General features: G+C 34.3%; 5 protein-coding genes across 6 annotated transcripts; 2 read left to right on the top strand and 3 right to left on the bottom strand.

Moving 5' to 3' along the window:
* Positions 1-6533: 6533 nt before the first annotated feature.
* Positions 6534-16195, bottom strand: LOC126669094 (uncharacterized). Its single transcript, XM_050362422.2, has 7 exons — positions 15370-16195; positions 13234-13479; positions 12758-12847; positions 11980-12129; positions 11717-11841; positions 10501-10630; positions 6534-6891 (listed from the first exon to the last, which is right to left on the bottom strand). Exons 1-7 carry the CDS (start codon positions 15919-15921, stop codon positions 6766-6768), a joined length of 1419 nt encoding a protein of 472 aa, XP_050218379.1. The 5' UTR covers positions 15922-16195; the 3' UTR covers positions 6534-6765.
* Positions 16196-60214: 44019 nt separating this feature from the next.
* LOC126669366 (protein trichome birefringence-like 41) lies at positions 60215-93703 on the bottom strand. Of its 2 annotated transcripts, XM_050362818.1 has the most exons (5): positions 93251-93697; positions 85560-85731; positions 65647-65822; positions 61321-61479; positions 60215-60594 (listed from the first exon to the last, which is right to left on the bottom strand). In XM_050362818.1, exons 1-5 carry the CDS (start codon positions 93487-93489, stop codon positions 60297-60299), a joined length of 1044 nt encoding a protein of 347 aa, XP_050218775.1. In that variant the 5' UTR covers positions 93490-93697; the 3' UTR covers positions 60215-60296. The 2 variants fall into 2 exon arrangements, with proteins under 2 accessions (XP_050218775.1, XP_055960729.1); XM_056104754.1 differs by lacking the exon at positions 61321-61479 and having other exon boundaries at positions 93251-93703.
* Positions 93704-96937: 3234 nt separating this feature from the next.
* On the top strand, positions 96938-97723 carry LOC126668306 (uncharacterized). The gene has a single exon (XM_050361511.1). It carries the CDS (start codon positions 96938-96940, stop codon positions 97721-97723), a length of 786 nt encoding a protein of 261 aa, XP_050217468.1.
* A 4854-nt stretch (positions 97724-102577) lies between these two features.
* On the bottom strand, positions 102578-103581 carry LOC126668305 (glutathione S-transferase T3-like). Its single transcript, XM_050361510.1, has 3 exons — positions 103189-103581; positions 102826-103122; positions 102578-102754 (listed from the first exon to the last, which is right to left on the bottom strand). Exons 1-3 carry the CDS (start codon positions 103579-103581, stop codon positions 102578-102580), a joined length of 867 nt encoding a protein of 288 aa, XP_050217467.1.
* A 17368-nt stretch (positions 103582-120949) lies between these two features.
* Positions 120950-121309, top strand: LOC126668304 (uncharacterized). The gene has a single exon (XM_050361509.1). It carries the CDS (start codon positions 120950-120952, stop codon positions 121307-121309), a length of 360 nt encoding a protein of 119 aa, XP_050217466.1.
* The last annotated feature ends 22870 nt before the right edge of the window (positions 121310-144179 follow it).

The following is a 144179-nucleotide window of genomic DNA, read 5'->3' as shown; positions in this document are numbered from 1 at the left end:
TTGTTTTCTTAGTGCTTTATGTTATTGACATGCTACTCATTGGAAACGATAGTCCCATACTGCAAAATGTTAAATCATGGTTAGGGAAGTGTTTTTCAATGAAAGACTTGGGCGATGCTGCTTATATATTAGGCATCAAGATCTATAGAGATAGATCTAGAAGACTCATTGGCCTAAGTCAAAGCACTTATGTGGATAAGGTATTAAACATGTTTAGTATGCAAGACTCCAAGAGAGGATTCTTGCCAATGTCACATGGCATCAGTCTTAACAAGACTCAGTGTCCTAAGACACAGGATGAGCGAGACCGCATGAGTAAGATTCCATATGCTTCTCCTATTGGATCTATCATGTATGCAATGTTGTGCACTCGACCTGATGTCTCGTATGCTTTGAGTACAACGAGCAGATACCAGTCAAATCCAGGTGAAAGTCACTGGGCAGCAGTTAAAAACATCTTTATGTACTTGAGAAGAACCAAGGATGCATTCTTGCTATATGGTGGTCAGGAAGATGAGCTAATTGTAAAGGGTTACACAGACACTAGCTTCCAAACTGACATTGATGATTATAAATCACAGTCAGGATATGTGTTTTATTTGAATGGAGGTGCTTTTAGCTGGAAGAGCTCGAAGCAGGACACCGTTGTTGATTCTACAACAGAAGCTGAGTATATAGCTACTTCAAACGCATCTAAGGAGGTTTTGGATCAAGAAATTCATAACTGGATTAGGAGTTGTTCCTAGTATATCTGATCCAGTGAACTTGTTATGTGATAACAATGGGGCTATAGCACAAGCAAAGGAGCCCAGATTACATCAGCGATCCAAACACATACTTAGACGTTATCATCTCATTCGAGAAATCATTGAGAGAGGAGACATGAAGATATGCAGAGTTTTGACAAATGATAATGTTGTTGATCCGCTAACTAAGGCTCTTCCACAGCCTAAGCATGAGAGTCATACTAGGTCATGGATATTATATTTAATGTAGATTGGGCCTGGTGCAAGTGGGAGATTGTTAGTGATATGCACTAGGTCAATCATATTTGACCATGTATTGACTTTATCATTTTGTTATTTATTAATTGGCAGTTTTAATCATTTTATATTATGATTAAAATGCTTGAATGGTTAATTCTTTCTAAGGTCATCAAGTATGTGACTTTATAGTAGAACCTTTAGGTTTTATAATATTCCATCTATCCCTAGTCTTAATAGTACATTGAGACTAGTATGATGTTGACTGATGATTATGTTTTACTAATCATGTACATGTGATATAAAGTCAAATCATAGGTGCTATTTGAGAAATAAGGCACTGGATGACCCACCTTGAGAATACTACATTGATAACCGTCATAAGTAATTCTAATTACAGTTCTATTAGTATAATCCTTTGACCTTGAAATCATCATGAATTTCTACATAGCTATTTTATGTTTTGATACAGTCTTATATTATCTTTAACATGATAGTGGAATAGATTGTCATTGGATATGAAAGTAACTATGTGAGAAATGTGAGTGATTGAAAAGGAATTTGTCCCTCATATAATTCTATTTATTCGAATTACATGGATCTTGGTTGGGTTTTTGATAAAAAATTGAAATTCCGCTGCGTTATGAACCTAGAAAACCCAACAATATCTTGAACCATTAGATCAAATTTGAGAAGCTATTTGAATCGTTCATTATCTTTCTTATATACCAAACAAATCATAAATTATATTTCCTCTCAATTATTTTCAACAGCCCCCTTCTTTTTTGAAATTTTCATTTCCGCCAATTTTTTTGGAAGTTATACACCGAATCACACCCTAATTGCTTCCTTTTTAAAATTTTGGGTTGATGTTATAAAAATTCATCAATTTTATATTTTTTTTCATTTTAATCACGCAGTTTAAATTTTCTCATTTTCATGCACGAACTACCACTTTTTCTCAAATTAATGCACAGTGCTAAGGTGTCACGACTCTATTGTTGGCGCAGCGGGAGGCGCGGGTCCGGATCGTATATTTCAATTCAAAATCGAAATTCCAACAATCCGGATCCTAAAGTTGATCATATCAACAACAAATGGATCGTCGTATCATTTAGTAATTAAAGCACGCATCTAGGAATCATAAGAAGAATACCTATGTCGATTCTCCAACGATTCTTGTAGTCCTGAAAGTACGGCGACCTCAAGCTCGTCCACACGAGTATGCGTCCGATTGAATCCTTGCCTTGAAGTAATCTGCAAGAGTTCCTCTTGCCGAGTATCCCTAAGCTCAAACTCTCGCCGCGATTACGTCCTTGCTCGAATGTATGAAAAACGTCGCCAAGTTTTTCCCGTGATTGATGACTACTTGAAATCTTTGTTGGAAAAGATTTTAAGCGGGTGATTGAATTCTTATGTTCATTTATCTTTCCCTCAAGTACTTAATGCTATTCTTGGGATCAAAATGATATATAAGTGAACAACTACTTGATCATCATATCTCATATGAGGTTCAATCATTTCCGGCTCCTAATCCTTTCACCCTCAGATACCCATTTTCGTTATTGGGTTTATGCATTAGTTAAGTTTAACCCATTGAACCAACTAGGATGTATCAATTTGAATAATACACGACTCAGGTACGCCTAACTGTCGTTATTGTCGTGTACTATATCGATACACCTGTAACATCTCATGCTTAACAATAAACTCAACAACAGCCTCTTGACGATATCATCTCACGCCTATGTATCCATAGCCGACAAGATGATAACTCAAAGTGTGTTAGTTTATTACTCCAATGGAGAGCCATTGATAAATCAATTTAATTATTAATCAATATAAACTTAATCTTTCAACTTTTAGGAAGATTTCTTAGGGTTTTAAATTATTTCGTTCTCACTAAACACACAACACATTTTAGCATGCATCCCATACAAATTAAAGCTAAAATAAATCATGCAATCACACATGTATGATCATGGACTTCCTAGGTCTTAGTCTTTAGCCATAAAAGAATGAGCAAACTATTACATATCTTGTAAATGATTCTCTAATCATTCACTATGTAATATCTACTTTCTTTAGGTATCGAGGATTCATCCTATAACCTCCGAAAGCCTTAACCGATTGCTGATCTTCGGAAAAAAAATGTTTTTTTACGTTTTTTTTTCGAGTCGAAAACTTTTTCCCGGGTGTAAAACCCCTTTTCAGCATTTCAGTTTTTTACGAAAAAAAATTAATTTTTTTTCGAGCTGAAAACTTTTTCCCGGGTTTAAAACCCGTTTTCAGCATTTTTGATTTTTATGAAAAAAAATATTTTTTTTTCGGGTTTCGCTTTTTCCGCATATTCTGTTGATGACAACATTATGCACAAGCGAATCACGTATTATGTTAAATGATCACATTAGAAAAATTTCCAGGATAGATTGGAGGGTCACAAGCGGACCACTTAAATACCAATCTCCTAGACAAAATTTAATCAAATTTAATTAATATCACAATAGCGTTTGTTCGTTTTGAAAAAAAAATTAAGCCCTCAGAATTATAATACATGCCCAATAATAATTCCTAAGTCCATAATTATTTATACATGTATTCAATCGTAAAGCGTTAATACTCGATGATACGGTGGCTCTGATACCACTGTTGGCGCAGCGGGAGGCGCGGGACCGGATCGTATATTTCAATTCAAAATTGAAATTCTAACAATCCGGATCCTAAAGTTGATCATATCAACAACAATTGGATCGTCGTATCATTTAGTAATTAAAGCACGCATCTAGGAATCATAAGAAGAATACCTATGTCGATTCTCCAACGATTCTTGTAGTCCCGAAAGTACGGCGACCTCAAACTCGTCTACACGAGTATGCGTCCGATTGAATCCTCGCCTTGAAGTATTCTGCAAGAGTTCCTCTTGCCGAGTAGCCCTAAGCTCAAACTCTCGCCGCGATTACGTCCTTGCTCGGATGTATGAAAAACGTCGCCAAGTTTTTCCCGTGATTGATGACTACTTGAACTCCTTCAAGTGCTTTCTCTCTCTACAACTTTGTAGTGAGATGTGTGTTGTGTGGTGTGTTCAAATGAGCAAAGTCAAGCTCTATTTATAAAGTAGATCTTTCCTTAAGAATGCAACACCTTGCATGCTAGGTGTCACACACCAAGTAAAGGTGTTGCCACCACATGACACCTTTCATGTGGTGACATCACATAGGTGACATCATATAGGTGATGTCATCATATGACATCACATATAAGCTTATTTCCTTATCTCATTACATCACCATGATATCATCATTCCATTAACTTATGATTAGTACTTTAAGTATCATTAATTACACTAATTAATTACTTAAACCTTCTAATCATAAAACTTGGTTAAAATATAATTAGGTTCTTACTAATTTATAACTCTTACAAATTAGTCGCTAATTAGCTTGGACATAGTACAATTAGGTTCCTACTAATTTATAACTCTTACAAATTAGTCCCTAATTTGTACTTGTTTTTCATCTTAGATTAATTTCCAAGATATGCTAGTATTTATATGAAATCGATTTTTCGTAAACTCAATCGATTGCACACTCTATTGTGTGTGACTAACTAGGTTCACATCTATATGGCAACGAGAGACATAAGAAACGCCTTTCTTATATTAAATAATTAAATCCCATTTAATTATTAATTCTCGTAGATCGAGAGTGACGTCTAGCAACATATCACGACCCCAAATAGATATGAATTTTTCGATGCATTCTTTATGAACCAATGTTCATAATTACTGTACACTCAAAATTCCCTTCATCTAAGATTCCAATATCGACTAGTGTCACGGTTAAGTCAAACATTGTTTGTCTTGATTATATGACCTCATCTCTCAGTTCTAATTCTTGATAAATATAACTTCCACTATAAACAACTTTCTATGTAAGTCATATACACCTGTGCAGGTTTATCATCCATCAATAACAATTTGAGATAGCATAGAATCTTGTCTCCGTTCATCCAGAGTGATGAATCCTTTCTAGGTTAAACCCCTATCTCCATATACAACTAACTAGAGCCAACACATCCCACAGCCCTAGCTCATGAAAGATCTAGGATTAAGGAGTATCAAACTCTAATCACCTATATACGAGATAGTGTCACCGCAAGTCAAAGGACATATGTACAATTATGAACTAGATGACATTAAATTGACTTTAATGAATTACCATGTATAAGTCATCTAGCGTCACTTGTTCGACTCACCCAACACCTTGAGTGTCCACATGTTTATTCTAATCCCTATCAAGTAGTATGAGACTCACTACTTCCTATAATTTAGTTAACTCTTTACTAATCAGGAGAATAAACAGAGGTGACGATCTTTTCGGGAAAATGCGATTCCCTTATTCGTAGGATCCCATCCATCGTGAACGGTTATTTAGATCACTTGTATAATAGAATCTGTCACTCATATTCTTAACACCTTGAAAATAAATTCTATCACAATGTGATAAGGACAATACGTAATAAATGAACACTTAGTTGATGAGACACTTAGTTCAAATAAAACATATATATCTTTGCCATTGGGATTAATTCTATAAATATACACGATTAAATGGCCCTAGGGCACATACTACTAACATCTATTAGTGTAATTCGCTGAGGTGAAAGTCATTTTACACCAATGAATAAATGTCACCTTGAGATTAGAATAAAAAAGGCCTAATTACTTAAAAACCACCCAGCTTATAACTTTTTTTCATTTATACCATGATCTAGGAAAATTTTCAATTGTACCCTATTTTCGATTTTTATGTTTCAGCTCTACCCTAATGAGTTGAATTGACCTATTTTCTTTTTAAAAAAAAAGTTTAAATTAGTCCTTCATTTTTAACCTATATTCTGATAAAACGTTAATATTAATCATTTATGTATCTTGTTTTTAATATTTTCATCCTTAAATTAATTAAATTATCAAAAATTTTAATTTTGGGGTACAATGAAACATAAAAATTAAAAATAGGGTACAATTAAAAATTTTCCTAAGTCATAGTATAAATGAAAAAAAGTTATAAGGTGAGTGGTTTTTAAGTAATTAGGCCGAATAAAAAAATATGTAAAATTCGTGAATTTTTTTTTGACATTAGTTCAAAAAATTTCTATCTATAACAAATTGTTTCTTTGTATCCTTCATTTTTTTCAGACTTTTCAGCATCAGGCCTGTTTGTCATCTCCCAAAAAAAATAGAACCTGCTGCTGAAAAGGTAATATACTCAGCATAAAAGCATATTTTTAGCACTTCCGGATTCGCCCTCTTTCCGCTTCTGCTTTTCTATCAATTTTGTTATCCTCTGATTTCTGTGTCTAAGTGCTAGCTTGTACTGGTACACTTGTTTTTGAAGGCTAGTTAATTAAAAACTGATTTTGACATTAGTAAAATTTAGATATTTGAGTCCATAAACTCAGCTTCTGGCCAAAGATAACAAGCAGTGAATAGAAATTTGGAACACTCAACTAACCCTGCATGCATCGAAGTCAAATGAAACCCACCAGTCATATCACAGAAAATTCAGTTACTTGTTTAAGTCATAACAATTCACGATCAATTCAAAATTTACAACCCCAGCCTACTATGGCTTCTTGATGACAAAAACATTAAAAGGGTATAAACAAAAGCCTAGTACAGGAGTCTATAATGTAATAAGATTGGTCAGAATATTCACATGTGGTGTTTTCATGGTCAGAAGACTATATACACTTGTGTTGCAACATTTCTACTACCAGAAATTCAAAACTCAATACCACTATTTATTTGAACAGAAAATGATGGTTGCCCGACATTGGAGAGAGGGGTATCAAGTCGAAGAACTACTCCAGATTTCCCGACATTACCATTCCACTTGGACCGTCCAATCTGCAACAACCATATATACAGGAAATAGATTAACCGAGCAGTTAACAGAAATAAGTAATAATCAGAGATGTTATAACCTGTAATTTAAAATGCCGGAATCAATAATTTACTAGTAATTTTCACATACACTAAGCTTTCTTAGTATTACACAAGTTCGTCATCCAGCAATTTCATCATTAGCTTTTAACTATAACGTAATATTTTGATCGAAAACCCAAGTAAGCACATACATATACAGTACAAGTACAAAAACCAAAGGAAAGGAGTGCCCAAGTTCACACAAGAATTCCCCATGCAATAAAGTAATTAATTTGTCATTAATCAGCTTTGCCACAATTTTGTTAGTTGCATCACGCCATAGTGCGACACTTTGAAATGAATTATAGTAACAATTCATCTAATTAGGTCCATCTTAATAAATAACTACCAAAGCTACATACATTCAAGATAAGTGCACCTCAAGGCAACATGTCTTTCCATCTACCGGGGAAGAAAATGTGCTAAAGTGCAAAATAAGTGATCTTTTATGGAAGCAAGTCCCAAAAACTTTAACTAATCAATTAAAATGAGTTCCATATTTGTTACAATAGATAAAAATAAGCAGGCTGAGAAGAATTGTTAATAGCACGGAAGATCACAACCTTCTTTAATATTAAGCCAATACGACAAAATGAAAGAAAAAGAACAGTGACATGAGAAGTGAAATGATGAGGAATGTATGATAACAAAAAAATGATGCAGAAATAGTTAGGTGCGAAGATGAAAGAAAAAAAGAAGACTCGGTAAGCATTTACAAGCACTAAACTCAATCTAACTTGGGGAGAGCTGTTCGACCTCATGATATAAAGAAATTGCATGCTTAAACTGACAATGTCTTATTAAAGAGTGTCACTTGGAGAAAGTATAGGTCAGGAGCCTTTCACATTTTGCTTCAGCAGTTAAGCATACATGGCTACATAGAGTTCAACTTGGAGTTCAACACAAGATATGGCTTGCTGCTTTCTTTAAATTGTTTACATAAGAATTAGTAAGATAAAAGATTAGGTTTCAAGTTTCTTCCAGCCTTAACAGCAAGAAGCATAAGCTATCATTGTCGTTTCCTGAACTCTAACCCTGAGAACCAATCTAACTACATTTTGTACCCATCATATATATGGCAATTGGTAAGGAAGCATGCCACATAAAAAAGCAGTTAGTCCAACAAATCACTAGCCAAATTCCCATTGTTAAAGAAGTAATTTTTAATTTAAACAAAACATATTACTCCCTCGGTCCCAAATTGATAGGCGATTTCCATTTTGGGTTGTCTGACTTCCATTTTTAAAAGGTTGATAAATATATAAATATTTAAAATGCCCCAGTAATCGATTAAATTAAATTAATGATGATTTTGATAACAATAACTATGATCTTTGATCACTTCAATATTAAAAGTAATTTTACATGCATCAAGAGTCGTTTTGAATCACCTATTTTAATAGAAATAGATTAGAATGCTGAAGAAGTCACCCATATAATAAGGGCATTATAGGCAGTTAGTATAATTTTTGCTAAAAAAAACTAAATTATATAACTGTGCAAGTTAAATAAGGCTATCAATGTAATTCAATGGCAAGCTTCCTACGGGGGAATCAGTTTTCAGATACCGACATAGAGTATCTCCACCTTAGCTGGTGCCCTTTCATGCATAGAATCAGTTAATAATCACCTATGGACCCGGACTTTAGGGTCCCCTTACATTGAGCCCCCTAACTTTAATAGTGGCGGTCGCTAAACCCCTTATGCCCAAAAAATGCCACTAAATATCTAAAAAAAAATAATAATAATCTAACCTTACCCAACCCAACAAACCAACCCAACTAAACCCAACCAAAAAAATTAACCCGATCATCCACCCACCCTCTACTCGGACCCACCCACTCGCCGACCCGCCGGAAACTGCCGTCACCTCCGGTATGTCCTACCAAGGAGAAGCAGATCTGCTGGAGGAGTTGTTGCTCCTCCTCTGAGGAGAAGATCTACTCCTCGTTCAGGCGAGAAGGATCGGTTCCTTCTCGCCTGAACGAGCACTGCTCCTTCTCAGAGGAGGAGCAGGCTCCTCGTTCAGGCGGGGAGCCTCTCCTCCTTGGTCGTACATACCGACGGCGGTTTCCGACGGGTCGGTGATTGGGTGGGTCCTGATTAGAGGTTGGGATTGGCTTAATTTTTTGGTTGGGTTCGGTATTCGGTTAGATTTGGTTGGATTGGGTTAGGTTAGATTTTTTTTTAAAAACAATAGATTTTTATGTTAGATTCTATCTTAAAACCAATTGGTGTTAAGTGGAGGTGCCCAACCAATATATAAACACATGTCCACTCACACACACAACCAATGTGGGATTTCCCACTTTAACACTCCCCCTCACGCGTAGCGTGTACGGGCCGAGCAACAAAGTCCCCCCTCACGTAAATCTCATGTGGGCCGGGCCAAACTCAAATTGTGTGAATGGACAAGGCTTTGATACCATGTTAGATTCCATCTTAAAACCAATTAGATTCCATCTTAAAACCAATTGGTATTAAGTGGAGGTGCCCCACCAATATATAAACACATGTCCACTCACACACACAACCAATGTGGGATTTCCCACTTTAACACTCCCCCTCACGCGTAGCGTGTACGGGCCGAGCAACAAAGTCCCCCCTCACGTAAATCTCACGTGGGCCAGGCCAAACTTAAATTGTGTGAATGGACCGGCTCCGATACCATGTTAGATTCCATCTTAAAACCAATCGGTATTAAGTGGAGGTGCCCAACCAATATATAAACACATGTCCACTCACACACACAACCAATGTGGGATTTCCCACTTTAACATTTTAGGGGCATTTTATGGATAAGGGGTTTAGCGAGCGCCGACATTAAAATTAGGGGGTTTACTAACTGTGTTAGAAACTTAGGGGTTTACTGTAATAAGGGGACCCTAAAGTCATGGCCATGGATGATTATTAGCCCATAGAATCCAATAACGAAAGATACATGTGTCTCTCAGCTCGTCGAAGAAACTATTCTTCAAAGGCCTTAGTTTGGGTGTGTGCACAGCAAATTACTCAAGAGAGACAAAAATGACTCCATCACAAAAATGAATAAAGTGAAAATGGACAATGGCCGAAGGAAATGTAATTAAAATCATTTTACTCCAGTCACTTGATTCATTTGTCATCTTATTTGGAATGAAGGAAGATTGACAAACAATATGGAAACAGAAAATTCCACATCAGCAAGATGATGTATCCTTTGGATAAGAAAGTTTCAGAACATTTTCCTACAGCATATGGGATGAGAATTCTCGGTGGGCCCAAAAGGTAATGTTCTTTCATTCCTTTCCTACCACATTCAGATGAGGGAACAGCGAGTTATCTCAAAAATTCTCCTCTACTTTCAAGTTCTTAACATTTCCAAATTTGCAGTGGTTTATGTCCTAAAGAAGTTTTTGCACTGTGTAAACCTTCAAATTTTTCATTTAAAAAAGAAAAAAGGAAAAACAGAAAAATATGCGAAACTTGCCAACAAACGAAAAGTTTCAATGGAAAAATCAAGTCAGTAAAATGCTAGAAACATAAACTTACAGATAATGATGCAAAAAGGGAAGGGTGTGCCGTGACTGCACAGCCGCAGATCATGTTCATTTTCTCATTCATTGAATGAATAAGTTCTGCCCGCAACCCAGGATTGCTTCCTCCAAAAGTTGGACACAAACTGAGATCAGGTCCAAACAAAGTTGGTGAGTATTACAAGTCAAATGCAGTGAAAATGGACAAAAGAAGAAAGAAAATAGAGCCAAGAATAGCAGATTATGCAAATGCATCAACGATGACCAATATGGATGGACATAGCTGTTGCTTTTTTACTCTTATTTTTTCCTTATATGCTCATGCCATCCATGTCAAACACCTTTATTTACCAAGTTATCCATCATGCCAAGTAGTTCGACAACAAAAATAAGATCATCCATGCACAGGCCCAAGACAGAATTTGGCTCTCATGAAGTCAATTTAATGTAGAGTAGAACATTATAAGCTCATTGAAGAGCTAAAAAATCACTCCGCGGAATGAAAAGGGAGAGATTAATGGGAATAAGAGAGCAAATATATGTAACAATGCTGAAGCCACCCTGAAAAAGGACCCTCAATGAGGCTGAACTATGTGAATAAGCATCGTTAGGCTTACTTTCAACGGAGAACAGTCGTAAATAATAGATAGAACTAAATATGCACCGCAAGGTGCAATTTTTTCCCACAACATTTTTTTCCCACAATCATATTTTTTTATACCTAAACAAAAGGAAGCAGGACAAGCCTATAATGATGTTAACTGCAACACTGTCGAACTTTGTAAATATTCATTAAAATATTAGATAGCTAGAATTCAGCTGTACAAGCATATCGATGACTCAACACACCAGAAAACAGCCAAGTGACTATTATTATAAGTTTTCTATGACATCTCATTTTTAATTCTTTCATAAATGTTAAGGCATCTAATTCAATAGTTCACTTTTCTTTATTTTTCTTTTATATACAAATTAAAATTATCTTGCGTAATACTAATGAACCATATAAAATTCCTCTCTCCTAATGATACTGATCTACCATTAAACATAAGCAGATGAGCAACAGAGGTGGAACTATTCAAGAAACCTACTTTTATAACCTTCTTTCCTTCAGGACACTAGGGGATTTCAAGGATAGTCGATTCAATCAATCTGCTATTCTCATTCATGCTTGTGGTAAAAATTGAAGATAAATAGTAATGTTTGATTGACAAAACGAACATGAGAATTACCTGAATTGAACTGTTGGCCTCACCATTAAACCTGATCTCTGCCATGCTAATGCTTGTGCCAAACCTAATGTAAATGATTTGTCAGGCCACTGAACCATTGGAGTAATGCGAGTACCCCACTTGTTCTGAAATCAAAAAAATGGTTGAATACATTTTAGAATTGAGAGCTGGTAGTATTGTGAGATTTCTCATTTGTGAGATGGTCCAATAAACAAAGATCATCTTGAAATCCACTAAATGGCATTCATCAATTTACAACTGACCTTATGAGAGAAGCTAAATCTCATTTCCCCTGGACATTGACCCTGAACTTGGAGAAGTCCCCCACAAACTGGTAAAAAAGCACTGGTAGTCAGTCCCTCACCTGACACATAGGTAAACTGACCATTTGGAAATTGCACATCCATGAATGACTGCATGTAGAAAGCAGCAATAGGGGAATGTAATTAGTAAATTCATCTCAAGAATGATACTTGTAAATGCTTTAGAGCATGAGGAAAGTTCTGTGAAACCACTCTTTCCTTGATGCATCCATTATCAACATGCTAGCCATTCATGAAGATAGAAGTGGAAGTGTACAAGATGAAGGAAAAAAATCGCATTTATTCAATTGATATCCTTAGTAGCTTAATAAGAATTTAATGCACTTATTTAGAGTTCCAAAACAAATGACTTGGTTCCGCACCAATCCTGTCCCTTTTCTTATACTTGAAAAATTTATTGAGTGGATAGTGCCTTTAGCTCTCATATCACGTTTGCATGTTCATAATTTTTGCTTCTTGAAAAATGTTTGAAACCTAAAAATCCTCACTTCTTTAATCAATTAACCACGAGAACCTTCTATTCTCTTACAGATATATCCTTTTTAATTTCCTCACCTGCCCTTCTGAAGGTAGTTTACTTTACAGGAAGAAATATTTAAGTTTTCAGAAACAGTTGGTTAATCACATCTTTGACCAGCCTTATAAGCTTAACTTTCCTAATGAATTCAGACTTATGCTAAATTTCACTCTGATATATCATATGAATTTATGCACTTACACAGGCTAATGGATTGAGACAGAACATTGACATAAACAGCCATCTTCTATGCTTTGACCAGACAGCAGGACATAGAGAATGAATTCCATTCTGACAAAAAGAAAAGAAGCAATTAGTATATAAGAACTACTAAAGAGAAAAGCAATAAGCCAGAGGCATTCAGATGCAAATTACATAATAATACATATCAAACATAACATAACAATGTTCACACCATCAAGCAAATTCAAAATAGAATCAGAATAATTTAATTGCATCAAACAAAATCATTTGGCGATAAAATGCCAGCAGATAAGATAAGAGACGTATGAGCAAAATGGGCAATCCATGTCATGTAAGACTTATGCAATTTCTGTTATGCGCATTTGTTTCTGCTTTCTTTCAAAAGGAAATCCAAACATTTCACAGCTTCTGCTATTCCTACCTCCTAATTCATCTAATTACACATGACAACCAGGATGACTTATTGGTCATACCTTCCTATCATAGCCGTACCAAAGCAGGTGTTGTTTTGATAGATGAACAGGTAAAAGAAGTGTTGAATCGCGAACAAAAAGTACTGGTCCAAGCTGAATGAGGAAGAGAGACGAATTGTCATGTCCTGATGTGGAGGTGGAACCGCCTTGTGATGCCTCGACTCTCCATAAATCTCCTCGTGCAACCAAAGAACTCTCAATGTTGTGAGTTCTACTGTCATAAGTTGATGTAATATTCATGACCCCCTGCAGATACAAGAAAATGAACCATCATACAACATAAATTTTTGACTATGTTGAATAAAATAAATAGGCATTGGGTAGCTTTCAATGACTCTACTGACAAAATGAATACAATGTGAACTATAAAGTTATACTGTAGAGATATACTATTTTCATCATGGATGATAACAAAATAGGTGATTTGCTAGTTCATTAGTAACATCTTTTGACTCGCTTATAAATTATATGGGAGACCACTTGCACATGATATACATAAGTGATTCAACAGGAGCGTGAGGGAGAAAAGTTCCGGGAATGGAAAGGAGCAATATGATTCAAAAGTTGCACCCAAATAACCATTAAATGTGACCGTTACTTCCTTTGGAACTCTACCCACCTCATTCACCTTATCAAGCACCACCTACAATTTAAATAAGTCACTATCGTATATAGTTATCAAAGGAAAAAAACAGATCAAGACACTATGGAGTCTTAAGACCTGCAACAAAGCACAGGCACACACCTGACACATCGAGGAGCAAACTAAAAGAAAAAGAGAGACCAAGAGAGAAAAAAATTAAATAAACTGCATAGTATAAGAGATCTAGTATTCCTAGAATAAAATTTTCTTAAACTTAGCACCAACAATATCTGATACACATAACAGATAATCTTTAATCCTACAAAAACCAGTAATCTCTTGAGAAATTAAAAGACAAACTCATCAAATAGAACATATTTATCACATTCAAATTTGTCACTTCCTTCAATTGTTTATTTATTCTACTAGAGCAAAATTGTCTCTTAAATAAAAATATGCCTTTGCAATAGACCTCATTTTTTAAGCCTGGCACACGGATTGTACGGGCATAACATTCTTGCTTTTGAGAGATATTGTATGATAGGAGTCTATATACTAAATCCAGTAGCTCTAGCCAAGCTATCTAATACTCTATTCGTTCTTTTGATTTGATAGTGTAACAAAAGAATGATAAGCTCTTTTTGCTTCTTGAATTAATTTTTATCTCCATAAATACTTGATCTTGTATTGGTTAAATTAGAGAGATTAGGAAATTTAATAAAAGTTAAGCTTTATAGTATTTTGAATTGTGTTGATTCAATTCACAGCCCTAGGTGTGATTGCCTTGGACCATTTTAAGTGTGAATGCCTAAGAGTTATTAGAAAATTTCTGTTTCTTTTCTTTCTTTATGTCCTTAAGGTTTCTTCCACTGTTTTGTAAAGCATATATAGAATATTTTTCTCAAATCTGTCATACATCATTTATATATCCTTTAATTCATACTTAAATCAACCACATAACTTGATCTAAACCTGAGAACATGACATATTTTCTTTTTTATCAAGGACAAAAAGGACAAACTTTTATTCCTTGTTTCCAAAGCTTTGAGAAATAGTGAGAGATTACAAGATATGACTATAAGTGAAAACTTGAAATGAGTTGTTTAACCAGTTTCTCAAACAAGGTCAAGGTCACACGCAGCTACAAATTGATAGCCTGCAATTTCTCACAAAATTAGTTCTCTTTGAAGAACATCTATTTGAAGCATTTCATCAGTTTACTTGTGGTTTGTAAACTTACATACAATATAGCAAACAGATCACTTTTTGTAATTTACATTTGTTTACTTAAACAACTCCTATCATTGGGAAGTCCCTTAAGCTTTCGACTTTTATAGACTAATATAGGAAACCATAAACACATAATAGAAAAAGATCAAGAAACTCTAAGTACTCATGCAAAAATTGCATACAGCAGAATTTATGCTCCGAATTCCAATTAATATAACTTCCAATTCTATGGACTTAATAGAATATAAAAAGCATTGTAGCAAGCAGAAATCAACATAATGATGCTAAAACATAAGAGAATCAGAGCTTAAGGGTTACAATACCTGTGGTTTACCAGGATGCCCAGCAGCAGTCAAATTAAAGCCACCAATTTCATCAGCTGAGGATTCTTGCACCTTACCAATATCATTATCAACAAACCCATAATCCCTCAGCCTCTCACTCACCAAACCCAACTCACCCTCCAAACTCAGACCCGCCGCATCACTCCTTTTACGATCCACCCTCACCACCTCCATACCAGCAGCACCACCACCTTCATGGTGCCCAAAAGGAAAAGGTAACTTCCTAAAAAACTGCTGCACCAACCCATCTACACAAGCCCCCAAATCAGCCCCGGCTTGTCCAATAAACCGATTTCCCATATCAAAAATCCCATTTATTCCATTTAAATTGTCAGCTATTACCCCAAAATTATCTATTTTTCCAACTGGGAACTCTAAATCGAAAATATTGGATTTTTGAGGGTTTGGCCAGGGAAAAACAGGTGGGTGGGATTGTATCAAACCTGAAAATCCTTGCGCCAGCCGGTCCGCTAGGTCCTGCCCTTGCCTCTGCACCTCCTCCCATGCTTCAAATGATTTTTCCACTGACATTTTTAAAATTTTATCAATTCATATGATTTCTAATTCTTTTTAGGGTTTTGAGGGAAATACGTTGATGGGTATTAAGCTAAGAAGATTACTGGGCAGTGACAGTGTCAATCTAGTAAAATTGAGATTGAGATTTGGAAAGTTGGATGATAGATTGGGGAGTGTTTGGCAGATGAGAAAACAAACGCCGAGAAAGTGAAAAGAAAAGAGGTGGCGTGCGTAATGCGCACATATATTGAAGTGCCGCCACGTAGACCAACTTACCTATGGATATATTTTGATATTTTCTTTTCTTTTCTTATTTTCAGGTCTAATAAACGCTTACATAGTGGGGGATGAAGATGTAGAATAATTCGATTATTAAAGGTTAACATTCTTAAAAAAATTCATTTATCAAGTGTTTTGATATTTTTATTTTGTTAACTAATTTTTTACTAATATTTACCTCAGTTATGAAATTAAATTATAATGATACAATTTACTTTTCTAATAAATTTGTTAAAACTGAACAAGAAATTTACAAATATTTCTTCATTTATCAAGTGTTTTGATATTTTTTATTTTGTTAATTGATTTTTGACTAATATTTACCTCACTATGAAATTCAATTATAAATATACAATTTACTTTTCTAATAAATTTGTTTAACACTAAACAAAAAAATTATAAATATTTATTCTAAAATATAAAAATTAATAATTAAAATTTAAAAAATTATTGTAACTATTTATAATAGGGGGTGTTGGCAAAACAAATCCCAACATTTTTTTTTGTTATTTAAGTCTAATGTTTAAAATTTTACGAAACAAATTATAACCTTTCCGATTTTCGCAAATTGTTTTCTGGCTATTTGCTTATGTGGCAGCCATAATATTGGTATATTAAATCACAATGTTTTAAAATTTAGCAAATAAAATACCAACATTCGCATTTTTGCAACTTGTTGCCTAAAAAAAATGACAAAATGGCGGTAATTTGAACTTGGGCTACAACTTGCAAAAATTGGAAAGGTTAGAATTTGTTTCGTAAAGTTTTAAACGTTAGGCTTAAATCACAAAAAAAAAATGAATCTTTGGAATTTGTTTCGCCAATACCCCTTTATTATAGTACTAGTATTAAACTAAATTATTTTGAGAAGAACACAAAATTACCAAAAATTAGCTACAATTACAACAACTGTCATTCAGCTCAACTATTTAACATTACCAGCAAACCACATAAAACAAAAACTTCACATTAATACCATTATAATAGGATGAGGACACGCGCGCATGACATCATCACTAACAAAATATTTATCCCACGGGATCCACGCTAACAGAATCTCAATGTTATAAGGAAAACCAATCACCTTATGACATGTGCATGTCTCCATATTTTATTCTTAATCACGAGATTTTTTTCTTTTTAGTAAAACTCAAATAAAAAAAGATCCCATATACACAAAACATACCAAATCAACGACAGTATCGTCTCCTTCCTCATGATTTATCACTATTGTTAATGAATTAAAAAGTAACATCTACATAATGTTATATTTTTTTCAATAGTCAAAGCATACATCGAGAATGAATTTGAATATCATATGAAAGAGTTAGACAACTTATATGTTCGAATTAGACCATTTCTTTTAAGCATCAAATTTGAAAGATGGTCAAGCGTACATTCTTTCAAAAAAAACAAAGGCACAAAACTATGACATCTAACTTAACTGGGTCATTTCATGTAGTAATAATACATGCAAGATGTAATACCCCGTATTTTTTCATTATGTTTTCAACTTGATCTTGGATTGGTTCAGATTGATTTTTTCATTGTGACACCTTTATTGTCACGACCCATTTTCATGAATCGCGACCGGCGCTAGGGTATGGGTAATGTAGTACCGAAACCCGTAGCTAGCCTTTCATTTAATTCATAAACACATAAACCTGCAGAAAACCAATGCTCGAGGGCAACCGAGACTTCAGCCTAAACTAGCAGTTATAATAATCAACAGTTAATATAACATGCTTATTCAATTTTGGGTCTAAAATAGGCATAACATAAATAATCCGAAATAAATACATAACATGCCAGAGCAATATAACCAGTCAGACCAATCCGACAAACAACTGTAACAATAAAAAAGACGTCTAGTCAACTACTGCGGTCTAAGAATAAAATAGTTTGACAGTTTATCAAAATAAATGGAACCTCCGAGGAAAAGTAAATGCGGAGATCACCAGACTCTCTCAGATCATAACCCTGGGAAAAATTGGGAAAACAACGGGGTCAGATATACTGAGATGAGTTCATACCACTATTTACATTTATTAAGTGGAAAACCTTTGAAACATTTAAAACATTTAATAACGATATTACAGATAATAGTTGGAACCCTAATCCACAATTCTAAATAATAAACATAATCCAATAGGTCTGGTCCCGAGAGCTGAGCTACACCGAGTTACCACCGACCACACTTATACCAGAGTCCCGAGAGCTGAGCTACACCGAGTTACTCTACCTGGTCCCGAGAGCTATGCTCACACCGAGTTACCACATTTCCATATATACCTTACCCAGATCAACACCGGTGCGCACGCAGTCCTAATGATGCCCATTAGGTAGCATGTTCCAACTAAGAGCCATAATATAAAAACAGTTCGAAATATACGTACAGTATATATTTAATATTAAAATAACAATTTACTTAATAAAGCGGTAAATAGTAAATATAAACTCACTGCTTGCTAATCCGCGTGAAATACCGGCAAGCAACTAACTCTGGTTCGCCTCTGAAGCACGAACAGTAGACGAGTCTAGACAAATAAAATAATTATTAAAATCAGGCACTAACTCTAAAGAGTACTAGACACCACATAGGACTAGCACAATAACACGTCGGAATAAATAGTCCAAAGCACACACCAATAATACCCATTAGGTAATAAAACCCAATTAATATAAGTCTATTGAGTTCTCGCTATAATTCAATTTATAAATATTATTTAATAATTTTAAATAATAAATAATTTCCAAATAGTGGGTTAGCCGAGTTACCAATAACTACCAAGCTAACCTCACTTGTCGGGTGACCCAAGTCTAACCCGATTCAAAACGTTTATCAAATATAAACCCGAGTTTATATTTATAAAATAATTCCATAAAATAATAAACCATTTTAAAAGCGGAACTCAATAACTTCAATTCAAAGTAACCCAAGTTACAAATCAAAACTTAATTAAATAAGTCAAATAAGTTTAGGGACTAAATTGCACTTTAGCAAATTAGGGACTAAAGTGTACTTTAGCCAATTTGATATTTGAAATCAAATTAATTGCTTTTATTTATAATTAAAACACAACATAAAGTTACCAACCAAAAACCCACTTAATTAAGTTATAAAAATATTCAAGGGCTAAATTGTAATTTAGCCAATTTGATATACGAAATCAAACTAATTAATTTTGTTTATAATTAAAAACAAGATATAAGTTATTAATCAAAAACTTACTTAAATAAGTTATAAAAACGTTCAGAGACTAAATTGTAATTTAGCCACTTTGATATTCGAAAGCCAATATAATTACCCAATCTCAATTTTCTAAATTATATATCAAACAAAATCAAAAAGTTATCCTCGAAATAAAACCGATAGATAAAACTTAACTTGAATAAACTTTTAGAAACATACAAAGGCAAATTTGTAATTTTGCCAATTTGGCACATTAAGCCAAAATCTTAAAACAAAATAAAATAATATTAATAACAATTATTAATTTAAATAACACAAATATTATTTTTATATTTTAAAAATAATATTACCAAATTGACGAACTTTCAATATAGAAGAAATCTCCAAAAACGGAATCAAACAATTAAAAGATAATCTTTAACTTAAGGAATTAAATGGTTTAAGATAAAACAACTCAGGGACCAAACATGCACATTCGCTGTCTCTAACAAACAATTGAATCAGTAGCCATTTATGCAAGAATTTCATTGATTCAAACCTATCAAACATCACACTGCCAATCACATAAGGGCCATAACAATACGAAGCATTTGAATTCAAGTGATTGTACATAAACAATCAACAAACTACCAAAATCCAAGACTCAAATAATTAGCAGCAAATCATAAACCAACGGCAGCAACAACAGAGAAAAAGGGTAGCCAACCATCTAAAGCGAATTGAAGAATCAACGTACCGTTCGAAGCAACAAAGCTTGATGATTCAGCGGCCAAATAATTCTGATAAAACGTGGGAGGAACGGCCGTACATTCACAAGATCCATGCCCATTAGAATCAATACAAACAGCAATAGTTAATAAGAAGAATTAGCAGCAAAGAACAATCAATGCGGTGAGCCCTAACGGCGATAAGACTGATAGATTTCACGTACCAAATTCGGACTTTATGTTCAAGGATTGAAGAGGACGATTAGTACTGATGAAATGAAGAATTCCATCTCAGGTTTATGCTAGAATCATGAAGATAATGAGTTAAGAAACGGCAAGACGATACCGAAAAGAACGAATGAACACAATGTAGAGGGACGTGAAAATTTACCGGATTCGTGAAGCAATAGTAAAGGATTTGGATGAGTAGTTTCAGAGAGTTTTAAGGTGATGAGACGGCTAGGGTTTGAGGGAAAATTAGGTTTAGAAAAAGAGCAAAACGTGTAGCAGAATTATATATATAGAGTTGAAAAGAAAAAAAAACGCATAAGGATAGTGTGCGTTCGTGCACACTGTGTGTGCGTTCGCACACAACTCCGATGCCTCTCAAATTTTGATCCAACGGTCAACTTTTTGTCCTTCACATCATATCCAAAAATGAGCTCGATCCAACGGTGAAATTGGGAGATATGAATGATTTGTCAAAACATGTCAGATTTAGAAGGCACACGAACACAACCTCGATTATAATCCGGATACAAATCAAATCGCTATCGAAAACTTACACGACACATGCGACACATAAAAGATACAACTCCAACCCCAATTAAAGTTTCACACTTGCTAAGTACACCATTAATAATCCGAAACTAATTCGGAAACACAACAAAACCATGACGGAAAAACACGGGATATTACAATCTCCCCAACTTATATGAAATTCGTCCTCGAATTAAAAACTAAAACAATCGTCGTATAACATATCACAAAACTACACGCCAATCTGAACAGAACGCCCATAACAAATGTAGAAACACATCCACAAGATACCGAAGGTAAACAAGGACAACAATGATAACAACTCGGCATAACGAACTCTGTCTCTCAAGAATATTCCTTAACCAAGTAACCAACCCAAACTGTAATTGTAGGAATTTCGTGCTTAGCGACCAAAGCACTTGCGTAAGCAAAACTCAACAGGTTCAATACAACCACTTGCAAGCCAAACAATCTACAATTGTTACAAAACGTATCAATACTAACTTTCATTTAACATAAAACGATAACGCCAGATCTAGGTGAAATCAACGAGGAAATACAAACTCTCCCACATAAAGCTCTAATGGAATACTTTAGGATAAACAAGAACCAACCTCGAATCTCTATCAATGATGACTCTAATCAAAACTTCCACCCATAGAAGGTCAACACAAGACGAAACACGCCATAAACATATTGGGTATTACATTCTTCCCAACCTATGAAAAATTCAACCTCGAATTTTTAATCTGAAACTGATTTGCACTATAACCGTCACAACACACATATGCGCAAAATTTCGATTCTAACAACTTGGTGCTCTAACGCTTACTCGATCAACCCAATGTGAATAATCAACAATTATCCAATTGAGAGTCACAATTACTCTATACCGAAGTGGCTTCCAAAACCAGCTCAAATCTTAACAACTATAAAACCTCAATATCAAAATACAACACTATTAGGATCATTCAGTCAAATGACTAACATCAAATTCGATAATACAATCAACTTCGTAAATTATGAAACACAAAAACGCATACCGTTATTTCCAAGAAATATGAACTCATAATAATAAAACCTCTAGATGAGTAATAAATAATCTCAAACACAATGACTCCTTCAATCATTCAGAAACATAACGACGCAACTAAACTGAGCATCGAATGCATCTCACTTAAATTGCATAACTTAACAAAAATTTTGTCGCCCACACTAAGGGTTCAAGTACTGACCCGAACAATATCCAAACATTACTATACTACCATCAATCAACAAAATCGATCAACCAATATTGGTTGTCGAAACCTATATACTACGATCCTCGAATCTCGAATTAGCTAACTCATATATTCAAATAAAACTCAAATTCACAAAATTATTCAATCAATTGATTATAACCTTATATACAACGAGAGATCATAAGGACCAGTTTACTACGACCGGATAGTTAGTTATGCTCGAAACCAACTCCTGTGGGTATAAAATCTTTTAATACCAAATATTTTATATACAAAAAAAAAATTTCTACTTTGTTTAAAAGACTATACGTCTTACACCTCGTTTTCCATTTCGAAATTGAAATACTTTTACCCTTGAAAAACCACCGGTTCTGCAAACACTTAAAAAAAATTTCAAAACCTCCACGTTTAAAATCTGAAATTTTTTTTTCTTACTTCTAATATATTTGCAAATTTATAAACAGTTCAACTGTCAAAAATTTATGTTCTCTTAAATCAAACTCGTTAAAACACTTTTTAAATAATTTATACTTTAAAAGCCAACTGTGGCAGAATTTTCCGTATTCAAAATACATATTGATGTTTCAAACATACCAAAATTTTAAATCGCTTCTAAATTTTCTCAAACAAAACACTATTTGAAGACATCGCTTAAGCGGAAAATTTATTATCCCTTCTTGAATCAACTTTGACAAATTTCTCCCTTTCCTCAGAAAGTAAAATCAGCAATATAACTTTCTTGTTTATAAACATTCCCTATATCAATATATCAAATTTTTGGACAATTTCAAATCTAGAAAGATAAAGTTCCGTTTAAAACAAAAATATAGTGCATATATACACATGGAGCATAACCAACATTCTTAATCCATAAAATCCTTATTTACCATGGAGCTTTCTACTCTAAAATACACTATACCGCACATAGCACAACTATATCTCGAATCTCAAAATCATTCTTACTCATAACCACAAGATTCTAATTCTACAGACCAATATCTCACAACATAATCGTCCAATACCCATCACCATCATCACAGAGTATTTGTCTAGCTACCTTTCGATAACAGTTTAAAATCATTTGAAATCCAACAACTTTATAAATAAATATATCACAATGTGACTCGCGAGTTCGTTTCAAAACATCTTCCTCAAAACAATTTATCGATAAAATTCATCTTACATAATTGTGCGCCCGGGTGATGACATCTCTCATCCCCAAAGAGTTGCATCCAACCCTAATAATTTCTATGCACGTGATGCATGTGCTATTATGCATGTATCAATTATTAATTTATTTATATTTAGTGAACAACTCTGTGTTTAATGCAAACCTATTCGTGACATTCAAAATGCATGTTCATGATATGTCTGGGCACAATTATGTGTTGAAAATATTTCAAATATTTCATCAAATTAATCTTTGAAATCCATTTCTCAATAAAACATTTGCTAGACGTTACACTTGTGAGATGTGCCCTCGATAACCTCAAAATATTTCTCAATATTCCTTACTTGAAATCTAGCAACACTCGATGCTATAAAACAATTTAACCTAAAATTTCGTTACAACTCTTCCGCATAAAAATCAAACTACCCTAAACTCTAATCGAAACTCAATCCCAAAGAAATAACACATCAAAACGTTCCTACCAAATTTACCGCCAGCTCCCGCATCGCATCATCAGACTTGATGGAAACTCCAGTGCATTAATACACCGATTTATCTTCTCGGTTCAGAGTTTTCAATATCCGATCTAGGATAATCAGATATCATAATCCAACCCAAGGGAATATCTCCCTCATCTTCCTCGATATCGAAATCTAAGGATTTCGATTCATAAAACAAAATAGCAAACCCAGCTTATCCCCACTTGATACTATATCAAAACGGGGTCTGAACAAAGTTTGACTCACACTCAAACCAAACATCAGGTATCTATCACAACATATCTTTTCAAAACCTCATTACAAAATCACCATGTAATTATATCATCCTTTAATAGTACGTTTCAAAATTCGTTTTGAAATTAAAATCAAATACGAAAACTTCCAAATTTTGTTGAGCCCCACGGTTAAAACAAAATCACAATTGTAAAAACCTCTTCTTATTAATCAGTTGCTTTAAAACGGATACCCAAGTATCTCAAATCATAAAATCATCGAGCTAGCCGAGTCATTACGACTACCAAGCTCAACTCCTAAATTCGGGTGACCCAAGTCAAACCCCAAACAATCGTTTAATAAACGTGTTCAAAATATATGTAAAACCGGAAAAATATTTTTAATAAAATTTCCATCCTTTCAAAATTGAGAGCTCAACTTAACCCAACCGCTAAACGGTAATTTAAAACTCAAGTGAGAAATCTTTGATTTCAAACATTTATTCCGTAAATCCCAAAAATTTCAAAATGTTGATATACCTCAACATGGTAGAAAAAATTCAACGTTAAAATTCTCAAAACCATGAATTTTCACAGAAGAATATCATTTGGAAATCATCGCTTGTTAACATCAAACCTAGCATAAAATTTAAAAATATCAGAATTTCTTTTTACTGGTAACTTAACCAAAAATCAAACTTTTAAGATTTTTTTTTTTGAACCAAACTTCTCTTATGAATATGTGTCTACACACAAATTAGATAAAACAATTATTCTCAATGAAAATTATATAACGACATTTGATCAAAGTAATGTATGACCACCAAAACACGTTTAAAAAATTTAACCCCAAATTTCTTTAATAGAAAACAAGGCAAACGTCCAACATACGATCACATTTAACATCAACAATTGAGGCCAAAGCCAAGATGTACTTTATTAACAAGGCAAAAGCAGTTCAACGCATCACGTAAAATAATTGTATCACTACCATAAATTTTATCAAACATCATACCCAAGTATGAGTCTTTAGGAAAATTTACCAACCTATGATTTCCCGAGAAATCAAAAGCAATTATAATCACCCAAGTAAAATAATCTCAACATGATAAAACACAACAATTAACATCCAAGCGAAATAAATTGTCAATCAAAGCATCAAGACCAAATAAGGACTGACAGACATCACCTATAGGATGTAGGCTGAAGGTTTGAAAACAAATGATGGCGTTTAAAAGACAAGACACGAATCCTAATTCCGCAGTAGTTCCTAAGACACAACAATACTTAACAGAGTAAACACATAGCAAGCAATGGCCTTGGTTTGAAACCAAAGCTCTGATACCAAGTTTGTCACGACCCATTTTCATGAATCGCGACCGGCGCTAGGGTATGGGTAATGTAGTACCGAAACCCGTAGCTAGCCTTTCATTTAATTCATAAACACATAAACCTGCAGAAAACCAATGCTCGAGGGCAACCGAGACTTCAGCCTAAACTAGCAGTTATAATAATCAACAGTTAATATAACATGCTTATTCAATTTTGGGTCTAAAATAGGCATAACATAAATAATCCGAAATAAATACATAACATGCCAGAGCAATATAACCAGTCAGACCAATCCGACAAACAACTGTAACAATAAAAAAGACGTCTAGTCAACTACTGCGGTCTAAGAATAAAATAGTTTGACAGTTTATCAAAATAAATGGAACCTCCGAGGAAAAGTAAATGCGGAGATCACCAGACTCTCTCAGATCATAACCCTGGGAAAAATTGGGAAAACAACGGGGTCAGATATACTGAGATGAGTTCATACCACTATTTACATTTATTAAGTGGAAAACCTTTGAAACATTTAAAACATTTAATAACGATATTACAGATAATAGTTGGAACCCTAATCCACAATTCTAAATAATAAACATAATCCAATAGGTCTGGTCCCGAGAGCTGAGCTACACCGAGTTACCACCGACCACACTTATACCAGAGTCCCGAGAGCTGAGCTACACCGAGTTACTCTACCTGGTCCCGAGAGCTATGCTCACACCGAGTTACCACATTTCCATATATACCTTACCCAGATCAACACCGGTGCGCACGCAGTCCTAATGATGCCCATTAGGTAGCATGTTCCAACTAAGAGCCATAATATAAAAACAGTTCGAAATATACGTACAGTATATATTTAATATTAAAATAACAATTTACTTAATAAAGCGGTAAATAGTAAATATAAACTCACTGCTTGCTAATCCGCGTGAAATACCGGCAAGCAACTAACTCTGGTTCGCCTCTGAAGCACGAACAGTAGACGAGTCTAGACAAATAAAATAATTATTAAAATCAGGCCCTAACTCTAAAGAGTACTAGACACCACATAGGACTAGCACAATAACACGTCGGAATAAATAGTCCAAAGCACACACCAATAATACCCATTAGGTAATAAAACCCAATTAATATAAGTCTATTGAGTTCTCGCTATAATTCAATTTATAAATATTATTTAATAATTTTAAATAATAAATAATTTCCAAATAGTGGGTTAGCCGAGTTACCAATAACTACCAAGCTAACCTCACTTGTCGGGTGACCCAAGTCTAACCCGATTCAAAACGTTTATCAAATATAAACCCGAGTTTATATTTATAAAATAATTCCATAAAATAATAAACCATTTTAAAAGCGGAACTCAATAACTTCAATTCAAAGTAACCCAAGTTACAAATCAAAACTTAATTAAATAAGTCAAATAAGTTTAGGGACTAAATTGCACTTTAGCAAATTAGGGACTAAAGTGTACTTTAGCCAATTTGATATTTGAAATCAAATTAATTGCTTTTATTTATAATTAAAACACAACATAAAGTTACCAACCAAAAACCCACTTAATTAAGTTATAAAAATATTCAAGGGCTAAATTGTAATTTAGCCAATTTGATATACGAAATCAAACTAATTAATTTTGTTTATAATTAAAAACAAGATATAAGTTATTAATCAAAAACTTACTTAAATAAGTTATAAAAACGTTCAGAGACTAAATTGTAATTTAGCCACTTTGATATTCGAAAGCCAATATAATTACCCAATCTCAATTTTCTAAATTATATATCAAACAAAATCAAAAAGTTATCCTCGAAATAAAACCGATAGATAAAACTTAACTTGAATAAACTTTTAGAAACATACAAAGGCAAATTTGTAATTTTGCCAATTTGGCACATTAAGCCAAAATCTTAAAACAAAATAAAATAATATAATATTAATAACAATTATTAATTTAAATAACACAAATATTATTTTTATATTTTAAAAATAATATTACCAAATTGACGAACTTTCAATATAGAAGAAATCTCCAAAAACGGAATCAAACAATTAAAAGATAATCTTTAACTTAAGGAATTAAATGGTTTAAGATAAAACAACTCAGGGACCAAACATGCACATTCGCTGTCTCTAACAAACAATTGAATCAGTAGCCATTTATGCAAGAATTTCATTGATTCAAACCTATCAAACATCACACTGCCAATCACATAAGGGCCATAACAATACGAAGCATTTGAATTCAAGTGATTGTACATAAACAATCAACAAACTACCAAAATCCAAGACTCAAATAATTAGCAGCAAATCATAAACCAACGGCAGCAACAACAGAGAAAAAGGGTAGCCAACCATCTAAAGCGAATTGAAGAATCAACGTACCGTTCGAAGCAACAAAGCTTGATGATTCAGCGGCCAAATAATTCTGATAAAACGTGGGAGGAACGGCCGTACATTCACAAGATCCATGCCCATTAGAATCAATACAAACAGCAATAGTTAATAAGAAGAATTAGCAGCAAAGAACAATCAATGCGGTGAGCCCTAACGGCGATAAGACTGATAGATTTCACGTACCAAATTCGGACTTTATGTTCAAGGATTGAAGAGGACGATTAGTACTGATGAAATGAAGAATTCCATCTCAGGTTTATGCTAGAATCATGAAGATAATGAGTTAAGAAACGGCAAGACGATACCGAAAAGAACGAATGAACACAATGTAGAGGGACGTGAAAATTTACCGGATTCGTGAAGCAATAGTAAAGGATTTGGATGAGTAGTTTCAGAGAGTTTTAAGGTGATGAGACGGCTAGGGTTTGAGGGAAAATTAGGTTTAGAAAAAGAGCAAAACGTGTAGCAGAATTATATATATAGAGTTGAAAAGAAAAAAAAACGCATAAGGATAGTGTGCGTTCGTGCACACTGTGTGTGCGTTCGCACACAACTCCGATGCCTCTCAAATTTTGATCCAACGGTCAACTTTTTGTCCTTCACATCATATCCAAAAATGAGCTCGATCCAACGGTGAAATTGGGAGATATGAATGATTTGTCAAAACATGTCAGATTTAGAAGGCACACGAACACAACCTCGATTATAATCCGGATACAAATCAAATCGCTATCGAAAACTTACACGACACATGCGACACATAAAAGATACAACTCCAACCCCAATTAAAGTTTCACACTTGCTAAGTACACCATTAATAATCCGAAACTAATTCGGAAACACAACAAAACCATGACGGAAAAACACGGGATATTACATTTATTGAGTCTTATTTTGTATCTTGTATGTGTCACATGTGCCGTGTAGGTATTCAATGTTGATTTGATTCGTTTCCAGGTGATTATGGTAGATGTGTTTGTGCACTTTTCAAATCTGTCATGTTTTAGTAAAACGTCCATATCTCCCACTTTCACCGTCGGAACGGGCCGCCGTTTGTATATGTTGTTCCCGAGAGAATTTACTAACATCTGGTTGGTTGGATCGTTAATTAAAGGTTTCTCACTTTAAAAATACCTATTAAACTGTGCATTTTAATTAAAGCCCAAGTAAAGCCTCCAGACAGTCTCTATTCACTCTCACAAACCCTAAAATGAATAGTTACACAGAAAATACATTATTCCTTCGTTCTAACACACTATTTGGATTTTGAAATGAATTATTATTTATTTAAATAATATTTTTTGAAACAAATTTTAAAGCGGGAACTCAATAGACTTGACTTGTTACGGCTTCATTGTTATTCGGGTATTATGTTTACTCTGACTTGGTTTTACTTTGACTTGTTATTTGTGCTAGTCGTATGTGGTGTCTAGTACTCTATAGAGTTAGGGTCGTTTTAATAATTATTTATTTGTGTTTAGACTCGTCGATTGTTCGTGCTTTTGAGGCGAACAGAGTCTAGGTTGCTTGCCAGAAGTTTTCACGTGGGTTAGCAAGCAGTCAGTTTGTACTTATTATTTACCGCTTTATTAAGTAAATTGTTATTTTAATATCTATATATATTGTATAAGTACAATTGTGAACTGTTTTTCCATTATGGCTCTTAGTTGGAACATGCTACCTAATGGGCATCATTAAGACTGCATGTGCACCGGTATTGATCTAGAAAAGGTATGTGATATGTGGTGGTAATTCGGTGTGAGCATAGCTCTCGGGACCAGTAGAGTAACTCGGTGTAGCTCATCTGGTTATGAATTAAGAGTGGTCGGTGGTAACTCGGTGTATCTCAGCTCTCGGGACCAGGCCTATTGGAATATGGTTATATTTAGTATTGTGGATTAGGGTTCCAACTATTATACGTAATGCTTATATTAAATGTTTTATAGAGTTTTAAAGGTTTTCCACTTAATAAATATAAATAGTGGTATGAACTCATCTCAATATATCTGACCCCGTTGTTTTCCTAATTTTTTCAGGGTTATGATTTGAGCGAGTCAGCTGTTCTCCCATTCTTTATTTCCTCGAAGGTTTTATTTTATATTTTAATAAAGTTAGTAACTGATTTTATTCTTAGACCGCAGTAGTAATTTGAAGTCTTACTTGTCTAACGTTTGTTATCAGATTTAGTCCAATTGATATTTATATTATTTTAGCATTTTTATATTAACTTGGGTTAATATGTATTTATGCCATGTTTAAGACTCGGAGTTGGCGGAGCACTTTTAAGAAATATTGAATATTATAAATTGCTAGAATTAAGCTGAAATCTCGATTGCGCCCGAGCATTGGTTTCTTGCAGGTTTATCTAATTGTTGTTTATCCGCAAGGCTAGCTACGGGTTTTGGTACAACCATACCCATTCCCTAGCGCCGGTCGCGATTTATGAAAATGGATCGTGACAAACTTGGTATCAGAACTTTGATTTCAAACCAAGACCTTATGCATGTTATTTGTTATGTGTTTTTGGCATGATAAGTTGATGTCGTGTCTTAGGAACTTGTCACGACCCATTTTCATGAATCGCGACCGGCGCTAGGGTATGGGTATGGTTGTACCAAAACCCGTAGCTAGCCTTGCGGATAACCAACAAATACATGAACCTGCAAGAAAACCAATGCTCGGGGGCAACCGAGACTTCAGCCTAGTTCTAGCAGTTCATAATACACAACATCTATTAATAAGTGCTCAGCCAACTCTGAATCTTAAACATGGCAAAAGTACATATTAACCCAAGTCAATTAAAGAATGCCAATACATCAATAATCCATTGCATAAGTTTATAACAAGTATTAGACATATAAGACTTCTAATCACTACTGCGGTCTAAGAATAAAATCAGTTTTAATAACTTTATTAAATAAAGTAAAACCTCCGAGGAAATAAAGAATCGGAGAGCAGCTGACTTGCTCAAATCATAACCCTGGAAAAATTGGGAAAACAACGGGGTCAGATATACTGAGATGAGTTCATACCACTATTTACATTTATCAAGTGGAAAACCTTTAAAACCCCTTTTAAAACATTTAATAACGATATTACGAATAATAGTTGGAACCCTAATCCATAATTCTAAATAATAAACATAATCCAACAGGCCTGGTCCCGAGAGCTGAGCTACACCGAGTTACCACTGACCACACTTTTACCATATCCAGAGTCCCGAGAGCTGTGCTACACCGAGTTACTCTATTTGGTCCCGAGAGCTATGCTCACACCGAGTTACCACATTTCCATATATACCTTACCCAGATCATTACCGGTGCGCACGCAGTCCTAATGATGCCCATTAGGTAGCATGTTCCAACTAAGAGTCATAATATAAAAACAGTTCGAAATATACGTACAGTATATATATTTAATATTAAAATAACAATTTACTTAATAAAGCGGTAAATAGTAAGTACAAACTCACTGCTTGCTAATCCACGTGATAACTCCTGGCAAGCAACCTAAACTCGGTTCGCCTCAAAAGCACGAAAGCTCGACAAGTCTAAACAAACATAAATCATTATTAAAACAGACCCTAACTCTAGAGAGTACTAGACACCACATAGGACTAGCACAAACAACACGTCACGGTAATGCCAATTAGAGTAAACACAATACTCAGATAATTAAGTCATAACAAGTCAGGCATATTGAGTTCCCGCTTTAAAATCTAATTCAAAAAATATTACTTAAATAACATTAAATAATAAAGCGATCCAATTTTCAAAATAATGGATTAGCCGAGTCACCGATAACCACCAAACTAACCTCACATGCCGGGCGACCCAAGTCTAACCTGACCCAATTATTTTATCAAATTATAAACCAGAGTTTATAATCCCGAAAATAACTTTGATAAAATAAATATCTTTATATCCAATTATAAACCATAGTTTATAATTATAAAAACAATTTTGATAAAATAGTAATCAAAATTAAAACGGAACTCAATAGCTTAAAGTTCAAGTAACCCAAGTTACAAACCAAAACTTGCTTAAATAAGTTTAGAAAAACCTCAAAGGGCTAAATTGTAATTTAGCCAATTTGATATTCGAAATCAAATTTAATTACTCATTCTAAATTTACTAAATTATAAATCAGACAAAAATCTAAAAGCTATCCTCGAATAAGCTTTTAGAAAGTTTAGGGGCTAAATTATAAATTAGCCAAAATACCATGCCAAATTGATATTAAAATATAATTACCCGAGTAATTATATAAATTTAAGTTATAAAATATATGTCGTTTTCAATTTACCAATTTATAAATCGAAACAAAACCAAAGTTAAATAAAAATCAAATAATAAACAAAGGTTATTAATTAATATTTAACTTAATGGATTAATTATCAAAAAACCAATTTTATGAAAAGCCAAGTTGACCTTTTTTCCCAACTCATCAATTTGAAACAAACAACCCCGCCAACTCATCACCATTGCCAAATCCAATTCTCATAACAAAAGCTTCATTACAGAAACCATGAAATTCAAACTCCCAACCATCAAACTTTCAGTTAACAACCTTCATAATTCTATAACAAACCAATTTAACAAAATCCTAACAAACCCAACAGCATGATAAAGAAAAAACTCAACAATTTAAAAGAACAAATTGTCACCCACTGCCATCGTTATCAATTTGAATTTTGACAAGAAATTCTTTACAGCAACTCCAAAATATATTAACAAGCTTCAATAAATCATTAAAGATCAAAGACAAAAGAGACCAAATCAATACTATAATTAATATAACAACAAGAAGCATATCCCAAAGATTCCAACAATATAAGAACAAAGAATTTGACGTACAGATCATAGATAACAAAGCTGATGATTTCAGGGATGATATGAGTGATTGGGACGATAAACATGGCCTTAGACAATGCTAGAACGAACATAAGACAAGTCACGAACTGAAAACGATAAGTAACGAATATCAAAGGAAAAGACGTTAAACTCTTACCGGAATCGCAAAGCGAAAGGGAAGGATTTGGATGAGAGTTTTCAGAGCGTTTTAAGGTGATGAGACGGCTAGGGTTTAGGGAAAATTAGGTTTATAAGAAGAGCAAAACGTGCAGCAGAATTATATATATAGAGAGAGTTGAAAAAAAAACGCGTAAGGACAGTGCGCGTTCGTGCACTCTGCGTGTGCGTTCGCACACTACTCCGATGCCTCTCAAATTTTGATCTAACGGTCAACTTTTTGTCGTTCACAGCATATCCAAAAATGAGCCCGATCCAACGGTGAAATTGGGAGATATGGATGTTTTGTCAAAACATGTCAGATTCAGAAGGCACACGAACACAACCTCGATTATAATCCGGATACAAATAAAATCGCTAGTGAAAACTCGCACGAAACATGTGACACATACAAGATACAGCTCCAACCCTAATTAAAGTTTCACACTTGCTAAGTACAACATTAATAATACGAAACTAAGTCGGAAACACAACAAAACCATGGCGGAAAAATACAGGATATTACAATCTCCCCAACTTATGTAAAATTCGTCCTCGAATTTAAAACTAAAACAATCGTCGTACAACATAATCCAAAACTACACGCCAATCCAAACAGAACGCCCATAACAAATGTGGAAACGCATCCACAAGATACCGAAGGTAAACAAGGACAACAATGATAACAATTCGGCATAACGAACTCTGTCTCTCAGGAATATTCCTTAACCAAGTAACCAACCTAAACTGTATTTGTAGGAATTCCGTGCTTAACGACCTAAGAACTTGCTTAAGCAAAATTCAACAGGTTCAATTCAACCACTTGCATAAGCCAAACAATCTAAAATTCTAACAAAACGTATCAATACTAACTTCCATTTAACATAAAACAATAACACCAGATCTAGGTGAAATCAACGAGGAAATACAAACTCTCCCACATAAAGCTCTAAAGGAATACTTTAGGATAAACAAGAACGAACCTCGAATCTCTATCAATGATGACTCTAATCAAAACTTCCACCCAGAGAAGTTCAACACAAGACGAAACACGCCATAAACATATTGGGTATTACATTCTCCCCAACCTATGAAAAATTCGACCTCGAATTTTTAATCTGAAACTGATTTTCATTATAACCGTCACAACACACATATGTGCAAAATTCTGATTCTAACAACTCGGTGCTCTAACGATTACTCGATCAACCCAAAGTGAATAATAAACAATTATAACGATTACTTGATCAACCCAATGTGAATAATCAACAATTATCCAACTGAGAGTCACTATAACTCTATATCAGAGTAGCTTTCAAAACCAGCTCGATCTTAACAACTATAAAACCTCAATATAAAATAGGATCATCCAGTCTAATGACTAACATCAAATTTGATAATACAATCAACTTCGTGAATTATGAAACACAAAAATGCATACCGTTATTCCGAAGAAAACATGAACTCATAATAATGAAATCTCTAGATAAGTAATAAATAATCCCAAACACAAAGACTCCTTCAATCATTTAGAAATATAACGCCGCAACTAAACTGAGCATCGACTGCATCTCACTTAAATAGCACAACTTAAAATTTTTTTCACCCACACTAAGGGTTCAACTACTGACCCGAACGATATCCAAACATTACTATAATACCATCAATAAACAAAACCGATCAACCAATACTGGTTGTCGAAACCTATATACTACGATCCTCGATTCTCGAATCAGCTAACTCAAATATTCAAATCAAATTCAAATCCATAAAATTATTCAATCAATTGACTATAACCTTATATACAACGAGAGATTACTACGACCAATTCACCCTGAGCGGATTGTTAGTTATGCTCAAAACCAACCCACTAGGGTATAAAATCTTTCTATACCCAAAACATTTTGTATTCAAAATTTTTCCACTTCTCTTTAAAAGACTTTACGTATTTCACCTCCTTTTGTATTCACAAACGAAATACCTTTATAGTTGAAATACCATCGGTTTTGTAAGCCCTTGAAAATTATCCAAATATACACATTTTGAATTTGAATTTTTTTTTTCTTTACTTTTCAATACGTTAGCAAATTTATAAAACAGTTCAATTGACAAAATTTATGTTCTCTTTAAACCAAACTTGCTAAAATATATTTATCCCGTTTTTTGAAAATACACAAACCGTGGAAACAACCTTCGTATTAAAAATACACATATCTTTTTTAAAAACATTAAAATTTTATTGTCACTCACAAATCTTAATTTGTAAATAAAATCACGATTTGAAGAATTCGTTAAGCCCACAAGATCATTGTTCCTTTTTTTTATCCAATTTGATAAAATTCCTTTCTTTCCTCAAAAGGGTAAAATTTAACAACGCAAATCTCTTTGTTTATAAAAACACTTTTATATCCATATATCCAAAGTACTTGGACAAAATCTAATCTGAAAGATAAAGTCTCGTTAAAAATAAAAATATAGTGTATACACACACATGGAGCATAACCAACATCCTTAATCCACAAATCCCTGAATCACAAATCGGAAATTATCACGAACATTTTCTATTCTAAATTACACTATAACGCACTTAGCACAACTATATTTCGAGCGCAACCTCAAAATCATTCTTATTCATAATCACAAGATTCTGATTCTACAGACCAATTGCTCACAACGTAAACGTCCAATAACCATCACCATCATCACAGAGTATTTGTCTAGCTATCTTTCGGTAACAGTTTCAAAATCATTTGAAATTCCACAACCTTATAAATACATTTACCCCAAAGGGACTCGCAAGTTTTTTTTTTTTTTTTTTTCAAAATACTTTCCTCAAAACACTTTATTGATAAAATCCATTTTACATAATTGTGCGCCAGGGTGATGACATCTCTCATCCCCAAAGAGTTGCATCCAACCCTAATCATTTCTATGCACGTGATGCATGTACTATTATGCATGTATCAATTATTTATTTATCTTTTATTTAGTGAACATACTCGGTGTTCAATGCAATCCTATTCGTGACATTCAACATGCATGTTCATGATATGTCTGGGCACAATTTCGTGTTGAAAATATTTCAAATATTTAACAATTCAACCTTTGAAAACCACTTCTCAATGAAATATTTGCTAGACGTTATAATGAGCTTATTCCCAAAGAGTATAGCACATAAAATACGTTCCTGTAAAATTTACCGCCAGCTCCTGCATCGCATCCTCAGACTTTAATGGAAACACCAGTGTATTAATCACCGGTCTATCTTCTCGGCTCAGAGTTTCCAATATCCATTTTTGCATAGTCAGAAATCATCAGCCAAAATGAGGGAATATTTTCCTCATCTACCTCGATATCAAAATCCAAAGATTTCGATCCATAACAACAAAATAGCAAACCCAGCTTATCCTCAGTTGATACTATATCAAAACGGGGACTGAACAAAGTTCGACTCACACTCAAACCAAACATCAGGTATTTACCAACCGTATGAAATAAATCATCTCACGTGCTTCTTCGCACGAAGAGACGAAACAATACAATCAACTTAGTCTAACAGACAAGCGAGTTATAAAACAAATTTTATTACCAACGGATTACGAGTTATAGAACCACAATTCATCCAAGCATGCCATTAAACACAAGTAACCCAAACATACTTAAAAGACAAATCATGACATACCACAACTGTTTTTTTTCATTACAAAATCACCATGTAATTATATCATCCTTTAATAGTACGCTTCAAAATTCGTTTTGAAATTTAAAGTCAAATACGAAAACTTCCAAATTTTGTTGAGGCCCACGGTTAAAACAAAATCACAATTTGTACGAATCTCTTCTTATTAATCAGTTGCTTTAAAACGGATACCCAAGTATCTCAAATCATAAAATCATCGAGCTAGCCGAGTCATTACAACTACCAAGCTCAACTCCTAAATTTGGGTGACCCAAGTCGAACCCGAAACAATCGTTTATAAACATATTCAAAATATTTGTAAAACCAGAAAAATATTTTTAATAAAATTTTCATCCTTTCAAAATTGAGAGCTCAACTTAACCAATCTGCTAAACGGCAATCTAAAATCTCAAGTGAGAAATCTTTAATCTCTAACATCTATTACGTAAATCCCGAAAATTTAAAATACTAACATACAACAACATGGTCAAATAACTTCAACGTTAAATTCTCAATCAATGACTCATCTCTTAAAATATCTTTTTGAAATCATCGTTTGTTAACATCAAACCAAACATAATATTTAAAATACAAGATTTCTTTTTACTAGTAACTTAATTCAAGAATCAACCTTTTTAAGAATTAAAAATCAAACTTCTCTTATAATTCTGTGTCGAAACACAAATCGGATAGAACAATTTTCTCAATGAAAAATCTTTAAAACAATATGTGGTCAAACAAGGTATGACCACCCAACAATTACGCCCAAATGTATCCTCATAGGTGCCAGTGTATATAGCACCCAACAATTACGGTCAAAACCAACTTGTACACCATATAATCCATCGTTGTTAAATCATTAATGGCATAAAGCCAAAGTTTTTCAAACAACATCATTCCCAAGTATGAATTTAGAAAATATCATCAACAAAAGATTTCCCGAGAAATCAGAAGCAATTAAAATCACCCAAGTGAAATAATTTTAATATGATAAAACACAGCAAGCAACATCCAAGAGAAATTAATTATCAATCATAGCATTAACACCAAATAAAGACTGACAGACATCACCTATAGGATGTAGGCTGAAATTTTTTTAAAAAAAAAGATGACGTTTTAAAACACAAGACACGAATCCTAATTCCGCAGTAGTTCCTATGACACGACATTAACTTAGCATGACAAAACACATAACACATAACATGCATAAGGCCTTGGTTTGAAACCAAAGCTCTGATACCAACTTTGTCACGACCCATTTTCATGAATCGCGACCGGCGCTAGGGTATGGGTATGGTTGTACCAAAACCCGTAGCTAGCCTTGCGGATAACCAACAAATACATGAACCTGCAAGAAAACCAATGCTCGGGGGCAACCGAGACTTCAGCCTAGTTCTAGCAGTTCATAATACACAACATCTATTAATAAGTGCTCAGCCAACTCTGAATCTTAAACATGGAAAAAGTACATATTAACCCAAGTCAATTAAAGAATGCCAATACATCAATAATCCATTGCATAAGTTTATAACAAGTATTAGACATATAAGACTTCTAATCACTACTGCGGTCTAAGAATAAAATCAGTTTTAATAACTTTATTAAATAAAGTAAAACCTCCGAGGAAATAAAGAATCGGAGAGCAGCTGACTTGCTCAAATCATAACCCTGGAAAAATTGGGAAAACAACGGGGTCAGATATACTGAGATGAGTTCATACCACTATTTACATTTATCAAGTGGAAAACCTTTAAAACCCCTTTTAAAACATTTAATAACGATATTACGAATAATAGTTGGAACCCTAATCCATAATTCTAAATAATAAACATAATCCAACAGGCCTGGTCCCGAGAGCTGAGCTACACCGAGTTACCACTGACCACACTTTTACCATATCCAGAGTCCCGAGAGCTGTGCTACACCGAGTTACTCTATTTGGTCCCGAGAGCTATGCTCACACCGAGTTACCACATTTCCATATATACCTTACCCAGATCATTACCGGTGCGCACGCAGTCCTAATGATGCCCATTAGGTAGCATGTTCCAACTAAGAGTCATAACATAAAAACAGTTCGAAATATACGTACAGTATATATATTTAATATTAAAATAACAATTTACTTAATAAAGCGGTAAATAGTAAGTACAAACTCACTGCTTGCTAATCCACGTGATAACTCCTGGCAAGCAACCTAAACTCGGTTCGCCTCAAAAGCACGAAAGCTCGACAAGTCTAAACAAACATAAATCATTATTAAAACAGACCCTAACTCTAGAGAGTACTAGACACCACATAGGACTAGCACAAACAACACGTCACGGTAATGCCAATTAGAGTAAACACAATACTCAGATAATTAAGTCATAACAAGTCAGGCATATTGAGTTCCCGCTTTAAAATCTAATTCAAAAAATATTACTTAAATAACATTAAATAATAAAGCGATCCAATTTTCAAAATAATGGATTAGCCGAGTCACCGATAACCACCAAACTAACCTCACATGCCGGGCGACCCAAGTCTAACCTGACCCAATTATTTTATCAAATTATAAACCAGAGTTTATAATCCCGAAAATAACTTTGATAAAATAAATATCTTTATATCCAATTATAAACCATAGTTTATAATTATAAAAACAATTTTGATAAAATAGTAATCAAAATTAAAACGGAACTCAATAGCTTAAAGTTCAAGTAACCCAAGTTACAAACCAAAACTTGCTTAAATAAGTTTAGAAAAACCTCAAAGGGCTAAATTGTAATTTAGCCAATTTGATATTCGAAATCAAATTTAATTACTCATTCTAAATTTACTAAATTATAAATCAGACAAAAATCTAAAAGCTATCCTCGAATAAGCTTTTAGAAAGTTTAGGGGCTAAATTATAAATTAGCCAAAATACCATGCCAAATTGATATTAAAATATAATTACCCGAGTAATTATATAAATTTAAGTTATAAAATATATGTCGTTTTCAATTTACCAATTTATAAATCGAAACAAAACCAAAGTTAAATAAAAATCAAATAATAAACAAAGGTTATTAATTAATATTTAACTTAATGGATTAATTATCAAAAAACCAATTTTATGAAAAGCCAAGTTGACCTTTTTTCCCAACTCATCAATTTGAAACAAACAACCCCGCCAACTCATCACCATTGCCAAATCCAATTCTCATAACAAAAGCTTCATTACAGAAACCATGAAATTCAAACTCCCAACCATCAAACTTTCAGTTAACAACCTTCATAATTCTATAACAAACCAATTTAACAAAATCCTAACAAACCCAACAGCATGATAAAGAAAAAACTCAACAATTTAAAAGAACAAATTGTCACCCACTGCCATCGTTATCAATTTGAATTTTGACAAGAAATTCTTTACAGCAACTCCAAAATATATTAACAAGCTTCAATAAATCATTAAAGATCAAAGACAAAAGAGACCAAATCAATACTATAATTAATATAACAACAAGAAGCATATCCCAAAGATTCCAACAATATAAGAACAAAGAATTTGACGTACAGATCATAGATAACAAAGCTGATGATTTCAGGGATGATATGAGTGATTGGGACGATAAACATGGCCTTAGACAATGCTAGAACGAACATAAGACAAGTCACGAACTGAAAACGATAAGTAACGAATATCAAAGGAAAAGACGTTAAACTCTTACCGGAATCGCAAAGCGAAAGGGAAGGATTTGGATGAGAGTTTTCAGAGCGTTTTAAGGTGATGAGACGGCTAGGGTTTAGGGAAAATTAGGTTTATAAGAAGAGCAAAACGTGCAGCAGAATTATATATATATAGAGAGTTGAAAAAAAAACGCGTAAGGACAGTGCGCGTTCGTGCACTCTGCGTGTGCGTTCGCACACTACTCCGATGCCTCTCAAATTTTGATCTAACGGTCAACTTTTTGTCGTTCACAGCATATCCAAAAATGAGCCCGATCCAACGGTGAAATTGGGAGATATGGATGTTTTGTCAAAACATGTCAGATTCAGAAGGCACACGAACACAACCTCGATTATAATCCGGATACAAATAAAATCGCTAGTGAAAACTCGCACGAAACATGTGACACATACAAGATACAGCTCCAACCCTAATTAAAGTTTCACACTTGCTAAGTACACCATTAATAATACGAAACTAAGTCGGAAACACAACAAAACCATGGCGGAAAAATACAGGATATTACAGAACTGCTACAGAATTATGATTCGTGTCTTGTCTTTTAAAACGTCATCATTTGTTTTCAAACTCTCAGCCTACATCCTATAGGTGATGCCTGTTAGTCTTTATTTGGTATTGATGTTATGTCTGACAATTAATTTCACTTGGATGTTACCTGCTGTGTTTTATCATGTTGAGGTTATTTCACTTGGGTGATTTTAATTGCTTTTGATTTCTCAGAAAATCTATTGTTGATGATGTTTTCTAAATTCATACTTGGGTATAATGTTGTTTGAATTTTTTTGGCTTTAATGCCATTAACGGTTTTAAATAACGATGGATTATATGGTGGTACACTTTGGCGTTTATGCCTGAAACGATTTAGAATATACGGTAAGGTACAGTTATTTTACATGATGCGTTGAATTGCTTTTGCCTTATTAATAAAGTACATTTTGGTTTTGGCCTCGGTTGTTGATTTTAAATGTGATTTTATGTTGGGCGTTTACCTTATTTTTCTATTAAAGGGATTTGTGTTAAATCTTAAAATGTGTTTTGTGGTCATATATGGTTTGACCACATGTTTTTTAAGAGTTTTCATTAAGAAAAGTGGTTTTGTTTTAATTTGTGTTTTTACATAGAATCAAAAGGGAAGTTTGAGTTTAATTCTTTAATAGTTTGATTTTTGGTTAAGTTGCTAGTAAAGAGGATTTTTATTGTATTTTGAATCTTTAGGATTAGAACGGATGTTTGGGATCAATGATTTCTCACTTAAGATTTTAAAATTTGCCGTTTAGCGGTTGGATTAAGTTGAGCTCCCAAATTTAAAAGGATGAAAATTTTATTAAAATATTTTTCCAGATTTACAAATATTTTGAATACGTTTTATAAATGTTTGTTTTGGGTTCGACTTGGTCACCCAAATTTAGGAGTTGAGCCTGGTAGTTGCAATGACTCGGCTAGCTCGATGATTTTACTGTTTGAGATACTTGGGTATCAGTTTTAAAGCAATTGATTAACAAGAATAGACTTTTACAAATTGTGATTTTATTTTAACCGTGGGGCTCAACAAAAATTTGGAAGTTTTCGTATTTGACTTTACATTTCAAAATGAATTTTGAAGCGTACTATTAAATGATGATATAATTACATGGTGATTTTGTAATGAGATTTCAAAGAAATGTCGTGGCATGTCCCGATTTGTCTTTTAAATATGTTTGGGTTAATTATATTCAATGGCATGCTTGAGTGAATTGTGGTTCATAGAATTCGTAATCTGTTGGTAATAAAATTCGTTGTATAACTCGCTTGTCTAGGTGGACTGAGTTGATTGTATTTGTTGTCTCTTCGTGTGGAGTAGCACGTGAGATGATTTATTCACATGGTCAAGGTTGGCTTACCTTGATATATGATTTGTGGATCGAAATCTTTGGGTTTCGATATTGAGGAAGATGAGGGAAATATTCCCTTACATTGGTTAATGATTTCTGATTATCCTAGAACGGATATTGGAAATTCTGAACCGAGACGATAGGCATGTGTATTTATACACTGGTGTTTTCGTCAAGTATGATGAAGCGATGCAAAGCTGGCTGTAAATTTCATAGGAACGTATGTAATATGTTCGTTGGGTATAAGTTTCAATTAGGGTTGAGGTTAGTTGAATATTTATACGGAAGCGTTTTAGCGGAATTTTAGGTTGAGTTGTTATATAGCATCGATGATGCTTGGTTACAAGGAATTTTGAGGAATATTTTGAGGTTATCGAGTACACATCCCACAGAGTATTACATCTTGTGAAATGAATTTCAAAGGTTGATTTGTTAAAATATTTGAAATATTTTTAACACATAATGGTGTCCAGACACATCATGAACATGCATTTTGAATGTCACGAATAGAATTGCATTGAGCACTAAGTATGTTCACTAAATAAAAGATAAATCAATGATTGATACATGTATAATAGTACATGCATCACATGCATAGAGTGATTAGGGTTGGATGCAACTCTTTGGGGATGAGAGCTGTCATCACCCTGGCGCACAATTATGTAAAATAAATTTTATCGATAAAATGTTTTGAGAAATATGTTTTGAAAAGAGCTCGCGAGTCACATTGTGATATATCTATTATAAATTTGTTGGATTTGAAATGATTTTGAAACTGTTACCGAAAGATAGCTAGACAAATACTCTGTGATTATGAATTTTGGGCGATTACGTTGTAATGGATCACTCTGAATTGTCATAATCATGTGTTTCATAAAAACTAATAATGGCTTCGAGGTTTGCGCTCGAGATTTTAGTTGTGCTAAGTGCGGTATAAAGTAATTTAGAATAGAAAGCTTTCGTAATAATTTCCTATTAGTGATTTAAGGATTTGTGGATTAAAGATATTGGTTATGCTCATGTGTGCCTATACACTACGTTTTAATAAAAAACTTTATCTTTTCAGATTTGAAATTGTCCAAAGTATTTTGGTGTATTGATATAAAGGTATGTTTATAAATAAGAGATTTACATTGCTGATTTTACCTTTCTGAGGAAAGGGATAAATTTTGTCAAAATTGATTCAAAAGGAATAATGTATTTTTCGCTTGAGCAATTTCTTCAATTATGTTTTTGTTTAAGAGCAAAAATTTAGATACGATTTAAATTTTAATGTCTTGGAACATTTATATGTATTTCAAATATGGAGGATTTTGCCACGGTTTAACTTTTACGAGAAAAATATAAATTGATGTTAGCAAGTTTGGTTTAAAGAGAACATAAATTTTGTCAGTTTTACTGTTTCATAAATTTGCAAACGTATTTAAAAGTAGGGAAACTTTCGGATTCAAAATGTGGATATTTTGAAAATTTTCAAGGGTTTACAAAACCAATGGTTTTTTTCAACGGTAAAGGTATTATGATTTTGAATGAAAAAGGAGGTGTAAGACTTAGAATCTTTTAAACAAAGTGGAAAATATTATATATAAAATATTTTATATTAAAAGATTTTATATCCATAGGGGTTGGTTTTGAGCATAACTAACAATCTGGTCGTAGTAAACTGGTCGTATTGATCACTCGTTGTATACGAGGTTATAGTCAATTGATTGAGTAAATTTGAAAATTTGAGTTCGATTTGGTTATATGAGATAGTTGATTTGAGAATCGGGAATCGCGGTTAATAGGTTTCGACAACCATGATTGGTTGATCGATTTTGTTAATTGATGGTATTATTGTAATGTCTATATATCGTTTGATCATGGTTGAACCCTTGTTGTGATAGATAAAATTTTTGAATTGTCAGATGCAGTCAATGTTCAGCTTAGTTTGGGTGTTATGTTTCTAAATGATTGGAGGAATCATTGTAATTGAGATTGTTCATTACTAATTTTGAGATCCTATTATTATGAGTTAAATTCACGTTTTCTTGGGAAAAGCGGTATGCGTCTTTGTGTTTTATTATTCACAAGTTAATGGTATTATCGAGTTGGTATTAATCATTATGATTGAATGATTATTATAGTGTTTGTTTTGGAACCGAAATACTATCTGAAGTTTATTAAGTTTTGCTATCGATTATTTTGTTATCGAGATATTATAAGTGGAAGTAATTAAGTGTTGTAGAACGCAAAAATTTATCAGCTTGTGATTTTTCAGTATTCCTGTTTGATGATAGGATTTAGAGTTGTAAAAACCGTAGTTGAGCTTGGTGCTTGATCTTGTATCAGATGAGTTTCGAACTGGTTTTGGAAAACCACTCTGGTAAAGAGAAATTGTGACTCTCAGTTGAAAAGGTTATTGTTTTATGTTAAGAGGAAGTTAGCATTAAGGCTTTTGGCGATCTTTGAGATCGATCGTTATATGAAAAATTGTTGACTAGTTTAGCAATGCTAAATTTTGTTGCTTTTCAAACTTTATGTGGTTTTATAAAATGAATTTCTGGATTTTAAACATTGAATTATATTGAGTTTTCTTTGGTTCGGATTTGACTTGGGTCGCCCGACACGTGATTTAAGCTTGGAAGTCTTGGTTGACTCGGCTAAATACTATTTTGTTTTCTTTTAAGTTGTTTTACCAAATGGTTTGAAAAAGTTTCCGGACTATGTTATTAAATGAGACTCAATAGGGATTAACTTACTAGTGATTACTGAGTTGAAGAATGTTTGAGGTTTCACGATGGTTAGGTGCGTTTTGTTCAGTTTGTTACGAAAACTTTTCGTTGAGTTCTACGTTAGTAGTTTTGGCTTAAATTCGAGGACGAATTTTTAATAAGTTGGGGAGAATGTAATACCTCGTAAATATTTCTAAATTTTCCGATGAAATCCCAATACAAATTCGGATTATTTTCAGTTTTGGTGTTTCGATTGTGGTTTGAGTAAGGTTGGGTTGGTTCAAATCTTAATTAGGTTTGATTTAATTTTAAAAAGAAAAATTAAAAAAAATATTATTTTCAGCTTGCCCAGCACAGTTCTCGAACGAGACCTGTGCTGAAACAGGTTGGGTCTCGTTCGAGACAATCAGGGTCTCGAACGAGACCCTGTAAAGATTATTGGTCTCGTTTGAGACCACAAAAGGTCTCGAACGAGACCTTGTTCATATTGGTGGTCTCGTTCGAGATCACAAAGGGTCTCGAATGAGACCCTTCAAATTTTGCTAAGGCATGATCGTGCCTCAGCCTACCAGTCCTTGCGTCCCCATAAAACTATGCTGCTGCACGTTTCTATTCCATTTTCTAAACCTAATATTATCTTCAACTTAAATAAAAAATCTAGCCTCCATCATTCCAACTTTCTGAAATCTTAGAAATCATAACTTTCATAATCTCGGTAAGGATTCATCTCTTTTGCACTGTTTTCATTTAATGTCTAAATCGACTTTAACGTTCCTAAGCTCGTTCTCATTCGTTTTAGCATCGTTTGGAGAACCGTTTTGTCTCAGCCGTAGTAGACTCTGTCCTTTTCATCCTCTAACTTTCGGAATTGGTTTCGGTACGTTATCTTTTTCGTTATGTTCGCCGACGTCTCGTCCTTTCGTTTAATTTTTTGTTTTTAGTTCTAAATCGACGTCTTTGTATACTGATTCGTTCTCATCCGTTTCTAGGCCGAATCACGCCTCTATGATTCCCAACTTTGATTTCGCCAAACGGCAAGTAGATAATCCTGTTTCAATCGCCGCCGTTTTATCGTATTGTTGTGCTATTTTTATTCTGTTTCATAATGATGTTGCTGCCGATCATTCCTTTTCTTTTTTGCCATGATTTTGCTTGTTAATGAGTATGAATCGTTTGGAATGATTAGTCGATAATAGTTTAAGCTCTCGTTTAGAGATTTATCTCATCGTTTCCGGTTCTTAATCGATGTCGATATGTTACATTGTTGCGTTTGAATTGTTGGTTCTATTCTTGAGATGTTGATTATGATTTTGTTAGCTTAAGTTGCTATGAATCAAGAAGCTTGATGTTGGGTTGAATTAAATGCTTTACTTTCACTGTTTTATGAATTTGATTCAGCAACATCATGGTTTAATTCTTGATGATTTTGAATTTGTATATTGGCGGGTGAGGGTTCAATGAAGTGAAGAAGATGGCAAAAAGGTGTAATTAGGTCATGGAGAAATTATACCAATCTATTTGAAATTCTTGGTCTTATTGTGTTGATCAATCGAGCCCTTAAACAAATTGCAAATTTACCAAATCCCCTCTATGTATTGTTTTGATAATAACTTGAACTCGTTTAATTTTAAATAGACAATTTGAATACGTTGAATATTTTATAACTTAAATTAATATAATTACTCGGGTAATTATATCTAATTTTAATTAAAATGTCAATTTGGCTAAATTTCAGTTTAGCCCCTAAAGTTTTTAAAAACTTATTCAAGTTAAGTTTTATCTATAGGATAATTTTTGGACTTTGGTTGAACTATAAATTAATAAATTAAGAACGAGAAATTAATTTGATTTCAAATATCTAATTGGCTAAAGTACAATTTAGCACTTAAGCGTTTTTAAACTTAATTTGGTTAAATTTTAGTTGTAATTTGGGTTACTTGAATTTTAAGATATTGAGTTTCTTTTTAAATATTGTTTATTATTTTATCAAAGTTATATATGTAAGTATAAACTATGGTTTATAATTGGATATTATATTTTAATTGAAGTTATTTTGGGCTTATAAACTCTGGTTTATATTTTGATAAAATGTTTGGGTCGGGTTAGACTTGAGTCGCATGACATGTGAGGTTAGCTTGGTAGTTATCAGTAACTCAGCTAACCCACTATTTGAATTTTGAAACGAATTATTATTTATTTAAATAAAATTTTCTGAAACGAATTTTAAAGCGGGAACTCAATAGACTTGACTTGTTATGACTTCATTGTTATTTAGGTATTATGTTTACTCTGACTTGATTTTACTTTGACTTGTTATTTGTGCTAGTCGCATGTGGTGTCTCTTAATCTGTAGAGTTAGGTTCGTTTTAATAATTATTTATTTGTGTTTATACTCGTCGACTGTTCATGCTTTTGAGGCGAACCGAGTCTAGGTTGCTTGCCAGGAGTTTTCACGTGGATTAGCAAACAGTGAGTTTGTACTTACTATTTACCGCTTTATTAAGTAAATTGTTATTTTAATATCTATATATATTGTATACGTACAATTGCGAACTATTTTTCCATTATGGCTCTTAGTTGGAACATGTAGGGGTGTGCAAAAATCGACCGAAACCGAATTTTTGAACCGAACCGAACCGATTTTTGTATTTTGGTTCGGTTTTTCAGTTTTTTGGTTCGTTTCAATTTTATAAAATAAAATATTCGGATTTTTCGGTTCGGTTCGGTTTCAGAGAAAAACCGACCGAAATAACTGATTTTCCAATTTTTGAAAACCACGTCATTTTTATTTTAGTCTATTTATATAAAACCGTTTATACTATCATTTTACCCTAATTGCACAGCCGCCTTCCGTTTTTAATTTCCTTCTCACTTAAACTTTCAAACCCTAACTAATACATCCACACTCCATTTTCAATTTTCATTATGCTTCTAATTCATACTAATTTGATTTCTAATTAAACCCACCACTAATATTCATCAATTTCTTTTTTTCCTCTCATCCAATCTTTATTTAAATTATAGAAATATAAAGGTAAGATTTCATTTGATTTGTATAAATCTGAGTACTATCATTACTTATTAAGATTTTAATTAGTTAATATCAACTCTTTTATCTCAAATTAAATATTTTTTTATTTTGATTTTTTGATTTGAAATCAGATTGTAATTTTCCTAATCTATTTTACCGATCTGATATATTTTAATTTTAATTTATTCTGCAGGTTCATTTTTCTATTTGGATTTTCTAATTTTTATGAAGACTTGAAGTGATATACAGATGAAGGCGCACTAATTGCCTATTATGAACTTGATATAATGTTAATTTTTGAATTTGTATTTCTACTATGAACTGATATAATGTTAATTTTGAATCTGTAAACAATAACATGTCTTCATAAGTATTTTTAAGATAAGTATGTTCATATAGTTTTGGTATTTAAGGTCTGTAATCATTATGATTTCAAATGAGATTTATTTCAATGATAGATGATATCTGTAGGTTTGAGCCAAATGCAGTTTATTTTTACAATTCTTGTCAAAATTATCTAGACTTTTAAAACGCAAAATTGAATGTTTTTAACTGAACCGAATCGAAATTGTCGGTTCAATTTGTTTATTTACAAAATTCGATTCGGTTCGATTTTGACTGAAAAATTTCGGTTCTGATCGGTTTTAAGGAAATTCAAACCGAACCGACCGATGCACACCCCTAGGAACATGCTATCTAATGGGCATCAACAGGACTGCGTGCGCACCGGTATTGATCTAGAAAAGGTATGTGATATGTGGTGGTAACTCGGTGTGAGCATAGCTCTCGGGACCAGTAGATTAACTCGGTGTAGTTCAGCTCTCGGGACTCTGGTTATGAATTAAGAGTGGTCGGTGGTAACTCGGTGTAGCTCAGCTCTCGGGACGAGATCTATTGGAATATGGTTATATTTAGTATTGTGGATTAGGGTTCCAACTATTATACGCAATGCTTATAATAAATGTTTTAAAGATTTCAAGGTTTTCCACTTAATAAATGTAAATAGTTGTATGAACTCATCTCAGTATATCTGACCCCGTTGTTTTCCCAATTTTTTCAGGGTTATGATTTGAGTGAGTCAGCTGCTCTCCGATTCTTTATTTTCTCGGAGGTTTTAATTTATATTTTAATAAAGTTAATAACTGATTTTATTCTTAGACCACAATAGTAATTTGAAGTCTTACTTGTCTAACGATTGTTTTCAGATTTAGTCCAATTGATATTTATATCGTTTTAACATTTTTGTATTAAGACTCAGAGTTGGCGGAGCACTTTTAAGAAATATTGAATATTATTAACTGTTAGAATTAGGCTGAAGTCTCGGTTGCCCCCGAGCATTGGTTTTCTTGCAGGTTTATCTAATTGTTGTTTATCCGCAAGGCTAGATATGGGTTTTGGTACAACCATACCCATATCCTAGCACCAGTCGCGATTCATGAAAATGGGTCGTGACACAAACCAACTCCCAAAACCAAAACTCGGTATAGAAATCAAGCAATACCCAAGCAACTCTTATCAAAGTTAACTGATATCAACCTCAACAAAAAAGAATCAATTTTCAACAATCTTGAAATAATAATTATATTAATAACTTGCAGAAAGAAATTTAGAATCTAAGAACAACAATGGAAGCAATTTAAATACTAAACCTAGTAGATTCAATTATAGATTACTAAACAAGAGGTAACTGACATCCAAACACGAAATCATACTCCAAAGGGATAATAGCAAAATTGGCAGAAGCTTGATATTAAACAAAGGAACCATAACAGGCAAAAACAAAGAAACGTCGGCGACTATAGCGGAATGATTTACGTACCGTTTGGTAAATTACGAAAAGCAAAGTTGTAGAGGAATGAGTCTACTTCCACGGGGACGAGACATATTTGAATTGGATCTAACAATGGCTACGAACGGATCGAAAGACAAAGGTATCGTTTTAGAAATCAAAACGGCGAATAACTTGAAAACGATAAAACGGCGGCGGCTATAACGGAAAAGATAACGTGCCGTTTTACGAAAATGAAAGTCGGTCTCAAAGATAAATGAGTCTACAATTGCTGGGAAGAATCAAAACCAACTTCGGTTCTAAAACGTGCGGAAAATCGATTAAGAACAGAAGTAGTGCAAAAGAACTAAACTGAGGAAACAATGAACAATTTCTTACCGATGAACACAAGAGTTTGAAGGATGATTAGCTCAGTAGATTTCAGAGATTTTGAGAGATGAGTGACGAATTGGGTTGGATAAATAAGTAGGGAAAGAAATTAGGTTGAAACGTGATATAATATGGGAGTTCGAGACCTTCAGAAATTGCAAGGGTCTCGTTCGAGACCTTCAGGTCTCCAACGAGACAGTTCGAGAATCTCAGGTCTCGCTTGAGACATGAGTCAGCCCAACTTGGTTCAACCATTTAGGTTGAACCTAAAACCCAAATCGACTCAAAGTTAAACTCAAACTCAAACTCAAATCGAACCACGAACCAAACCTTAACGAAAAAAATATTATTCAAACCATTAAATCGTCTCACGAATCCACAAGCGACCCGGATTTAATACTGGAAGCTCGCAAAATAAATTTAAAACTTTTACGGGGTATTTCACTTCAAAAATTGTTTGATTCAGGTACCGCGCAACACATTTCGTATATTAATACCTAAGATCTCGACACAAGCATTCTGAAGATCAGATCTGCTGGGCACATCAAAAACCAGACCCACCTCGACCGGAATACGAAGAATCCCCCACACATCGTGCAAAATGATAGTCATCTCCTCAAAAGGTAAGTGAAAGGTGTTAGTATTTGGCTGCCACCGCTCCACAAAGGCAGAAAGTAGTGGAATATCCAGGTGGACGAACATCGTTTCCCGGAGATGTCCCAAACCAGTCTGGTCAATCAGCCATTTGACCTCCTCAAAGGTACCCGCGTACCACTATCTCAGCTTCCCACAAGTTATGTATCTGTTATAGCACTTCAGTGTGCCTTTGTCATCCCACTCCCAAATCATAGCAGCAACATGCCCGAGAAAACTGGGAATGACACTGTCGTCATGTGGTCCTCCTGGCACTGGCCTACTAACGGTCCATACGTCGACAGGCTCTGCCTCAAGTCGTTTGCTGGAAACTGAAATAAAAATTACAATATTAAAAATTAATCCAGTATTTTAAATAAACAGAATAATTGAGCTTTTTTTTACCTTCAGACGATGTAGGGCAGAGCTTTCCAACTTTCCGCTTCCTCTGGCGAGCATCATCAATTGGTTCAAACTCCTCTGAACTCTCTATAGTTGCCTGAAAAAGCATGGCATTCCACTTTTCATCTGCTACACGAGGTCTCTCAACCGGATCAGTTCAAGTCTGCTGCTTTTGTCGTCGTACTAAAGTGGTTACACCACGAGAATGGTCGTGTCGAGGTCCCGACCCTTCTAGCTCCGGATGCATCTCTAGTTGTCGAGTAGTAGGTAGATTTTTTTCTCTACCAGGTCCTTTACTCTGCAATATTCAGTTTATAATAACATTAATTAAAATACACTATTTATATTAAGGGTTAATTTCATAAAAAAATTACGACCTTTACACGAAATTTCATTTTAATCACAACCTTTAAAAGTTGGCATTTAAAGGCACGACCTTTCATTTTGTTTCAAATCTACCACCAAAGCAAAATTCGGTGTATTTTTTCTAACAAAATTACTAATCCTACATACTCTAGCCGAAAGATAATAATATTAAGTGTCGATTTATAATTTGGGTCTTTAATTAATGGTTTAATGAAGAATTTAGTCAAAAAATACACTAAAATGATGGATTTAAAAAAAATGAAAGGTCATAATTTTATATGGCAAGTTTTAAAAGTCGTGATTAAAATGAAATTTCGTGTAAAGGTCGTGATTTTTTTATGAAATTAACCCTTATATTAATATTAATTTAAAAAATATAATTAACATGAGAAAATTTAAAACTAACCATAAACCTTAAACTCTAAAATTAGACATTAAATTACAAACCCGAAGCCCTAAACCCTAAAATTAGACACTAAATTATAAACCTGAAATTCTAAATTATAAATCATAAATTATAAGTTAAATTCTCTAAAAATTAAACCATAAACTTTTGATTATAATAAAAATTAATTTACTTATATTATACTAAATTAATTTATTAAACAAATTAGTTATATAATTTTAAATAATTTATTATTATTTAAAAAATAAAATTATAGGTGAACCCTAAACTTAGAAACTAAATTATAAACCCTAAACTCTAGGTTATAAACCCTAAATTATAAATTATAAACCTTAAATTCTAAATTACAAACCCTAAATTTTAAATTACAAACCCTAAATTCTAAGTTATAAACCCTAAAGTTTAAGTTAAATTCTCTAAAAGTTAAAATATAAATTCTTAAACAATTCAATGTTTTTTTAAAATAAAATTATAGGATGCGGCGGCGACGTTTCCTGTGGCCGCCGCACCGAGAAAAATCGTCCTGCTAGGGCGTTTTCCAGCAGCTGGAAAACACCACTGCTGGGGCTTTCCAGCAGCTACAAAATTACCTCATAGAACGTTTTCCAGCGCTGGGAAACGCCCCCAGAAGGCGTTCCAGATACCAAGAAATGCCCTTAGAGGGACGGCGAATAGTAACACGCATTGCAAATTTTGCCTAAATGACTAGGCCATTTTTTTTAGTTGATTGTCAAAATTAAATAGAGAGGGTTTTTAGTTGTCTTAAAGTTATTAAAATTATCAAATATTAACACATTCAAATCTCAACTATTTACAAATAAAATTATTTATCGAGCTTTAATTGTGTTGATTGCTTTAGTTTTTGTTAGTGAATTACTTATTGATCATTATTATTGTAGGTTCTTGATGATTAAACTTGAAAAATCATCATTATAAGTTTGAGTTTAGTTTTACAAAAAAAATCATTTGTAAAGTTAGGTGTTAAGCTATAAACACCAAATTGTAACTTATTTAAAATTTAGTGAATTTAAAATTTTAATCTTTTATTGAGTGTTGGATGTAGACTTTGATTTAAACCAAACCACTGTAAAACTATCTCTTGTTAAATTTTTTTAGCGCCTTAACTGTCTAACCCTTTCTTAAAATATTTTAATTTTTTAAAACAACATATTACACACACACACACACCCTCCCTCAAGTTTGCATATGAAATTTCAATGGTAAATAGCCTTAATGCATACATCCAGTAAGTGTAAAAAAAGTTATGAAACTCTATAAAAATTATCAAAAAAATAATTGTGTATTTCATTAAATATATTATGTGCAATGGTTAGAATAATAAAAAAATAAAATCAAAAACTCATGAACAATTTAAATAATCCACAATGTAATACAAAATTATATACCTTAAATAATCATGAAAACTTATGAAATCTTATGAAAATATATGACAACGTGTTGAAATATTTCATTGAACTTATTACGTGCAACTTTAAGAATAATATAAAAATAATATCAAGAACTAATAAACAACCAAAATATATTATAAAGCCATTAATTCATAAAAAAACAATAACAATTCAAAGTTTAACCTTAACAAAACTAAAATCAAATTGCTAAAATAAAAACACTTAAGAAAACATTAATTAATAAAATAAATAATTTAAAGACCTTCAATAATTATAGTAAAAATCATATACAATTATTTAGCTAAATACATATTTATTGAAATAAAAATTGAAATTGCGACATCATCTTTTATTAACCTTTTTGGTGGATTGTTTTCCTAATTAACAAATGAAATAAGAGAGACAAAAAAAAAAATTGAACAAAGGATCAACATATCCTCTGAATTTGTGATATAGAATCATTTAATCCAATTTTTACTTATTTGAGCAATTAATCTCAAAACTCTTCATTTCTGGATCACATAACTCCATAATTTATATTTTATTACAAAAAATAAGTTTAGAATAATTTTATCTAAACAATTAGGGAACTTTTTAATTTCTATTTTGTATCACTCACCTCCAATTTATATTTTACGCGTTTTTAAAATACAATTATGGCATTAATTAATCCAAAAATGAAGAGTTTTGAGGTTAGTTGCTCAAACAAGTAAAAACTAGGTTAAATGATCCCGTGTCACAAGTTCAGGGGGTGCATTAGCCTTTTTGTAATATCCCGGAATTTTTTTAAATTTTTTCTAAATGTGTTTTCGGAAATAATTTGAGTTTTTCGGGTGGCGGTTCAATTCGTAATTTAATTTTTGGTTCGATTCAATTTTCGGGTTCGCGTTTGGTTCCTATCACTTTGTGGTTCAACCAAAAGGTTGAACCACCACCCTTGAATCAGGTCTCGAAAGAGACCTGACCCATATTCATTGAGTCTCGTTTGAGAATTGGAATTCTCGAACGAGACACAAGCTTTTTGAGCTGAGTCTCGTTCGAGAATTCCAGTTCTCGAACGAGAACTCAACAATTTTGCTGGTCTCTTACGTGAAGGGTATTTTGGACCTTCGTATCTACTATTTCCTTCCTATATTTACGTATTCTTTTAACCCTAATCCTTTTCCCACTCTTTAAGCAGTCCATAGCCGTCATTCTCTCCCATTTTCGCTGAGAAATCGTTGATCATAATCGTTCTCAAAGTTTCAGAAAAAGCATCGGTAAGTTTGTTCTAACAATTTCAGTTTTGGCTTAAACGACAATTCTGTATTTTTGATCGTTCTCTTTCGTTTCTAGATCGAAATCAAAACCGTTTGTTTCCAGAGATTCTAGACTCGCGTATCTTCAATTCCCCACCTCGTTTTTGTTGAACGGTACGCTATCGATCTCGTTTCAATCGCCGTACGGTTTGTCGTTTTGAGTTTGTTTTTCACTCTTCTTGGATTGGTTTGTGGCTGCCGATGTTTATTTCTTTTCATTGGTTTTAATTCATTATTCTTCATGATCTTAGACCTCCAAGGATGTTAGAAATCATAAATAAGTTAATTGGCTTGAATGAATTTCCGTTTGATTCCGTCGTCGTTGATATTCTCGGTTTATTTCAATGATAGTTAGTTTCGGTGTTGTTCATACTAGGGTTATATGAATTTGTTTTGGTTTAAAATGGTTTGATAAGGGTTATGAGGATTCAAATTGAAAGATTGGTGTTGCATGCTTCTAAGTGGATTTGAATCCTTGATTTAGTTAGTGTTCTGCAAATTGGTTGATGGGCTTAGGCGGGTGAATTGTTGTTTTGAATTAAGAAGATGGTCAAATGGCCATGTTAATCATGTAATTGTTTTGATTAAATTAAAGAAATCCCTTAAGTTAAACTTTATCAATTATTTGGTAATAGTTAGGATTTTGAGTTAATTTATAATTAACATAAATTAAAAACGATAGATAATTATAAATTAAGCTAATATAATTATTCGAGTAATTATATTTAATTTCGAATATCTAAATGGCGTGAAAATGGTTAAATTATAATTTAGCCCTTGAATATTTTTAAAACTTATTTAAGTAAGTTTTGGTTTGTAACCTTATATTTTGTTTTAATTATAAACAAATGTAAATTATTTGATTTCGGGTATCAAATTGGCTAAAGTACAGTTTAGCCCCTAATTGGCTAAAGTACAGTTTTGCCCCTAATTGGCTAAAGTACAGTTTAGTTCCTAATTGGTTAAAGTACAGTTTAGTCCTTAAACTTTGATAAACCTAAAATGTTGGGATTTTTGGGTAGTAACTTGGGTTACTTGAAATTTAAGTTATTGAGTTCTGCTTTTAAAATGGTTTATTATTTTATGGAATTATTTTATAAATATAAACTCGGGTTTATATTTGATAAACGTTTTGAGTCGGGTTAGACTTGGGTCACCCGACAAGTGAGGTTAGCTTGGTAGTTATTGGTAACTCGGCTAACCCACTATTTGGAAATTAATTATTATTTAAAGATTATTAAATAATATTTGTAAATCGGATTTTAAGCGAGAACTCAATAGACTTGTATTAATTGAACGTTTCTACCTATTGGGTATTTTATGTTGTTCTGGATTGTTTTATTCCAACGTGTTAATTGTGCTAGTCCTATGTGGTGTCTAGTACTCTCTAGAGTTATGGCCTGTTTTTAATAATTATTTTATTTGTCTAGACACGTCTACTGTTCGTGCTTTAGAGGCGAACCAGGATTAGTTGCTTGCCGGTTATCACGTGGATTAGCAAGCAGTGAGTTTGTACTTACTATTTACCGCTTTATTAAGTAAATTGTTATTTTAATATTAAATATATATATATATATATACTGTATGTATATTTCGAACTGTTTTTATATTATGGCTCTTAGTTGGAACATGCTACCTAATGGGCATCGTTAGGACTGCGTGCGCACCGGTAATGATCTGGGTAAGGTATTTATGGAAATGTGGTAACTCGGCGTGAGCGTAGCTCTCGAGACCAAATAGAGTAACTCGGTGTAGCATAGCTCTCGGGACTCTGGATATGGTAAAAGTGTGGTCAGTGGTAACTCGGTGTAGCTCAGCTCTCGGGACCAGGCCTATTGGATTATGTTAATTATTTAGAATTGTGGATTAGGGTTCCAACTATTATTTGTAATACCGTTATTAAATGTTTTAAACGGTTTTAAAGGTTTTCCACTTAACAAATGTAAATAGTGGTATAAACTCATCTCAGTATATCTGACCCCGTTGTTTTCCCAATTTTTCCAGGGTTATGATTTGAGAGAGTCGCTGGTGTCCGTTCTTTGCTTTCTCGGAGGTTTTTATTATTTTGATAAACAATAAAACTGTTTTATTCTTAGACCGCAGTAGTAACTAGACGTCTTTATTTTATTCTAGTTGTTGTCATATTGATCTGACTGATTATTTATTGCTCTGGCATGTTATATAATTATTCCGGATTATTTATGTTAAGCCGATTTAATACCATTATTGGAAAGCATGTTATTTTAAATGCTGAATATTATAACTGCTAGATTTAGGCTGAAGTCTCGATTGCACCCGAGCATTGGTTTCTGCAGGTTTATGTGTTTGTATGTTAAATGAAAGGTTAGCTACGGGTTTTGGTACTACATTACCCATACCCTAGCGCCGGTCGCGATTCATGAAAATAGGTCGTGACACTTTTGTTAAATAAAATTTAGAGAAAATTAGACTAACCACGTGATTACTGAAAATAATTTGAAAATTACGTGGTTAGGTTTTTGTTTTCAACTAAGACTTTGTGTTTGTTTCAGCACGTGTACTACTTCTTATTTCATTATAACACGTGATTTCTACTTTTATTTGCACAAAACTTTTTCATTTATTTTTTCTTTTCTTATTTTTCTTTATCTGTTTTTTATTACCATATTTCCTTTTCATTTATTTCTTTTTTTCTTGTCTTTCTTTATCTGCTTCTTCTTACTATATTTGTAATCTAATCAAAACAGAACCTTTTCTCTTAATTTCCTTTTTGATTTCTTCCCTTTTTCATTGTTTTATGTTTAATTCTACTTTAATTTTAAAAGACCTAGCTCCCTATGTTCATCTATTTTCTATTCCTTCGATATGCCATTGACGCCATTCTTCGTCTGTTATCGACAATATCATCCAAAATGATATCGATGTCATCCGATCTACTTTATAATTTGATGTTGTTAAAAAGAGAAATAAAACAAAATGGATGGAAGATGAAAACAAACAATTGATTATTGTATGCTCTATTTTTATTTATATATTGTTGTATTTCTGTGTTATTTACTGTAGAGACATAAGTTAGAGAGAGAAAGTAAGAGTAATGCGATTTTGATATATGTAAAGTATATTAGAGGTATACAGAAAGTATACCGATATTATATTGTATAAATATAAGATTGAATGCCACACCAATTGTTGGGTTACAACCTTCTAAAATTAATGCAATGGAAAAGAAAATATAGTGGCTCGAAGATTGTCATATTTGCAAATAATTATTATTGGCATAAAAACAATTGGATTGTTGATAGGAAAAGTGTGCCTATGAGATTTATCAATATTTAATTATTCTATATAATAGCTTAATTTGCATATTAATTGCAAGCTATTGGTATAATTTTAGTAGAATATTTTTGTATATGCTTGGTGTAAAATTAATATTCTTTTAATATAATATTCTTATATTTTTTATATATAATAGCTTAATTTTTGTAAACTGTATAATAATTATATATGTAAATTATACATAAGATATACCAAATACTGTAAAAAAAATATATACAAAATGTAATGCCAAAAACTGATAATAACTATTATTGCCATTTATGAAGCATTAAAAAACTACAGTAAGTATACTAATAATATACATAAAATTTACATAATTTGATTAAGATAAACATTATAATTATTTAAAAAAGCTTACATATGGTATACATACAGTGTACATACGGTTTACATAAAATATACAAACACATTGTAAACAGAAAATAGAAAAGTAAAAGGTATAATAAGGATATATATAAAATGTACATAAGATATACCATACACTAAAAAAAATAAAAGATAATGCCAAATACTAATAATAATTGATGTTGATATTTCTGAAGCATTAAAAAAACACATTAAGTGTACTGATAATATATAATTTGAATAGCATAAATATTATAATTATTAAAAAAACGAGTACATATAACAAATTAATACATATAACAAAGGTACCAGTACATATAAAACATTCAAAAGGTGTAATAAACCATTGTGATCATTAAAAATAAAAATAATCAGTACACATAATATCTAAATTGCGTTAACATGTTAAAAGTAATAATATTTTAAAACTATATGCGTGTATACAAAAAGTATACAAAAAATATATTAAGAAAACAACAACAACAATAGTTGCAGAAAACAACATCAACAATAAGGAAAAAAAAATTTCGGCTGTTAATGATTGCTTTTTCTCCAATATGCCTTTTATCTTCCCTTTAGACCTATTTGAAGCATGTTTTCTCGTACCATGGAAGTATAGTTCCTTTATTTGATAATTTGTAAAATTATACTTTTCATCGTTTTTCCTATTATAATGGATGATAATTGGTATTGTTTTCTTTTCTGAATAAAAAAACACAACAAGTATACAAATAATATAGGTAAAGGATACATCATATTGTAAGCATAAACAATTAATCACAAAATTATGCAATTAGAGTTTTGACAAAAAAATACAATTACAATATATAAATACATATAGAAAGTATACAAAAATACTATAATCATTAAAAATAAAAGAATTATTACATATAACTATTAGAATACATAAAACATACTAAACACTATAATCATTATTCTCAAAAAATAAATAAAAAATGAGTATATATAACAAAGCAAAACATATTACGAATATATATAAAATATAAAACATGCAGAATGTATATATCAAAATTCACTGAAAACATAACAAACAAATACAAGATGTTGCAAAATCCAATAGTATATTTTAATATATAGAATATATACACTGAAAATATAGTAAACATATGAAAAAAAATAACAAAAATAACATGAAAATTATTGATGATTTGAAATTTTATTTCACAATGGGTTTGAAATTCTAGCATCTATTTTTATTATATTATAATTTTTCACAATTGAAAATTTGTGAAATCTCACTTATCATTTCATTTTCCATTATAATGTATTTCAACGGTTATTGTTCTCATTTCTGAAGCACAATAGAATACATTAAGTATATTGATAATATACATAAAGTATACTTATTTATCAGCAGTAAAAAAACAGCAACAACAGTAGGAAAAAACTGCAATAAAAGCAGAAATGAGAGCAGCATCAGCAGAAAAGAAAAACAACAACAACATAGCAAAAATCAAAACAAAGGAACCTCATGCATTTAGAATATAAAACGAGATTATAAAAAGAGGCCCAAGCACGCTCACATCCAAAGTTTTGATTTTCACTTTGAATATTAAACAAATGTCTACATAAATTTAGTGAACATATAACAAACACTTGGAGTGCATAATTTTTTGCCGTAATATAATAAATTTTTTGGTTCAATCTGGAATCAGTTTTAATCTTTAATCGGTTTCAAAATGAAAACGGTTTCAATCGATTTCAACATGAAAACGATTTCAATCTGAAATGGATTTCTCGCTTCAATAGATTTGAATCGATTTTCAAGAGTTTTGATTGTAAAATCCAAAAAAAAATCAAAAAGAAGAAGATGAACTAACCGTTCATTTTGAGTTTGGATCTAGATTTTATGATCTCAGATGAAATTGCAGTTGATTTCTTTTTGCAAAAACTGTGATTTGTAAGAATACGTGTTGGATGCAAAGATTTTCAAGAATCAAGTAATTTTAGAAGTTTTAAAAGTGTTGACACCAAAATAAAAATAAAATCCGTATTGTTGGGATTATTATGCCCAATTTGGATAATTTTCAATTTTTCCCTAAAATTTAGACGAAAGAGAATAAAAGAAATGGAGAAAAATGATACATGGTCAGGTTTCCTTATAATGAAATGGAATTAAAAAAAATTTGATAAAAATGAAATAGAAATTATTGGTTCTAAATTATATTATTAAGTGGTACTTTTACATAATTAATTATAATTATGATCATTGTTGTTGCTAAAAAGGAATGAGATTGTAGAGAATTTCATTCCAAATATCGGGAACACCAGCAAGACACCAATGGCTACAGTCCATAGCAGAGGGGCCACCTAGGCCATAAATTGACGGATGTCCATCTTTACGAAGTAGAGACATAAGTGTTATATCAAGCAACTTGACTGGTTTTTTAGTCTTTTGCAGTACGCTCTTAAGCACATCTACCGCTAGTGGCAATCCACCTGGATATGTCGACCCAGATACCGGCTCTTCTTCCCTCACGCAGCTTTTTGCTCTCGGTTCATCCCATTGCGTTCCACTGATACATTAAATTATAATTATAATTAATTTTATATAATTTATAAATCAATAAATTATTTTAAATCATTTCAATTAAATGCATATTACAAAAAATAACCTATTTTATTGTATATAATTTTATCTGAATATTTAATAGATTAAATATGTTATCAGCTTCTTAAAAATTAAACTAAGCATTTTTTTCCGTATACTAGCATTTTATTTGATGAGAAATTCTTAAATAGACTCAGTCCACCACGTCATCCATATACTAACCTATCACATTATGACACGTTATTAAAATAGTGGCACTATCATAATTTTGTTTATTATTTATTTACACTTTTAAATAGTAATATTACGATAGTGCCATTATTTTAATGACGTGTTATAATATGATAGGTTTAGTTCATGAATAACGTGCTGAATTGAGTCTACCTAAGAATTTCTCCTTATTTGATATAAAAAGTTAAAATCTATTGATTATGTTTATTTACTGAATATGTAAATTAGCTAATAATTTTTACTTGACCTCGAAACAATTGAACCAAATATTCCTAATAAAGATTTTAAATTAAAACTTAGTTTACGTAAATTACATAATTGATATTAATAAGGTTTAATATAAATTAGTAATAGTTATAAAAAATAATTTATGAGGATTCGAAATAACTTGTAAATATGTTAAATTCAAGTTTATAAAACACAAAAATAAAATTGTTGGATGTGTGAAGATGTAGCTTACTTGTAATGAGAAGGAGAAATTCCTTGAAAGAAAAGGAGTGTTTTGGTAGGATCAATATTAGAATCCACCCAAGTAGTCCATGTTGTTAGTGCTTCTTTAAAAGCAAGCATGCGATCCATGTCCTTTCTTATCTCATTTCCTATTTTAATGTAGTCCCATCTGCAAACAATATCATCATCCACTTACTAGAAGAATAAAATTATATTTATAGCTATTGAAAATTTATTTAAATTTATAACTAATACTTCTATATACTCATTTTGTTCCAATAAAATTGTTCACTTTATCATTATCAGCAGTTAAAAAAATACAATATTATAGATTTTTATAATTTTTTCTCCACTTCTCTTACTACTCTTATTTAAACCACCATTCTTATTTACTTATAGATTCAACAAATATTATTTTATTACTGGATTTTAAATAGAGATAGTATAGAAATATTAAGTTTAATAATTGTTACTTTTTAGAAATAGACAAGAGTTTTATAAAAAAAATTAAAAGTAGACAACTCTATTGGAACGGAGAGAATACAATGTATTTTTTCTATTTTTAAAATAAATAGTTTTTTAAATTATAATTTAAGAAATGACTAATTCAATATCAATGTAACCAACTCCAGTAAAACACCAAACTCAGCCCACCAGCTCAAGTAAACATCAAGGCCCGCTAGGTGAAAATGTCAGCTATGAAGAACAATAAACAACCGAGATTCAAATAAGCAGTATTTCGACTCCAAGACTAACAACACAATAGATTACAAAGATAAGTCCCCCGTGATAGAAAAACACATAAAATGCACCTTGCTTTAAGAAGAAGTCATACAAGGCCCATTAGTAACAGAAATGTCAGCTCAGTCTACATCCTATAAGGGACACGTCATTCTAGGGGTGTCAAAATGGGTTATGACACGATAACACGATTCACCTAACACGTAAATTTGGAAAATCCGGGTTGAGATTTAGCGGGTTCGTGTAAAAAAACGTGTCAATCCATTTATGAGAAGAAAAAATGGGTCGTGTTACGGGTGGACTCGCGAACCCATCTAACATTCCAAAACCTGTATACAAATTATATTATTTATAACAATATAGAAATAAATAGTTAATAAATTCATAAAACAAAAATTTAAATTATTAAATTAATTAAATATAATTAAATTAAGTTATAAATAAAATTAATTATATTAAAATATATATAATTATGATATTAATTGATAAATTTGAGGCTAAAATTATATTTATATGGTTTAAATATTAAGTGGACCATGTTAGTCGTGTCGTGCCACTCGTAGAATTATGTTAAGCGTGTTACCCGTTTATCTTAACGTGTTAATCGTGTCCTGTCGTGTCATTCATTTAAATTATATGTCGTGTTAGAGTTGAAGATTTTGACACAATTAGTTAAACGAGTCATGTTCATGTTGACCATAATTGTGTCAACAGAGAGGGTCAACACGACACGTTTACAATCGGTCAATCCATTTTAACACACTTACCTCTTCCGTATGGGAGCATAAAAAGAGAGAAAGATTTGAGGGCACGTGAAATGCCTATAAACCACCTTATATTAAAACTTTAAGATAACTCATTTTCGTCTCATTTTTGACTTGTCTTTTTTCTTCTATCTTCTTCCTTCTCTCCTAGTACTTACTTGATCATCAAAGTGAATGACAGAAACCCTTTTCTAGTGTTCTTTCTTTTGTTCTCAAGTTATAAGGTTGGACAAGATCAATCTTGCAACTTGGTGATTTATCACATGTCTTCGTCTATGAGAATATCGTTTTCCCCCTGTTTGTTTTCTTTCACAAAAACGATAAAAAACCAAAAATGAAAGATTTGAAACCAATTACAATATAAGTCACCCTACTGAGCTAGGGAATTAGGGTATCCCTTGCTGGATCTGTCAAAATAGATGAGAGGCTCATCAATGTCACACTCTTGAATGAAAAATACTTTCGTATCCCCACTTACTATACGAGTAGGTAGCACTCTGGCTACAGGAAGTAGATTAACTAGAATTCACTCTTATGGGTTACTGATTACGTTACGGGTCAGCCCCTCTTCAGGCCACCACAACACTTTATCGGATCGTTATTTGGAAACAATTAATCTCCATTCTTAACACCTACGTCTCAAGTGCAACAAAATTTCCTATGCAACACCATGATTGCTCCCATAAACCTCAATTATCTGATCATGGCTACCGTCACCACCCTTACAGCCGGAGCAAGTGGTTCTACCGTAGTGCACCCTTCTCTTGTGCAAATTTAGGAATACATGAAGTATTTGAACTGATAGATGGATTCCCTCCAACATATACATCAATATGCACTATTTCAAACGCCACCAATAGCACAAGTCGTACCCCCGTAACTAAATCACATCACCAACCTGAGAACACCCGGTTTTACCCACTAGACGTAAGAGATGGAAATAGAACCATACCTAGCACTCACACCACTTTTCCACCATGAATAGAGGAGGTAGACCCAGTAGCTAATCCATAAAGAAATTAATGCCCAAAAGTCGTTGTACCCAGACCACCGAGAAGGGAGTTGGCCGAGAGTGTCCATAGTTCAAATGCTAACTCAGCCTGGAAGAAAACCTTAATGAGGATATTTCAAAGCAGGTCAGGACAGAGTTGGAGAACTAGAAAAGGAAAAAACCTGGAGCCAATCCATCAAGTTATAGTCAAATTGGTGCTCTGTTATTAAAGGCCACCAGAGACAAGTCTTTTCCAACTTTGTATAAAATGCCTCTTCTTGATAATTATGATGGCAAATCTTATTCTCATGTCTATTTGTTTTTTTAGGTGACCATGGGCGTGAAAAACGTATATGAGTCCTCAGCTAGCAAATCTTTCCCCAGCACGCTGAAGGGACCCATAAATGGTATCAAAGCTAAAAAGAAGGGTCGATAAACAATTTCGATGAGTTAAAAACAACTTCCTAGACACATTATGCCCCAAACCTTCAGAAGAAGAAAAAGCCGAGTGATCTGAAAAAGTGTTTCCTGAAGCCGAGGGCAAGCTTGAAAATTTAACTATCCGCTTTAATGAAGAGACTATCACGGTGGAAGATGTGAATGATGACACAGCCATATACGCAGTGAATGATATGACAACACTGCAGGCGTTTTGAGATAACATGATCACAGACCCGGTTGAGAGCTATACAGAGCTAATAACCAAAGCATGGAACTACATCAACTTAGACAAAGAGAGACAAAAAAAAGGTCAGCCTCGACAGAAGCGAACTCAAGTTCGGTAAAACTACCATCAAATCAAGGAGGAAACAAAGACAATGATCATTATTTCCAGATGAATGAGCAAAATAGAAGAGATTAACCTGGATACATAGGGGATCACACCGATTACAGAACCGACAGGACGCAAGATGATTGACCGTTATGCCACTCAATACCTCAAAAACCGAGATGTTGATGTGAATAAAGGAGAATAATAATTTGACACTCGCCGCTAGTTCTCATAGAGCGCATTAAAGGTAAATTCTGCAACTTCCATGGGCAACACGGTCATAATATGGAAGACTATGACAACTTTAAAAGAGAGATTGATCAGATGGTTCACTCAGAAAAATTGAAAGAATCTATAGCATTACCTCAAAATATGGAGGACAAAATTCAAGGAATAACAAAATGAAAACTAGTGGAAGCCGTGAAGATCAGCCACCACCAATGAAGCAGTATATGGAATGGGTAATAAACACAATAGTAGGAGGCAATAGCCGATACATATTACAAACGCATTTGGTAAAGGAAGCAAAAAATGGTGATGGCAATCTTGAAGGGAAAGCAGCTGTCGGAGGTAATATTTGGATTGGAAAATCGGAAGGGAATAGAATCTCCACACCAAAATTTCTTGGTCGTTTCAGGAAAGGTAGAAGCATTTTAGCTCAAGAGGATGTTTGTTGAAGAAGGAAGTTCGGTAAATTTGTTACGTATGACAGCATAACTCGGATTGGAGGAAATAGAGCGAGCCTTAAGATAGTTAGTATACCACTAGGAGGTCTACCGTTAATACCAGAGTGCCAGCAGGTTTTTATATACTCAGTCGTAATAAATCTAAATTTTTTGAAAAATAAAAATTTAATTTTCTTTTTGATAATTATAAAGAGGAAAGCGCTTGTGAAATGACTTAAATTTACGGTCTAATAATTTGCTACTTATCACTAATACCATTTGAGTTATAATTTATTGGTTTAATAAATTCAATTCAATTCCATATAAAGTTAATAAATTTATTTATTTATTTGATTTGAGTAGCAGAATTGGATTGGAATGAAATAAGAGATTTTGGACTTACGGTTGAGTAGGTCCTCTACGGTTCCACCAGTGCCACGTATTAAAGATGAGCATGTCGATGCCTTTCCATAGCTTGCTACCTTGAATAGAATCAAGCTTGAGAACCCTCCCAATATTTTCACGTACTACGTCTACTAGGTATACATTTCTACACAACATCACTCTAACTCCATAATCCTGCAACTCCAAGTTCATAAAACAATATAATTACCAAAACTCTCATCACATAAGATCCATATTTATTAATGCATGATATAAATGTGTGTGTACTGCATGAAAATCTTTTGAAAATGCAACTCTAATCCTCTCTGTTCATTTTAAAAAGGTTATTTACATAATAAATTTTGAACTTTTTATAATACCGATTTAATAACATTATTTAAAACAGTGCGTCACACGTTTTATATTTTTTAAATTAGTTAATGATATCAAAACGTTAAATCTTTTCGAAATTTTTATAAACTAATCTAAAGTTTTTCAAATTCTGCAAATATATCTCAATTTGATAATTTTTGTTGCATTTCTATCTAATTTGTTTAATCCGTTTAATTGTGTCAATATTTTATCTTAATACTATTTTTTTTTCTGTTCATTTATAATTTTAAATTTGTTTCATTTTTGCTTCAACCAGGAAAATTAGAGAATTTAGAATAAAATTTTAATATTGTTTCTAATTTTGTTTTGGAGCATGAGTTAAATTTTATAATTTTGAGAAATGAATTTCGCTAACTAAGGAGCTAGTATAAAAATTCAATTAAAAATTATGAAAATAAATTGATTAGAAACAGCTTAAATAGAATTGCAATAAAATCATCAAATTGGGATAGATTAGTAAATTTTGAAAATTTTAATAAATCTGCAAAAAGGACAAAATTGCTTGGCTTTTTGATACCAATAATCCTTTTCACGAATTATAAAACTATAAAATGTATGCAAAACGGTGATTATTTACTACAAATAAAAATGTGCTATAGAATGTTAAATTTAAAAAATAGAATCAGTGATACGATGTTTTAAATGATATATTTAAACAACTATAATAAAGAAAAATCATTATTTAGTATGCAAATAATTCTTTTGAAAATGGCTAAATATTTTTTTATTTTTTTTTTGTAAATCTAAGACTAACCGCATTCTAAAATCTATGTACTATTATATTTTATCGCTTAATCGTAATAAATATTTATTATTAAATAAAGTGGATACTACTATTTTATAAATTAAATATTTCACTTAGTTTTTACTATTAATTTATATTTTTCTCTGTTCTTAATATTAAATTATTATTAAAATTAAGTAAAGATAAATGTAGTATTTTTATAAATTAATTTATTTATTTTAAATAAACTAATTGGTTTTTATTATCATTATTACAATCGGGAGGAAAAAAACCAAAAATTCTCAGGTTGAATTACATTAGTGTTTGCTATAAATTTTTTGTCAATTTTAAATGAAGGAGTAATTTTTTAATTATAATTAGTGATGGAGTCTGCCTTTTGATCCGGTGAATAAACCCGCAAAACAGGATTGAAGCTAAACGGTCGGTGGTTGTCCGATTATCTTTACGATGCTAAAATTTGTTTGGGCTTTAAACAGTTTTTTTCAGTATATGAATGTTATTGTGTTCTTAGACAACCTCAAACTTTTTATATATTAGTTGAGAGAATACCTAGTAATTTACAAATAGAAAATTGATTTCTATTTAGTAGGGATTGAGCATGAATAGAAAAGGTATTTCTTATTCAAGAGGAAGTCTTATTCAAGTATATCTTTCTGAATAAGCTTATCTTCCTAAATTGTAGTTCGTATCAGAATAGGAAAGATAATCCATGTATTTGGTCTTCAATGATAAGATTCCTCGTATATTTGGTCTTTTCGGCGAATTCCTTTGGCGATGTGTTTTCTCCAAATCCTCAGTTAATATCGGTTATCCTGGAGATTCAGCTGATTCTTCTCTTTATCTTCAGACTCGGCAAATCTTATGGATTCGAGCACTGATATTGTCGGGTTCGCGTACTTTGGGCGATAATTGATATTTTCCCAATTGGTATATCCTTTACGACTCGGTTCCACTATAGTTATGATGGGATTCAGTTTCCATCATTAGTCTCTCCGCAAGTGAGCTAAAGTCTTGATATTTATGTTTTGGTACATTTTAGCTTTACTTGATGTGAGTCGTTTCAACTTCTGGCGAGTCGTTTCGCTTGCTTGTTTGGATTTCTATATCTCCTTTTTTGACTTGTGTCAGTCATCCCTCGTTTTCCTTTTCAGATTTGGGACAAGTGTCTTTATTTGCATGGTTTTTTTCATGTTACCAAGTTCTATAAATAGACTTTTCTTCTTTCTTTTTCAATTTTTCATTTCCTCTAACCGTTTTCTTTAATCTTTTATTCGATATTATCCCAATTTATACTTTCTTTTATTCTTACTTGATTTTCAGGTATATTTGCAATCTTGTTTATGTTTCTTGTTGCATTTTTTTTTGTGATTCCTGTTTTTTTTCCTTTTTCTAGGTAGTGTTCTTCGTTTTTCTTCGTTTTGATCTTCTCTGTCTCTTGAAATTCCTTTAGTATTTGTTTGTATTCCCCCCCCTAAGATGGCACCTAGTAGGGAAAAAATCGAGTTTGCATCTATGGCCCTTAGTGAGTTGTGTCCCGATCAGGAAGAGATTTTGGATCTCTCTTATAGATATAATTTTCCATCAGAGAATAGAGTTAGATTGCCTAATTACCGAATGTGGGGTTTTGGATATCCTGGTTTGCCTCGGGAGGCAGTTATATTCGAAGGGCAGCTCGCCGCTGGTCTTCGGTTTCCTTTAGATCCTTTCCTAGTTGAGTTTTGTAGGAGTATGGATGTTGCTGTAGGGGAGCTTCATCCTGGGACTATACATGTCATTTTTGCCTTCGTAGAGGTGTGTAGGCTTCGGAAAGAATCCCCTTCTTTAAATGTTTTCCATCACTTTGTTTCTTTATAAGAGTGTGATGGTTATTTCGTTTTTGTTCTTGGTAGGAAAGGTCGTTCCACCATTTACCTACCTTGCCCGGATAATGGCTGGAGGAAACAATTTTTTATGGTTATTCATGATTTCGCTTTTTCCCATTTCTCGAAAGGTTTTTTCGGTTCATTTGATTAATAATTATCCATCTCCTTTGAACTTATATTCTTGCTTTCGACTTGTCTTTTCATAGTATTTTTCAGTTTCCTCTATTGCCAATTTTAGTGAACAGTCTTGTTCGGTGTCTGTGGTTTTCTTTGGAGGATCCTTCAAGGGGTTTGGCAGATCTGTCATAGGAATTCATTGGAGGTATTTATCCTTAATTTTTTTCTTTTGCTTTGTCTTTTGTAGGATATCTTCTTCTTTTAATGATGATCTACTTTCCAGCTTTGAAGTAGATATGAGTGTTCCAATGGGCGAAGTTGCTCTAGTTCCTATTGGGGCGATTCGGCCCGTGGAAAATGTTGACGTCGAGGTAGTAGATGATGATGTTGATGCCGAAGTTACAGAGGTGTTTGCCCCTCTAGCACTGATGGCTCCTTTGGGTGCGGCTGAGGTTGTTGATGTTGAAGTGGCCATGGACGATATGCCAGATTCAATAGAGGATGCTCCTCCTCTTGTCAAGTCGGTTGAAGTTCCTACCATTGGTGTGTCTGAATCTCGGAAGAGACGTCGACTTGATGTGGAATCCTCCTCCAGGCGGCTCTTGCTGAAGGCTCCGATCCTGTTCCTAAGTTAGCTGAGTGGGCCGAAAGCCACGAGTTTCCTAGTCTGCTGAACCCGCCTATTTTGCCAGAGGATATCAAGAGTTTGGCGATTACGCATGATATCGACTGGTTTGATTCGAAAGTCGGGAGTGATTTGTCCCACCTGGCTTGCTTTTATGGTTTCTCGGTAATTTTTCCTGTGTTTTATCTTTTTCATTCGCTGGCCTGTTTTTTCTTTTTTGGGAAATCAATTAATCTTCTCTTTTTGCTTGGTTTTCATATGCTCTTCGGGCCGCTTTAGTTTTCAATGATCGCCGCAAGTGCGCCGAGGATGAGGTTCAGCGGTTAACTACTTTGTTAGCTAACTCCGAGTCTGATAGGGTGAGATTGAAGGCTTCTTTGGAGGGAGCATGATTCACTTCTTTGGAAGTTGAAAGCTCAGAACGCTATTAACGATCGTCAGGTGGGGGTTATTGATAAGAGAACAACGAATCTGACTCGAGAAATTGAGGATCTTATTGCTACCAAATCTTATGTCGGTGATGAGAGAGACAAGTCGAGGGCCGAAGTTGAAAAACTCCATATTTGTCTACTTGACACAAAGTCTTTCTACTCGTCATTGATGAGCGAATATCGCGTTGCTATAGGGAACAAGGTTCGTGAGAAGAACCTTGATATTGATCTTTCAGGAGTGAATGAGTTGGATCCTTGAGACTTACCTAAGACTTTGATGGAGAAGATGGTAAAGGATCGAGCTGTTGTAAAGCTGCCGTGAAAGTATTTTTGTTTTTTTTATCATTTCGCTTTTATGCGCGTTCCTTTTGTACTTTGTTTCTTTTAATGAAGAGTTTATTTTCCATTTGTGCGCGATTTATTTCCTGTGTTTTGAAGAGTTGATCTAAACTCTTTTTATTTTTGCCTTTTGTGAGCTAATCTAAACTCTTTTTATTCGCCTTTTGAGAGTTAATCTAAACTCTATTTGTTTTTGGGTGTTTCGCCTTTGAGAGTTAATCTAAACTCTATTTATTTTTGGGTGTTTCACCTTTTGAGAGTTAATCTAAACTCTTTTTGTTTTTGGGCGTTTCGCCTTTGAGAGTAAATCTAAAGTCTTTTATTAGTTTTTGGACATTTCGCCTTTGAGAGTTAATCTAAACTCTTTTATTTGTTTTGGGGCGTTTCGCCTTTAAGAGTTAATCTAAACTCCTTTTTTTTGTTTTTGGGCGTCTAGCTTCCGATTCCTTTTTTGTGCCATAAATTGCATGATTTTTGGGTGAAACTGGAATTTTGTTTATTGATATAAATAGATTGCTTACAAAAAAAAGATAGTTATAAATCTCATCGGGTAGAACGTAAAGTTCCTACTGGCAATGGGTTGTATGTTTTTATTCTTCCTCTTTATCTTTCTTGTTTCCTTTGAGGTCAATGATTGATTCGTCGTAGCATTTTTTTGCAATGTTCTGGTCCCCTCTTAGTGTTACTACTCCTTTTTCGGTTGGTATTTTCATAGCTAGTGCTCTGATACTTATAACTGCGGGCGAGTCATGGAGGAACGGTCTTCCTATGATTGCATTGTATGTCAGTTCCATGTCCACTATGTTAAACGGTGACATAATATTCTTGTTAATTACTCTTTCTGGGCCGATTACGACTTCCGGTGTTACAGCGCCGAGTGGGTTGATGGAAGGTCCTCCGAGGCCGGATAATGGGATCGGGACTCGACGAAGTTTTGCGGGTGTTCCGCCAAGGCTTTTGTAAGCAGTATTTGCCATGAGATTTATTGCGCTTCCTTCATCTATGAGAATTTGCTCCATGTTCCAGTTTTTGATGATAATTTTTACCACTAGAGCGTAATTGTGTGGAGCTTTCACGTGTTTGTAGTCCTCCATGTCGAAGATAACCGGGGGCATGAGGGTTTCTTTGATGTCCATTGTTTTTTCCCTCTGCTTCTTTTTGATGGTCGAGCTGTTATGGCCCCTTCCGTTGATCATGTGTATGGTTCCTAGGATTTTGGATGGTCTTTCTTCTTATATTTCCTTGCCTTTATCGTCTCGGTGTCATTATTCCCCTTGGTTGCTGTTTTTTGGCTTTTTGGTAATAAACTTTCTAAGTTCGTCCGAGTCTATCATTCTCTCTATTTCTACCTTGAGATCTCTGCACTCGTCAATTTCGCGTCCGTGTTCATCATGGAATTTGCAGAATTTCCTCGTGTCTCTGATTACGAGACCCTTAACTTATTTGCTTATTAATGATTCACTATTTGAGTTTACTAATGATTGCTTGCTTGCTTTTGATAGGTTGAAGAACCCTTGTCATCTCTTCTCTGGATTGGGATTTTCCGTTTAAGATAATATGTGATGCAAGTGATCAATCCTTGGGGGGTGTCTTGGGACAAAGGAAAGATAAGCGGGTTCAGGTTATATACTACGCTAGTCGGACAATGGTGGAGACATAAAACCCTAAAAAGATACTAACTACTAAAATAGATGACTAAAATGTGCAGAGAATAAGTGTTGTCAAAAGGTATATCCCTTAAAATGAGATAAGGTGCCTTATATAGGCCATACAAAAGAGGAATATAAAATACCCTAGTAAAAGTTATGTCTATCTAATTAAGGAAGTAGGCCTCAAGCCTTGTCTCTTGTGTTTGAAGTCTGAAATCCATCTTTCTGCCTGTCTCAATACGAGACATTCAATTAGAGGGAGAGTCTCGATTCGAGACCCTTATGCCCATAATATTCTTCCTGTCTTGGATGATGGTCACAGATGGAGACCTGTTTCATAAGTAAGGGTCTCGATCGAAATCCTCTATCTTGAGCTCCTATTACTTCATTCTTTTGCTCAAAGACTTTGCTCCTTTTTGATTTGTCAATTCTTCCCTTCTTTTACGCCAAAATACTCCGCAATGCTCCAATATCCCTGAAACACTCACACATGCAATAAGGTATACAAAACACTAGAAAAGCATGGTGAAATATAACAAAAGCATGTGGAAAACAACACAATACATAAGAGTATTTTACTCCTATCAAACCTTCTCACACTAAACCCTTGCTTGTCCTCAAGCAAGAAATGAACCTTGCTCGAGGACGCAAGCTAACTAATGAACTCATACTCGCATACATATCAACCAAAATGTTCCAACCAATGAATGCCCGAATGCACGCTTCATGGACCAACATAAATCGATAACATTAAGACTACAATCACGAAAGCATGCTTATTGACAAAATTCACATTACCAATTTTCTATCATACGCGGAACGTGTACACAAATTGGATGCAAGCTACGTTGGCAAAGACATGGCACAGTTGTTCTAGTTCAAGAACGGTGTATACCTCTCTAGATTTCACTCACTCAAATGGTCAAAGTGTATACACCAAGATAATGCAAAGTCAACATAGGCTTGCTCAAAATCCGAACTCCACTACTTAGTTCGGTTTCCGATAATTATCAAATGGACTTGATTGGGTTGTAACGGGGCTAAGGGTTAAAGGTAAGTAAAAAGGTATTTTTGGCTAAAATTTGATTTGAAAACACTTTACAATTCACAATTTGATCTAGCTTCAAATTTTTTACACACAATGAACTTTCTTAAATATTTTTCTATGCCTTTATTCGCTCTATTTTTTTTTCTCCACTTTCTTTCTTCTTTCTTTCTTTTGTTTTCTTTTTCTTGTTTTTTCAAGACATTTCTTCTTAATAAGAACTAGTTCACAATTCTAATTAATCATCAAGTTAGAATTTTCTTCTTCTTTTATGAGTTAATCAAGTCAAATTTTTAGATGTTTAAGGGGTAAAATTTTGAAAAAGTGACATTGTGTCAAATTTTGGTTTAAAACAAGAAAATAGATTAAGACTCAAAATTGTATTATCTAGTGGTTAGGGGTAGGATTTTTGAGTGGTTTTAGAGAAGTGTGTAATCCTAATTGCCATTATCACTTCATTGTCAAAAACTCAACGATGTAATCTTGTTCAGACATAGAAGCAAGCTCGAGGACTTGACACCTAAAACACAAATAAAAATTTCCTCAAAAACAATCAAACAATAAGGGTGTGTTTTTACCATTTGCTAAACTATCAAAATTATGCTAATTAAACCCAATTCCCATAGAATTCAACAATTCTATTACATACACATCATGCTTCCACATCAAGCTAGGTTGAAATTTCCTAACAAGTGACTTCACCCTAATCCTATCAAGTCATGTCATATAATTGGCGTTTTGCTAAGCAAACATCAACAAAAATTGTCAAAACAAGAAACGTCATTCGATTCTTTCATTAAAAGAAACATAACATTTGATATGAGTACAAGCATTTGATAAACTTAGCTAACATGCTTACAAAATAAAGCAAAGGCTTCAAGCACTAAAGGCACCACATTTAAAAAAAACATTTTAACTAAACAAACTCCTAAAAACAAACGAACAAAAACACAACCTAAAACAATCTAAACACAAACGAGATTCAATTTTCCAACCCTCCTCACACTATTTCTAAGCAATGCCCTCAATGATATGAAATACAAAAAATATGAAAATTAAATTGAGTTTGGGTTAGAGAATCAAATCTTCGTGTTCAATCAAACACCAGTGGCTCGGGAGATGGAGTGGGGGATGGGTAGTGCGCGCAACCTTGGGCGTTGAAATAATCTCGCAATTTCTCCTCTTGGCTCCTTTGCCTTGCTCGGAGCCTTTGTTGCTCATAACGCATCATTTTCTACACCTTCCTTTGCTTCTCCTTAAATTGGCGTTGCTCCGCCTTAGAGTCTCTCGGAGCCGGTTGCTCGCATTAAACCCCTTCCGGAAATCCCTCGCCTTGGGCACAAGTTTTGGCCGGTTCTTTCCCATTTCTCCTCACACATTCTTTTTGCCTTCTCGGAGCGGGTTCCTCTCTTGGCTCATCACTTCCCTATCTAAGGAAAGATTCCCCGGGGTGCATGTCCTCCTAATTTTATCGCACATATTTTATGGCAATTTTTTCCTCCGTGCACATCTGTGGCGTTGAACAAGTGATCCATATTAATCATTCTCGGAGGTAGAAGCTTTTATTTGCCAACCTTAAATCGTCGGTCCCTTTTTGCCAATGCCATGAAAAACCATCCATAGAAAATCTTCTTCTTTTGCTCGGGCATATCTTGCAACATTCGAATGAAATGGTATGCCACATTGACCTAAATTGCTTGGTTTTATGGGTGCATGAGAGCATTGACCATGAGCAAGTCCGCTCTTGCAACCTTGGTGTATTCGTGACGCCCGAAAAATGTTTGTCCAAACCATTTTAGCACTTCCACCGTAGTTATGTCCTTGACCTCGTTGACTTTTGAAATCTTGGTAACAAGATTTACCGAAAAGCTCATTCCATACTCCATTATCATCAAAGTCTCCGAGTGCCGGCATGAATTTCTTGCTCGCATTCTCCATTCCATAATCGACACACAAATACTTTATAGAGTAAAACCCTTCCTTGCCTCCCAAACGATGCTCAATGGTAGTGTTGTTTTCAGGTGAAGTCTTGAGCGTTGTGAAAAACTCGTAGGTGAGTGCCTCACAATACTCATGTGGTATTTCCGTCATTTTTGTCAACTCCAAGTTGTTGAGGAGTCTCTTCAATTCGTCAATGATACCCAAAGCTTCCATAGATTTCCAACAAACTTGAAATATAACGGCATTACCTATAGACGCGACCTTCCTATACGGCTCCCCTTCTGCTACCGAACGGATTTCAAACAAGGCGTCATAAAACCACCACCAAATTCAAACACCCTTTTGCAATATGACGCCCCGTTAAAAATTCGTTCAATAGCGGAAGGGGAGCGGTATGAGAAGCTCGCGGCTAGAGGTATTGTCGTACCATTTCAAATTTATTGGAGATCAATGGAAGCATTGGGTATCATTGACGAATTGAAGAGGCTCCTCAACAACTTGGAGTTGACAAAAATGACGGAAATACCACATGAGTATTGTGAGGCACTCACCTACGAGTTTCTCACAACACTCAAGACTTCACCCGACAACAACACTAACATTGAGTACCGTTTGGGAGCCAAGGAATGGTTTTACTCTATAAAGTATTTGTGTGCCGATTATGGAATGGAGAATGCGAGCAAGGAATTCATGCCAGCACACGAGACTTTGATTATAACGGAGTATGGAATGAGCTTTCCGGCAAATCTCGTTTTGGTGCCAAGATTTTGAAAGTCAGGGAGGTCAAGGACATATCCATGGTGGTAGTGCTAAAATGGTAAGGGCAAACATTTTGCGAGCGCCACGAATAAAACAAGGTGGAAAGAGCGGACTTTCTCATGGTCAATGCTCTCATGCACCCAAAAAACCAAGCAATTCAAGCTAATGTGGCGTACCATTTCATTCGAATGTTGCAAGATATGCCCAACCAAAAGAAAAATATTGGCCATGGATGGTTTTTCATGGCATTGGCAAAAAGGGACCACCGATTTGAGGTTGGCAAATACAAGCTTCTACTTTCGTGAATGATTAATATGGATCACTTGTCCAACGCCGAATATGTGCACTAAGGAAAAATCGGCGGAAAATATGTGCGATCAAATTGGAAAGACACGCACCCCGGGGAAGCTTTCCTAGAGAGTTGATGGGCCAAGAGAGGATCCGGCTCCGAGAAGGCAAAAAGAGAGTGTGAGGAGAAATAGGAAAGAACCGACCAAAACCAGAGCCCAAGGCGAGGGGGTTCTGGAAGGGGTTCAATGGGAGCAACCGGCTCCGAGCGACTTTGAGACGGAGCAACGCCAATTTATGGAGGAGCAAAGGAAGGTGTGGAAAATAATGCGTTATGAGCAAAAAAGGCTTCGAGCAAGGCAAAGGCGCCAAGAGGAGAAATTGCGAGATTATTTCAACGCCCAAGGTGGTGCACACTACCCATCCCCCATTCCATCTCCCGAGCCATCGGTGTTCGATTGAACACGAAGATTTGATTTTCTAACCCAAACTCAATTTAATTTTCAGATTTGTTGTATTTCATAGCATTGAGGGCATTGCTTAGAAATAGTGTGAGGAGGGTTGGAAAATTGAATCTCGTTTGTGTTTCGATTCTTTTAGATTGTTTTTATGTGTTTACGTTTGTTTATTTTTAGGAGTTTGTTTAGTTGAAACATTTTAGGATGTTTTGTTTTAGAAATATGATGCCTTTAGTGCTTGAAGCCCTTGTTAAATTCTGTAAGCATGTTAGCTAAGTTGAACAAATGCTTGTACACGCATCGAATGTTATGTTTCTTTTAATGAATGAATTGAAATGCGTTTCTTGTTTTAACAATTTTTGTTGATGCTTGCTTAGCGAAATGTCAATTATATGACATGACTTGATAAGATTAGGGTGAAGTCACTTGTTAGCAAATTTAGACCTAGCTTGATGCGGAAGCATGATGTGTATGTAATAGAATTTTTGAATTCTAGGGAAATTAGGCATACTTGGCACAATTGTGATTGTTTAGCAAATGGTAAAAACATACTCTTAATGTTTGATTGTTTTTGAGCCAGTTTTTGATTGTGTTTTTAGTGTCAAGTCCTATAACTTACTTCTATGTTCGGGAAAGATTACATCGTTAAGTTTTTGAAAATTAAGTGATAATGGAAATTAGAATTACACACTTCTCTAAAACCACTTAAAAAACCTACCCCTTATCCCAAGATAACACAATTTTGAGCCTTAATCCATTTTCTTTTTTTTTTCAAACAAAATTTCACACAATGTCTCCTTTTCAAAATTTTACCCCTTAAATCCAAAAATTTGACTTGATTAACTCATAAAACAAGAAGACAATTCTAACTTGATGATTGATTAGAATTGTGAACTAGTGCTTATTAAGAAGAAATGCCTTGAAAAACAAGAAAAAAAAAACAAAAGAAAGAAAGAAAGAATAAAGAAAGTGGAGAAAAAGAAAAAAAATAGAGTGAATAAAGGCATTGAAAAATATTTAAGAAAGTTCATTTGTGTGTAAAAATTTCCAAGCTAGATCAAATTGTGAATTGTAAAGTGTTTTCAAGTCAACTTTTAGCCAAAAATACATTTTTACGTACCTTTAACCCTAAGCCCCATTATAACCCAATCAAGTCCATTTGATAATTGTCGGAAACCGAACTAAGTAGTGGAGTCTGGACTTTGAGCAAGCCTATGGTGACTTTGCATTATCTTGTTGTATACACTTTGACCACATGAGTGAGTTAAATCTAGAGAGGTATACACCTTTGCTTGAACTAGAACAATTATGCCATATCTTTCGCAACGTAGCTTGCATCCAATTTGTGTACGCGTCCTGCGTATGATTGCAAATTAGTAATGTGAATTGTGTCAATAAGCATGCTTCCGTGATTGTAGTATTAATGTTATCGATTTATGTCATTGACATTGCATTGATCGCTTGGTTGCATCATCATAAGTTGTTGGTCCATGAAGCATTCATTCAGGCATTCATTGGTTGGAACATTTTGGTTGATATGTATGCGAGTATGAGTTCATTAGTTATCTTGCGTCCTCGAGTAAGTTTCATTTCTTGCTTGAGGACAAACAAGGGCTTAGTGTGAGGAGGTTTAATAAGAGTAAAATACTCTTATGTATTGAGTTGTTTTCCACATGCTTTTACTATGTTTCATCATGCTTTTTTAGTATTTTGTATACATTATTGCATGTGCGAGTGTTTCAGTGATATTGGAGCATTGTGGAGTGTTTTGGCGTAAAATAAGGGAAGAATTGACAAATCAAAAAAGGAGCGAAGTCTTTGAGCGAAAGAATGAAGTAATAGGAGCTGAAGACAAAGGGTCTTGATTGAGACCCTCACTTATGATGTAGGTCTCGATCCGAGACTATTATCCAAGACAGGCGGAATGTTCTGGGCATAAGGGTCTCAAATCAAGACTCTCCCTCTAATTGGATGTCTCAGATTGAAACAGGCAGAAAGATGGCTTTTCAGACTTCAAACAGAAGAGACAAGGCTTGAGGCACACTTCCTTATATAGCTAGACACAACTTGTACTAGGGTGTTTTATTTTCCTCTTTTGTATGGCCTATATAAGGCACCTTATCTCATTTTAAGGGATATACCTTTCGACAACAATTATTTTCTACACATTTTAGTCATCTCTTTTAGTAGTTAGTATCTTTTTAAGGTTTTGTGTCTCCATCATTGTTGTGGCTTGGAGCTTTTTACTAGTTATATTAAACAAGTTTTATCTATTTATTGAAAGCTCTATTGTGAATTGAAATCTTCTAAGTAAGATTTCTTAAGCCATGTTTAATTATTATTTGTTGCTTATACCTTTTCTAGTTGTTATGAGTAGCTAAACCCAAGTTTAGGGGTTGATATGAAAATCTTGTGTTGTGTTGATTTATATGGAAAGATTGTTTTTCATTTTATTCTAGCCCTTATTTTTAATGCTTGCTTAGGTTTAGCTAGCCCTTGCATGATTATGTTTTAATTAATACATTAAAAAATGGTTAGTTAGAAGGACTAGCTGGACTAGAAAATTAGATTAGAATACCGGGAGAGCAGGTTTGAAACTAGGTGTGAGTTGGATTCATTAATTTCCATTTTATTAATTGATTAGGTTTAATGCCACGAGAGTGAGTTAGAGTTAAGTGATTAGTTATTTAGTGGTTTTATTATTCTTTGAGACTTGAGAGAGCAAGAACAGTGCATTAGACTCGACTCGGCCCTTGATCTATTTCAATTCGCCCATATAAAAAATGCATGACCTAGAAAGTAGTATCAACCCCTAGACGCTTTACTTTTTTGATTTCATCCCGTGTTTAATTATTGTCGTGCTTAATTACAATTGCTTTTAATTAGATAACTTTCTCGTGTTACTTTAATTTATGCCTAGTTGTTTAATGTTCTGAATCGATTACCGTTTCCTTTGCTAAACAAATTTAGATTTCAAAGAAAATCGTTCTTATTTGATCCATTATCCCCGTGGGTTCGATTTCCGGACTTTTAGTCCAATATTATTACAAGTTGCGATACCGTACTCTTGCGGTAAATGACCAACATTGGGTTTTCTCCGAATCCTCGGGAATATCGATTAACCTGGGGATTCGGCTTATTCTTCCCTTGATCTTCAGGTTCATCGAATCTCATGTATTCGGGCACTGATATTATCAGGTTGTCATACTTTGGGCGAGAACTGGTATTCTCCCAGTGGTGATATCTTATGTGACTCGGTTCCACTATCGTTAGGATGTGATTCGGTTTCCATCAATTAGATTATTCACAAAGCCATGCATCAAATTAGTTCTAATATTTTTCACATTTTAGTTATAGATCTAATGATTTCAAAATGTCAAATCTTTTAACTTTTAGAAATCTATCCAAACATCTAAAAAATGTAAATCTATTTTCATTTAAAAAATTCGTTGAAAAGCTATCATTTTTGATTTAGGCCTCGTTTTGTTCATTTAAAAGTATTTTCTGCAAAGTTAATTTCTCATGAAATAAATTTTTTGAAAAGTTAAGTTTTAAAAATATTTTAAAATTAAAAGACACAAATATTTACACGTGTTAATATCAACAATTAATATATTTATTATAACTAACTATTTAAAATTGAAACATGTAACATAATTGCAGTTCATACATTTGATAAATTATTACATAAAAAAATAACAAGACTTGTATGTATAATAATAAAAATATTAATTTTTTTTATTAGAGGTAGATTTATTCTATGTTAATTGTTAGCGGGAATTAGTAGGAATTATTTAATGTTATTCTCCATTCTTTTAAATAAGTAAACAACTGTCTGGGAGAGTTGGGGTTCGAACTCCGACCACATACAACTACGAAGAACTTGACTACTAGGCCAAGCCTTCATGTGCATATCTATATTATTTGAATCATATGATCTAAATATTTTTACTATATGCCTCAGATTGTATTATTTTCATTGATTTCTTTTAGAAATATCATAAAAAAATAGTATACACATAATTAGGAAAGCACTATAACAAGATCAGTATGTAGCACTGACCTTATAACAAAAATCATTACTCATCAAGTTAAATAAACTCAATTCCTCAATCATAGGTGATTTGATTATATCGAATTTTTTCTAAAATAATTTTGATTACATTGTAAATATTTAGTCAAACAATTAATGTTCTAATTGTTGGAACTTACCACGAGTAAAATAAGAAAAAATCTTAGTTTTTTTGTATAAATACTCCTTCAACAAACTAGAAAAATAAATCAAGAATTTGGTATAATTCTTTTATGGTATAAGGGCTTTGCTGTGTTTAAAAACTTTTATGCATCCAATGTAATAAGCAACTACCACTACCAAGACCACCACCTCCTTATACACAAAATCTAATGACACTCTTATCACCATAAATTTTCATCAACATATCCATCTTTCTCTCACGACCTCAAATTTTCCATCATGGCGTAATCTTATTGTCTCCCTCTGCAATGGTTATGACCTTCTTGGATTTCTGAATGGATTAATCATTTGCCCACCAAAAGGCAACGATGACGACCCAACTGATGCATATGTTCATTGGTTTCGTCAAGACCAGCTAATACTTTCGGCACTTCTTGGTTCACTGTCTACCGAAGTAATGCCCGTGGTGGCTTTGGCCCATACTTCTCACACGATATAGTCGATTTTGTCGCGTTTGTTTGCTAATATATCTCGTACGCGTGTTATGCAGTTAAAGGAGGTCTTGCACTTGCAATCCTTAACACCAAATCTGTTGGTGCTTTCTTGCAACTCATAAAGGACAAGATAAATGAGGTAGCTGTTATCGATAAACTTTTATAATTGGATGACGACATCATTTGTATGTCTTGACGGGGCTTAGTTCAGTGTATAGGAATATTGTTGCGCCTATCTGCGCCTGCGATAATCCTCTCTCCTTTGAAGAACTTCATGATATACTCGTGTCTCATGAGGCCTAGCTTAAATATGTGGAGGCACTAGTTGCCAATCTTATTTCCACAGCTAACTATGCTCAAGAGACAGCCAACTCCCAAGATTCATCCTATTCTCGAAACAATTAGCCCAACTATTGCAACAACATGCCTCAATATAATATATTAGGGAGAGGAAATGGAAGATATCATATAAAAACTACTAACATCACAACAATCATCTTCAAGTTATGTGTCAATTTTATGGTTTGTCCGGACATGTTGCTCTTCAATGCAATCGTGTTCAATTTACTAATGTAGTTGTTACTCCGTGTTAATCTACAAGCAACCAATGGCTTGTTGATTCAAGAGCTCTTATAGTCTAACCTCAAATCTCAACAACTTTTCATTGTATTCTAACTATGATGGTGCTGATGAGATTTAAATTGTCAATGGTTCAGGTTTGCAAATTTCTCATATTAAGGGTACAACTATTACACATCCCTCTCGTCCTCTTATATTATCTAACGTATTATGTGTTCCTTCGGATAATAAAAATTTACTATTTGTTCACGAGTTTACTAAACGGAACAATATTTTTATTGAGTTTCATCTTATGCATTCTATTCTAAGGGACAAGGAAACAAGGACAAAATTCTACAGGGAAAATGTGATCTAGGGATTTATCATCTAAATATACCATCCCCTATCCATTATCAACTGCATGCATTCATAGCGGAAAGGGTTACGTCAAACTGTTGGCATCATCGTTTGAGACATCCAAATTTTTCATTATGTTCTCGTATTATTAATCAATTTCACCTGCCAACTTTATTAAAAAAATTAGAAATGTTTTACTTTGTATTTCAGGTGATATTAATATAAGTCAGCAACTTTCTTTTAAAGACACATCTCTTTTTAATAAAACATGTTTGGAGTTTATTTATGCAGATGTGTGGGGACTTACGCATGTACCTTCCACGGATGGGTATCGGTATTATCTCATAGTAATCGATCATTTCTCAAAGTATGTTTGGTTGTATTCTCTATATGAAAAAATTATAGGTGGCATAAATCTTTCCAATATTTCATGCATTGGTTGAGAAGAAATTTGGCAAAAGAACATCAAAAATTTCTATTCTACAATGGTGGAGAATTTTTAGCCTTACAAAAATATTTATTTCCGCATAGTATTAGTTGGTATACATCAGCTTCTCATACTCCGCAATTAAATGGCACAACCGAGTGTTTTCATTTCCAACTTGTTGCCATCTGTCAAACTCTGCTTCATCATGCCTCACTTCTTTTAGAATTTTGGTTTTTTTTCCGTGGAAGTTGATGCATATCTATATAACAGACTGCCCACTCCAACTCTGAATGGTTGTTGTCCCTATAAAATCCTACTTAACAAGGTTTATAATTATTAAAAGTTTCGGGTGTCCGGATGTCTTTGCTTTCCGTGGTTAAAGCCATATTCAGAATACAAACTTAATCTGCAATAGAGGTCTTGTATCTTTCTTGGTTATTCATTTAGTCAAAGTGCGCACCATAGCTATGATTTCTCAAATAACGAATGTTTATCTCTCAGCATGGAAACTTATTTTTAGACACTTCTCTTGGTGATGGTTCCCTTGCAACTCATAAATCTACATCATGTTGTTGCTCTAACGATCAATTTACATCATTGCAGGTACCTATTCTCACTCAAAGAAAATCCCAGTCTTCCACTGTTATTACTCCCCTCACATCATGAGTCTACTGCCGTGCGCATGTCCCAACCGCTAATGTCTTTTGCCCAATTGATTTATCTATACCACATTAATGAACATCGGATGGTCACTCGAGCAAAGAATAACAATTACAAGCTGAAGCGACTCTACGCGATCACAAAACATCCTTTGTTATCCTCAATCGAGCCAACTTGTGTGTCCTCCGCTATAAAGAACCCACATTGGAGATCAACCATGTCAAAAGAATTCAATGCTTTACTTCGTCATGAAACGTATGACTTAGTTCCGACTCATATGTGTACAAATATAATTGGTTGCAAATGGGTGTTTCGACTTGAGCGCAAACCCAATGGAGAAATTGGGAGGTACAAAGCTTGCTTAGTTGCAAAAGGATTCCACCAACTTCTGATTTTGGATTATACGTAGACATTTAGTCCAGTGGTCAAACTTGTTATCGTCAATTCAGTTTTACTATCATGCACAATTGGTCGATTAGATAATTCGGTATAAGTAATGCTTTTCTTCATGGCTTAATCTCTAACTTGTATTAATGCAATAGCCTTTTGGTTTTATTGATATGGCGCAACTATCTCATGTTTGCTAACTATAAAAATCGCTTTATGGCCTTAAGCAAGCCCTACAAGCATGGTACGATGAACTAAGTCGTGCACTAATTGATCTTGAATTTATAAAATCAAAATCTGACAACTACCTGTTTATCTATCATCAAGGTAATACTCATATATACATTATAGTTTACATTGATGATATTGTGCTCACAGACAATGATACTACATAGATCTCCACTATCATTAAGAGACTCAATGCAATATTTGTCTTAAAAGATCTTGGTAATATTTCCTACTTTATCGGTATTGAGGTAGTCCCTTGCAAGAAGGACTTTTGTTATTCCAACACAAGTATATCTCTGACATCCTTCGTCGTCGTAAAATGGATGGGGCTAAGGCCCTTGTTACACTTATATTAGTAACAGACTTGACATACCTTCCTGGTACCTCATGCACAAATATTTGCCATTGACAAGGCCTGAGGAATAAGTGTAATACAAGTGCATCACAAGGCACTGACAAGACTTGACAAGGCCTGATGCACAAATATTTGGCATTGACAAGGCCTGATATTGCATTTTCAGTAAATCGCCTTGCCCAATCCGTATCTGCTCCAACCGAAGCAAATTGGGGTGCAGTCAAACATGTTTTTCGATATCTTAAAAGGCACTTTCATGCACGGTATATTGCTTCGACGTTGACCATATATCACTCTTTGAGTTTACTCAAATGCTGACTGGGTAGGGAACCCAAATGACCGCACATTAACTTCAGCCTTTGCCATCTTTTTAAGCAATAGTCTGATTTCGTGGAGCTCATGCAAACAACATGTTGTTGCACGATCATCCACAGAAGCTTAGTACTGTTATCTTGCAGCTGCTATATCAGAAGTTAGATGGATTCAGAACTTGTTTCATGAATTAAAACTACCGCTTTGTTGTTCTCCAACACTTTATTGTGAAAATATTGGTGCTACACACTTATCTTTACATCCTATGATGCATTTTCGCATGAAACACATATCCATTGATATCCACTTTTTTCGAGACATCGTTGCGAAGGGTTTACTCATGGTATCACACATCAGTTCAAAGACTAGTTTGCTGATTTGCTAACAAAAGCGTTACATCGTACACAATTTCAGTTTTTAAGGTTCAAACTGGCTATTGTGGATTCCACTGCAATTTTGTGGGGGCATATAACAAAAACTATTACTCATCAAGCTAAGACAATTCAATTCCTCAATCACAGGTTATTTAATTATATCAAATATTGCCTCGAATAATATTAATTACATTGTAATTCTTTAGTCAAAAATTTAATGTTTTAATTGCTGGAACTTACCTAGAATAAGATAAGAAAATATTTTAATTCTCTTGTATAAATACTCCTTGTACAAACAGATAAACTAATCAAAAAGAATTTTGTATATCTATCTTAAGTCTTTCCATATAAATAGTTTTTGTGTATAATAATTTTAACATAATGTATTTTATAAGAATATTAGTGAAGTTTACGAAATTGAATAGGAAAAAATCAGAAAATTAATTTAAAAACATTCAGCAAGGTCTATTTACTTGCGTTTTGCTAGTCAAAGAGAAATTGGACTCTCGAATTTTTGAAAAATAAACTTTAAAAGTTGAACCAAATAAAAACATTTGCTATTTTTCAGAAAGTAAAACTTTTGTATTACCCCAATCAAGCAAGGCTTAATTAAGTTGTAGTAATAACTGAATATGTAAAGTTTTTTAAAAACTGAATAGAAAAGGAGTTGTCAATTGAAATGCCGCATGCATTGGATAACTTAATTAAATACTATTTAATTTTAAAAAATTGGATAGATTTTACAGCGAATTTGTCAAATTAAGATAGACTTGCAATTTTTAAAATATTTAGATAGATTTTGAAAAGGTCAAATAAATTTATCTTTTACCATTAGGGCTTATTGAATAAACTATAATCCTATTTGATTGATTATGTAAATATATTTATGAAAATCCCAATCAAATAAGAAATTGATGAAGATAATAGGCATACCGTGAATGTAAATGTGGATACATCTCCTTCTCTTGCAATACTGTATTTGGCGTTGGGTACTGAAGAGTGAAGCATGCACGTTAATGATTGCCACTGATTCCGACTCAGAGAATCACCAACAAACATTATGCTTTTGTCCTTAAATTTTTCCAAGAACCGCAAACCATTAAATCTACAAAAAGGAAGAAAAACAATATTAGGTGGTGTTTGATAATTTAATTTAGACTTAATTATTTAAAAAAATCTTCACCTTATAATATTTTTTCGTTTATACTCTGATCTAGAAAAAAGTTCATTTATACCTTTTTTTTGATTTTTCATTTTCAACTGTAGACTAAACTATTAAATTGAACCTTTTTCATTTAAAAAAATTAAAATAGTCCTTTATTTTTTAATTTATATTCTAATTAGACTTTAATATTATTAATAGTACAAAAATATTTTTTTTTACAAAATTAAACATATAATAATTATTTAATTTATATTAATTGTCAATATTTTTTAAATATAAAACCGTAAAAATATATAATTTTTAATTAAAAAAAATTTCGACTCTCCGTCGAAGAAGGAGCCCGCTGCTCCTCCTACATGGAGGAGGAGCGCCAGATCTGCTCCTCTTCCAAGAAGGAGGAGCTCCTCCGGAAAAAAATAAAAAAAAATTATTTTTTGTAAAAAAATTATCGGGTTTTGATAAAGAACTCGTAAATCGAAAAAGTACAATGGTGAGTCGGAAGTTTTTTAAATAAAAAAATTTAACATGACTAATTTTTAGAATTTATTTAAATAGTTTTAAAGTTAAAGCATTTATTTATACTTTTATAAATGGAAAAAAAGTATAATATAACCCTTCTATTTTATGGTTTTTAATATTTGCATTTTTAATTAATTAAATCGTCAAAAAATTAAATTTTGGGGTACAATTGAAAAAGAAAAATAAAAAAAAAAGAATACAAACGAATTTTTTTTAGGTCGGAATATAAATTAAAAAATGTTACAAAATGGAAATTTTTTAAGTAATTAGGCCTTCAATTTATCGTTTATATTAATATTTTCAGCACTTATTTTATTTAACTATTTGATAATACATCACATGTGTCCAGCTAAATTTGTTCAATTTAAGTCAAAATTAACTTATAATGTTAAGTCATGATTTTTTTAACTTAAACTTTATATTGAAAATATTAAATTGTTAGTTTATTTTAGCTTTTTATTAAATTAGTTTTATTATCTTTACGTATTAATAAAATATAAATAACAGTTTGTCAACTATATTTTATTTGTATGTTATATCATTCATATAAATTTTTATGATAAATAAAAAAAATTAGCCTAGATCACCTTTATTTTTTCTTTCTTTTCCAATCAAACTTTGAGACTGGCATTATTATCATTTATCCACTACTATTATTACATAATCATTATACTTTCCACCATTTTATACACTTACACCTCGATTTTTTTTTAATTTTCTATTTTTTTTGTGTCTAACATGTTTAGTTGATATTTCTTACTAGCTAATTGTTTGCAAGAAAATAATTTTAAATTCAAATTTTTAAAATTACATCCCGTTTTGATCTCATACTTTAATCAATTTATCTAAATTTAGTTCAAAGATAATGAGGTGTAACTTACGAGTCATGAGATGTACCTCACGAGTTATGTCAAGGTACAAGTCAATCCGGAAAACTAAAATTCAGGTCGGATATTCTCGTAAGTATGCACTAATCCGGAAATTTAAAGGTTCAAAAAGGATCAGTATCAAAACTAAAGTGTTAATTCGGAGGTTAAGTAACTCAAGCAGAACTAATGTTCAATATACTCTTAAGTTAAATTTAATCTGGAGATTAAGATAAAAAAACCTGAATTTGATTTTGGTTTGTTTGAAAATTGATGTATCCTTTATTAAACTAAAATTCAGCTATTTATAAAAATAATCTCCCTAAAATAGAAAATCCTATTGTAAAAAGAATAGAACTTTTAAATAAGAAATAAATATTAATAAAAAATTTAATCTACTTGGCTAATGGGGCACACACCCAAATAAGCCCAACTCAGCTCATAATTATGTCTAATAATATTTTGTATCAGTGTAAACACTAATATTAAAATCACGATAGAAAAATTCAAAAAATACGATAAAAAACAAACATGATACTCCCTCTGCCCCATTTTATTTGTCCAATTTTTATTTTCACACATATTAAAAAAATATTAACATATTAACATATATTTTTTTTATACCCTTCACTATATTTTTTGGTTGTTGGGTTATTATTTAGAATTATATATTAAATAAGACAAATGTAAGTAATGAACTAAAAATAGCATTTAATGCCTTGCAAGATCATTTAATATAATAAAATAATCTAAATTCTTATATTGAAAATACAAATTAGTCTCATACACTTATTTATTATTCACATTAATCAATAAATTCTATCCATTAATATTAAGGATAAAAGAGAAAGGTGCATGTCTATAATCAAATGGTGACAATTAATTTGGGATGTTAAAAATAAAAAATAGGACAAATAAAGTGAAACGGAAATAATATTTTTATTGTTTTTGCTTTTACAACAGTAAAATGTAGTTGGACAAGACTGTGGCTGTTCACTGTTAACGATGTTTCCAATAATGATATGGTAATACCTTTATCATCATTAATGAGAAACAATAATATTGACAAACTAAAATATCAAAACAGTATTAAATACTTCAATTTCATTAAAAAAATTAAAATGAAATATTAAATATTAATACGTATGTGTAATATGAATTTCACTTGGCATATATATATTTTAATAGAAAGTAATAAGTTCAGAAGTAAACCAAACAAAAATAGATTATAAAGGATGCCATCAATTAATATTATAAATCGAATTGGAATTCTCTCATCTTCATTTGAACATGAGGGGTTATGTTTATTGAATTCACATCATTTATTAAAAAATGAATGGTGTACATAAAAAAAGTTCACTTTTTGTCCAATTAATTTATACCATTTATTTTATAATGAACGATATAAATTAATGATAAAATGTGTTTGATGTTAAAGATTTACTTATTGTGATTAGAGAATGTTATGAGTTGTACTTTATTCATTTGCACATCAGTTTTAAATGTTTTCTTCACATGCTCAGTATTAGTTTATAAATAAATATATATTGTATTTTGATAAAAAAAAATTATTGTTTAGAGACTAAATAAATAAATAAAATTGTTCAATAAATAACAAATGATCAATTTATTCCCTTAACTTGTCATAATGTCATTTTCAAATGAATAATATTATTTTTACCCTAAACTTAATAGAATCAGATCAAAAAAGACCATCTATCAATCACACATCCTACGTGAAACACACTTTTCTTTACGAAATGAAAAAAGATTTAAAATGATCTTTATTATTTATTTCATTCCTCAAATTAGTATTTATTAATTTTTAAAAATCAATTATTTTCTTTTAATTTTAATAGTTCAAATATTGTATCAATTTTAAATAAAATTATAAAGACTTTGTTTGCGCTTTTTCACTTTCGTATTTCTTCTTCCTCTTACATCGATACTGCGACAGCCTTTGCCAAACCTCTATTGGCGCCTCGCCGCATTCAATAGGTTTTTCGTGATTCACATGAACAACCATTGCCTATTTCTTCTTCCTCTGTTTTTCTTCACAATGGACTGCAATAGCGGGAATCAACGCCTGCTGCTACTTTTTCACCACTACTATTGCAGTTAAAGACTGGTATGTGTTTATGGTACAAATGGCTTGAGTTGCTACCACCAGAGATATAAACTGGGTGAAGGTGAGTGAGGGTGGCAATTTCTACTAATAGTGGTGGATTGGATTGATAAGGTGTAATTAGGTTAATTATGGTTTGATTTAGGATTTAATTTGTGTTACAATTAGAGTTTTAATTAGAGGTAATTAAAATTAATTAAGAATTATGTTTAAAATCATATTTCACTCTCTTTTTTATAAAGGGGTGAAAATGTTTTGATTTAGTCAAAGATAAAAATAGTTTAATTCCCTTGAAAATAACCTTTCTGATATCCCGTGTCAATTTCATGAAGTGAGTTGATCCTTCGTTTGTTTAATAAATTAAACGAGAAGATGAAAAATAAATTCAAGGCAACACAAAAAACTAAATATTTAGCGAATTTTTTTATCTTGTCAGAACTTGTAAAACATCTCAATAATAGCTCATATCATATTATATCGCTTCAATTGATGCTGATGTGTATTCCCATAAATTTTTACCTATTTACCATGTATGAGAAACATTCAACAAAAGATGTAGATAACGATTTAAAAAGATCAAACTTTTAGTAAAAGCTCTCGTTGTGTCTAAGTTTCAAAAATATTTTTTTTTTATACATGGCAGACATATGGCAGTCTACACCAGCAACACATCAGCACCAACAAATTGTTTATCGGGTTGAGATACTTTTAAATAATGTAAGTATGATTTTGAACATTATCACACAATTTTAAAAGTTAAATAAGATAGAAATTTTAGCAGACATTTGAATATTTAAAGCCATTAGTTCTAAATTAAAGATACAATTGGATTACCATAGAAGTTAAACGATGGATTAAGCATTGGCTTAAATGGTAAAGATTAAGCATTCTCATAACTCGCATGGACAAATGTTTCTATTTGATGAAATAAGACAAACATTATGCCAGTGTTTCATATTCCCACATGTGTTGTAAGAGAATATCTCTGTCCCTACCCCACAGCAAAAGCTCAACTACACTAACTATAGTACAGTACTAAACGCACGATGCAGCGCGTGCGTTCTATTCGTAGCCCGATAAGAAGAAAACGAGTAAACATTCGTCCTCTTCTATTCCTTGATGGCCACGCGCTATGAAACTAATACGAAACTTTATATAACAATTTTCCCATCATTATTGGCTCATGTGGAAGCAAAATAATGATAACGATATTTTTGTTTCTAATTACCTATCAAAACATAGCACCTATCCCGTCCCTTTTCAAAATTAAAAATTTAAATTATATTATTTTCAAAATAAAAATGAAATTTAAAATAAAACATTTTAAACGAAGAGTGAAATTCTTTTATGTTCATAATTAATAAACTAATTTGACTTATTTATATCAAAAAGTTTAATTATATTAATTAAAAATACAAACTAAATATAAACTCCTATTAAATTACTAATCAATATATATTTTTATTAAATAATAATTTAAAATCATAAAATACATATTGAACTACTTTTAATATTAAAATATTAAAAATATTGTTTTTGTGAAATTCATAATCAACTAACTAAAACTATTTTCTAAAAAAAAAACTAAAACTACTTCAAAGAAGAGTATTTTAAATGAATTTTTAAAAATAATAAGATCTATAATTTAAAATACTCTAAATGTAAATCATCCTATCGATTATGAATAAATAAACTAAATTGGTGTAAACATATAGTAAATTACGAGTAGGAAGGTTTCTTTTATGAACATTAGTATAACTCATAAAAACTAAATGTTTAAGATGTACTACTATTTATAAAATATTTTCTGTTATTTATCATATTGCATACCGAATCACTTCAAAATTAATTTTAGAATTTTTATTAAAAAATTTATTTAAAATTAATACTTTTTCAATTCATAATTGATAGATTAATCTTTATTTTGACTACCTCACATTATATTCTTATTTTTTTAATAGGTTAGCTAACTAGATAAATATTTTTAATTGAATTAATTTTTTCAACAAAATTAATTTAATTCTAATATTTTTTTGATAATTTTAATATTAAAAATAATTTAATATGTATTTTATGAGTCATTTTAAATTTTTATTTAATAAAAATGAATTAAAATAGTGAATTAATTAATTGTTTAGTATGTGAAATAACTTAATTGAAACTCTAATTTAGTTCGCATAGTATATTATCTAAATAGAACAGATTAACCGGTCCATAACTTTATTTATAAACAGATTAATAAAATTATAGTTTTTAAAATTAAAAATTTAAAAATAATATCTATAAAAGTTAACCATTTAATTTGATAATCCCTTAAAATCGTTGAATTTTTTTATTTGAAATATTTTAACCATACAAATTTTAAATTTTATAGAATATACTTTCACGTAGTTCAATAAAAATTACAATTTTATTTCATTTAATTTTATTAGCAAATAATAAATATTGTTGTAGAATTTAAAATAATTTATAAAGAAAAAAACATAAATTCAAACTAATTATTTAAGTAGGTACATAATATTTTATACCTATTTATTTTAAGTAAATCTTTTTTCAGAATAAATATTTTTCTATCTAAATAATATCTTTTTGTATATTTTCTTATGAAACAAATATCTTTATAAATAAGAAAATACTGTATATTTATTTAGATTTCTTTACATATATAGAATAGAGATATTAGTTTATTTAATATTTAAAATATTTGCAAATATAAACACTTATAAATCAATTAAACTATTAACTATGGTTTTTAACAACTTTAAACTCTAAACCTAAATAATTAACTATAAAATTTACAATTAAAAATAAAAAAAATTCGTACCATTGAATTATATTTTTCGGTTTGATTTTCTGACTTTGTTTGTTGGTTTGCCCACCTTTATTTAGGGGTCAGCAAAAATCAAACCAAATCGTAGAATTGAACCAAATTAAACCGAAATTGCGATTATAGTTCGGTTATTTGGTGAATACAGTTTGATTCGGTTTGTAATTAGGTAAAAGTTTAGTGTTCAGATTTTGATTTGGTTTGAAAATTTTGAAAACCGAAAAGACCAAAAAACCAAAAATATAACTATCGAAATTAATTATATTTTTTGGTCTATATTTTTTAGTATAGTTGATATATAAATTAATAAATTTCATATAATATGCTAATAAATATATAAAATTATTTATTAGACACTAACTATTTAATTTAATGTTTGAATTAATTTGAAAATATAAAAAATTTGGGTTATAATAGAACCAAACAGCACTTTTCAATTGATTTAGTGGAATTTAAATTTAAAATTAGGCTCAATTCAATTTTATAATTTTACCAAACTTCAATTATCATTTTTTTTTTTAGTTTGATAACCGAGCTGACTGATTGCAAAGACCTACCTTTACATATAGCAATAAAATTTTTATAAAAGTATATCAAAAATTTGAAATAAAGTTGTAAATCCTCCAACAATGATAAAAAAAAAAAATAAGGAGTTATGGTTCTTTCAGACTTTTGCATGAGACCATGTCAGTGCCAGCCTGAGCCTATTCAGAGCCGGAGATAATAGCGGGAAAAGAGATTGTCCAGATCCACTCAAAAATTTAAAAGTTGATTTAAATAGTTTTCTTTTTATAAATGATTTAAATAGTTTATATAAATTAATTAATTGATTTTTTTGGTCAAAGATCGTAATCGACTATTTCGATTCTCAATTGTTAGTTTATTAGTTACGAAAACGTGATTTAAATACGCAATCTCTTAAAACACTTAAAGGTGTCTTAGCCATCCAAACTAGTGTCACGTTATGGAATTACAGAAACGCACATACAAATACAGTTTCTATACGTAATTATTTTTCCAACTTTAAAAGAATAAAGTAATCTAAATTATTTTAAAACCATTACTGGTCTGAGCGTGGGTGAAAAGAGAAGCAGAGTAAAATAAGAGAGAAACGAAGGGTACCTGTGCAAATCACAGCCCAATGGCTTCCATCTGTACTTGGTGTATAGCAAATCGGGACGGCCATTTTTCTGGCAGCTGAATTCTTTCTCAAGAAATGGACAAACAATGGAGGCGTTGTAGAGAGGGTAGGTACGGTCGTCAATGACCCAACTCCCACTAAACAAATCGCACTCTGCTTTAGCTTTGTATGCCATTACCATCACAACTGAACTAATAACTCTAAGGATCAAATAATCCATTGATTTATCAAATTTACTGAGATGAGTGTGGCTATGGAGATATGGAGTAGAAGAAGATTAGATGCTTCTCTCTCTAATATTTATAACTTGACTATGCTTGAGAGAGAGAGAGAGATAAAGAGAAATCATAGTGATAATTATATTGTTTAAAGGGGAAAGAAATATGTGGTTGCTTAATGGTATTTCTATCATTTAAAGGGAAACTAAATTATCTTTCAAATGATATTTTTTTTTTATCTTGTTAAGTATAATTTTAAAGCCATACTAAAAAGCATTAATATATATGTATAAATTATTATTGGCCAAACCCATCTTCAGGTCCCTCTACTCTTCACGTTTTTTTCGATACGTCCTCCTACTTCAATTTGACGCTTACAAGTCCCTTAAACTTCAGTTTCGTTTTTATTATATCCTTTTATGGATGGAATTTGGAGAGTGTGTCACACTCTCTGTTATTGAGAGTGTTGAAAAAAATATATGACATTTTAAATTTAAAATAAAGTAAATAACACATTAAAACTCTTATATTTAGTTTATAATACAATTAAACCCTTTTACTTAATCTACAAACAAAAATCAAACCCAATTTATATTTATAAATAATTTATATTTTTTAATTAAGTAATTATAATTAATTTAACAATTATAATTAATTTCGAGATAGAATTATAATTAATTTATTCGAGAAAAAAATATTATTCCGCCGGTCATTACATAAAATTTTGTTCATTTAATTAAATTTTATTTTATTTCGAGATTTAATTTTTATTTCAAAATAAAATTTAGTTCGTAATTTTAGTCTCGCTGCCGTTTTTATCCTCCCTTACTCCAACCGGCCCCACATAAAAATTAATGTAATTTAATTAAATTTCAATTTAAATCGGAATCTAATTTTAATTTCAAAATAAAAATTAATTCTGAAATTTTAATTTAATCGCCGCCCACCCGCACTCCGACCACCACCGTCCACCATTCCCTAAGACCTTTGGTCTTGATCACTAGTTATCTTCAAAAGACGTTCAGAAGCTCAATTGTGGGAAATATGATATTCTGGTTCTTTTTCTGCATTCTTGGCCAACTTATGTGTTTACTCTTGTATTACCATGACCTGATGAATCACAAAGGGAATACTGAATCAAGATGAAACTAACCCATGGAAACAAAGATCAGTTTACTTATTGATATGCACGGTACCAGTTGCTTCCAATATATTGTGTTCAAGATTCAACTGCTGTTTTCACGAGTCTCTGCACTGCTGATCTTATTACACGACAAGCTTTGTCTCGTCCATTAATGGAGGAGAAACCAGCAGGTCTCTCCTCCATTAATGGAGGAGACCTTCTTCTCGTCTCTTCCATGGAGGAGACGAGCTGTTCTCATTTCCTCCATTAATGGAGGAAACGAACAACTTCGTCTCCTCCATCAATGGAAGAAACAAGATCTCGTTTCCTGCAATAAACAAGATCTCGTTTCCTCCAATAATGGAGAAGACGAACAGCTTCGTTTCCTCCGTTAATGGAGGAGACGAACTCCATATGGAAGAAAAGAAAGCGGTGGCCAGCTGATCCTTTTTTCTTACTCCGGCGATGTGGGCGATGTGTGAGATGTGTGAGGAAGAAGAAGTTAGAAGGAAAAAAGTGCAAATTGATTCTTGAATTTTAGCCACATTACTTTTTTTATTTATTTTTATTTTGACACGTCATTATTTAACGGAAGTTTATCATTTAACGGAGAGTGTGACACACTCTCCACATTCCATCCGTGTAGGGGTACAATAACAACAAAATTGAAGTTTAAGGGACCTGTAAACGTCAAATTGAAGTAGAAGGACCTATTGAAAAAAAAAAGTAAAGAGTAGAAGGACCTCAGAATGGGTTTGGCCATTATTATTTGATCTCCATATTTGTTATAATTCATAGTTTAATCTTTTTTGTTTAAAAATCAAACGATATGATCCCTCACTTTTGTTTCCATCAACGATTTAGTCCTTCTGTCCATTTTTGGTGTTATTCAACTGAGTTAACGAAATTATATATTTTCCAAATTTTGTTTCTCAACAATTTCGTCCCTCATTTTTATTTTTGTCAATGATTTCGTCTCTCGTGTTTGAAAATTAGTTTATCCCTAAATCCTTTATCTCCATTAACTAACACTAAAAATGGACGGATGGACTAAATTGTTGACGAAAATAAAAGTGAAGGACCATATCGTTTGGTTTTCAAATTAGAGGGACTGGAGTGTGAATGATGATAAACGTGCAGAGTCTTATAGTAATAACTTTCTTACGTGTTTAAAGTTTCTGACCTTAATTGTGTAGAAAATCATTTTAGTGAAAGAAATTCATAATAATGATCATTCGAATTTCTAAACGATCTTTTAGCTTGGCTCCAACTTATCAACTCAAGTCGAAGTCAAAGTCAGATCAACAAGGGTCCAAATGAGCTCTTAAGTGACTGTATGTTCCCAAACGATCATGCACCTTTTAAACGATTATTTATCACTAGACGCCGTTTTGATGTAATTCTTTACAACCTGCAAACGAGTCAACAAAAAATTATTAGGAGAGCATCTTTAAAATTGGAAAGCATCTTTACACAGATAGAGAGAATTTTTAATAATAAAGAGTTCAAATTTAAAGTAAATTCAATAGGCTCTTTAAATTCATTTTATTTTTTATTATTTCACTTTCCCTCTATTTTTATCTTTACTATTTTCACTTTCCCTCTCATTTTTACGATGCCTTCACTTCTAGTTTCTTGTTCCATAACTGAACCTGCACAAATATAACAAAAATTAGAATCAAATTAAACATCTTGTGATCAAAAGTAGCAAGAAAGTTTGTGGTGGAGGAAAAACGCATCAGCATCCTTTAGTATCATGCCATAAATCTCTATCTGCAGTTGGTCTTCCGATTTTTTTGTGCTAAGTGAGTTTCACTTTCTTTCTATAACAACATGCCCTCTACAAATTTAATTAATTTTTGTCTTGATGATTCTGATTATGATGATGATTTAGAATTGATAGTATCTACTATAGGAGAGTCACTCAATAAAAAAAGGAGGATGTTGTATCATAGGTCAATTTACAGTCGTGCTTATTTATGGCGTAATAGAATACATGGCCATTTTAAGCTTTATCATGATTATTTTGGAAAAAATCCTGTGTATTCCCCAAGTGCATTTCGTAGGAGATTTCGAATGAGTCGATCTCTTTTTATTCGTATATAATCAGCCGTTGAATCTTGTGACTCATATTTTGTTCAAAAAAAAAATGTTGCTGGTTTATTGGGGTTGTCTTCTCTCTAAAAAATTACCGCTGCTTTAAGGATGCTTGCGTATGGAGTTGCAGCTGATTATGTCGATGAATATGTCAGAATTGGTGAAAGCGCTGCAATTGAAAGTCTCAAAAAATTTGTTGAGGCAATAGTTTCTATTTTTCAGAAAAATACATGAGATCTGCTACAAAAGTTGATACTGATAGATTGTTAAAAGAAGGGGATAGTCGTGGATTTCCTGGAATGTTAGGAAGTATTGATTTTATGCATTGTAAATGGAAAAATTGTCCAGTTGCTTGGAAAGGTATGTATGTTGGTCATGTTCGTGAACCGACGTTAGTTCTTGAAGCTATCGCTTCATATGATCTTTGGATATGGCATGCATTTTTTGGACTACCAGGATCGCATAATGACATTAATGTTTTGGAGCGATCCTTCTTATTTACGGAACTTGCTAAAGGACGAGCCCCCCCGGTTAACTATTCGATCAATGGTCATGAATATACAATGGGATACTATCTTGCTGATGGTATATATCCTTCATGGTCAACATTTGTGAAAACAATTCCAATGCCACAATCTAATAAGCACAAACAATTTGCTACAGCTCAAGAGTCGGCAAGAAAAGATGTTGAACGAGCATTTGGAGTGTTGCAAGCACGGTTTTCCATCGTTCGTGGACCAGCACGTTTTTGGCATCGTGAAACTCTTAAAAATATTATGAAAGCTTGTATTATATTACATAATATGATTGTTGAAGATGAAAGACATGTTAAAAATTTAGATTATAATTATGATTCATTTGATGTCAATCCTGATATATCAGTCTCCCAAGAGCGTTCAGCAGAGCTTTTGGAGTTTATTCAATGTCATCGTCGGATTAGGGATAGAGATACTTACTTTCAACTACAACAAGATCTAATAGAGCATATATGGAGAACACATGGAAGTCGTACCTAAACATCAACGTTTATGGATATTATTCTGGGCATGCGACTTGTAAGTAAGCATATTGAAAGTCTTTTTTTATGATTGTCATAACATTGATACCGATGTTGAATCTTTGATACCAATTGTCGTGACCGGTTCTTGACCGGATTGGTATGCGCAGCGGAATTGAAACCATTCGGTAGGTATTTAATTATGGATTTGATCAACAAATAACAATATAGCAAAATAATAAATAACACAAGAGATTTACGTGGTTCTGCTTTAAAGCGTACATCCACGGGCGAAAGATTCGAGACATCCACTAATCATCAAAAGGAGTACAAAATTGGTGGAGAATCACCAAATAGAGAACATCTCTAATAAATATGCCCTTAGAAGGAAAAAACCCACAAAGTGTTTAACTCTCTACAAAAAATAACCCGAAAGGGTTAGAATTAACTTTTATTCCTCACACTAACACACACCCCCTTTTCGCCTTATTCACATCAATGTCTATATTGTGTGTTCGGTTTTTGGTGTAGTCTAAAAGGTGAATAAGGTAGTGTATTTATAGTGAATAAATAGTCTATATGGCATTAGGAATATTAATTCTAATTGGATTTATACTTCCTAATTAGCCAATGATAACAAAGTTATCCTTCTCCCAAACACTTCATTAATAGAGTCCTAATACAAATAGGAATTAGAATTCTATGCATATTCTAACAATCTCCACCTTGACTTGAATTCTCCAATAAAGTGTGATTACTGTTGTGCTCCACCTTCTCCATTTAAGTCCAATCTGAACTTATTCCAAAAGAGGTTCTTTGAGGAGGACCATACAAGTTTCAAGAACGTCTTGAACTTGCTGAAACCAAAATGACTTGAAGATTTACTATCTTCGGGTGTATCAATCAAAATTTCACAAAGCTTCGAATTTCGTTGGTCTTAAAACTGATACCAGAAACAAACGTCATTAGTAGCCTATAATGATTAAATCAAAAAATAAATGTTGAGGTCGTAGCATATCACTTAATCTTCATAAGTCGACCAACCCAATGAGCATACATCACAAGTGCAGCATCCAATCTCACTTCATCGCCAAATAATCCATAAAACTCGTAGTTTTATATGTTGAGATACCAGACATGTGCATATAGAAATCATGTTGAACATTCATTATTGTTCTAACTGTCTCATTATGCATCTTGCCCTTGACTGAACTAAAATATCCCAAAATTCTACATGTATTGACCGTTACCCATAACTACACTCCACTATCAACTCAGTTGTAGTCAGAAAACCAATCCAATTTGGCACATAGGTGATATGAACAACCTGAATCTGCATAAATTTTGGATAAAAAACAATTATGCTGCAATTTTAAGCGTAGACTGGTTCTCTAACCTGTTTCGCCTGTAACCGCTAGCATTCAGTCATCATCTAATTATCTCCAAACAAATTGACTTATGAGTGATCCAATAGTGACGCCATTCCAAATTACAAACGTTGTAATCCATCTTGTGTCTAAGATTGCTACTTATTCAAAACAAAATCTCTTTTTGCAATGTCATGATTTTATCAAAATCTGACTATGCCCAACCGAACTCTTCGTTCAGTACATTAAAAGCAATTTTTAGATTCGAATCACTAATAGAATTTCATGAGAGTATAAAGAGATTGCCTCAATCATTCATCTTACAAAGGCTCTATAAAATCCTCAAATAGTTGTGTGCTTAGAAAAGTCATACCTTTTTTCTTTGTAGTTTAAAGTAGCTGATCTCCATCACATAAATCTCCTTAAGAATTTTCATACCCAAGTCTGTCTTCAATTGACGACTTTCAGCACTTCCAAATTTGGTGGCTTCTCTATTTCCAAAAAATCTTCTTTGTGTCAAGTAATTGCGCCTTGCGAAATCCTCAAAATAATATTTTTGCCATATCATAATCCAAAATTAAATCTGAAAACCAAATTGGCTCTAATACCAATTGTTGTAATATTGATACCGATGTTGAATCTTTGATACCAATTGTCGTGACCGGTTCTTGACCGGATTGGTATGCGCAGCGGAATCGAAACTATTCGGTAGGTATTTAATTATGGATTTGATCAACAAATAACAATATAGCAAAATAATAAATAACACAAGAGATTTACGTGGTTCTGCTTTAACGCGTACATCCACGGGCGAAAGATTCGAGCCATCCACTAATCATCAAAAGGAATACAAAATTGGTGGAGAATCACCAAATAGAGAACATCTCTAATAAATATGCCCTTCGAAGGAAAAAACCCATAAAGTGTTTAACTCTCTATAAAAAATAACCCGAAAGGGTTAGAATTAACTTTTATTCCTCACACTACACACACCCTCTTTTCGCCTTATTCACATCAACGTCTACATTGTGTGTTCGGTTTTTGGTGTAGTCTAAAAGGTGAATAAGGTAGTGTATTTATAGTGAATAAATAGTCTATATGGCATTAGGAATATTAATCCTAATTGGATTTATACTTCCTAATTAGCCAATGATAACAAAGTTATCATTCTCTCAAACACTTCATTAATAGAGTCCTAATACAAATAGGAATTAGAATTCTAGGCATATTCCAACAATAATTAAGTAAATATTTCTGATGTTATTAATTTTAATTTTAGTTAAGTTTGAAATTTGACGTATCATCAAGTTTGATTATTGATTTTAGACTATACTGGAAGTAAAATAGAGAGTTAATTTTTTTGGTATAAAATGTAGTTTTTGAACTTTATGTAGCTGGCTTACTTAGGTCACCTGGAAAAATACGCCCAATCTAAAATGTATTTGTTGACTATCATGGACATGAAGTGTATTTTTTTATTTTTCCTCTTAGATGATGAAGTTTGTGAACTTTTTGTAGCTCAGGTTTATTTTGGGTGTATTTGCATTTATACCTGCTCTCTTGTTTCTTAAAATAGTAATACTCTCTTTAATTGTCAGACCACTTCTTTTTCTTGGAGACATCTTTGTGTTGCATTCTTATATGTGGTCTCTTTATTTGTACAGATATCATGTTTATTTGTTGTATTACATTGTCTTATTATTTTGTTAGTGTGAAGTTTGATATGTTTTTCTATCATCAAAATGTTAATAGGACGATTAGGGAGTATCAGTTCATTATCTTAGTCAGCTACAATCTGTACTACTTCCTACCTATGCATTGTATAGTGACTTTAATGAAATTATAGATCATTTGGAGAAAGAATGAGGTTTGCCTTATGTCCATTTCCATCATTTAGAGTTCTTAGAGCATTATTAATAACTTGAGATTACATGATTTGGGTTATCAAGGGCCTCAGTTTACATGGTCAAACAGGACACCTCAAAACTTAGCCGGAAAGTTTTTAGTCTGTTATAATTGCTTGGTATGTAATTATTTTCTGCTTTCTTGTTTGTTGGATGATTTTTTCCCTATCTTTGTTGTAGTAACGTATTGAGCTGAGTTTTGCTGAAATACTTATGTTGTGCTGTTTGCAATTTGCAGGACACATACTGGAGTACTCTTTTATGGTATTGTGCAGACGACGACTCTTATCAGGGCTGTAGTCTTCCAGAAAGAAAGGATTATGTTGATGGAGATCAGACATATGAAGATGGTGCCGACTATGATTACCATGACTATTTAAATGTGTTTTTTTTCTTCAAATGCTTGATTATAGTTTCCTTTTGGATAACCAAATGGTCATATAAGATCATTTTTTACTGAATAAATCAATCCTAGCTCTCTTAATTTGTAATGGTAAATGTTTGGTGTAAAGTTGAAATATAACCTTGAACTAAACATTATTGTCTAACATGAAGTATTGAACCAGCAAAGATAAAAATCGTGGCTCAAGCTATGTCTATTAAACCAATATATAATTTCTAATTAAAGAGCCGGTAAAGCTCAAGCTAACCATTCACTTAGATCATTTGACCAAACCAACATGATACATATAATGAATGGTCTTCAATTTATGTTTTCACATAGAACACTCTCTATGTCTATCAATCTTGAACATGCACCAAAAATATGCAGACCCGCAATATTGACTAAGCAAGACAATATAAACTACAGAAGTTGACAAGCCTCGAACAAATTAAACCACACCATTTCCTTTTTGAAGTAGCTATTTGTTAAGGCTGAGATTAAAAATCAATATGAATTGTGTTAAAAGCAAGAATATCATTATACATGCTTAGTAATCAATTTTCTTAAAATAATTATGCTATTGAATCTGGACATTTTGTAATGGAATGTTGCAACTTTAGTACTTTTTGTGTCTCCATCGATATTGTACAAACTGTTTTCCTAGCTTGTTCTGACTTTTGGTCTGAACTTATTTTGGGAACCCAATTGTGATAGCTTAACAGAGAATCAATAAGTTTTTGATTCACTGATAAATTGTGCATACATTTATATTTTTTGATTGAAATTACAGTTATTGCTGCAGAATTATCAACAGCTCTTCTGGTTTCACATTCCATTCATCTTCTTTTGTCTGTTGTACTCATTTTTGTCCCAGAAAGTTGTACATTCAATCTATAGACTTCTTAAAGCTATATTTTTGTATTAAAACTTAAGTAAACATTGGCTGAAAATCATCACAAGAGCAAGAAATCAATAAAACATAAGTAAACAATCTATAAACCATCACAATATTAAGAAATCGATAAAACTTAAGTAAATACACCTTTAAACCATCATAAAAGCTAGAAATCGATAAAACTAATTGCATATATTGAGAATAAATCCAATTCAGATTCTCACACATTTACATTACAAATAAGAAATCTGTCACTTGATCTTGAACATAACTGATAAAACTAATTAGTAAAACAAATGCAGTCACTACAAAAATTGAAATTTCAGTAATTTCTCAATTTTCTTTCAACAATCTCGGTTTGACATCGAACATAAAAATTTGCAAGCAATTCAGGCATTCCTGCTGTGTCGATTGCCATTATCCTTTCATCCTCTTTCAGTTGTTCTAATCGCAACTTTTCTTGCTCATAAGCAAGTCTCTCTTGCCCTTGAACATAAACCTTTTCAAATAAATTCAATTTTTTTCATTGAATTGCTTCTTTTCCTCTCTCATTTCCTGCAGAATATTCACATAAGAATCTGACGACTCATTTTCCATCTGTTTTTGCTTTCTTTTCTTTTTTTCTTTTTCAGCTTTCCTTCCCGGAGGTCTCTCCAAATCAACAAAATTCGTACTTGTGGTATTATCATCTCTTAAATTAAACCCAGCAGCATAAGTATTATCATGGATCTTATCTTTTTTCTTCATTGGTTTTTTATTTTCACAATCTTCCAACCACTTTGGCTGAAACCTCAATATATTCCAACAATGTTCAAACTGAAATTTACCTTTGCTAATATCTTGATATAGAATTTTCGCATTAGCAATCTGAAAGAAACAATAAATTAACAATATAAAACAAAAACTATATTCAAATTATAAAGTAATACGTACCTTATCTTGTTCATTTATTCCACTTTGATTTCTTGATTCGATTTGAGCATAGCATCCACAAAATTTATTTGTAGCTAATTGAATTGTTGACCAACGATTCATCAAATAAATCTGTGTACTCTCGGATTCAAAAACTTTGTATTTATGAAAATACTCCCACACCCGAGTCCAATATGTTCTGTGTTTTTGCTCATTTCCTTGCAAAACATCTATGCTAATATTAAGCCATGATGACACAATATGAAGATCCTCTTCTACTGTAAAATTGCCGCTGCGTGATCTTTTTAAAATAGTTTTAGATGGATTAGAAAAACTAAATTCTGAATTACGGGTAAAAATTTCAACATCATCGGAGTTTGAATGTTGAGTTGGAAATTCAGAATTGGTATCCATGTTTTTATCTATATCAGCTTATCAATTCAGGTAAAAAGAAGAAAAGAAGCTGAAGTAAAAAGAAATCTTGAAACATGAATATGTTCACAACACGTACGTTTGGAAGTAGCAAGATACTGGAAGTTTTTTTCTTCCTAAAAATAAGGACAGAGTGGAAGGAGATGTGATAAATGATAAATACACGTGATTTTAATAGATAAAGAGTTGGTTTGGCTCTCTACATGTAAAGAGCCAAAATGACTCTTTATTTTTATTTTAAAAAATAAAGAGTCTATTGAATTAACATTTTGTAACAATTCTCTTTATAATACAGAGTTTTAGCCATTTAAAGAGGCTATTAGAGATGCTCTTATTCTTTACATGTTCTTGCATTGTTATTTATGCATTTATTGTGTATTTTGAAGAGTTTTATGCCTCATTGGTATATTGAGTGTTTCAGGGTTAAATACACAATATTGAGGAGTTTAGTCTTAATTAAGGCATTCTAGAGGATAGAAGAGCATCAGCGATTACGCAAGGATCGATCAGAGGTTATTGGAGTGGTTTCAGCGTAAGTTAGAGGACTTGCGTCCAGCTTGTTCTCTCAAGCCACAAGCAGCAGTTCTACCAAAGTGTCTTGCGATCCCAAGTCTACGAGTTGTGATTGCAACCAAAGGAAAAAGGTTGCAAGCTACACTTATGCGATCGCAAGTAGCCTGTGTTGAGGTCTTATTTTTGGCTCTAAATCGCAATATTAAACATAAGACGCGGCATAAGCTATAAGAGACTAAATTCAACACTCTGAACTCCGACATGCGGAGAATCACAAAAGAGAGGATGGACATGGAAGACTCCTTAGGCCATATGAAGAAGGAGTGTGAGCGGAGCGACTGTTCGAGGGGCTCGCTCACCCAGGCTTATAGCACTTCGAATCGAGAAAGGTTTGATAAATAAGGATTCTCCACCTAGTTCAGCTAGGAAGACCGACTAGATAACCTCACTCGCTTATGAGTGAGATTATCGTACATCGGACCAAAAGACCGGATTTCTGGACATTATGCTTAAACTCTTGTACTTGACTTATCAACCGTATTATTATTTACATGACATATCTGGTTCTCTCATCTCAACAATCATGCAGTCCACCGAATATAATGGAAAGTAAACACGTTTGAAAGTAGTTAACATGTATGACGCGCTGTAGACACCTATTTTTCGGACAGGTAAAAAGTGATAAGGAACTGAAGCGTCCAATGATGATTTCTAGAGAAATCCGTCCGGGTGACGAGCTTTCGATTTGCTTACTGGAATCTAAGCAGGCGTATACAGTTGCAAATTTGGAGGATTAAAACGTAATTAGGCGTAAATAGCCCATAAAATCCAACGAAATTGTAATCTAAGTCTAAAAATTGGATTAATTGCCATATCTTAGAAGTTTATGAGCCAATATCAAGTTTGACGGACTGAAATTGACCTTAACCAAACCTATAGGGCCCGAGGAACCTTTTTTAACACATTCAGGCACCAAAACACACTTTTTAGCAATCTTTTACTAAGCCACCAATTTTAAATCCGAATTTAATTAAAAATAGAGTTTAAAACTAATCTTAACACTTAATAACTTATCACTTCACACACTTTCACCCTAGAATATTCTAGAATGTTCTAGAAGATTCTAGGAAACCCTAGGTCATCCCTAACCACTATAAATACAGCCTTAAGCCAGCCTGGCTAACGGTGGCACACAAACCCTAGATATCATACACAGTGGCACACAAACCCTAGACAGACAAACATCAAATTCGGCCACCATCTTAGTATAGCAAACCCAAAATCACAGCACACACACAAACACAAGTCCATTCCTGAAACACCCTAGTACGTGTTAATTCTCCAAGAACGTAGTACAAGCACCAGATTCGAAGCCGGATTCCACATCCAGCTCGTTGGCAAACGAGCCAATGACTCAGACCGGTAATTCTGAGGACCCTCTTATTATGTTCCTTTGATTTGCCATAAATATGTGTAAAATTGCCATGATTGCTGTAATTATGTGCTTAGGATGCATGTTTAGGTAGTTTTAATACTTTTTCCATTAAAATAGTTATAATTAACCAATTCGATGCTTTCAATAATTGCCATAAAATTCGATGATAGACATGTTAAATTGCTGTAATTAATCATGTTTAAGTTCAAATATATAAACCCAGTTAATCTAGAGCTCTTAGAATGCATGTTTTTAGGAGATTTTAGCTTGTTTTGCTATGAAAACTTGAAAAACGTACTTGCTGCCCAGAAAATAAATTATTTAAATGAGCATTAAACACTTCGATTATGCCATATTTGAATTCCTTGTACGATTTTATGCGCTTTTGACTACTTTTGCATGAAATACGGAGCTGAAACAAGAGAGAACGAAGCAAAATAAAATGAGCTCTAAACATGCCGACGAACCGGTGCCGCCGCCACTGAAACTAGTGCCGCCGCTAGAATACGTTGGCGCCGCCACTCCAACCTGCCGGCACTACCAACTCCTCTTGGCACCGGATTCTTGATGAATCCAGTTTCCAAATTGACTCTCAGATCTTCCAGACGACTCCCAAATATTCAAATTAGGTTTCCGGGCTCGTTTGAGCTCAGAATTAGATTCTGTTTAGATCTAGATTTATTGTTTTTCGTGTACTTTATGTTCCTGCTTTGTAACGGGCTAAGCCCAACATAAAATGGACTCAAACATACCAAAATGTAACATAATGTATATATCGGGCCCACGAGCCCGAGGCCCAGCAAACCAGCAACTTCTAGAGTCGATTATGGGCTAACCTGAACTCGGAATCGACTCTGGATCAAACCAGTAGAACCGGATCGACGAGACGCACAACTTTCGTGATCAGACCAAGAGCCCATCCTGACCAGACCGATGGTCAAAACCCCGGGCGAGTGCAAGGCACTAAAAGTCAACGAGGTTTAAAAGTATTCCTAACCTTGTATGTATATCCAACTGTCCCTGAGCATGCTGGCACTGTTTACTGCTTTCCAAAAGCATCCAAATCCAATAATAACCGGTTAATGGACTAATCACCTAAAATTGGCCCATTAATGCAAATCCAGCCCATCACTTAGACATCGTAGGACTAATACGAAAATGTAGTAACGATTGTATAGGTTTTTCAAGATTCACCTAATAAAATCAATTGATCACACTTATACATTCAGTTTTAGGCTTTGTGCATGTAATCAATCCAGACCAGCCAGACTTATGCTATTTTTTAGAAACCTCTAAGGTTAGATGTATGCTTAGGAGTACCTGCTACTTGCCTCAAATGCCAGTCCAGATTTGAGTCATATGTGCGTCAAACGTGTTTACTGCTTTCATACTTGTTTATTTACAGCTTTCATATCCTGAGAACTGCATATACTGTTGAGATGAGATATAATACGAATATGTTCAGAAAATAAAGCCGGTAACAGATAAGCCAAGCACAAGAGTCTCGGGGAGGTCCACGAACTCTAGTCTTTGGTCCGATGCACGATAGTCTTACCGGAGGCGAGTAAGGCTATCTAGTCGGTTAAAAGGCATTTCCTAGTTAAACTAGGCGGCGACTCCATTTTTCAAACCATTTCCAGATCGAGAAGTCAGCCATAAGCCTTGGGCGAGCGGCCCCCGAACCCTGCTCTGCTCACAGTGGCGACTCCACTGGGGATTAAAATCGACTGTTTTTAAAACATAAACACAAAAATGTTTTCATAATTCTTTTCAAAAACGGTTTCCATGGACCTAAACCGCACGGTTTGCGCCTTATCGATCACCAGCTTTATTTTCCAGACATATTCGCACCTGTTGCTGTGCATTAGAAATTCCTCTTCTCACCTACTCTTTAGGAGTCCCTATCCAGCCCCGATACTCATAGCCGCTCTCACGCTCTGGCTCTGCATTCCATTGCGCATAACGTCTTATGCGGAGTAGTATCACTCACAGCACAGTACCTCAGTCGTTTGTACTCGGATTGAGGAGACCTATCAAAGGTATATCTATATATGGGAGCCTTAAACCGGTTACTACCAAACCCAATGACTCAGCCCACATATATTCAGCTGAGACACTACCATCTAGGATCAACCCAATATAATGATTGTATTTAAGGAATGATGTCAATGTAATGATTCTAAATCCAGTGTTTCAAAAACTACCAAGTTCAATCTTAGTCTTAGGTCTGGCCTAACAAATTTTCCAGTTTCAAAACCAGATTTTCAAAACTTCCAGTTAGGCCAGACCTAAAACAAATCCGATTAAATGATACACCTTCGCTTAATCGAACCTCCAATAACCAGTCTAGTGAAAACTCCTTTCGCTAGATACAGCCGCCAGGCTAAATCAAATTCTAGATTTCAAAACGGACTTCCATGTCCACCCTACATGTTTTCAAACTCCTTCCAGAAAGGGATTTAGAGTCATTACATCGACAGATGCTGTCTATCTGCTTTAGAATTGCTAGAAGAGAGCTCTTTGCAGGAACGTTGACTCTTGCATTGCGATGCGAGGGTCCAGACCAAAATACCTAGGAATAAACCTTGCCCGGAACACGTGTGTGGGGAGATATAAGGTTGGAAGGAACAACGTGTCTCTGTGATATCAAACTGTTCTATGTGCCAAACTTGCTACGTGCTACGTATTCAAAACTAATCCTGCATTGCATAACATATCATGCATCTCATGCATCCAGTATCAATGAAATGCCATCATACTAACCCTTTGTTGACAACATGCATCATTCACTAACCCCTTGTCTTTGCAGCCATGCTACTGACTGCTCTATTCAGTACCCATTCAACATCCAGAATGTCAAGCAATTAGTCCAACATACCAGAAAATGGTTCTACCACGAGTCCAGAATCAGCAACCCAGACAGCCGACAGATCAGAAGGGGTTTTTTTGGCCAGGCCGTCCACAACCCCGGAATACAGTTAGAACGGGCTTCCGCCCTCTTAAAGAGTCAGAACGGGCTTCCGGCCTCCTATAGAGTCAGAACGGGCTTCCGGCCTCCTATAGAGTCAGAACGGGCTTCTGGCCTCCTAATAAATCAGACGGGCTTCCGCCCTACTACAGAGGCAGAACGGGCTTCCGGCCTCCTAAAGAATCAGAACGGGCTTCCGGCCTACTAATGAATTAGAACGGGCTTCCGGCCTACTACAGAGTCAGAACGGGCTTCCGGCCAACTACAGCGTCAGAACGGGCTTCCGGCCTCCGACAAAATTAGAACGGGTCTTCCATGACTCCAGAATCAGTAACCCAGAACAGCTAAATATAAAACCAAGGGTTTCCACCGGACTAAACAATGGAGGTCTCATCTTCCCAAAGCAACCGAATAGGATAGGAGAAATCTCAGTGAAGCCAGACGGAGTAATAGAAGACTCAACCATCCAAGGACCGCCCATCGACGACCTGCTCATGTCCCAGGAAGGCATTCCCGGAAAATTGGCCCCATATTTTCCTGCTATAGACTCAGTATCCTACAACGGTGTTAAAAGCAAGAAGAATAGGCATCCCGCATCAAACTCAACGTGCATGACATCTCCAGCAAGACAAGCATAGGGATCCACCCCAAGTCTCAGGATCTCGGAGATCTATTTTTCCTAAACAATGTATCGTTCCAGTTTTATTCATTTTCCGCATTTGAATATTTTTGAATAATTTTATTTAATGCATTCAAGTTCCAGAGTCAATAATGAAGTCTATCATATGCATTTATGTGATGTCTCGATCAACGAGAATATTCTCTCCAATCACCATACATGCATGAGTAATAACATCGAACTGTATATAAACCGGCACATTCATATCCGGTACAGGGAAACGATAAAATCAAAGTCCAAAGATAATTCTGTTTCAATATGTTCTACCCTTAAGAGGGGAGGGAGTAATAGCCTGCCAAAAGAGAATCCACAAGAACCTCTTGGCCAAAAAATAGGGCAAAAGAAAAAGGCAGCGCTCGAAATCAAATTCATATTCAAAATCAAAATCAAATACAAAAAAAAAGAGAAAAGAATTTTTCCTACAAATGGTGTAAAGCACCCGAGCGCCAAACAAATATAAAAATCCTCCTAGGGGTTATTGCAAGAGAGAGGAAAAATAGTCAATCATGGAACTTCGAAAGGACTAAATTGACGATAGGGGTATGACCGCTTGAAACAGAAAATATCTCAAGTAATGTACCCGACATTGAATGAACTGGTAATACAAATTTTCTATCAAACATGCACATTGCTTATTGACCAGCACATATTCTCAGAAAGGACATGCAAATGACCATAAATCTAAAAGCACAGATTTTTGAGACAATGGAACAAAACCTTTATATCAAAATTTGAAATTCAAAATTTTTATACATCTCTTCCTGAATAACACTATGAACGCACATAAATTGTCATAGGAACTACGGATTGTTCCACTCAAAGCCAGACTACAAAGTCCAGAATGAACAAAGCGAGAGAAAGACTCTTCATTGAACCTTCTAGTTCCTCACCTGAAAACCGAATGCTTCAATGAGGGGGAAATACAGAGTCTACAATAGACAAACTCAGGAAAATGAAAAATGGGGCCTTTTTTGCAAATTTGGACACCCTGAACATGCTCATAAAACTCCATAATCAGAGCGTACCGGAAACTTGATGGGCAACAAGCCTGCACTTCAAAAGAACCTAAATAGTAGGGGGGAATCAAACTCCTTCACTGACAGACAGCAGGGGGCGAAGACTTCCTTAGCCAGACATCAACGGGCTGAAGACTTCCTCAGCTAGACAATCAAGGGGCATAAGACTTTCTCAGCCAGACAGTAGGGGGCGGAAGACTTCCTCAGTCAGACAGCAGGGGGCGGAAGACTTTCTCAGCCAGACAGCAGGAGGCGGAAGACTTCCTCAGCCAGACAGCAGGGGCCGGAAGACTTCCTCAGCTAGACAGCATGGGGCAGAAAACTTCCTCAGCCATACAGTAGGGGTTAGAAAACTTCCTCAGTCAGACAGCAGGGGGCAGAAGAATTCCTTGGCCATACATTAGGGGGCAGAAAACTTCCTCAGCCATACAATAGGGGGCAGAAGACTTCCTCAGACAAATAACAACGGAGGGCGTAAGAACTCCTTTCTATCTGAATTTTTGAGACTTAAGGTCCCCACCACTCTACAAGTATAGCAAAACAGGGACCATACATCCACAATCCAGAGACGGAGATCTGGATAGCAAAGGGACCATCAGAATCCCCACAACAGGCTTCCGGCCTCTTACAGAATCAAGCACAAGCCTCCAACCTCCTACAAAATCAGCATATGCCTAGAAACTCCACAAGCAAGATAAGCCTCGAAAACCACATGCAGCATGCCTCTACTATACGGAGAAGGAAATCCAGATGACATCAAACGTCAAAGTCCTCTTAATAGGCCTCTCGCAGAGTCATAATAGCCATGCCATTGCTATCCTGAGACGAACTCCCAGATGACAGGGGGCACAAAATCCTTCATCCTAGATAGTAGGAGGATTAACCCCATTACTCCAAGAAGATCCTCAAGAACCACGGGTTACAAGCCTTTACAACTCGGGATATGCGCCTGCCATTACTATCCCGGGGTGGAAAATCCGGATTGCTAGGGGCATCAAAACCCTTGTCACAGGTGTCAGGCCTTCTACTCATCTCAAAGCATCATGCCTCTACCATCCTACAGAGAACATCCGGGTAGCACGGGGCATCAAAAATCTCAAGAAAGGCGTTGGGCCTCCTATCTCAGGAGAAATCAATTCGGGTTTTCAGCCCCATTACCCCATAAGCATGTAGAAAAGGCGTTGGGCCTTCCTCTAAGAGACAAAATTGGTTGCCGACCTCCTACCTCCAAAAGTACCCGAGACAGGCGTTGGATCTCTTCCCTAGAATCAAGACGAGAGTATCTAAACACGGGCGTGATGCCTCTACTATCCCGAGACAGAAATCCAGATAACAGGGGGCATCAGACCCCTCTCTATGAAAGTTAACAAACCTCTGCTACTACACATCAAGGGGCATCAGTCATGGTACTAAGGCCTCCCACGACTCAAACACTTATAGGACTACGAACTCCCAATTACAGCAACATCACAGTAATATGTCTTTCCATTATTTAAAAATCTCGGAACTACGGATTCCTAAGTACTCAGGGACAATGGGCTCTCACAATTCAAGGACTTCGGGACTACGGCTTCCCACAAACCAAAGGATCATAGGACTACGACTTCCCACCAGCAAGAAAATAGGAAGGGCAGAAGATTTCCTCAATTAAACAGTGTGGGACTACGGCTTCCCACCATCCAAACATCACGAGACTACGAGTTCTCACTGTTCATATACTCGAGGACTGCGGGCTCCCAATTATGAAAACACCTCAGGACTAAGGCTTCTCACAATCGTCACGGGACTACGGGTTCTCAATCATGGCAACATCTCGGGACCAAGGCTTCCCACAATTCGATCATCATGGGACTACGGGCTCCTAAACACAGCAGAAGACGAAGAATCAGATTACTTTTTGGAAACTAGAAATTTAAACAAGACATCCAGAACGCGAAGTGACGATGAAAGGACAAAATTCTACTCGTCAGAATCCCAGTCCTACACCAGGGTCTCAGAATCTCCATCATCGCAACCGAAGAACTCATCGTCAGCATCGCCGTCACGCCCAGCCTGCGCACCGTTAGAAAAAGAAACTAGGTCTCTACGACCGCAATGGGTTCCAAGTCCACGATCGCCGACACAGAAGTCACATCAGCTACCGCCAGAAAATCCAAGGGGAATATCAGCTCTACTGTCAACAGGAGCCAGCTCCGCCCACTGCAACCTACGGCCCAGATCATCTATGCAATAGTGCATGAAATAAGAGAGCTGTCATAGCAGAAAATTGCATACATGCATACATATAGAATAGATCATATTGCATTCAGGCATTTTTACCCTCATTTGTGTAGATACAGTACATAGCTGATCTCTCCAGGAACAACGGGTCACAACCTCCATCCCATTCCAGAACGAGTAGGCGCCAACCCTCTATCTTCAAAAACCACCACCAGAAACAGCAAGCGCCAAGTCTACGCCACCCGAAAACACCCAGAGCAGACAACCTACAAGCCAGACAGCGGGCCACCGTGCAAGGAAATACTCCCAAGAAACACCAGGCTCCGAACCAGAACAAGGTGCCAACTCTACTCCAATACCAGAACAAGCATCAGACATCAGCTTCAAAAGCAGAAGATAGGGGGGCATCAGGTCTCCACCAACCAGAGGACCGGGGGCATCATGTCTCCGTCAACTAGAAAACAGGGGGCATCATGTTTCCACCAACCAGAGATCCGGGGCATCAAGTCTTTAACAGTAGAAGAACAGGGGGGCATCAGGTCTCCACCAGCCAGAAAGCCGGGGGCATCAAATCTCCACCAGCCAGAGAAACTGGGGCATCAGGTCGCCACCAGCCAAAAGTTAGGGGCATCAAGTCTATACTAGCCAGAAGTCAAGAAATAGAAGTTTCCCATAAGACAGGAACAAAAACATGTATTTAATATACACTGTCAAAGCAATACGACATCTACAATACAAAACGTACTATCAACTCGTCAGAGTTCCACCCTTGCGAAAACGACTCAGGGTCGCCATCTTAGCTCCAAAGGAGCATGTCAGCATTGTCCGGAATTTGAAGCCCTGACACGCCAACTGGAGGCAGCTCACCTGGACAGGGTAATACCGGGTCATCCAAGTAGCTTCGTCAGGGAGCAGATACAAATTCAGCCACCGTATAACCTCTGTGGTCCGGACAAAGAGCAAGGGGCACGACGTCCCTCCCGCGCAGCATAGACAATGGCGATCCCACAGGAATCATGGGAGAACTAGGCCGGATCCACCAGTGAAAGACGCGCTTAGCCAGAAGCCAGGACCAACAATTCGTGCCATGCATCAGATACCGAATGCCCAATCTCTCAGTAGTGCCCTGCAGCAAGCGAAGCCAAGTCTCCCCGAAAGGATGTCCCACGACGAAGGGATCCGCAAAATACTCCAAGTAAGTATACAAGTCAAATACAGTTTAAACACTAACCAGTTTATTGTATGTTGTGTACACCAATCCAGGCCAGCTCATTCAACTACTCTCTACAGGCAACTCTTAGACTCCGAGTCAGAATACGAAACACATCCTAGACTTCTGAGTAATGGAAAACCTATCTCTGGTAAAAAGTAAAAATCCTGAAAGAGTATCAGACCGAATCACCCAAATCTGAAAAAAAGACGGATTAAAGTGAATAAGGATGTATCCACTTTCCCCTGAGGCATTTATAAGCGCAAGCCTTCCATGGACAAGCTACTTAGAGCCATTTTTCTTCTAATAAACCCAGGACCAAAAGGCTCCACTGGTAAATTCGGACAAAGTCCCAGATCCTTTTGACCGGATCCAGAAAATCAGAACAAGCCATAGTGGATCAGAACAAGCTCCAGAGGATCAGACAAAGTCCTTGAGCCTTCAGACAAAGTCCATAGAGAATCAGAACAAGTTCCTGAGCATTCAGACAAAGTCCTAGAGCCTTCAGAACGGATCTAAAGAATTAGAACAATCCTAGAGCCTTCAAACAAAGTCCCAGAGCCTTCAGACAAAGTCCCTGAGCCTTCAGACAAAGTCCCAAAGCCTTCATAACGGATCCAGAGAATTAGAACGGGTCCCAGAGCCTTCAGACAAAGTCCCAGAGCCTTCAGACACGTCCTAGAGCCTTCAGACACGTCCCAGAGCCTCAGAATAAACCTGGAAATTTGCCCAAGAGACGGGATTTTCAAGACAGAGCCGGACTCCACATATGGTAGAAAAACACTAAGACATGGCGTAAAGACGCCAAAAGATGGTAGAAAGACACCAAGATATGGCACAAAGACGCCATGATATGGCATAAAGACACCAAAGTACGGTAGAAAGACACCAAAGATCGCCAAGAAGGCGCCGAAGAATGGTAAAGAGACACCAATGGACGGTAGAAAGACACCAAAAATCGCTAAGAAGGCGTCGAAGCCTGGAAGAAAAACACCAACAGACGGTAGAGAGACACTGAAACATGGTATAAAGACACCATAAGTGGCAGAAAGACGCCAAAGCCTGATGGAAAACATCAGCATACGGTAGAAAGACACTGAAGCTTGATAGAAAGACACCAGCATCTGTTAAGCGTGGAATAATTAACGGAATCCAGACACCTATGCGATATAGGTGGCCTTTGGGACGCCCAAGGGATCCTGTCTGTCTATAAGAAAGTCTCGGACAGGACAATTACCAGGGTTCGAGCCATCAGACCACTCTCGGTACGCCCAAAAGTTTATAGCTCCATTCCATGGAGAATGCACTCAGGCAGCTCGGGCTCAACGACAGCTGAGAAAACCACTCCCAGCGAAATGCGGAGTAGGCCAAAACCGGAGGTGCATGAGTCCAGAGTCATGCACCACAGCAGGTAATGCTCAAGATAGGGCATTACCATACCACAGGGCGAGCGAGGGCCTCCGATGGTGGGCAGTATCCTTGTCGCTCGTCAAACAACAAGTCTCTTCTTTAATAAAAATTGACCTACTTCGTCAATTCTCGTTAAAGAGGGGGCAAACTATAGACACCTATTTTTTGGACAGGTAAAACGTGATAAGGAACTGAAGCATCCAATGATGATTTCCAGAGAAATCCATCCGGGTGACTAGATTTCGATTTGCTTGCTGGAATCTAAGAAGGCGTAATCTTTGCACAGTTGCAAACTTGGAGGATTAAAATGCAATTAGGCGTAAATAGCCCATAAAAATCCAAAGAAATTGTAATTTAAGTCAAGAAATTGGACTAATTGCCATATCTTAGAAGTTTAAGGGCCAATTTGCAAGTTTGACGGACTGAAATTGACCTTAACCAAACCTATAGGGCCCGAGGAACCTTTTTTAACACATTCGGGAATCAAAACGCACTTTTAGCAATCTTTTACTTAGCCACCAATTTTAAATCCGAATTTAATTAAAAAGATAGAGTTTAAAGCTAATCTTAACACTTAATAACTTATCACTTCACACTTTCACCCAAGAATATTCTAGAAGATTCCAAGAAACCGTAGGTCATCCCTAACCACTATAAATACAGCCTTACGCCAGTCTGGCTAACGGTGGCACACAAACCCTAGAAATATTACATGGTGGCACACAAATCCTAGACAGACAGACATCAAATTCGGCCACCATCTTAGTATAGCAAACCCGAAATCACAACACACACACAAATCCAGTCCTGAAACACCCTAGTACTTGTTAATTCTCCAAGAACGCAGCGCAAGCACCAGATTCGAAGCCGGATTCCACATCCACTTCGTTGGCAAACGAGCCAAGGACTCATACCGGTAATTCTGAGGACCCTCTTATTATGTTCCTTTGATTTGCCATAAATATGTGTAAAATTGCCATGATTGTTGTAATTATGTGCTTAGGATGCATGTTTAGGTAGTTTCAATACTTTTTCCATTAAAATAGCTATAATTAACCAATTCGATGCTTTCAATAATTTCCATGAAATTTGATGATAGACATGTTAAATTGCTGTAGTTAATCATTTTTAAGTTCAAATACATAAACTCAGTTAATTTAGAGCTCTTAGAATGCATGTTTCTAGGAGATTTTAGCTTGTTTTGCAATGAAAACTTGAAAAACATACTTGCTGCCCAGAAAATCAATTTATTTAAATGAGCATTAAACACTTCGATTATGCCATATTTGGATTCCTTGTTCGATTTTATGCTCTTTTGACTACGATTGCATGAAAAACGGAGCTGAAACGAGTGAGAACGAAGCAAAATAAAACGAGCTCTAAACCTGCCGACGAACGGGCGCCGCCGCCAGAATAAGTTGACGCCGCCGCCACTCCAACCTCCCGGCGCCACCAACTCCTCTTGGCACCGTGTTCTTGATGAATCCAGTTTCTAGATTAACTCCTAGATCTTCCATACGACTCCCAGATCTTCAAATTAGGTTTCCGGGCTCGTTTGAGCTCGGAATTAGATTCTGTTTAGATCCATATTTATTGTTTTTCGTGTACTTTATGTTCATGCTTTGTAACGGGCTAAGCCCAACATAAAACAGACTCAGAAGTACCAAAATATAACATAATGTATATATCGGGCACACGAGCCCGAGGCCCAGGAAACCAGTAACTTCCAGAGTCGATTCTGGGCTAACCCGAACTCGGAATCGACTCCGGATCAAACAAGTAGAACCAGATCAACGAGACGCAAAACTTTCATGATCAGACCGAGAGCCCATCCTGACCAGACCGATGGTCAAAACCCCGGGCGAGTGCAAGACACTCAAAGTCAACGAGGTTTAAAAGTATTTCTAACCTTGTATGTATATCCAACTGCCCCTGAGCATGCTGGCACTGTTTACTGCTTTCCGAAAGCATCCAAATCCTATAATAACCGGTTAAAGGACTAATCACCTAAAATTGGCCCATTAATGCAAATCCAGCCCATCATTTAGACATCGTAGGACTAATACAAAAATGTAGTAATGGTTGTATAGGTTTTTCAAGATTCACCTAATAAAATCAATCGATCACACTTATACATCCGGTTTTAGGCTTTGTGCATGTAATCAATCCAGACCAGCCAGACTTATGCTATTTGCTAGAAACCTCTAAGGTTAGATGTATGCTTATGAGTACCTGCTACTTGCCTCAATGCAACTTTTAATGCTTAGAACGCATGCATGTAGCTTAAACTGTCATGATTGCCATGTGTGTTGTGTTTGTAGCTGTTTTACCATGATTCCCATGAAATTAGTTTAGAAACATGTTTTAAGGGTTTGTAATTCGATTTTAGACACTGTTTTTTTATCCTAGTAAGTTTGAAATGTTTCCCCTTGCGTTTTGACTATTGTTTGAGTGTATTTGCATAAAACCAAATAGAAACGACGAGTCCCCGCGACCCAGCCATGACGGCGGCGCCGCCACCCTGTCATGGCGCTTCTGGCGCCACCGCCACTTCAGGTGCCATGGTTTTGCCCTGTTCTTGATCCAGGACCCTTCCTAAATCTTCCAGTATCGATTCAATCATATTTTTTTATGTTTCTTGATTCGTTTGAACTCGGAATTGGGCCCCGTTTGAGCCAACAGACTTGTAATTAGTTGTAGGACATATTTTGAATTTGTAATAGATCAAACATAATCTGTATCGGGACTTAAAGCCCAAATTTTTAATCTTCCATGTTATTCAGACCTTGAAGCCCAAGCCCGACGGGACCAGAATATTCCAGACGCAATTTTAGGTTGATCTGAACTCAGAATAGACCTTGGTTTAAATCAGTGAAACCGTATCAACAAGAAGAAGAACTTTCATGTTCTAACCAAAGCCATATTTTAAAAACATCGACTTCTAAACCACACAAGAGTGTCGATCACTCCAGCTCTACAAGGTTTAGAAATATTTCAAACCTTGTATGTATATCAACTGTGTATAGGCATGTTTAAATGATTTATTGCTTCACAAAGTATTATCAAATCCAGTATTAACAGGATAATAAACCTAACCTCAATAAATTAGTAAATCCGGCAAGTAAAGCAAATCACTTAAAAATCATAGGATTTCCATGAAAATGTAATAGTGGTTGTGTAGGCATTCAAGATGACTTAAAATAAATCAATCTCACTTAGACATCTTGTTTTAGGCATTGTGCATGTAAAACGGAAAAGACCCACCACTGTTTGATATGTTATAGAAGTCACAAAGATTAGATGAGTGTTTAGGAGTACATGCTACATGTCTCACAAGGTAGTCCATATCAAGTCATATGCGCGTGTGAGCGGAGCGGGGTTCGGGGGCCGCTCGCCCAAGGCTTACGGTTGACTTCTCGATCTGGAAATGGTTTGAAAAATGGAGTCACCACCTAGTTTAACTAGTAAAATGCCTTTTAACCGACTAGATAGCCTTACTCGCCTCTGGTAAGACAATCGTGCATCGGACCAAAGACTAGGGTTCGTGGACCTACCCGAGACTCTTGTGCTTGACTTATCAGTTACCGACTTTATTTTCTGGACATATTTGTATTATATATCATCGATGGAATACATGTATAAACAGCCTAAAATCATGGTTCCAAGTCAATTACATGGCAATCATATCAAAAGCTTAAAAACACAGCAGTTATAGCAACAACACAGTTTATGAAAATTCTCAACAAAACAGCCTAAACATCCAATCTAGGACATTGATTTTTGCAATTCTAAATCAATAATATAAAGAGTGATTAGAGATTATATCGATGTGTAGCAGTGCGTTCTTGAGTGATTAAAACGTTTTAGCTATATTCGATTGACCGGTGTGTGTGTGTTTGTGAGGGGGGTTCGACCACCGGGGGAATTTTTGGGGTTTGTGTGATTTGATTTTTTTGCTTCCAGTCCGAACGGTTTGACCTTTAGCTAGGCTCTCCTAGGATCCTATATATAGAAGTTAGATTAGGAGGGTTCTAGCTAGAATCTAACTTGTGTTAGGTTTCTGATAACTAGAATTGTAGATGTACAGGGGAGGTGAAAGAGTGTGAAGTAATAGAGTTTCAGGACTAGCTTTACTATTATTAATAGGATTAATAAATTAAATTTTGTATTAATGATTGCTAGCTAAGCAAAGGGGCACTAAAACTCTATTTTGGTCCCCATAAGTATCAAAAATGATTTCTGGGACCCTAAGGGTTTGGGTATGGTCAACTTTAGTTCGTTAAACTTACAAATTGGCCTAAACACTTCTAAGATATTGCGATAAGTCCAATTTGTTAGACTTAGGTCACAATCTCTTTAGATTTTTATAGGCTATTTGCAGCTAATCACGTTTCAATCCCGCAAGTTTACAATTATGTACAGATCTAGCTAACTTGAATCTAACTAAGCAGACCACAAGCTCGTCACCCGGATAAATTTCTCTAGAAATCATTATTGGACTCTTCAGTCCCTTACAAATTTTACCTGTTCGGAGAATAGGTGTCTACAGTTTGCCCCCTTTTTGACAGGAATGGACAAAATAGGTCAATTCTTGTCAAAGAAGAAACTCATTGTTTGACAAGCAATAAGGATACTGCCCACTACTTGAGGAACTCGCTCGCTTAATGCCCTAATGGACATTACCGGTTGAGGCACATGATCCTAATTCTATGCCCCTGGTTTTGGACTAACATGCATCTAACCGAGAGTAGGTCTTCTCATCTATCTTGAAGGACATGTGTTGGGTTTGGACTGTCCATTTTGTGCCCCGTGGAATGGAGCTAAAATCTCCCAGCCGTCCTGAGATTGATCTAATGGCTTGGATCTCTAGTTATTATCTTATCTAGTACTTCTTAGATTTGTAGAAGGGGAACCATCCCCTTGGCTATCCCAAAGGACACACTATTGCGTAGGTGCCTAGAAATAATCATGTTCGGTGTCTCCTAGGTTTGTAGAGGGAACAACATCCCCTTGGTTGTCCCAAAGGCCACCCTATTGCGTAGGTTCCTAGATTCTATAGTTATTCCACAACTACCGGAAATGTCTGAAGTTTATTTAAACTATTACATAAAATATATGGATGTCTTATTGACGTTAGATTTTCCTATGTCCAAAGTTTTCATGTAGGGCCAAGACGTTGTCATGCTGTTCTGGGTATAATAGCGTGGCAGTGTCTTTCTACCATTAGCCGTTTCAATTTGATCCCGTCTTCTAGGAGTATCATGCTCTGTCGAGGATGTAATCTTGTTTTAGTAATCTAGTGGTCTAATGTAGATGTATTCTGCTCTGATCCATTGGGGAAGTATTATGGTTCGTCCGCTTAGGAGGTAGTTTGCTATGATTCGCTTCAGAAATGTTGGTTGTCTTGCTCTGCCGAGGGTGAAAATTCGGTTTAATCTTCTGTTTTGTCCACTGGGGAAGTGTGTAAATAGCCTCGTCTGAGTCGCCGGGGAGGTGTGAATGTCCACTAGGGAAATATTTTTTTTTTGCTCTACTAGGGAAGTTACCCGGCCCTTTGATGGTTCATGCTATCAAGTCTGTCTGTGTAGGAAATACTTTTTTACTTTTTAATATAATAATCATTTTTAATTCTTAACATTTTACACACTTTTTACCAATTACACCCACAAACTTATTTATGCTCATATTCGTCTGAATTATAATATTATTTATATTTTAAAAAATAAATTGCTATTAATTTTTTTAATTATGAATATCTTATAAAATTTAATTTATATTAAAATTATCTAAAATGAACATTACATTAATTTATTTAAATTAACACAATAAAAAGACTAAAATAAATATTACATTAATTTATTTAAATTAACACACCATAAACACTAAAATTAACAAAAACATGGGGGTTAAGAAATCAAAATTGAAAAGGAAAAATGACGAAGAAGTTACAAAAATCCTTAACTCCATCAAAGAAGATAATAAACAACTAAGGGAGATGCTAAAGAAAAGTCAGTCAGACAGAGGTATATACATGGAAAGTAATTCCAAAAATATGGCACTCAGAGAATTTAGGGAAGAAAATAAAATTTTAATGATGGACTTGAATTCAGTTCTTGATCCAAATATGCGTGCATATTGGGAAGCCGAACACAGACGAATATTTCAAAAAAGAGCTCAACAATCATTCTCTACTTCAAATACTTTTGGTGACTATTTTACTAATATTCGTGGATCTGATACCAATTTACCAGATTATTGATAGAATATGTGTTCTATTTATTTATTATGTAATGTCGTATGTTTCATTTTAGGTTATTATATCGTAAAATTATCTATGTAATGTTTTTATATTATTGTCTCGTAAAATTAATTATGTAATATTTTTTTAATTGTCTCGTAAAATTATTAATGTAAGATTTTTATGTTATTGTTTTATAAAATTATTCATGTAATATTTTTATATCATTGTCTCGTTAAATTATTTAAAAAGTAAGTAGTTAATTAAATACAACTACAAATTATATGTACTAAAATGTAAATTAACCACATTATTATATTCAAAAAGTGAAATGGTGAAGGAAAAATTCCTTCACCATTTTTGATGAAAGAGAGTGTGAGGGAGTCACCAAAATGCATTTTGGTGACTCCCTTAGAGATGGGGAGTCATCAATTCCCATTTTGATGACTCCCCTTGGAGATGGTCTTAGATGCTTGAAGTAGCGTTTGAGATCGTGCGAAAATAGGCAAAACGCCCATCAAAAAAATGTCTTAGAGGAGAGGAGTGATAGGTGTAGAATTTACACCTATTTGGCATGTCTAATTGTAGCATTTCATAGCAACTTTGCATGTTTTTATATCATTTTTCGCTCATTTTCATGTCGAAGTGTTTCAGGTGCAAATCGAGGAAAAACAGAAGAAAAGTGAAGGAAGAAGCAGTAGCTATCAAAAGAAGCCTGTCTCGTCCGAGACAGCTTCTGTCTCGTCCGAGACAGGCACAATTAAGCCTGTCTCGTCCGAGACAGCTTCTGTCTCGTCCGAGACAATGGCTGGAAAGTTGCAGTAGGCTTTTAACTTAAGCCTATTTCCGAAGAAATGCCTCCATTTCTGTCAGAGACACCTCACTAATGAAGAAACGTGGTTTAGAGCTGAAAGAGCATATGAGGACAAATACTTAATCTAATTTGATTGGTTGCTTCATTTAGACTTGTCATTTGATGTAATTTTATTCCTTTTATGCTCTTGAACTATAAAAGGATCCCTTTATTTCCTTTTTAGGGTTATGCACTATTATTAGAATTTTGTAGCCCCCATTTTACTTTACTATTCTCAGCTTTTTAAATTACTTTTGTTCTTAAATTACTTTTCAAGTTTTATTGTGGATTGAAGTTATTAATTAATAGAAGATTATTGTTCTTTTCATCTTGATTGTTCTTCATTATCTATTGAATGCTTTGAGTTACTTCTATTTACAAGGTAGTTATTTCTTACACAATGTTTACTTTTAGTTCTTATTTGTTAATCAATATCATGTTAGTAGTTAGTAGCTAAACCCCCTTGTTTAGGGGTTATTAATGAAGTTTGATTGTGATTAGTTGACTAGGGTTTGATTTGGGTTCAAGGTTTGTAGTGATTTGTATGCTTAATTCCTAGGATAGATTGATCTCCTAATCCTAGGTTTAAAGGTTAATTAATTAGGCGAGAGTCTTTTAATTACCCGGAATTAGCAAATCACTTAATTAGGGCTTAATCACGCGAGAGCGGTTTAGGGCTTAATCGGTTATAGGTTAGCTTTGTGATTATATTCAATTGGTATAATCGAAATCTAATTACGCGAGAGCGATTCAGATTTCGGTGTATTAATTTAATTACAATTAGTTCTAATTGCGGACTCGAGAGAGCGGATTAGGCATTTTTTTAAGACTTGATCCGAACCAATTTCTCAATCAACCCTGGTTACCTAGGAGCGCTTTAAACCTAATTAACAACCTCTAAGCGCTTTACCCTTATTGATTAAATCTTGCGTTAATTAGTGATTGTTTAGTTAATTGTTTAATTTAAGTAACATGTTTAATTAGCGATTCAACTGTGTGTTCTTTTATTCGAAACAAACTCCTATTCTTGAATTGCTAAACGAATTGAAAAGCAACAAACGTTCATTCTCATCAATCGCTCTAGATTCACTCTTCGTGGGATCGATCTCGTATTTATCGAGTATTACGAGTTGGTATGGTTCCGGCGCTAGAATGGGGTGGCGCCGCTGCCCATGCTACTGGCGCCGTGGAGCTAGCGCTAATGTTTTTCCTACGCAAGATTTCTGGCTGATTTTTTACCCCCAGGTCTACTTTCGGGCGATTCTAATGCTCATATTGTCACGACCCAATTTCATGAATCGTGACCGGCGCTAGGGTATGGGTATGGTTGTACCAAAACCCGTAGCTAGCCTTGCGGATAACCAAATTATAACGTTTAAAACAATGTACCTGCATAAAACCACATGCTCGGGGGCAACCAAGACTTCAGCCTAGTCTAGCAGTACAATAAGCAATATATATATTTAAAGTACACTTATCTCAGAATAATCTCCAACAGTATGGCAATATAATATAAATACCATAAACACTGTAATCATGCCAAAAGCGATAAAGTAATAGTTGGATCAATCCAACAAACAATAGTCAAAACTATAAACGTAAGACTAAGACATGAATAATATGAAACTACTACTGCGGTCTAAGAGTTTAAAATAGTTCGACACTTTATTTCTGAAATAAATAAAGAACCTCCGAGAATGAAGAAACGGAGATCGACCAAATGCTCAAATCACAAACCTGGAAAATTTGGGAAAACAACGGGGTCAGATTTACTGAGTAGAGTTTATATAACCATTTACATTTATTAAGTTAAAAACCTTTAAAACGTTTAATAAAACATTTTCATTATGGATTATCAATGAAACCCTAAACCACAATTCTAAATCCATTGTCGTGTCGGTGAGACGTATCTCAATAACCGATCCCCGACTATCACTTAATAAATAGTGAGCCCAGGAGACGTATCTTCCACCGGTGCCCTCACTAAGGTGAGACGTATCTCAAACCTACCTCAATACCATAATCTTTACCGGTGCGCACGCAGTCCCGATGATGCCCATCGAGTATACTTTAGCCACTAAGGGCTAAATGGTACTTTAGTCAATTATAAAATCCAATAAATTTCCCATTCTTAATTTACTAATTAAAAATCAATTAGAAGTCCCAAAAGATAAAACATAACTTAAATAAGTTTTTAGAAACTTTTAGGGGCTAAACTGCAAATTAGCCAAATTGACATTTCACTCAAAATTAAATATAATTACCCGAGCAATTATATTAATTTAGATTATAAAATAATTATCGTTTTTAAGTTGTCAATTTAAAAGTGAAACAAAATCCAAACGTTAAAACCAAACAACTATAATTCAATTGATTTAAATTAACAATTTGGTGACTAATGTAGCCATTTAGCCATCTCCTTCAAATTAAACAAACAAACTCATTCCTTGCTGTAACAGCAACCATACAACGTCAAGTAACCAAACTTTATGATTCTTAACAAACCATGCTAATACTATCATATTCAACATAACAATAATAACACGATACCAACTAATCACAACGAAATCGAGAACAACAAATCAACGATGGATTCGAGTCGACATCGAGCATGGCATACAACTGACGATGGATATCAAATTTGAGTTTCATATAATTTAAAGTAAAAGGAAACAGAAAAACGAACAATGGCAGCAAACAATATACGTGAATAAGGAATGGCAGTAAACAAGCAAGAATACGGCGAATCGAACGGAGCAATCGAAAGCTTAAGCAAAGTTTAACCCATTAAAAATCAAGGAATCATGGTTTAATGCTCATTTAAAACACACAATTCATACCCAAGGACAATATAGAATCGACAGTAGCTTAATTATAAAACAGAATAACACTACGCGCAATTACGATGAAACGGCGGCGACTATAACGTATTGAATTACGTACCGTTTGTAATTCCGAAGCGTAGCGATTATAGAGATCGCTGAGTTGATGTGAATCGTCGAAGAACAATCGAATTAAAGCTAAACAATGAGATACGAAATCAAGAACCGCATTTGACGATAATGAATAGAATGAACGAAACTAATACGATACTTACCGAGCTTGAATCGAATGGAGTTGGAATTGGGTTTAATGGAGTTTCAGATTGTTAAAGATAGTGTGGCGGCTGAGGTGATGAGAATTTAGGTTTAAGAAATAAAAGAGACGTGATGCAGTACCATGAAGAACGTAAGGAACATGAAATTCCTACTGCTACAATATATGGTTACTGTTTCTCATTATAATAAACAATGGACTTCTAATATAGGCCAAAAACAAATTGAACATGGGCTTTTTACGTGGACAATTAGAATTATGCATGACTTGCATGCAATTTATTAGTTTACTTCCTTTCTTTATTTTTTTCTTTTAAAATCTAATAATATAAACAAAGCACGAATCAAATTACAGCCGAATCAACGAACGACTCAAATAAAATTAAATAAAAATACTTAATAACAATAATAATAAATTACCTAAAACTTGACGGAATGCAAAAATTATAATTAAAATTTAAAAAAAATAGTTTAAAAGTATGGGATATTACATTCTCCCCAACTTATTAAAAATTCGCCCTCGAATTTAAAATGCAAATAAACAAAACTTAACAGCACAACAAGTACACAAACAAACAACTAAAACACGTAAGCAACGATACACGTACCTCAAGGAAAGAGGAAAGGATAACGTTTCCGCATATCGGACTCCGTCTCCCAAGTGCACTCCTCAACAGAATGATTCCGCCACAGAACTTTGACCATCGGAATCTCCTTATTCCGTAACCTACGCACTAGCGCATCGACAATCTCAACTGGATGTTCCTCATAGGACAGCTCCTGGTCAATCTCAACGCTATGAGGCATAATCACATGTGAAGGATCTGAGATGCACTTCCTCAGCATAGAAACATGAAAAACAGGATGCACTAACGACATGTCTGGCGGCAGAACCAGACGATAAGCCACAGCTCCAATCCTCTCTGAAATCTCATAGGGACCAATGTACCTCGGTGCCAACTTTCCCTTGACACCAAAACGAACCACGCCTTTCATAGGCGAAACCCAAAGAAACATAAAGTCTCCCACCTGAAACTCGATGTCTTTCCTCTTCGGATCAGCATAACTCTTATGCCGACTAAAAGCTGTCTCCAACCTCCGTTTTATCAACGGTACCTTCTCTGAGGTAATCTGAATAATCTCAGCACCAGACAAATTCCGCTCGCCGACCTCTTCCCAGCAGATAGGAGATCGACACTTGCGTCCGTACAGAGCCTCATAAGGTGCCATCTCAATGCTCGCATGGTAACTGTTGTTGTACGAAAACTCAATCAACGGCAAATGAGTATCCCAGCTACCCTGAAAATCAAGAATGCACATCCTGAGCATATCCTCCAACGTCTGAATAGTCCTCTCAGACTGACCGTCAGTCTGAGGATGAAAAGCTGTACTGAAGTCCAATCGAGAACCCAAGGACTCCTGTAACGCTTTCCAGAACCTCAAAGTGAAGACCGACCCTCTGTCAGAAACAATCGAAACCGGTACACCATGCAAACTGACAATCCTGTCGATGTACAACTGAGCCAACTTCGAAGCAGGATACGAAACCTTGATCGGAAGGAAATGAGCTGACTTAGTCATACGGTCAACTATCACCCAGATGGAATCGTACCCCAGTCGAGTACGTGGTAAACCAACAACAAAGTCCATGGCAATCCGCTCCCACTTCCACTCTGGAATAGGTAGTGGCTGTAGATAGCCAAAAGGTCTCTGATGTTCCAGCTTCACCTGCTGGCAAGTCAGACACTTGGAAACGTACTCTGCAACATCCTTCTTCATTCTGCTCCACCAATACGTACTCTTGAGGTCATGGTACATCTTGGTAGATCCCGGATGAACACTATAAGCTGATCTATGCGCTTCCTCCAGAATCTGGTCTCTCAACCCATCTGAATCCGGAACGCACAGTCTCGAACCAAACCTGAGAACTCCGTCAACAAAAACAAACTCGGAATTCCCATCCAGATGGATCTCATCCATAACCCGTTTCAATTGTGGATCCTCAGCTTGTAAAGCTTTAATCCTATCAATCAAAACCGGCTGTACTTGCAGATGTGCCAACAAACTCCCGTTCTGAGAGACCTGAAAACCGTAGCCCGAAGCTATCAAACCATGCCACTCTCGAACCATGGGTCTACGCCCAACCTCAGAAATATGGGCCAAACTGCCCGAAGACTTGCGACTCAACGCATCGGCTACCACATTAGCCTTACCAGGATGGTACTGAATAGTACAGTCATAGTCTTTAAGCAACTCTAGCCACCTCCTCTGTCTTAGATTCAACTCACGCTGATCAAATATGTACTTCAGACTCTTGTGATCAGTGAAGATCTCGCAAGTCGCACCGTACAAGTAGTGCCTCCAGATCTTCAGAGCAAAAACCACAGCAGCTAACTCTAAGTCATGAGTAGGGTAATTCACCTCATGCTTCTTCAGCTGACGAGAAGCATAGGCGATCACCAGTCCATGTTGCATCAACACGCAACCCAAGCCAATCCGAGAAGCATCGCAGTACACAGTGAAGCCCTCAATGCCAGAAGGCAACGCCAAAATAGGAGCTGTAGTCAGAATCTCCTTCAGCTTCTCGAAACTTGCCTCACACTTATCGGTCCACTCAAACTTAACACCCTTCTGTGTCAGCTTAGTCAAAGGTGCAGATATCCGAGAGAAATCCTGCACGAACCGACGGTAATAGCCAGCTAACCCAAGAAAACTCCTAATCTCGGTAACTGACCTCGGCCTCTGCCAATCCATAACCGCCTCAATCTTCTTAGGATCAACCTTGATCCCATCCTTCGACACCACGTGTCCTAAGAAGGTAACCTGTTCCAGCCAAAACTCGCACTTTGAGAACTTAGCATAACTGGGTTGATAAATTGTACCCATTTCCTAGGGGTTACAAGGTACCCGAATTTAGCTTATTCTCAGGGGAAGAGGTCAGTCAACGGTGGAACATGTGGCGAGGTTTTCGGCTTAATGTGGTGAGCCAGGAGCTCATGACTTTTGGAAGTAGCGATTATTCGCGAGTTCCTTGACCAAAATGGCGCTTACATGGTACTCCCATTTACCGCCCAACTCTATTGGCTCGTGGAAAGATTTATAAACAAATTTCCATGAGGAATTTTCTATAGCACCACCTGACGTTACCTTGGCCGATTTGGTAAGAATCTCCCAACTGCCGAGTGAAACGGTGGAGAAGTACATAAGTCTATTTCAAAATCTGAGAACAGGGTGTATGACCCAAATCTCTGAGGGCAATTGTGTGCCTATGGTGGTTAAAGGGATGAAATTCGATATGAGGGAAAATTTTGAAAGACATCATTTTTTAGATTTGTTTGAACTCACCAACAGGGTTACAAGCTACGAGCGACTACTTCAGGAGAAGGAGCAGAGGCGAGGTTCCTCAAAGGGCACGTATTACCGAGACCAATTGGATTTCACGGTGATCACAGATAGTGAAGATGATTCATCAGATGAGGAGGTGTATATGACCGATTTCTTAGGCAAAAACCCCACGGAATGCGCTGCATTGAAAAAGCCAGGGTTTGTCAAAAAGAACAAGGTATCGGTGATACAAAAGGAATATTCGTTTGATCTGACGAAAGCGGACGATATCTTCGATGCACTATTAAAAAACGGTTAGATCGCCCTGTCGGAGGGTCACATCATCCCCCCAGGTAATGAGTTAGCCGGAAAGGATTATTGTAAATTCCACAACTCGTGGAGGCATACCACAAATAATTATGTTGTGTCAGAAATACGATCCAGAAGGCGATCACAAATGGGAAGCTGCTGTTCCCTAGCAAGAAGGAGGCCAACGCCAAGTATGTGGCGATTAATTAAATTCGGCCTAATTTTGACCAAGTCCTGGGTAGCGGACAACTGACCGAGAAGTGGGACCCTAAGAGGCTGAGGTAGAGAGTGGTGGTTCAAGAGCGAAAAACAGTTAAACTCGGCCACGGTCAGAAAATCACCTCACAGGAGCCGGAGGTAATCTGCCAATCTTGTAAACATCACCTGACGGGTACGGTCACTTACAAGGTAACAAGGGCGAACCCTAAAACCTTAAAGCCAAAGTCACCAACGGAGAAACGGCAACGACATGTCCCGGCAAGGAAGGAAGGTACCACGGTGTTCAAAAGAGTGTTTGGGCCAACGGAGGAGACCCCTTGAATGACTAAAACACAGAAGAGAAGGATGCAGAGGTTACGTCAAGAGTCAAAAATGATTGCATCCAAGGCAGAGGTTACGGACACAAGCAGAGTCCTAGTGAAAGACCGCTTAATCGATGCCAAGGAACGCCAAACTGATGTGACCAAAAAGCTGATTATTGCAAGGCTGGGGGCAAGAGTTGAAGACTTGGGAAGTGCTAAGGGCCGCTTTACAGTTGAAACGCGACGCCGCCTCACAAAGGGTGATGCGATTAAGAGGGAACCGATTATTGAGGGATTTGGGGCAAAACCTAAAATGGAAGGTAATGGATCTCATAAGAGGGGCGATTACCCAAATGAGAAAACGCCTCATTTACCAGCTAGGAAAATGAGGAAGTTCTGGATGAAGAAGGCAAAGGTTGAGAGAGTTAGTCAACCATCGGCAAAAATCGCCCCAGAAGAAGCGAAGGCCGGTCATAAGGACAAGGTGACGTCAAAAGCAGAACAAAGATTGTATAAAGATGTCCTGGTGTCGACATCGAATGGCCAATTGAAGGCATGAGTCCCGATAAAAGGGGCGAGTTATGAGGTTGGGGTTGTGACGTTGCTCAGGTCATTTTGCAATAAAGCGTTGATCACACATCATGGTAATATTTGGTGTACAACCAAGCGCCCATCTAAGAGGGTAATTCTGATAAGATAATCTTTTGGTGTCGTGCCCGATTGATGGTTATGTGTGGGTGATCACATAGCCGATTTGGTCAACAATGCCTTTAGGGTATCGGTTTTTGAGTTTCTTGGTACACCATCAGAGTGGAAGTAAACAGAATAAGGCAATAATAGATGTTGAACCTTCTAAGATCAAGAATTAGTGGTAAAGTTTGATCGCGCAACTCCATGGCGACGATCGTCTAAAGATTAACGTGACCTAGGGGGTGATGTAAATCGTCCAACTTCATGGCAATGTGACGTTACCCAAAAGTTTTTCTCTCAACAATATTGGGGGCAACACCATGCATGGTGACGAGGAATCGCCCAACACGGACGTGACCTAGGGGGTGATGTAAATCGTCCAACTTCATGGCAACGTGACGTTACCCAAAAGTTGTTCTTTCGACAATATTGGGGGCAACACCATGGCGACGAGGAATCGCCCAACACTGACATGACCTAGGGGGTGATCTAAAATCGCCCAACTTCATGGCAACTTGACGTTACCAAAAAGTTGTTCTCTCGACAATATCGGGGGCAACACCATGACGACGAGGAATTTCCCAACACTAACGTCACCTAGGGGTGATGTAAATTGTCCAAATTCATCGCAACGTGATGTTACCTAAAAGTTGTTCTCTCGATAATATTGGGGGCGACACCATGGCAATTAGAGAATCGCCCAACATCGAGGTAACGTAGGGGGGTGATTTAAATCATCCAACCTCATGGCAACGTGACGTTACCCAAAAGTTGTTATTTCGATGAGGTTGGGGTCAACACCATGGCGATGCGAGAATCGCCCAAAACCGAGGTAACGTAGGGTGATGTTCGATACATGTTTTGGCACCATGGTCACGATTCAATCGCCCTACTTCATGGTAACATGACGTTGATCGCCCATCACCATAGCAACGACTCGATCACTCAACACTATGATAACGTGATGTTACCCAAAAGATGTGGTAAAAACATGTCTCTTCACCAATCTGACTTCAGCCAAAAATATCAAGCCCAAAGTTTACGCATTAGGCTTGTTGGGGGCATTGTTTTCACTAGCCAAAAAGATGATTGGTGGACTTAAAATATGACGAAACCCAGTAGATGGTGAAAAGACTCAAAAAGTGACATAACCCATGACTTGGTGAAATGACTCAAAAAGTGACACAGCCCATGACTTTGTGAAAAGAACTGAATGGGCTCATCTGGGATTTCAGCTCAATAGGAGCTATATTTATTTTAGTCTTTTTATTTATTTATTTCCTGAATAAGACATTGAATCTCATTAGGATTAGGACTCTTGATTAGGGTTTATTCCCTATAAATAGTTAGGATCATTGTATTATTATTTTTATCAACACATCATTAATCAAAAACCAAAGCTCAGACTTTTTATCCTCAATCTCTAGATTGAATCTTAGATTAAGAGTGGAATTGACATTAATCTCGCTTGGATCCCAGGATTCCTATATTAATACTGTTAATTTAATTGAACGGCGGTAACGTCATTCAAAATTTGGGTTATGTCACTTAGATTCGGGTTACATCATCCAGATCTTGTTTACCTCATCCAGAATTAGCCCGGTTAAAGCATCAGTGCCTAAGTTGCCCATTATCAAATTCAAAGGTTTAAGCGTCGGTGAAAACCTCACCAACACAAACATACACAGAAGGCATGTGATATACATATAAGGTTAAAGATACTTTTAAACCTTATAGACCGGAGTGTTTGACACTCGATGCAATTTGACCATCGCGATGGATGTAATCAGGAGTTAATTATAACATAGAAGTTCTTCCTCTCTGTTGGACTATTGTCCTTTCAAACTCCTTTGTTTTGACTTTGACAATCAACTATGAGTGATCTAATCTTGTTTATTAGTGTATAGGAACTCATAGGAACAATCGGAAGTCAATTCGGAGCTCTCTAGCAAAAATCGAGTTTTTGAGTAAAAAGCTGTCCAGTAGCATATCTCGCCCGTGATGGATTTCCATCTCGGGGGAGATATATATCTCGGGGGAGATGAACATATCACGGGGGAGATATTCGAGCTGACAAAACCCTAGTCGACCGTTGGAACGAATCACGGGCGCGACGAAGGCATCTCGGGCGCGATAAATCAGACCGTTGAAGATCCAACGGATATATTTTTGAAGACCCAATGAAGCATTGACACGTGGCGCTAGCCGTTGAAGGTTTTTGGCATATCCAAATATCTCGCCCGCGATCCATCCATCTCGGGGGAGATATTTTTGCTGAGAGCAAAAACTATTTTGTTTGTTAGTGCTTTGTTTGGGGATTGCTTTGGGTATAAATATAAACCCATTTGCAATGTTTCAAGGTTAATGATTTACACACCTTGAAACAACAAACACACAATCTTTAAATCAATTATTTTGTTGTAGTTTTGGAGTAATCTTGGAAACTCCTAAATCATTGTGAGTAAGAGTTTAGCTTTAGAAAAACACAAGTTGTGGGTTTGTGATAATCCTTGAAAAATCACCTTGTAAAGTTTGTGTTTATCTCTAAAACACCTATCCCTTTAGTGGATTCTAAAATCTCAATCTTTGATTGAGTAGTGGAGTAGGATCGAGTTGTGATCCGAACCACTCTAAATCTCTTGTGTCTTTGTTCTCTATCCCTAACTTGTTTGAAATTATAATTCCGCTTTAAAAGAATTTTAAACTTCCGTTTTCCAAATCAAAACCAGTTTTCCTTATAACCCATATAGTATTTCACTCTCGTCAATGGATCCATTGGTTCAAACCGGGGTCAATTTCGAGTTTAGACGAACTTGGAATCACGTATGGAAGTCGCTGGTTTTGTCGAATATAAGCTTCAGGGCCCGACTGACTGGGCAAATTACAAGTGTGGGTTTCAAGTACCAAAATAAATTGGGACGAACCCATTACAACACATAATAAGATTCTACAACTAATTACATAAACGTGGGCTCAAACAGGGCCCAATTCCAAGTTCAAACAAACACACAAACGCGAAACAAGTCTAGATTGAAGTTTGGGAGATTTGGGAGCGATTCTGGATTGAAGAACTGGGGGCATCATGGCGCCAAAGTGAGTGGTGGCGGCGCCAGTGCGAGGGAGGGCGGCACTTCGTTGTTTGGTTTGGGTTTTCATTCAAAATCCCCAAATTGGCCCATAAACTTCTAAGATATTGCAATTAGTTCAATTTCTTAGACTTAAATTACAATTTCTTTGGGTTTTTATAGGCTATTTACGACAAATTACGTTTTAATCCCTCATTGTTTACAGTTGTGAACTGGTCACGCCTACTTGAATTCAAACAAACAAATCGATAGCTCGTTACCTGGAAGAATATCTCTGGAAATCATCATTAGACGCTTCAGTCCCTTCTCACTTTTTACTTGTTCGGAAAATAGGTGTCTATAGATAGCTAGAATTGTTCCTCCTGAAAAAGAAACAAATAAGGAAGATGCCGGTGGAAAATTATCTAGAACTGACCAGGTCTTGAAAAATTCACCATATGTTATGGCTTTCTATGCACAGCAGTTTATTGTGTAATGAGGAGCGTTTTAGAAGACACATCAGTTTTGATTGGAGCTTTCCTATGTGATGTGTTATTATGGAAGACAGAGACCATGTTTTGAGGGATTTCATTTATGCTAGACAAGTAAGGCTTCAGTTAATTGATGAAGGGCTGCAACATCAATTTTTTTCCATGAATTGTTTAGACTGGATGATTAGCCCATTTGTCGGGAAAATTTCTTTTAGAAATAAGACCAATTGGATGGGGTTGCAATGTGGAAATTATGGCAGTGGAGAAACTAAACAATTCTGGTAATAGACCCTGTTCTGTTGCTCATATGGTTTCAAATATCATTTATAGGGCAGATTATATTATAGTTGCGCTGGATAATTATTGCAAGCATTGGATATGAGGCATAGCAAGATTGAGGAAATTTCAGTTAGCTAGAGTTATCCTCCCTTCTAATGGGTTAAAATAGACATAGATGAAACTTATAATTCTATTACAAGTATGCTAAAGCAGGTGGCATCATTCGAAATGATTCTGTGAGTTGGCTAAATTGTTTCTCGACAACTATCAGAGAGGGTTCAGTTTTAGAAACTGAATTTCGAGGAGTTTTACATGAATTACAGATGGATTGGAAACTAGGAGTTACGAGCGCTATTTTAGAGGTTGAAAGCAAAACAGTCATAAAAAAGATATCATCCGAATCAGCGGCTGCTCATTTTTCTAGCATCACAGCTGCAACCAGGTCTCTCCTGAATAAAGATTGGGAAGTCAAGGTTTGTCATATATTTAGAGAAGCAAATTTTGCAGCGGATCATCTTGAATTTCTTAGTGATGATTATTTAATTAGTTTTACGGCTCATATTCTTCCGCCGGCTAGTCTGATCTCGTGGTTGCACTACCATATAAGTCACTTTAGCATCAATGGATAATTGTTGCTTAATGTACAAAAACTGTTGCCTTAAGTCTATTGCAATCGTTGCCTTAATCTACATTTGCTTCCGCTGCAATAGGTTTTGATAGATATAGCAGTAGGTTTTTTAATATATAGTAATAGAAATAAAATTGTTGCAATTAATAGCAAAGACAACGGTTTTAAACATCTTCTGTAACAGTTGAATAATACAGTTTAACCAACAATATTTTTAATAAGGCAATGGTTTATAGTTATATATACTATTTGCAATGGTTTAACTAAAACTTTAGACAACAGTTTCAAATATCTTTTGTATATGTTTCGTATTGCATTTTAAGCAACGATTTTTTACAAGGCAACAATTTATGTTGTTCTTTATGCAACACTATATATACTATTATACAACGATTTGACTAAAACTCTAAACAACAGTTTGTATAGAAAAGGCAATAAAATAATTTATTTTGTATAAAAATTAAAAGGCATAAATGCATTAAAAATCACCAACTTTCGCGTGTTTTTAGTAATTAATATGAACTTTCAAATGTTTTATAATTAAGACCACGGTTGCATGTCCTTTGGAAAATGGTGTCGTTTTACACCCAAACGGTGCCGTTTTACACCCAAACAGTATCTTTTTAAGTTCAAAACGGTGTCGTTTTACACCCAAACAATGTCTTTTTAAATTCAAAACGGTGCCGTTTGACATGAAATACGGTCCCATGATCTTACTTGCAAAAAATTTGAAAGTTCATGTTAGATATGTCAACGTTAAAATATTACGTTAAATACCAAAAACACGCAAAAGTTGGTGATTTTTAGTGCATTTAAGCCAAATTTAGATAAATCTTGCATAAAATTTTAATATTTCTTCTAGGCAACCATTTAATATTTGCTAAAATTAGAAACATAAAATAAAAAACAGAAAATAATCGCTAAAATTAGAAACAAAAAATATTTGCTAAAATAAAAATTTGATTTTGTTATATCGCTCAAAAGTTTTGCATCCTTAGAGTTTGCATGAAAGATAAAACTAACAGACCTTCTCTATCGAAATAAGAATGAGTCAAAGCCGCTTTTACACTTGTTCTTCTTCTCGCTTTGTATGAAACTATTGATGTCAAAAGCTCTCATCCTATCCCTCTGTCTAAATTTAGTAACTCAAATTCCTTTCGAAGTTCAGCGCTTGCACGTGGCTGTATAATTTTCCTCCAGATTACTAAGTCATAATCACACTTTTTCAACTAACGGTTAAATTATATTAAACTACTGTCAGACTTAAATTCTGAAAAAGCATGAAATAAAAAAGTTTTTTTAGTTTAAGGTTATTTAGAATATCGATAAGACATAACCATGACTCCTAAGTATTATGTTATTTAAGACAATAACTAAAGTAACTCAGTAGTCTCTGTTACTCACCATTTGTTAAAAACATTAGGCCATCACTATAAATATCAAATCTATCTAGTAAATTCAACTGCTCAACCATAAAAACAAGAAAAAAAGATGAGTAAATTATTAAGATGTAAATTTTTTTAAAATGTTTCTGTTAGTGTTATGTTGTAACAATAGTTGCATGATTTTTGTGGCACGTCTTATTATAGAAGTGGTGTTAGTTCGGTTTAAACTTGATTTTTTTTGGTATGAAAAAAATAAAAAAAAGGTGTTTGCTTTAATAAAAAACGATAAAATTTAATTATATAATTAAATTATATGCTTACGTGGCATTTAAATTGATTGGCATTATAAATTTCACATCTCTCTTGTCTTCTTCCATTTGTCCTTATTTCTGAAAGTCCAAACTGGAAAGTCAAAGAATAAAAATTATTTAATACTACAAGCTAGAATATTCGAATGTAGCAATTACGTCTCAATGGCAAAAATGATTCCTAATTGAAGATAAATTGTTTATTACTGCTGTTTCTTACTAGTACTTTTTTCGTTTCCAAATTTAGATTACCTTCTATTTTTAATAAATAGTTTAAAAATTAACATCTTTTTTAATCTTTCATAAATATATATCTAACAGTTACGTATTGTCTCATTGGTTATAAATTTGGCAGCAAACATGGAACAAAAGTCAGGTCACTGATTCGACTCCCACCTTCTTACAAAAGACTTGCAAAATACATTTGGATAAAATGCAAAAGACACATTAAATGAGAGCTTTGACGGTGAAATGCCAAAACTAACCTACTAGATCCCACCTTTAAAGAATGGTTAGACCCCATCGGAAATTCCCTTGTCACTGATATATATATATATATATATATATATATATATATCCAAATGAATTAATTATTTGATTTTTCAATATAAAATTACTGTCAATTTTAATATAATGCAAAATGACTTAAAATAATCAACTTATTTTATATAAATTGTGCCAATAAAAACTCAATGATAAATGTGATATTTATATATTGAAACAATAATAAAAAGATAAAATATTAAAGTTAATTTTGAAAACTAATTTTAATTAATTTAATTGTTGGTTTTAATTTTATATTTCTCTAAATAGTTTATTATTGGCTTATTCACCAAAAAAATGCCAAACTTTTGCGGCTTGAGTCAATTTTAGACAAACCTTTAAAAATCACCATATTTAGCCAAATCTTATATATTGTGTTTCTTTTTCAGACATTTTTGAATCGAACCGGATTTTGTGCCTATATGTCATCCATGTCACTGCCAACTCACCAAAACTAGCTGACATGGCACATTACAAATCACTAACCCAAACCTAACCAAATCAAAAAATAAAGAGGAAATTACACCATTTACCAAAAAAATGAAAATAATTACAAAACTACATGTTGACTTTTTTCATTTACAAAAATATTAATACTATTTACAAAAGTACAAAAAAATAAAAAATAATATCAAACATACGGTGTATACTGTGGGTGTAATGTCAATATACTAATAAACTAACATTATATCAACATTATACCAAAATTATACCGACATTATACATACTGAGATTTTATTAATATTAAATGGAAATTTACCAAAATTACATCAAATCGTATACTAAAAATTAAATTAATAATATACCAAAATTATACCAACAGTATACCAAAAGTGTACACATCAAAATATACTGAAATTTTATTATTACATCAACATTACACCACATCGTATACTAAATATTAACCTAACAATATACTAAAATTATACCAACAATATATAAATTCTCTAGTTCATTACCAACTATAGTGAAAAGTACATATAAAAAAAAATATACATGTTATCAACTAGAAAAAATATATAAAAATTTATAATCGATATACCAAAAATATACTGAAATTATACCAATAATAAACCAAATATTATTTTTAAATTATCTGATTTATAGTTTTAGTATTCCAAAATTATACCATAATTATACCGACATTATACAAATCGTACTTTTGTAATTAATTTTTATTTTTTGGTACTTTTGTAATTAATTTTAAATCAGTCGTATTTTTTTAAATAAAAAAAGTTTACTGGTACTTTTGTAAATATTTTTAAAATTTTAGGTACTTTTGTCATCGCCCCAAGAATAAATCAAACAAAATCAAATCCAACTAAATCAATCAATTCAATTTTTTTAAAAAAAATATTTAATTAAAATAAATATTAATTATCTCAACATTTTATTTTATTTCGATTAAAATTCACGCCGACTAATAAATTTATTTAAATTTAATTTTAATTAATTTCCATAAAAAATTTAATTATATTCTCGAATTAATTCTAATTAACATTAATTTAAAATTCTAATTAATTCAATCAAATCAAATCAAATCAAATTTAACCTAAACCTATTAAATTTATTTTATTTAATAATTTAATAGATATATAATTAAAATTAAAATCTAATAAGCTTCTCCTAATATCCACTACCATGTAATCTCCGGCGACCAACAACCGCCACCATCTTAAACTCAAACAACCACCACCACCTTAAAATGTTGCATTGAATCCACTATAACCAAACCCTTAGTTACCGCATACAAATCATTAGAAACACTTATGAATCAAGCTATCCCAGTCCCCACTTCTATGGGGAATCCCCGTCCCCATTTATTTGATGGGGTTTAATTCATCCCCATCTCTATACCCGTGGATTCCCCATCCCCATGGGAATCCCCACATCCCCGTCTAATTTTAATATAAATATTTAAATATTTTTATTATTTTTATGAAACATTTAAGAAAAAAATATGATCTGTTCAATATTAATAATAATAAAAAATTATAAATTAAATTATTCAAAAATTAATTAATCATCTAAAATATTCAGCAATTTTAAATATTAAAATAATATAATTAAAATAAAATAAAAAATCGTTAAAAATCATTACTTAATATTCTGATAATTAAATAAAATTATTAAAAATTATAACTAATATATTAAAAAGTATATAAAACTAAATCGGGTCCCCATGGGGACGGGGATGGGGATCCCCATGTGGTGGGGACTACACTCCCCGTCCCCTCCCCATCCTCGTGCATGGGGAATAAAATTCCCCCCATCCCCGTACCCATGGGGACAATTGGTGAGGATTCCCAGCCCCATTAGGGGCGGGTCTCCATGGGGATCGGGGAATCCCCTCCCCATTGCCATCCCTACTTATGATATTCTTCCTTTTAATCTGCAAAATCAAAAAAATCCCCATGCCTAACCCATAAATGGAAATATATGCAAGATTAAAACCAATCAAAAGCTTAAATTTCTCAGATTCAATAAAGATGCATACAAATTCTTGCATAAATTACTCTTATGGTCATGAATTAAACCAGATTCTCTCCATTGTTAACTCCCAAATTAAAAAAAAAAGAACCGCTACTGTATCCGCCACTTTGCCATTCATCACCATCGCTATGAGGGAACAACTGGGTACGGGTTTTTTCGGCCGAGAACGACGGCAACTAGAGTTGAAAGGAGTGTCGCGGCTGCATCTGAAAGAAGAAGTATGGCAGCCGATGTTGAAACGAGTATAGTGGCTGAAGGCGGAACGAGTGCGGCGGTTAGAAACAGAGACGGTGACAGCTGAAAGCAGAAACGGAGATGTAGAAAAGTTGGTAAAGAGAATGAAAATTAGGGTTTTCACTTTTTCAGTGATAAGAAAAATATGTGGTATTAGATTTTTATTATTTTTAGAATTTAATATGTGAACTAAAATAAAGAGATTATGTGATGTATTAATTTTTAATTGGAAATATTTTATTTAATATTTATTTTAATTAAATATAACTTTTTTAAAAAAATTGAATTGATTTGATTTAGTTAAATTTGATTAAATTTGATTTATTCTTTGGCTTGATTAAATTTGGGTTAGTGATTTGGAATGCTATGTCAGCTAGTTTTGTTGAGTTGGCAATGACATGGATGACATGTAGGCACAAAATCCGGTTCGATTCATAAATGGCTAAAAAAGAAACACAACATATAAGGTTTGGTTAAATATGGTGGTTTTTAAAGGTTTGGCTAAAATTGACCCAAACCGCAAAGGTTTGGCATTATTTGGTGAATAAGTCTTTATTATTTTATATTTGTTTAAATAGCCTATTATTTTAAAATAAATGTTATGATAATTAAAGATGCGAAATTTTTTTACATTTAGATTTAATCCCTTAACCTAGTATTGTGCATTGTACAATTAAATGCAATTAAGCAACCGAATTAGATTAAATACTTTTAAATTAAAAGTCATACATAATTAAGTTTTTTTGAATAAATTATAATTTATTAAGCACAACAAAAGGAGGTGGAAGTCAAAGGATTTAAAAACAGATCAATTAATTCGAATCAATAAAAATATCCAAATGTATAAGAACATCATTTTCTGAATAAAAAAATAAGGATAATCCGAACATAAAACTTAATCGCCTTACAAATAGTAGAATAAGCCAAAGAATCAACATTAGCGAAGACTCCTTTGAATACTCTTCTATTTTTTTTTTTTTGTCTTTCAAAGCTCCCAAATTTCGAAAAATCAGATAAGTCGTCATGACTCTTTAAACTTGTGCCGAACAAGAAAAACCCTTCAATTGTAGAATTGGTCCAACATAAAAGGAAAAACCCATAAAATATCATATTTTGCCAACAAAAAACACCAAAACATCCAAACAAAAGTGCAGTGATAAATAATATGAAAACTTGACTCATTGCAATTGCAAACTAGACACCCGATGAGATCCGTATTCAAAATCCTTCTAGAAACCAATAAGACATTTGAAGAAATTCAATCTCTTACCAAAAGCCAACAAAATAATTGAATTCTAGAAGGAATTCCCATCTATTGGAAACTTACCTTTGATGAGATTCATTTATGTAACCGAGCTGCTGAAATTGAGCAGAAACATCCCTTGGCCTGAATTGTTTAACCTTTCCTTTCTATAAAAGTTCATCAAGGCTCCCGCTGCAAGATGAAATGACGATATCTCATGCACAAGACCGACAAACTGAGATTGTTCTCCACAGCGAAGCCATCTGGACCACCTGAAACTGAAGACGGAGAAATAGGTGCCCCCAGCTTCAACACATCAAAAACAAAATAATCTTTCAGCCTCGATAGATTTAAAAGTTTGGGTATCTATCAGCTGGAGGAGCAGAATTAAATCAGCAATTCGATAAAAATCTCACCGTAGATCCATTACCAATCTCCACCGACATACCCTGATTACAAAAGGACAAAATATAAGCATTAGAAATGCAATTTTTGTGAATCTCTTTCCAGAAATGTGGAAGCCGCTAAACTTTGCAAAATTCTAAATCGAACCTAGAATGAATTGAAAAACTATGCTTCACCATAAAGTACTAAAGTGAAAAATTATCTGATCCTAAATTCCAAAGCCATTTACATAAGAGACTTTGATTCTTAATTTGAAAGGAATTAAATCGAAACCTCCTTTATCAAACGGAAGACAAAGTTTATCACAAGAAATCTCACAAATACCCTTTCCTTCCGGGTCACACCAAAGGAACATTTTCATGCAACAATCCATAGAGGCAATAACAGACTGCGAGATCACAAAAAAGCCCAACAAATACACAGAAACACTATTCAACACATGCCTGATTAAAATAAGCTTACATGCAAGAGACAACAAATTACCCTTTTAAAGGGCTTGCTGATCTGAAAACTTTAACACCACCGGATTCCACAAAGAAGCTCTAACAGGCTTGTTCGATAAAGGATGGCCAATATAGGTGATAGGAAAATGGTAATTGTACAGTTCAGAACGCTAGAAGCAACTGTGAGGGAATCGTCATTAACATTAATCCCAAGGATAGAATTTTTCTGATCATAGAAAGGCTGGAAACAATCTCAAAAAAAAACACATGATCACCAAAAGATTCCTAAGCATAACCTCATCATATGGAATAACAAAGTATTATATGCAAACTGCACGATTGAAACATGTTCCTCAAAATCGTCATTCTTGGCCCCCTCTAGAATATTTGATTAATTGCCTGACTGATCAAAGTTCTTAGACCTTTGACAGCCAATACAAACAACATATGAGAGACAAAATCTCCCTTCCTAACTCATTTTCCCCATATTAAAATTCTTGGTAGGACTCCCATTAATAAAGATTGAAAGCTGAGAAGACTAATAAAAGCCGAAATCCAATTCATCTAAGAAGCATTAAACTTTATTCTAGCCAACATCTTCATAATGAAATCTCAGGAGATAATGTCAAAATTCTAAAATCCAATTTCAAAATATGCTTTTACCTAGAAGCAATATGAATAATCTCAGAAGCTATCATATGACAGCCATGGATAATTCTGCCTCTAATAAAATCTATTAGCTAACGAGTAGAATAGAAAAAATTCTATTAGCTAACACCTTGGATATCAATTTAAAAATATCATTAATCAAACTAATAGGTCTAAAATCATAAAGATTATTGGCTCCTCTGACTTTAGGAATAAAGACAAGAAAGAATGTGTTAATACCTGGAAGAAATCTTTCCGAGTCTACTTCCATGAAAACCCGGTTTTTTGTCCAAAATGGCATTTTCCCATAATCATTCCGGGCAAAATTAGGAAAGTATAAAAAATATCTAAAATATATGGCTTTAAAATATTCTACGCTTTCTTGTAGAAGAAATAATTGAAATCAGGCCTTAGAGCTTTATTATCATCACAGTTCAATAAAGTATAAAATATTTCCTCCTCCAAAAAATCACCAGATAAAACGGCAACTTGAGAATCTAATAGACTGCTCACCGATAAGCTGTCTAAAGGAAAAGAAACCTTGGGATGCCTGGTGAATAAATTCTTATAAAATAAAAAGGTCTGCTCCTTGACATCAATTGGGGAAACATAAGAAACATTACAAAATGTAATCTCAGAAGTCATATTGATCCTAGAATGAACTGAAGCAATAGAATGAAAGAATTTAGTATTCATGTCCCAAAAAAGATTCCAATTCAAGCTTGATTTTTGATGCCAAAGAGATTCTAGCTTTGAAGGGTAAAAAGAAGGCGCACCTCATTACTTAGAATAAGTTTGTTAGGTTAAATATAAAGGAGGTCTTGGTACTCGGCAAGCTTCAATTTATAATAATGCATGTTTGATGAAAATAGTTTGAGATATTTATAGAAACAGGAATGCTCTTTGGGCTCATGTGGTTAAATGAAAGACTCATATGTGGATGGAAACATCGTTGGATTTCCTACCTACTATGAATAGTAATTCCAGCTTATGGCGAGATGTCGTCAAAATTTGGCTATTTACACTGAAAGAAGTTCACTGGTTCTTGGAAAAAGATTTTGTATCAGATTCTAGTTAGATAAGTAGTTAGGATGTGATCGAACGTTGGAATAATTTCTTCAGGGAGCTGATATAAGGGATGAGAAGCAGCTTAGCATAGCAGCCTTTATTGATAATAATGGGTGGGACTAGGTTAAGTTGCATGGTTCGTGCCCGAAGGCGTGTTACTGCCATAACAATAATTAAACCTCCAGCTCCATACGAAGGAGAAGATAGGAGTTTTTAGGGTCCATCGAACAATGGTCATATCATAAGTATATCATCCTGCAAAGTTTTGAGCTCCAACGATAAATATCAGTTTAATTAAAATGGGGATCTAGTTTGAAAATGGCCGGATTGGAAGAGAATCAATACTTTTCTTTGGCTCCTCATGCATGGAAAATTGTTGACTAATGATGAGAGGGTCGGAAGGAAAATAATATTTTTGTTGATGGTAACTACAACTTAATTCGAGATATCAGGAAATGCTTATCTTGGGATTGGAATTTGGAAGTAGTTCATGTGTTTCGGGAAGGGAATAGATGCTCCGATATGTTAGCCAACTTTGGTCACCGATATACTTTGAGGTGTCATAGTTTTGATGAACCACCAAACAAGATTCGAGCATGCATGGTTCAAGATATAATAGGTGTTGCATTTCCTCGAATGTGTAATAATTAATATGTGTTAGCCACGATTGTCACAAAAAAAAGAGATTCTATCTTTTTAGAAATAGAACAACTCTCCGAATGCAAAGAAGAAAGGGAAACCTTGTCAAAATTAGAGAGATCAGGGAAGTCCTCTACAGCTTCAAGAGATTGGATCGATTGAAGAGCCCAAAGTTTACCAACAAAATCTGAAGGATAATTAAGTGTTTACTTTACGAGGTCGTTTCT

Source organism: Mercurialis annua, linkage group LG2 (genome assembly GCF_937616625.2).
Source record: "Mercurialis annua linkage group LG2, ddMerAnnu1.2, whole genome shotgun sequence".
NCBI classification, from domain to species: Eukaryota; Viridiplantae; Streptophyta; class Magnoliopsida; order Malpighiales; family Euphorbiaceae; genus Mercurialis; species Mercurialis annua.
Note: the sequence above shows the minus strand (reverse complement) of the source record. Positions and strands in the feature narration are given on the sequence as shown.

Coding starts and splice junctions, on each gene's coding strand:
- LOC126669094 (XM_050362422.2), bottom strand. CDS start 15,921: ATGTCAGTGGAAAAATCATTTGAAGCATGGGAGGAGGTGCAGAGGCAA. Junction 12,848..13,233: donor GGTACGGCTATGATAGGAAG/GTATGACCAATA, acceptor TCTTTTTGTCAG/AATGGAATTCATTCTCTATG. Junction 6,892..10,500: donor CCCTTTTTGCATCATTATCT/GTAAGTTTATGT, acceptor TGGTTGTTGCAG/ATTGGACGGTCCAAGTGGAA.
- LOC126669366 (XM_050362818.1), bottom strand. CDS start 93,489: ATGGATTATTTGATCCTTAGAGTTATTAGTTCAGTTGTGATGGTAATG. Junction 65,823..85,559: donor TATCCACATTTACATTCACG/GTATGCCTATTA, acceptor TTGGAGTTGCAG/GATTATGGAGTTAGAGTGAT. Junction 61,480..65,646: donor CGTAGAGGACCTACTCAACC/GTAAGTCCAAAA, acceptor TATTGTTTGCAG/ATGGGACTACATTAAAATAG.
- LOC126668306 (XM_050361511.1), top strand. CDS start 96,938: ATGAGATCTGCTACAAAAGTTGATACTGATAGATTGTTAAAAGAAGGG.
- LOC126668305 (XM_050361510.1), bottom strand. CDS start 103,581: ATGGATACCAATTCTGAATTTCCAACTCAACATTCAAACTCCGATGAT. Junction 103,123..103,188: donor GAATAAATGAACAAGATAAG/GTACGTATTACT, acceptor TGTTTCTTTCAG/ATTGCTAATGCGAAAATTCT. Junction 102,755..102,825: donor ATGAGTCGTCAGATTCTTAT/GTGAATATTCTG, acceptor TTATTTGAAAAG/GTTTATGTTCAAGGGCAAGA.
- LOC126668304 (XM_050361509.1), top strand. CDS start 120,950: ATGGGGGTTAAGAAATCAAAATTGAAAAGGAAAAATGACGAAGAAGTT.